The sequence below is a fragment of the Pseudopipra pipra genome, chromosome 3 (genome assembly GCF_036250125.1).
Source record: "Pseudopipra pipra isolate bDixPip1 chromosome 3, bDixPip1.hap1, whole genome shotgun sequence".
NCBI lineage: Eukaryota > Metazoa > Chordata > Aves > Passeriformes > Pipridae > Pseudopipra > Pseudopipra pipra.
In genome coordinates, this window is record NC_087551.1 from 16,781,132 (window position 1) to 16,891,632 (window position 110,501).

The following is a 110,501-nucleotide window of genomic DNA, read 5'->3' on the forward strand; positions in this document are numbered from 1 at the left end:
CCAGACGAGAGCAAAGCCACCCTGGCACAAGACCGGGCTCTGTCAAGTCCTCCTGGGAGGTGGGTTTCCATCGCACGGGGTTGCTTCACTGGCAGACTCCCCGTGCAACACAGCCCTTGTGCCCACGCCCTGAGCACTGCCTGGCTCAGTACCCTGCCCTGGTCGGCGTGCCCAGTGTGCCAGCTTGCTCTCCTCGAGCTTTGAGGCGGTGATCCCATCTCCTTCGGTCCCTACAGTTCCCTGTAGCTGCAGGGTCTGGCGGCCAGACCGCATCCTTGCCATGCGCCAGCCCATGGCCTGACTGCCCGAGGGATGCTGCTGGCGGCAGGTGGCAACTCTCACCACGAAAAGGCAATTTGTAAACAATCAGTTTTGAAGCCTTTGTGGCTGTGTTAAGTGTGGGACTGGGTGGGAGGAGGTCACACTCCCCTGGCTGCTGCAGTCCCCTTTGCTGCCTTCTCCATGGTTCTCGCCCCCGTCAGGCTGCAGCTCCTTGGAGAAGGGGGAGAGCAGCATGTCTGCCTGCCTGCGTAGGATCACACCCCCTTTTTGGTATAACGGGGCCTCCACACTGCGTGGTGTTTATGGCTGCTCTCACAAAACAAGCAGCAGTCATAAATTTTAAGCAGCCCCCCGTAAAAAGGACACAGGCAGCAGTTCAGTACTTCAAATCCCTGGTTAGTCATGGACCTGCCACATATCGCTGGATGTGCCCTGTCACATCACTTCCCATCACAGTTTCTACCTTAAAAGTCCCCCCCAGCACCACAGGGGCAGGACCCATGGCCCAACACTTGCTCAGCCCCAGTCCCAGGACACGCTGCTCCCCACAGCAGCATTCCTCTGAGTAGTACCTCACTGAGTGCCAAAGTCAGCAGAGAACAAGGTGGATCAGGGGACCCAGGACATCTTGCCCCACCTGGCTCTGCAGAACCCTGCACAGGACTGGGGATGCAGGGCTTGTTTCTCACAGGGATCGCTGTCATCTGGCAAAGCCAAGTGCTGAGGGTGGCACGAACATTGAACAAAAAGGCAGATTTTGCCTCAAAAACTCATATTGTAAACATAGGGCAGGAGGCACCTTTTGTGACTCAGGCTATTTCCCTGCCCTGAGCCAAGCTGCTGCCAAACAGTACTTTAACCCAGCTCTGGGTGTGTTTATTTAAACACAGGAGGTTCCCCAACACCCTTCTTTCAGGTCCCCACCTGCTCACTAGCCCAGTGTTCAACAGCCAGCGCTACCACAGCACCCCAGAAATGCGTTTCCTTCCCCGCCTCGTCGTCTCAGCTGCCCTGGGCATCGCTGCTTTCCTGAGCTGGAGGCTGCTGTGGACCCCGGCTAATGGCCAAGGAGGTAAGGCCTGGGCACCATGTGGGTTCTGCATATCTGGAAGCATTTCTGTGCCATGGGGGAAATAACCTGGAGCTTCTTTTCGAGGTTCTTGGTGGCAAATGCCTACAGGACATAAAACACTCTTTGCACAGTGTTTGTGGAGAAAGCACTTACTGTGGAGCCCTGCAGCTTTATGAACTTAGTGGGGTCACTGATCTCAGGTGTGGTGGGGAAAACAGGTGTTCAGGCTGCTGGAGAGAACTACCAAAACCTTTGCTGGGAAGGGCAAAATGCTTTTGGGAAGGCAGGAAGGAGCAGGAGCAGGGACTTCTGTGACTATTGCATTTTATGCCTAAAAAATGCATCCCTCTCCTTCAGTCCCCATCATTCCAGGGCAAAGTCATTACTAGATTTTGCAGACATTGTCATTCTGGGGCTGGACAACTCAAAGAGCAGCCCAGGTTAGCTGCAGGCACCAGCCACGTTTCTTCCTGTGTTCCTGGTGTCCTTTGCCCAATTTTAACTGTGCTCCTCTTCCCTGTACAACAGCCTCCCCAAATCAGTGGGAAATATTTAACTTCCCAAGGACCCAGGAGAAACCACCAAACTAAGTGTCTCCCCAGGGCTGCCAAATGCCTGCACTGAGCAGATGAGGCAGATGTGCTGCTGCTAAAAAGAGAAAGTAACAAGGCAGGCATTAATCTTCCGCATTCTAACCCACTATGGCCTCTTCACATCAAAAATAAGAAGATAAAAGGAAAGAACAAAGCTGAAATCTGAGAAATTAAGCTGACTCTCATAAAGGCTTTGTATTTGCTTTTGCCTTTTATATTTGCGTTGTTGTTGTCTCACTTCTATTTGCCTTTTGCTTTTTATTTGCTTTTGCCTTTTTATCTACGAGAGAAAAATTTACATATGGAAGTGATACAAGAAGTTACGTCATTTGGATCCCTAAATCACCCCAAGCCATTAAGAATCATCCCTTGCTTTCAAATATATTTGGTAGCTGATGTTAACATATTAACAGACACAAAAGAGTTTGCAGGACATCGTGTATTTGTCAGTCTCTCAGAATATTTCTGACTCTTTGGTAAACTCACCTCAGTTATGATCATTTGAAAGCAAGGACATAGAACGAAAAATTATGATTTAGTGGAGAATGGGCCCTTGACACCAAGTTATGGTCAAGATTAGTCCTCAGACATGGCAATTTGGGGAAAGTGGGGTCTGGGTATACATAATTTCACATGTTCATGGAGACAGAAACCCACATCCCAGCAGAGCCAAGCTCTTTGCCAGGTAGGGCTCGTCTCCCCTCTCCTACCCATCTTCTTTATTTATGATACATCTTTTCCACAGTGAAATAACTGGAAAAAATAGTGCCACAGCATCCTGTGCTGGGGGGGCTGACTCAGGGCAGAGGTCCACTATGGGCTTTCCTCACCCCCATCTTCACATGGTGTTTCCCAGGTGACCTGGCCCCCAAGGCAGAGGAGGGCTTCACTTTGACACTGGACACCTTCCTTCACGTTCAGCAGCTCAGGAAGAAGAGACTGAGAGCTTTCTGCAGCCAATCACGCAAAGTCACCACGCTGCCCAGGAGCCAGCAGGAGAGAGCTTACCTGCTCTCAAATCTGAGGGTAAGCACCAAGCTGGACTTCCTCTACTGCCAAGTGCCATCAATGGGAATTGAGGAATGGCAGCATCTTTTGGAGAAGCTAGAGAAGAAAAACATGACTCTCCCAGTGTTGCTTCCCTACCATTGGCGTCACACTAAGGAGACGCAGCTGAGCAGGTTCAACCAGACAGAGATAGAGGCCATGTTGGGGTCTTACACCAAAGTGCTGTTTGTCAGGGACCCTTTCCACAGGCTGATTGCCACATTCCTGCAAGGCATGGGCAGCAGCCCATCCTTCAGCAGCTTTGTTCAGGATGTTTTAGCCAGTGGAACACACAACACCAGTGTGGCTTGGAAACCACTCGTCAGCCTCTGCCTGCCCTGTCTCATCCAGTACGACTACGTGGTGATGTTTGGCTTCCACGAGCAGGAGCTGGGCCACCTGCTACGGCGGGCTGGGCTGTCTGTGGACAGCCTCCTCCCCAAGTTCACCGACACCCAAGTGCTGTGGACCTACAGGTGGTTATCAGAGCAGATGTTCAGTGAGCTGTCTGCCCAACAGAAGAAGAAACTTTCTCGCTTCTACCGCTGGGACCTTTCTGCTTTCCCATTTTCTAGCAGTTTTCTGTCAGACTCCTTCAGCACTCCAGAGACCTGGTAGAAACAGACCATCTGGAGGGACTGTTTCAGAGAGCATTAATCCAAAAGAAAGCACTTCAAGATACTGACAGGCCTTTGCTTTGCAGCTGCCTGCAGCGTAGTTGTCCAAGTCACAGCTCCAAAAGGTACGTCAGAGAGCTGAGACAGACCACTGCCAGGGACGGGATATCAAGGCTCTTCATGTGGTTGAATTGTATTTAAACACGACAAGAGCAGGCACTAGGGAAACTTGTGGCACTAGGCTTGGAAAACTGCATGAACTGAACAGTGGAGCAGCTCTCAGCAAACCCAGCATCTTGGGTTAGAGTGGGTCGGACCTGCTGCAAACCACAGCAGCATCACACATGCTCTCCCTGCACTGACATTTTGTATTCTGGGCTCCCTTTTGGGCCAAGAGGTTTGGCAATGGCTTCTTTGTGATAAGTCTCCCTACGCAGATACAAGAAGTGTTCCCAAAGGAGCACGTCATCCGGAGTCTCCTTCTCCCTACTCTGCTTAAGTAGGTGAGATAGGACACAGGGTGGTACACCCTCCTGGAGAATCACTGGTGATGTTCCCAATCTTTTCATGCTCACAAAAGATCAGGCCTGGCCCATCATTTAGTCTTATCTGTTCTGTGTGAACTGTTCCTGTTTTACAATCTCACATCTCCTATGTGTTTAGGCTCAAGAGGGCCTTGAGGATGGCACATGATGCTTGCTCCATTCACAAGTTTTGAGTTTGGCTCCCCCTGTTATGGGGCAGACTCAAATGGGCCAAGGCTGACACTGAGACAAGGATAGTTCAGTCTGCACCAGGTACCAGCCACACCATGCAGAAAAACCACCTTCCAAATTGTCTCAGCAGCTGATGGGCCCTGTGGAGGTGGCTAGAAGCATCAGGATGCATCACTGTGCTGCTGTGGAAAACAGTGGGGCTACTGTAAGCTCCTGCTGGCAGAGAAGCACAAGGACTGGCTCTGCTTTCGTTCGGGCTTGGCTGCCAGTGTGGCCAGTGAGGCCCAGGCGCTCCAGCTGGCTCATCTGTTTTGTCTGGCTGAGTAGCCTGGAGCAAGCACCCGCCTTCTCCCAGCCTTGGTCACTGAGCTGATCTGACTCATAGCCTCCAGGAAGGCTCCATGTTTGCCAAACACCAAGGATGAGCTGAAGTTGTCCAGCTTTCAAAACATGGCAGACTTTTACCATAGCATACTGGTCTCCAGAATATTTAGCAGCTTTATTTTGCATTGTTGTGACATTCACAGAGAATTCCTCATACATTCATGTAACGAGGACACCAATTTGACAGTGCTCATTAAAGAATGATAGTGAAAACTTTTGATTAGAACTGACCTAAAACAGTTACCAAAAACTTGCCCTCCCTCTCACATCTCTCACAATTAATAGCACTAAGACACCAGATCAGCAGGCCTCCTTTCATCCTCCCACAAAATCTCCAGGTACAACAACTACAAGTTAAGTGCCACTACTCTGCGCAATACTTTACAGTCTAGCAAGATGGCATAGTTCCTCTTCTGAGTACACAGTTCTGGGAAGGAGAGAAGCAGCAAATTTCCAATTGTATGTAATTAAATTAGAGTCTTGCATCCATGCTGTATTTCACCGGAAAGTACTAGAAAAGGAACATTTTTCTCTTTGTGAGTAGCTTTCCCTTCAGTGACTACCACGCAGCAGGACATGTGTGAAGAGATGTGACACAGCACCTGGCAGAGGACAGGGCTGTGCGCTCACGGCAGGAGAGCTGCTCTCCGACAGCTTTGTAGTGTAGAGCACACCTTAATTTGGGAATCCTATAGCAGGACCTTCTCTTCCTGCCAGGCCTCTACAGCACATCTCAGTCCTTTCCTAAGTTCCAGAGGAAAGCAATGTATGAAATGTTAAGACATTTAGAGGTGACATGAAAATCTCAGCTTCACGTTCCTTACAGTCCCTGTCTCACCCACAGCACAGCCAGGTGCTACAATGATCTCTCTGTAAATTCCTATTAGCATCCAAGCTTCCCTTTTCCCTACACCCTCAAAACCAGTTTCTGTAATTACTTTGCAACCCTGATTTTATACCATTACCCTCCCCGAGTGTTTGATATAAATTACATTCAACTCCAGTGCACCCCAAAAAGAAGGAGTTTCCTCCCTCCATCAGATTGTTGCTGGGCAAGGGTAACAAAAGGGCTGTGAACTGGGGTGGGCTTGAGGGCAAGGACTGGTGCCTGGGAAAGAGTGGCTCACTGATGCAGCAGGAAAACAGCGGCTCTACAGTCCAAGATCTGCACTGAACAGCCTGCTCTGACCACTGCCTGTACGCAGAACTTGGCAAATACAATTGCAACTAACTCACAAGGCAAATTGCAAAAGAAATACATCTAATCTAAAAAAACTTTACCTGACCAGGCAGCCACTGTGACTATGTGAGACACCACAAACCCTTTTTGAAATGATGAAAAAGGTGCTTCCAGAACCACAGGGAACAAAGAGCACTTATCCTGCTAGTGACATCCCGACATGTCCAAGGGCCCCCACAGGCAGCAGGCCTCCCGTGAACACTGGCAGCTTTCCCCTGAGGTGACACTTGAAGCTCCTCAATATCACACTCTGCCTGTGTCTGCCCATGCTCTGCATTAACACACATTACTTTCCCTTTGTATTTATCATCAGCCTGGTCTGAATGAGCATGTCCAGCGATCCCATGAGGTGGAAGTCCTAGGAACAGTGCTGATACCAATCTACCTTACAGACTTTGTGTTTTGTATCCCTTCATGGACATCCAAGAATGTGGATACACAGGCTCCAATTGCCATTATTGAAGACAAATTATCACATTTTCTTCTCTAAGTGGTTTTTTTCATATTGCCAACTTTCAGGAGAAAACAAAAACATGTTCTTGCTCAGTACCTCAGAGTTAAAGAAACACCAATATTGTATTTCAATTAATAAAACAATTACATAGCAAGCACAACTGGCACAAAATACTTTCTGCAACTCACATGTACAAATTCCCTTCTTCTAAATGGTAGAACCATTGTATTGAAGCTGAGAAATAAATCTACATATTTCCAAGCAATATACCCCAGAGTGCTTAAAAAAAATATTTCACACTGAGCATACTTCATCCAGTCCTAAGATAGAGGCCAATTTTAAGTAGTTTGCATGTAAGCAAAATTTTATAGAAGGCAATGGAGTTACATCCTCTTGCACCATATTTTTTTGATGGCCCTAGGAGTGCAAAAACAGAAAAAGGACATTTTCATAAAGCTGTGGGCCAGAGAAACATAAAAGTTTGCAATGATGAGCGATTACAAGTACATGGCTGACATCATCTAGAGATAACACGATGCTACAGTGTTAAATATGACAGTGACAAAACCTGTCAAGAGGGATGCCCAGCACTAGATCCAACACAAAAAATATATTCAACCCAGATGACACCAGGTCATCACACAGTCAGCACATTTTTCAGACAAGCAGTCCCTGTAGTAAAAGGTACCCATTCTCTTACATTCAGCAAAACTAAGAGTTCTCTTGAAAAGAAGGCAAGGCCATAGCATGACAGCAAGGGATTGACCCTAGAGGGCACCCAGAGTCAGCTAATCCCCAGCTGTGTCCATCCTCCTTGTGTCCCTTGCTTAGGCTGGTACAAATTTCCTTGGGAACAATGATGAGCAACTTTCTCTGTTACTCCAAGGTAGCTGATGTCCTTTCCTATTTAAAATATGGGGAAAGATATGGAGGTGTGGGACAGGAAAAGGATGTGTCAAACAAAGTAGCATCTTGATGGAAGTCCTCTTGGTATCTCTAGTTTTTATCTTTAATCAGACAAGACAAGGTAGCAGTTGAACTAAGACCTCATTAAAGCACAGGTGCAGACACAACAACAGTCATTTAATTCGGGATGAATCAGTTATTGGTCACATTTTAGCGTTTTCCTCTGAAACACTTCTGTTACACAGGAAAGACGACCTCTGTTAGCTAACATTAAAAGTCCTCCTCATCTTCCTCTAGCATATATCTGGCTTTTTGTGCAGAGGGGACACAGTAGAGTCCAGCCCTCAGTGCCTCTTAGGCCTTCCCCCATCTCAGTGAGAGGACTGTATGTCTGGGCTCAACACATTAAAGTCCTTCTTGGCATAGCATAACTAAGTGGTCCATCTTTCCCCACAGTAGGAAAAAAAAGAAACAACCACCCTGCCATTTCACACTGGCTGGTAATAAGCATCACTGCAGCAATTTTATATGAAACCTGTAAGATTTTTCAATTACACCTGGATAACATCACCTTCCACTTTATCTTCATTTGAATTTACATTGCAGCTATAATCTGCCAGCAATTCCTTCTCCTAGAGAAAACAGTGATTGGACAATTAAATGTGAAAGCTCCATGAATCCCTGGGTGAGCCACATTAACACAGGTATTTTTTTCTCCATTATAGTCCTTCTGCCTTGTGGTTCCTCTGGTGTAAGCTCAGTTTCAGCAGTTTGCTCCCCAGACTTTCCTTTTACACACGCACAGACCATGGCTTAAAGGTCCCTGGCTCAGCAGAAGGGCACTGTAAAGAGAAAAGAATAATTGGGTTGGTAACAAATGAGGATCCTGGCCAGGGTTTGGCATGTTCCTTTTGAGGTGGGTGACTTTGTGCTGGTGAAGATATGAGCTCCTGTCCCAGTCTTTCAAAACACGGAGATGTCTGTCTCATGGCACTTCTGTTGGAGGCTGGGCCTGGCTCTAGCTGAAGGCCTAATGGTCAGCTCCTGCAGAGACCTGTGACAACACTGTGACTGAGGAGCCCATGAAGAGACAGTGGCAGGGTCAGCTTGTGAACTCCTTCAGATCAAGCTCACAGCCCCTAGGGAGAGTCCTGTGGCCATGACATTCAGGAGAAGGGTGTATTTTCAGTAACACTTTCCTCTCCCTCCTTCCCTGAAAGACACCCCTAGATCACAGAGTGGCCCTAACCATGTTAGGGGAGAGAGATGATAGTCAGGAGCATCAGGACAAGCAGTCAGTGATTTGTTCTACAGACAACACTTGGAGGATGGAGGGATGGACTGCAATTCCAATGACAGTGTGCAGCAGCCCTTCCTGCAGTGGGAGCCCAGCAATGCTGGTCTTTGGATTTGTCTCTCAGTTGGCAGCATGTTAAATGAAGGATAACAACCATGAAATAAAAACCATCTGCTTAAGCAGGGACACATCCTGCCACTGTGACTACCACACCCACTCTACGTGGGGTAGGCTGGCTAGGGAGCAGACTATGGAACCAGAGGCTGTTACCATTTTGGTGAAGATGTCCACGCAAGCATTGCGGATCCTCTCCGGGGTGGCAGGGCTGTCCAGCCTGAATGGCTCAGTCAGGCCGGAGTCCTTCCTCGCTGCGTAGATGGCATCTTTAATGGCATAAAACACCGAGGCAGACAGGAACAGAGGTGGTTCTCCCACGGCCTAGAAGACCACAAGCAAGAGTGAGACTTGCTTTCCAGATGTGAACCTCAGTCTACCAGATGTGTTCAGTGAGGAAATATGAAGCTAAAACAGCCTCCAGTCTGCCAGGTGTGATCAGAGAGGAAAGACTGAGCTAAAACAACCCCCAGTTCATATAAAGAAGAAACAGTAGGAAATCACAAGGTTTCTGACACAGCAAGGCTGTTATGAAGGAAAAGGGGACTAACCCATTCTCATAGTGTTCTGAATGGTGCTAAAATTGCAGCAAAGGGAATTCAGATAAGGCAGTGATAAACTGTCTGGGCAGAGAGCATGATACTCCACCACTGGAGGTCCTTGCAAGCCAGCGGGAATGCCTCCCTCAGGGATTACACAAGTATCATCTAGTACTGAGGTCCCTGCCAACCCTTTTTTTCTTAATTCTGTCATTGGCACTAATGACCCAAAAAGTTCTCCTCGTTGATGAGATGTCTTTGTGGAAGGGGAAATGGGGAAATGGGAGACTGAATGGAAGCAAGCCAGGCAAATACAGATAAGGATGCTGGGTGGCCCCTCTCTGGGTGGCTCTGTTAAGCAAAACAAATTCATTGGTGCTGCTTATCCAGCCCTGCTCTGTGTAGCCATCACTGACTGCAGTGCAAACAGCTGAAGGACACATGGATTAATAATGGACCTTTAAGGGTAACATGAGCACTGTGAAACAGTGAAGAAAGCAAAACATGAAAACAGACACAAGACCTTGGCATATGAGATCTGGGGAAATGACACTGCTGGAAACATCCAGAGTGATGGCTCTGATGCCAGGGAAAGGCAACCAGGGAGCTGACATGCAGGGGGAAGCTGGCAGCCTCTGATACAGCAAAACTGGCTCAGCAAAGCCACTTCAATTCTGTCTAATGGACAATCAGGGCAGCAATGTGCAGGTTATTATAGTTTTTCCTAACCATAAAGGATAGTGAACATATTTCTGGTAAGAAACAGGAAAAGATGCTGACCTCAAAATAAAGACAGCATAACAAGACAAATTATTTAGACACATAGAATGATTATCACACCTCAGCTTCACAGAATTATAGAGCAGTAAGAGGCCTGCAGATCTTGCCGGCGTACCTTGGATGAGTAAACTGCTTTGCTATTTGGGCAGTCACGAAGAAGAGACACATAGAATTCTGTTGGGATGTCTCCAAATGCTGGGATTTTGTACATCCCAGGCCCTCGAGTGTACAAGTTTCCTTCAGGAGAGTAGCGCAGCTCCTCCATGGTGAAGAGCCCAAGGCCTTGGACAAACGCTCCTTCTATCTGCAAACACACCCAAACAAGGTTACATTTTTTTGTTGCTGTTGTTCTTCCCTGTGCAAGAACAAAAAGTGATGACATCTACTAGAGTTTTCTACCCTCCCCTTCTGACTAATATCCCTCTTTTCTTCTCTAAACCCTTGTTCCTTTTGCCAAGTACAGCTTGGCACCTTTGCACAGCTCCTGTGTTCCCACACAGATGTGGCTGCATTACCCTGGTAGGTGAAGCAATTTCCAAATAGACACAAGCAGATTTTCTGTAAATGCAGGACAGGAATTTTCTGATGAAGCAAGGAGAAAAAAAAAAATCAATGCTAAAATATTGATCCCTTCCCAGGTAGATTAACACTGAATGAGTTGTACTAACTGATAATTCAAAGGACAAGTAGACTGAAAGGACTAAAGATGAAATATTTGAAGAAAAACTATTTTATGCTTTCTATTTCAGTATTAATGCTTTCCTAAGTGCTGTATATTCTCAGGTCACCAGAACAGACACCTGCAAAAACACCCCCATATCCGTTCAAGTACTAAAGACTTCCTTGCATATTTTTTCTACTATAAATTTTAGGAGAAAAAAATTAAAAATTAAAAAATAAAGGGGAACAGCTATGAGAGGAGGACATGCTTGAACAACCCTGCATGAAGCAGCTCTGCTCTCTGTGCCCACTGAGATATCTGACAGTCAGACCAATCTCAGGATTTGGCACAAGCATTCTTTAACCCATCTCCACATATTGCATTCCTACACTCATGCAACATCCTTTCTCTCCTGTGCCCATAGACCCTCTGCAGTAATTCATGGAAGGACACAGGAACTTGAGACCTCTTTGACAGGCTCCACTTAGCCTATCTTTTTGTTCCCAGATGCAAACCGACAGGCTGCAAAGACAGAAAGCCTCATTTCCTCTTGGCCACTTCCAAAAAAAATCTTTTTCAGAAAAAACGTTGCTTTCAAAGAAGTTTCATTTTAGTTATAGCAGAGCTCTGCAAGTCATGCTTTCCCATAAACCCCAAATCCTGCAGTAGTTTCCCTGAAGTCACACCATATCAACACCTAGAGTTAACAAGGGAGCTAAGATGGCTAGATAAGCCTGTGCAAGTGTCTAATGATTCATTTCTTGGTCTATCAAACAATGCTGTGTTTATTATCTTTATTTGCTGAGAGATACTGTGATTATTACTCTATAAAATATTGAAGTAAGCTTATCCCTCACCAAGGAATTTGCAAGCTAAGTGACTGGCTCAACTTCCTGTTGAGAACTCTACACAGCAGTAGCCAGAGGACAGAATCTACCATCCTAAATCTTTATTCACAGAAGAATTTTCACTGAATTAAATGGGACTTGATATTGACAGATAGGAATATAAAAATCAGGTATAGGATTTAGTCTCACATGCCACACTGTAAAAACTGATTCAACTATGGTTGAATAAGCTGGGATGAGGTTATTCAACAATATTAGTATTATGATTCATTTCTAAGGCAAGGCAGATGCTGAAAAACATCAGTGTGGTGGCAACTGGACAATATCCTGTAGCATTAATATTCAAGGCAAAAAAAACCCCAAACCTCTAACAGAATATTTCCCTGCATAATTCTGTACCAACTTTAAAAGGCTGTGTTTGCAAAGGCACAACATGGAGAGGGATAATAAATAGAGAAGCCTGAGAGTTGTGTGATTGCTTTAATGTGATGGAAACAGCAACACTATTTCACTTACCTGTCCTATATCTATGGCTGGGTTCAGACTGGTTCCAACATCCATAACAATGTCTGTGCGAATGTTCTAAAGAACAGAAATAAAGGATAAATCAGCACAGTTCATTGAAACTGGTACACCATGGTCTTGTGTGAGGAGGAGTAATGTATCCAAACACTATCCCACACTCGGAGAGCGTTCATAAATCTATCTCAGCTGAACTCTTCATACTGACTTTTAATCTGAGTTCAGCCCAAAAGTAAATCAAAGGAATTCACTGCACTTTTCTCCAGAGATCCAATGGACCCAATTTATATTAGTTCCAAGCTACAAATATCACTGGTCTGTACCTGAGCATAACCAACTAGGTCAGATTTTGACGATTTTTTTCTTTCTTTCTTTCTTTCTAAAAGTCTTCAGTGCTATTTTTAATGATTAACTCATTCCACTATGCTTCTGTTCATTTGTACTAACACAGTGCTGCTATCTCTTACTTAAGCAAATCCAATAACTTTTGCAATCATTCATTAAGCCTTGTAAAATCCCCACAGGGTAGATAATTATTGTTTTATTATACTTTACAGATTGTTGCACTGTGGAACAGAGGAGTTAAGAAATTTACTGAAGGTCACAGCGGACCAATGGCAGAGCCAGGAACAGGCTCACACCCAGTATTTGCTCTAGCTGCACGTGATGGTTTCCTTCACCAAAACAGAGCTATTTCACTGCTGACCCCCTCACCTTGTGGTCACCTGTCAGACAATCTATTTCAACCTCAGAGCAAGCAACGCCATAACTGAAGTAGGAGAATGGTTTCCCTTCATTCTTTTCAAAGTCGTAGCCAACGTCAGGAATTCTTGATACAAAGAGAAACAAAACTGCATTTCATTCCATGAACAAAACAAATACAACCACGTTGCAACTTATCAAAATCCTTATTCACTTCTGTTTCACTCCTTCCATCAAGCCCATGCAGAAATGAAAAGTGTAAACAACTATAAATAGAAACCTGCTAAAGCTGCTTTGTATTCCAAAACCTGATCAAAACTATCAAACTATTTTAGCCACCTTTATTTTCCCATGAATCTTGGGGCTTTTGATGACTACTATAAACCCATTCTCACCAATGCTGTAGCAAACCCTTTGCTTTTAGTGTACAGTTGAACATTTCTTGGAGGCCATTAAGTTTCAGAGCATAAAAAAGCTGAGCCAGAGACTGGATTAGAGCAAGTAATTATTTTAAGCACAGTTCATGGCAAACTTATACTTTATCTGAAAACTGGTTTATTAAAATACTGACAAGTCACTTGATTAAGAGAAAAAATACATTTCAGAGATGCAAAAGGAATGAGCTCATAGTGTATTTTAGTCCTAAATATGTTCTTCACAAAACTATGTTTAGTTATTTTTGTCAGCCCCTCTGCCTTAAAGGTGATGGATCTCTGTTTTCCTCCAGCAGTAAAGCTGACTAGGAGAAGTCCCTCACTTCAGAACTACACAGGAACCAACAAGAGTTTGAAGTGGGAGAACGAAATTGGAAACACTGGTATCTGCTCATTCCACAAAAATCAGGATACCACTCCAGCCAACTGTCCTCAAGGACAACCCTTCCCCCTTCTTATCCTGTATGACAGTTCTAGTGCCACACTAAGTCACAAGGCAGACACAGCGCAGAGCCCCAGGCAAAGCTCTGATTTCTCCCCAGCCAGGAGAGTGTCAATGTCAGTTTAGCATTTCTAGGTAGGAGAGGGAATGCAACCCTAAGTTAGAGCAGCAACAGGGGGATAGGGGCTGTAAATCCTCCCAGAATTTCCCTGGATGCAATCCATGCAATCAGGTAAGAGCTGTGCCTCTGCAGTGTGAATTTTCACTCACCTGTAAAACCCTGTGGCCGACAGGCTAATACAGCTCTGGTAGGCGGCTACAATCTGGCAAAGTGAACAAAACAATAATTGTACAACCAGTCCCTGCAAAATAGCTGCCCAAAAACATTTCCAGGGGACCTCAAGTAGAAGGTGTCCAGTGACAGGTAACTGTCACACTACTCAACACCAGCACTGCCAAGGAAAACATCATGATTGCAGCTGCTTCCTCAAACAGCCCCATCAGCAGCTACCAAGGGCAGAACTTGACCACTTACAAAGGTTAAGACTTGCTTTTGTTTGTTTGGCTCTCAGCTACAGGTTAGACATCTAGCCTCGGAGACAAAAGGTTAAATTGACAAGTCACCTTGACTTCAGTGAGGCTAAAGGAAATTCTATCCTGACTTCCAAATCCCAGAGTCAAAACTCCTCTGATGAAGAGCAGAGCTTGGATCTGAAAACGGCCCGAGAGCCTTACAGCCCACCAATCTCTTCTCATTGAGGGCACAGAGATATTGCAGCCAAGGAGCACTGCAGGGGGTGAATGGCAGCTCAACAGTCATCTTTGTCACAGAATCCCTTCATTAAAAATGAGGTTTCCTTCTGTACAAGACTATAGCCTGACTAGAAAGATATATATATAACCACTCAAAACTTTTATTTGATGAAGTCCATCAGAAGCAGGTCCCAGAATTTGGAGAACTCTCAGTGTTAAAGTCATAGCTGATGGGGATGACCTCTTGCAAGGTTTGTTTACTTGGAAACCCCTGCCAGGTTTCTGGTTAGTTGTCTTTGTTCAGGTCTATGCTAGCAAGATGTAGAAGGCCTAAAGGATACACCTGCACAGATGGTTTGCCAATTAAAACAATCTCTAACAACAGCTTACCCAGTCTTCCCAGGATCCTTTGGGATTAGACTGTTTGATTGGCTCCAGTCTTTTTAAGATAGTCTGACATGCATTCTAGAAACAGAGAGAGAAGTATATTAATATTTGAAAAGCCAACTTATACTATTAAGAGCCCTATAGGAGTTTCAAAGAACCTTCTATTTAAATCAATATTGCCCTTACCACTTCAGCATATCATAAAAAGGAACAAAGTTCACTAACAGATGTCTTGCTCTACAGGAATAGATACTGACTGAAAAGGATTTTAAAGGAGATCGGCTGTGCTGATGGCAGAAAAGAATACCAAATCCAGCCCAGAACTTCCTGGTCCATGACACAAAATATCATAACTTTCTCTGTACCAAATCACAGTAGGACATCTTAGCATATCTTACAAGAGAATCCTGTAACACCAAAAAAATTCCTGCCAAAATTCAACCTACTCAGACAAGCTGTGCAGAGAATAAAAACAGCCTGATGATTTTGCTTTGCAGGTTACATTTCCCCTTTTCTTTTAAAATGAGAATGGCCAGTACTAAATTCCTAATGGAAAAGTCACATATCATGCAAATACATGCATTGGTAACTCCACCATGGCAGACAGTCATGACCACGCCATTGCTACAGCAGAATGTTTGCTATGAGCACATCAACACCTAAAGGTCTTTGGTTCTGGAGCACAGGTCACAAACCAGCTGCTATTAATACATGCAGCAAAATATATTTGTTATAGATTGGTTAATATATATATAGCTACCTACCCATATATAAATATAGGTAGTTATAGGTAAGACTGCATGAATTACTAAGAAGCTGACTATTTAAATAGATGCTCTGTTCCATTCATTTTGAGTAATCCCAAACACTCTATTTTTAGAACTACCAAAGGACTGAAGGACAGTTTTGAACAACTTAAAAAACAATATAGTCATTCATAATCTAATATCATGTGTAGTTATAGCAGGTAAAGAAGTTATGGGGCATCCTTAGGCCAGAATTGCCTTTGGATGGTCATTTTCCTTAAGCAACAGATAAATACACGACAACTTTTTGTGCTCTGGAGCTCTAGTTTGTAACCTGGCTACTTTAAATAACTCAGCTTCCATACATGGACGGCCATTCCATTGATGTCCGCACTGACGGACGCAGCTGTCGGGGAGGTGTTTGGGACAGTGTTTGTGCTGGTCTCACTGATGTAAATTTTGGAGGTGGGGATTCCCAGGGACCTGCTGGCAACCTGCAGAAGAAAAGTAAACACTTGGTAAGCAGCGCTTCTTATACATGAGCATTACCATTGATTACTTACACTGCCAGGACCCACACTGCAACCTCTCTCCCATCATAAATTTCATTTTTCCTGAAGACTCAGTTGGTTCAGTGACTGAGTGCAAGGCATTATTAACATTGTTAAGTTTGCATTTCACAGACTGAATGTGTGTGAGCACACACACTTTTGCCAGAGTGGCAAACATTCACTTCTGTGAGACTAAGTTCTTTTCTCAACAATTATAAAAATCAGAGGATCAAGAGCCCATTAGATTTCCCTCTCATTTCCCTGCCAAAGCAGTGTTGCTCCCTCAGACCTTTTTAACTAGCATATGCAGATAAATATGTGTGCAATACGACTAGTTTTTGTGTAAAATATATGTAAACTGTACTTTTATGGGGTGAAAGGAAAATGCCAGAGAATCTAGACTGTAAGTATAACCTGCATTATCTACATAATAAGAGTTAAGATGGTGAAGAATCTAATTATCATACTCAATTGCAATAATAGTGTGGAAATCTAGCACTGCTGCTGAAACAATGAAGAGGAATTAGTCATGATTTGTTACCCTATGCAAGCACACAGAGGAAGTGTCAAGATGCCTGAGGCAACAGGGTGTAGTGAGAGTGTAATTTTCCTGGAAAGATGTCTCATCTGGTTAAGTCCAAACTCATCATTACCTGAATCATTTTGGTGTGAAGTCCTTGACCCATCTCAGTCCCCCCATGTGTAAGTAACACAGAGCCATCTGTATACACATGGACCAGAGCTCCAGCCTATAAAAGGAAATATTAATCATCATAAATTAACTAGTGAAGTACTTACCAGACTACAGAGAGAATTAGTTTGGAACTGGACTAAGGTTGTTCTTTGGTGTAAATGAAGCCACTAGTCTACGCTTGAGGTGAGTTTGGTTTAGTCTCACAAACTCTCCAGAAGTTCCAATGACAGACATAAAAAACCTCAGTTGATATTTTCAGCTCAGAAAGCAGATGAAGTAACCCAAACCTGCCCCTGTGAAACACAGATGCATCCTTCTCCTGAACTTGCTAACACCACTGGCAATCCATCAAATCAGGTCAAACACAGGAGAGGTGTTTCAACTACTGAGGAAGAGGGAAGGCAGGGAAATTAACAGGGTACCAATGCAAACATAGCTACATTGGAGTGTCTTTTGGACAGTATAAACTGGTAACTGTTGTGTTGCACATTTTGGCTCAAAAAATGTGTGCTCTTTCTTAACTAATTCACTACTTTTCCAAGAAGCTCCAGTTCAGTACAAATGGAGGAGGGCCTGAGAGAGGCAGCATAAATCCGCCTTCTCTAGTGAGAAGGTGAATGACACTTACAGACCTGGTTCAGAAACGGGACAGTGAAACTGATGCCAAATTTGGTAGGAATGATGCACATCCCTCTCTTCTTCCAGCGATTCTGCCTGAAAGGAAAGAACATTGTTCGTATACTCATGAGGTTTTTATCACAACTCAATACTGTACTTCCTTCCAACAGTTTAGTCATCAAAGTAGAATGTACCTGAACGCAATATGGACTGAGTCAATAGGGAATTTGTATTAAATAATGGCTTTCTTTATGGGACACAACAAGAAGAAATTCAAACTGAAGATACTTCCCCTATGCATTATAGAAGCAGTTGTCTGGGCTATTAACTATTCAGTTGTATATACAAGCCAACTGAAAAAGACTATAGGTCAGGTCAAGCCTAAACAAACTACCTTGATAGACATGTGAAAATCCTAGCTGGACTTAACGGAGCCCCTCTCCTTTGCTACATTTTGCTTGCAAAATCATGTCATGCCAGGTCTGATTCCTGCCTTATTTATGCCACTAGTTCATTGATAAACGTTTCCTCCAACAGTAGCAAGCATGAAGGAATTTCAAAAAGAGAAACTTCAAAAAGTCACTCAGCAAATATAAGGTCTGACTTCACATCACTCAAATTGCTAAGAGAACTTCAGAAATTAGTGGGCAACAGGTGCACGCAGCAACAAGACAGCTCCAGAACACTTACTTGTTGAATTCTTCGATTAGTTTCTTCCTGGCGTGATAGCTAGAGCTTGACAAACATTCATCCCAGCATCTTTGTAGAGTAAATCCCTCCAGCTTCTGGTTAAAATGAGTTAGGTCTCCTTCGTTATAGAGGTTGAGCTTCCGCACCTTCTCAAAGAACATATAAAGGACATGTCAATTTTAATGCTTCAGACAAAGTCTTTTTAAGGGAGCAGATCAAAGGTGTGTTGGTTCCTAGTTTTACTTCTCCGATTATTCTACAAAACAGAATTAACAGGTATATATCTGTTTATGAGAAAACAGAAACTAAGACATTAAGGCTGGGAAATTTCAGAGAGATCGGAATTTAAGCACATTGTTAGTAAGATTAGGGTACCTACTGCCTTTGGACTTTTGTTTTAATATCTATCCTTAAAGCAGATGTTACACAATTGAGGCTACCATGGAATTTAACTAAGCAGGAGATAATCGGTTCTATAATGTGTCTGCCATACAAAATAGCTTGAAATCCTGCTAGGAGCTTAGCAAAAATGAAGCAAAAGTTCTTATGCTTTAAAATATTATGTGGCTGCGTCCACTTCTCAGAGCTTGTTCAGAGGCAGCACCACCCTGAAACATGTGAATGGATCTGTACCTCCTCAGGTGGCAGGTTACACTTCCGAGCAAGGTCGCTCATCCAGCACTCAGCAATCATCATTCCTTGGGGCCCTCCAAAGCCACGGAAGGCTGTGTTGGAAGGCAGGTTGGTCTTGCAAATAGTCCCCACGCTGCTGACATTGGGGATGTTGTAGGAGTTATCCAAATGTAACAGGGCTCTGTCCATAACCTGGTGAAGAAAAGGAATGGAGGTGACACATTTTACACGAATCGGACTTCTCACTAGCTGCCAAAACCAGACTGGAAAGCTCTGAAGCTAATTTATAACAACCAGCACTTTCTCTTGCACCCTGTAGTTCTGCTGTCTACACAGCTGGAAGAGCACTGAAGTGAAGCAAGTACTGCCTCCCATGTGCAATGGAGTGTCAAGTGGTATCCTCCTGAAGGACAGGACAATATGCACAGCTCTCTGTTGACACCTATGACTCTGGGACAGATTGAGCTTCAAAGTCATTTTTGGCCCTGGGCTCATGGTGAGTCAAACTGCAACTAAATGCCATTACCCATCTGGAAGAAAGAGAATTTTCTTTTAATTATACTGAGTAATCTGTTGTTGGAAAAGAAGTCTTGCTGATATCAACTGACTCATTGGCTGGGCTATGGCAGTAAGGGCAGCCATTTGAAATAAAGATTTTCAATAGCTACATCTGAACAGCAAGATTTTGAGAGCTTTGTCCACTATTTGTCCACAGTGGGAAAGGGTAGAGCTTCTTTCTGGTTTGTGTTCCCAGATTTCCCTTCTAGCAGCAGCACAGAGAGGAGTTTATACACATTTCAACCTTATTTCAACATGGAGCGCTTTCCAGTTCCCTGATTCAGACACAGTCAAACAGGCAATTCACACAGATGTACTCTCAACCAAGCCCTCAGCTAACGCGAAGACTGTCGTTCTGCTCTGCACAGCGACAGCCACATGGAATGTGGCTCTGGTAGAGAGCTGTTGCAGTTCTGTCCTATTGAAATGGATTCATTTTTGCAGAAATTTCCAAAGGCTCAGTGGGCTAGAGAAAGTGAGCTAGAATAAACATGACTGACACTAGGCTATTGACTTGATCAAGCACAACACGACAGAAAAGGAGAATTTTTTGCTCATCAGCATGAAAATTCTTGGAGACAAACTCAGAACTCAGGCCCATTTTTGTCCATAGTTCTTGTGAACCCAGTGTTAGCTTTAACCAGTCGTTAATAACCATGTTGATTTAGGCACTGTGCCCTGATTAACCCATTGACTGGGATGTTTCTTATTCCAAGGAATTATCTTTCCCCAGAGCTGGGGAACTGTCAGTCATCTTGCATTATGCAACAAGTTTTCCATCACAGCCCTCTGTAATGCAAACCAAACATTCTTGACTCTTTTGCTCAATCCAAGTTGTTCAGCATCAATAAGAATTATGTGGCACATGCCAAGGCAGGTCAGTTGGCTCAGAGAGCCGTTGTAGAAGCTCCAAACCCCCTTCAAAGTCTGTTTTCAGTCATAGCATGTGCAAGCAGTGCTGTAGACAACAACTCTCTGAAGTCAGAGCAAAAGGTCGCACAAAGAAATGCCTTCTGCCTAGTTAACCATCAGAAAATTTTACTTACACCATGAGAGAGGTCTACAGAGTTGCCCCCATTGCAGTAGTATGACACCTCCAGACTCTTGACTTTCCCACTCTTCATGAAACCAACCTGTCAAGAGAGTCTCCTTAGTAATCAGTTTTCTACAAAATCTTCCATTTCCTACTTCCCTCCAAAAACTGAATGGACCTCATACAGCCAAAAGGCTGACTGTCCTCCCTGATGGAGCACAGGACAAGCACAGGCAGCAACTGAGGAAGTTCCCCAGCAAAGGGTCCATGCATGTATCTTAAACTTGTTCCAGAGAACTCTTCTAAATTAAGTGCTGGCCTCTTGTCACAGCCACAACTGCCTTAACAGGTTTTTGCTTTGAAAAGCAGCAGCAGTTGGATGGGCATTGAAGAGGAAAGGAAGTTAATAGAGCAAATCACCACATGATACTGTAAAGGAATGGGGGAGCATCTATGAGCAATGCGACTTTGTCAACAGGGGCAAAGTCTTGTTTGCAAGGAAGAGAGAATTATTTATGCCAAAGTCACAAGAAGGGAACTATCCAGGTCAAAATAACTTCTGCAGGACTTTGACAAGAAAATTGCTGTAACACACCTGACCTGATCCACTTGCAGCAGGGAAGATCAGCAGTGAAAGAACTACAGCAGCTACATTTTTCACAATATCTTACTAGTCTCTGATGTTTCAGGGGACAACACTGAGACAACATGCATTCTTTTCATATGTTTGCACACCTTGTACCTCCCCAGGAAGGGATGTCTCCCACCACTTATCAGCATGTCCTCATCTCGATCCAGCATGCACCTCACTGCACGGCCAGTTCTGTTAAAGGAGACATTTATTAGGCAAAGCCTGAAATGCACAGTACAGTTCCTACAGAACAAGACTCTCCTCTTTGTCTTTCCAGCATGGCAATGGAGAGTTAAGAGTAAACTGCTTGGTTTATATATCTTCCTCTTAAGAAAATGGCAAGACTGAGTATAAAACCCCCTAAAATTAGGATCTCAGAAGTTGGAGTCTGCTCATGAAAACTCTTGCAAAGATTCTTGTATTAAAGAGAAGGATAATTTCTTACAGAAGTAGATGCTAATAGCTGAGCAATCATTGTTTTCCAGACTATTTCTCAAGACACTCTTTTGGCTTTGAAAAAGAGGATGCCATAGGAATTATATAATAATGTGAAGTAAAGTACTAACTAGCCTTCAATGTGACCTTATTTTATGTTTGCTTATTTGTTATCCAAGGAGGAAAACAATAAGGAGAGTGGGAGTTGCTCTTTATTGTCTAACAATTTTGCCTTTCCAGTGCCTCTCTTCAGGTTGTAAAAACACCGAGGGAATGTCATAGATGTTATTTTGCAACCTCCAGGATATCAAACAGTGGTTTGGCTGGCAGAGATAAAGGAAATAAAAGAATGCAAATGTATTACTGATTAATTAGAGAAAGCAGGTGGTTTGCTCAGAACAGAAGTAAAGAACTTCATTTTGGCTATTCTCTTCCAAAGGTATTTTGTCAAAATTGCTGCTGTGTTGCAAGATCCCTGTAGCATTGCCAGCAAGGTTCATGGTCACCTCCAAGGGCAATACTGGGAAGGGCAGCACTACACGCAGCACAAATGTCATCTTAGAGGTCCTATTCACTCACAACCACAGAAACTTGCACAGTTAAAGATGAGCTAAGACCAAAACTCCAGAAACCAGAAGCATATTTCTAATCTATTCTTCACAAATTGTTACAGTCTATGTTCATTCCCTGAGATTTTAGGGGTTTGAAAAGTGTGGGTTCCAAGGCCTGCCACTTTTCCTAGAGAAAAATCCAAAGAGGGAGTTTGCAGAAGAGCAGAGAAACAGTGGTGAAAGGGTGGTGTAGTAGAGTTTTGAACAAGGAAGAGAGTCTCATTCCACTATTATATGAAGCAATAGGCATGGCTATTGCTGGATTTTGAAATTTGTTTGGGATGAAGTGAAAGGGAGAGGCAGATAATTTGAGATACAAGTGTTTTCAGAGATCACCAAAGGAATAGCAGAGTAAGGGGGGTTTTCCCCTTTCCTATTAAAAGCTGACATTCCCACTTGAGCTTATTACCCCTGAGTAGGTTCAATCCCTCCTACCAACTAAGAGCCCATTAGACACCACCTTTGGGAAATATGAAACTTGCTATAAGCTGTACAAGACATGAAGAGTCTTGAAGGTGCTTCAGTGTAAATGGTGCTCCAGAAAGAGGCAGGCTGGGACAGTCTGAAAGAAAAAAGTCCTGTCCCCCACACCCAAACTTACTTGAAGGCTGCAACAGCCACTACAGTTGTCAAGATAGTACTCCTAGTCTCTTTTCCTCCAAATCCTCCTCCCATTCTTTTCACTCGAACCACAACACGATTTGAAGGGACTCCCAATGCATTAGCAGTAAACTCCTAAAGAAAAACAGAACAGCAGAACGTGTAGGGAGCTGAGCTGGTGCTAAGAACTAGATACCAACACTTTGCCTTTCTGAAACCGTTTCAACAGTGCAAATATTCTGTCTCATTCCTGGTCCTATGGTCCGCTAATTGGATTTGATGCAATTGGAACCAATAAGACCAGCATTTCGTCTCTGAGGTGGGAAGGCACAGTGCTGCAGCAGGCAGGAAGAGACTGGCATGATATGAGGCAATCAAGACATAGATCTCATTTAGCACTGAGTTTGACATCTGTACCACTCTGTCCTTTCTTTCACTCTATTATGAGACCTTTGGACACGCCACAGCACTGGTGCCCCATCCCACAGAAAGGGAGAGTTGGTGTATAGAGTCAGTGTTTACACCACCTCTCTTTCTCACATGTCATTCAACCATCATGCCTACTGACCAGCTGGCTCTCTCTGCAGAAAGGGTTAAGCATGTAATCCCCCTTGCAAAAGATGTGTTGCCAACAGAAACATCTCTGTCACTTGGAAGCAGGCTCAGGACACCAGTAGGATGCATATGGACTTTAGATCCCATACCCAACTCTGAGCCTATGTGGTGGTTTTTTTATTGAACAAGATAGGAGCTACTAAAAGCCAACAATTTATCTAGTCTGAAACTGAGAAACAAGTGCCTTTTAGGTAGCAGGTTAATGAGACAGTACCTGTGTCTTCATTGGATTTTGAGTTGACACAAAGAGTTCCATCTCACCATCTTCTCCCTTTGGCACAGCTAGAGTACAGTGAGTTTCCAGATAAAAATGCTCCTGGCCGCCAAGGTACATCTCTCCTAGAAAATTGAAAGAAATGCCCCAGAGATAGGGCATCCCTGGTGTTACAGGATGTCTCCCATCATGTGCTGTCTGCTATCTACTGCCTTTTTGACATGTGCTAAATGACAATCTGTTCCACTGCCCACAACTGGATACCAGTAGCTCTAAAATTGGCAATTCTGGTTTGACATTTAAAAAGCAAAATGGAAAACAAAACAAAACAACCCACAAACAAATGAAAAAAAAATCAACCACAAACACATCAACTTTCTAGAAATCTTCATTCTAAAACACAAGTGGGTGGCATTTCAAGAGTGCCCTGATAACATCACTGAGATTAAGGATAAAAATAAATCAAGTACAATCTACCTGAGCAGATCAAATACAAGGTTACAGACTTTGAAACAGAGGAACCAAAATAGAAACCCAAAATGCCTTAAAATAATCTCACCGGGAATCAATATCACTGCATGGGGCTCTTTCCCAGGACATACTACCTGGCAGCGCTGAGGGTGCAATATCCAGTTATGCTACACACCATTAAATGTCAGAATCGACCTTCTTTCTCAGTCGTGGTTCTGGTATATTCAACTGGCATGAAAATTAATATTCGCAGCAGTTCTCATAATCCTGTTTCTCTTTTCTTTTTGTTCAAAATTAAGAAGAAACAAAATAGCTGCCTTTATTAGGTGAGAAATGCACATTTGTTGAGACAACACCTACTCTGGTATGTAGCAGGGGCCTTCCTCTTGTCTTCTTGAGGGCTCTGGCATTCACACAGTATTATAGCCTTTCAAATAAACTATTCTTTTAGTTCAGAACAATTTCTGGCTTTTCTGGCACAGTGTTTTTATTTTGTATAGAAAAGTACACTATAAGAAACTTAACAACAGCTTTTGACACCTTGGAAGTGCCAGCACCTTTGAAGCTTGGCTGACTGCAGGAGGGGAGTCGTAGTAATGAACAGCAAAAAACAGCAAAAGACAGACCTGAAAATGGGGTGTTTCACTTAAATAATTCCCCACTTTCCCAATGGAGGGTAAGGGGGGCATATTTCTCCGTGATCTTAGAGAATAATCCCTTCACACCAGGCTTTGTGTCTTTAACTGATTTAACTTCCCTTTCAGAGCTCTAAAAGGTATACAACACCCTCAAGAACAACACCATCAGTAAGAACATAGCTTTCCAAAAGTCTGATGTTTGAGACTCATCCTCACAGAAGCTATTCGTTGGTGATACAAACACATACAAGCAATGACATGGCTCCCACTGACTACTTCAGTTCACAGCTCTGTCACTCTCCCCTCTTAACTGACAGAGATTTTAAATCTTTATCTCCTGATAATTTCTATGTTTACCCATGTCTCTACAACTTCCTTGGCAGACTCCAACTAAGCAAAACCAAGCAGTACACTAAAAAAACCCTGTCCTCAAAGACAGACCAACAATCAGTGGTGAGAAAGTGCTACAGAGCAGTGCCATGTTCTTCATGATACCCACAGCCACAGGCAAGTCCCATTTTCCTAAGATACAGTTGTATACCAGATTAATTGGCTGTCTGTAAGATTTAGACAAGAATATGTCTGGACAGGAGAAAGTTCCTGTATGGAAACATTTCAGAAAAAAAAAAAATCACTTTGTAGAATATTTGCTTAAGAAAAATGTGTCCTTACATTGGAAGAGAGTGTTTACAGGGGCACAGCTCAGAGCATCCAAGCCTATTTGAAACTGGATTAAATCTTGCATGAGCTATTTGTATGTAAGATTGAAACTTTATAGAAAATTAATTTAGTCCTGTAAGCCTTATTTTCAGTGTTATATGCATAAAAAGGAGGGTGATGACTTCTTTTCACACAAACTATCCTATTTTAAAAGCAGTATTAATGCTTATTCTCACCTTCCAAAATGTGATCAGATTCTTCAAATCCTTTCTTCACATCTCCCTTATTAATCCTCTTTATAGACTTAAAAAAGGATTGTTTCTCAATAGCTTCCTAGGAAACAGAATGATACAATGACATTCTAGTGTAAGAGGAGTGAAATCAGACTTCCTCTGACTGAAGAAGAAATATCCAATGTAAAAAGCACAAGAACTTATCAGATACTAACTATGGTAATAGTCAAAAGAGACTTGACTAAAAGCAGTACAAAATAACTTTTGGCAACATGGCAGTTTCACAATGAATACCATAATTGGACAATCTTAGATTGCTCCTCGTGACCCATTTTACATTACAGACACAGGACCTCAAGGTCTGTAGCCATAGGAGCTGTAATTTATAACTTATATTGACTATGTGACCCAAAAGCTGGGGGAAAGGAAAATAAGGAAAAAAAAGAAAAAAGAAAGAAAGAAAAGAAAATGACAGAAAGAGAAAACTGAGTCTCTCAGATAAGATGAGAACTTCTGCAGAAATAGTTCACTTCTGAGATAATATACAATAATCTTTCTTGGACATGTTTTACAAAGGCATTTTTCTTTTGACAAAACTGAAGCTTTCCATAACAAAAAAAAAAACACAAAAAACAGAGAATGATTGAATAACAAAACCAAAAAAAAATCAGCACATTTTTGGCTCCACTCTTATCTTCCCTGGTTGAATAAACAACTGGAAGCCTCAGAAAAGGAAAAGTTCTCATACATTGTTTGTGAATCCAGAAATCATACAAACAACCCAAAATCTCTGTCCTCAGATGGTAGTACCAAAGTCTGTCCAAGACAATGCACAGACTCTGTATTTGCATGAATACAATTCACATTACAAAACACACGGTACGAAATACTGACTATTAAAAAAAATTAGTTAGAATCCCGTGGTTCTAATTGGTCCACAATAAGAATGGCTTCATACCTTTTTTTTCTCAATTCTAGATATGAATGCTGTATAGGTATTATAATTTGTCTGTACTGTCTCATAAGGAAATCTTGACAACAAATCTTCTAGTTGAAAAAAAAAACCATGAAATTATCACAAATTGTTGACATGAATTTCTTCAGTTTTGAGAAAAGCCATTTAAGGGCTGTGTCCATAAAGTCATTGGAAATGTTCACAGTGGGGAATGAACTCCTGAAAATTAATTTGATGAGCTTAGAAACTAGACAAGTGATCTGCAGAAATCTCACAGAAACAGTGCAGTGACAGGACTGGAAAAGACATTTTCACACCCTATTATTGACTGCTATAAATGAAGGAGTGAAGAATGAATGGATATCAATGAAGCCAGCAGGGCTGGAGAATATTAAAAGCAAGCATCTGTGGGTAAGAATGTACACTACAGTAACCTTGTTAATTCAAACAAATTTGTGCTGATCACGATCTATCTACCCAAGTTTGGTTTATTTGTTTCAGCTTTAAATAACACAAAATGACTTAATGTACTCTAAATCAGTGGGACGTCAAAGATGTGTCTTCTTTATATTTAAATACACAAATTATTCTTTCTGTCCATATCGTGTTGCACCCACAAAGACAAACAAAACATGTGGTTAAATAACCACAAGCGTGAGAACAGAACTAGACATCAGGGGGTCCCAAGCCAACTGCAGATGCAGAACTGAGCCATCTTACCTGAATTGTGACAATAGGTTTAAGTTCTTCATACTTAATCTTCACAGCTTTTGCTGCTCTTCTGGAATGTTCCTGTGTGTCTGCAAGGACTGCACCGATGATATGACCAACACAAGTGACCTACAGGCAAGATGAGGACACACCATCATTTGGTGTGGATATATGCAGTAACTGAGAGGCTCATTTATCTATTCCTCTTGTGTAGATTTTTATCTGTTCTTTCAGAACAGTCTAGTTAAAACAAGTCCAGGGAAAACAATCACGAACAAATTTGGAGAGCAACTGAATGAGGGAGCCTGCTCCAGTTGGCTGCAGCTTAGAGAAGAATCATGCAGATAACACAAAGGAGAGAGGCACAGGGCAAAGGGACTCAGGCTTTATTGAATTTGGCACCAAGATTTCTATTGACCCCAGTGCAGTTAGAATTTATCTCTGTATAAGGTACAGGACTTCACTGGACAATATGAGAAATCTTATCTCCTGAGCAACATGATTGAAAAGGCTATTTTTAACCACATACCACATCTTCAGCAAAGACAGTCTCGTCGTTAGCGATGCCAGTGATGTTACTGCCAGGAACATCCTTGGCAGAGACAAAACACACAAACCCAGGAACACTCAGAGCTTCAGATGCATCTACAAAACTAAAGAAAGGAGAGGTAGTGTTAATTCTCTTTTTTCTTTGTGTCAGCACTTACGAGATTCCCATACATATTCAGGCTGATTCCCTGAAGTTTGGTTATGCTACATGAATGCCATGTGAGACCAAGGCAGAAAGGTTAACATACTAGATTAAAAAAATTTTGAATGTATATGATATTGTGAATCCTGACTGTGAGTCTGATCACCAGTCTGCTTCTTTGGACTGTATCATACCATACAGCTTTTAGCTAAAACATATCTGAACTTGATCCAATGGCCAGGTGTACTAAAGTTCCCTTGACACCCTTTGCCAAAGAAAAATGGATATTAGTGATACTTTGCCTCCACTGTCTTTGTAGCTGCCATGATTCTGTGAATGCAAGATTCCTCTCTGTCTATTCATAAACATGAAATTTTAGTGCAAACACGTATCATCTACCAATGGATTCACCACTAGAGGAAAATGTGTCTGTGAGTCAGGGAGAAATTGTTGAGTATTAATCACAAGAAAGCTGCAGGGTTTTTAAAAGGATGCCAAAGAAATGATGTTCCAAAAGACAAAAAGCTTCATGGAAAGGCTTTCTTTGGCAATCAGCAAAAGAGGTATCTAACCAAAATTCTTGTCTGCTTGAATCATATACAGATTTAAAACTCAGTGACTATAAAAGAGCAACATAATTTAATTGTTATAGGGAAGCTTAGTAAAATATGTATTACAAAAGACTTTCATGCTCCTTTCGCAATTTTTTGTACATTGGCTATATAATTGTCTTCCTTTACAAGGGAACAGTTGCAAATAGAAAAGCTGTGTCTTTATTTTTGCTAACTGAATGATTTATTGTCTTCTGTAAATTGCTGCAATTCTTTCAGCAGCTTGTTTATATTTCTGAAACTCCAATACAAACTGTGCTTGAAAGTAGCTGTTTATGCATCCCAGTGAGATACAGCCTTTTTTTAAAAAGACATTAAATGTGCAAATGAACTTTCCCACACGAACCCTTAGAGAGCAGGAACTGAGGACAATGCTATTTTTCTTTGGCAAGTTCACTTTCCCGTGCTTCTGCTGTAATGCCTCAGAAACAATCCTCTGACACTTTCCCTTAGTTACAAATACAGAGGCAGATGATGTTTGACTTACATTGGTGATCCAAATCTGACTTGGTGAAGTGGAAGTTTTCAGAGTCAATATTTTGACTGCCAAAATCATAGGTTGAGATAATTCTGTCCTCTAAATGTTCTACTACTTCCTCTACAGAATAATAAAGGCTTGAAATATGTGTGCACAATGCAAATGCAAGAGAATGTATACAACAACCCCTAGAAAACACTGCATACTGTGGTCACAGGCATGGATCTGATGCTTTCTCTATCACCCCATCTGCACTGGTAGTAGTAACAATACTTGAGTGCTTGCAGCACTCAGCAATGACCACATTGCAACACCTAAAATTTAACTGTGATGACAGAGCAATTTCTTTCATAACCTGGGAGTCAACTACTACATTTCTGCATCCATGACCACCATGCTGCCCATCCCATGTTAGACCACTGTGAGAAACCTCTGGGCAGGAAGCCTAAATAGGCAGGAAGTATTGCCTAAGGAATGAACAGCACATCGCAAGGCTATTGAGGATGACATGAGGCAATGTAACACGGAGTGTCCCACATCAAAGCAGTTGAGGGCAAACAAGAGCCTGCAGAGCCACCACCATGTAAACGAAATTGGGGTTTGTGGGAGGCAGTCAGTCCCGCAATTAAAAGTCATATGAGAATTTAGATGGCATTACCTGCCAGGATTGGCTTTTTGGAGTTGGTTAGTCACTATTGTTATAAATTATGTATCAGTCTTGCCCTGGGTGGATATGTTTTCAGATATACCTGCACTTCCAAATACTGACTTGTCCACCTTGCTACAGCCAAGCACTAACAGCTCTACATTTATAGAATCCAACTCACGTACAACTGTTGTGCAGAAGGCTTGATCACAGCCAGTGCAGGCTGTGTAAGGTAAAAAACAGAAGACAGTGCACACAGCTGACTCACCAGCAGCAGTGCTGGTAGAACTGCATGTTACAGCTTTTTAGGCTGATAGGAAAGAGAATTTTCAAGCTGCATGTTCCTCTTGATTAAAATGACATCAGACACTGTGGTGCTCTTCTACCCTGCTCCTGCATGCTTGAATATGAGATGAGAAATGCATATGAGATGGGTGGAGGGGTTTGTGCTTCAGCAAAGCCCAAAGTTTGTTGTTAATTCCCTTATTTTCCCACTGAAGCAGACTTGCAAGGCAGCTGTAACACATACAGCTCGCCCCACGTAGCAATGTGCAATGAACTGGAGTTCTCACCTAAGAAAAAACCTTCCCCCCACCCACAGCTTGACAGATCAGTGTTTTCTAAGCCACCAGGCACTGAATACTTCCAACAACTGAAACTCCAGAGCAACACTTACAGGATCTTAGCGTGGGCTTTGGTGCTGGTCACCAGTGTCAGATACAGCTCATTCTCGTAGTGAGGGATGTCATCGCAGTAAACAGCTTCTCCACTTGCTTGTTTGGCTGCCGAAACGTGCATCAAGGGCCGTCCCACCATATCTTCAACTGCCTGTCCCCTGGGCACTTCCTGCAGTAAAACACAAGGCTACTGGCTTAGATTGCAGGAGGTGGAAGCATTGATGGGAGAGCAAAAGGCGCTGTGAAACATTCTAGTGAGATGGGGAATGGGATGGGTGCTCGGTCCTGTGGGAAAGGAAAGTAAACAAGGTGCCACAAGATGTGCTGCAGAAGGGAGCTGCAGAGAATGAAGTGAAAGGGATTTGGATTTTGAAATTTCTGTGGAAGAGAAGGATTTGATTTGACAGCTTGCTTAGAGGGCTCAAGTTCCGAAGCTGGATCCTACTCTCAAAGCTGAAGAGAACAGGTCACTAACAGAGAAATAAAAAAGAAGATACGTGCTGAATCTGAAGCCTGAGAGATTCAAAAAAAGGCAGACTGTAACTGGGAAAAGCAGAAAGGGAATTTCAGTTTGGATATGGAGCTGGCTGCAGGAGGAAAAGTGATGTTTATGAAGCTGTACACATCAGCAATTGTCTTGGGTAATAATAGGAAAGAACATTGTATCCTACAGTGAGGAAGGGACTAAGGCCCAGACACAAATTTCAAGCATGGCTTTATTTAAGTTTATGTAATGACCATACTCAGGGAGACAAAAAGATAAGAAGCACAGTTTGAGCTACAGAAAAACCCGAGTCTACATCATGTTAACACTGCTACTTACTTGGAAAAGTTGCTACTTACTTGGAAGAGCTGGGCATTTGCAATGGGATCTTTGTGAAACAGCTCTGTAGCGCTGATGTAGTTTGAAGGGATGGGCTCACAGAGGTTTTTCTGCTAGAGACATATTAAAGAAAATCATCTTCCCTGCCAATTCCTTTCTTACATTCCCTAGTAGCCCAGGATTTTTTCCCTTCTCCATCTTCCAGTTAAGATAATTCATATTCTACTGAGTGAAAGGCAAACAAGGCTCAGGCTCTGTACAAAGAATAGCCATAGAACCACAAGACTGGTTGTAATGCAACCAATGGGCAAAGTCCAGGAATCATCTTGTGAACCTACAGAGCAGCATCGTTCCACAACAAGGTGAGGATGCCACGAGGAAATAAGTGGGAAGATACGCTGTACTTACATGGAGGTGAGGAGTAGAGTAGCTCTGGCAGCTATTGGAACATGGATTTTGTTTTCGGGTACAACTCTGCTTGAATCTGACCCCTCCCCAGGCCTTCCCCACCAAGATAGCACAAACTGGTCCCCCTCCCCCAAATCTGCCTTCCCTAGCAGCACTTACAGTGCCATTGAGGTTCTTGCTCAGTTTCTGAAGGACCGTCAGGTAGAACTTGAAGAAGAAGCTGAGGGTGAGTGTGCGTCGGAAATCCACCATCCCACCAGGGGCAGAGGGAGACAAATCCATCTCACCCGCCAGTAAGCGGCAGGCATCCTGCAGCAGCTTCTCATTCCAGTCTCTGCACAGGAACAAAGGTGACACAGAGCCCTTGCTCAGCCCTAAACATCACCAGGGCAGACTAACTCTTCTGATTTAGAGAATCTCCTGAGTTGGAGGGGGCTCACAAGGATCATTGAAGTCCAGCTTACAGAGGACACACCAAGGATCACACCGTGTGCCTGAGAGTATCATCCAAATGCTTCTTGAACTCTGTCAGGCTCGGTGCTGTGACCATTTCCCTGGCGTGCCAGTACCCAACCACCCTCTGGGTGAAGAACCTCTTTCCTAATATCTAACCTAAGCCTACCCTGACACAGCTTCATGCCATTCCCACAAGCTTTCAAGCAACAGCCATGTGTTCTATCTGCTTATAGTATATTTGTGTGCTTTGCTCTCATCTTGGGCTCACGTCACCTTTTCCAAAGATGTAGTAAAGCTATTAAGTGATAACAGTATGGATTTCTCAGTCCCATTTGAGATAAACCCAATTTTCTAGGTCATGCCTACATCCAGCTTCTGTCCACTTCAACAGATGAGTGAATTTGGCAAGACAATGGCTCTCTGAACAAGAGAATTACATGAACCTTTGAGAGTAAAGAGTACTGAAGGAAGCAAGGCATCACACAAAACACACACTGCTGCAGAAGTGTAGCTACACTTCTTCCCTTTTCTCCTTCTGTGTACTATTAGAGATGATTTAGGGTATTTGAACTGCTCCTGGAAAAAATCAGAACCGTTCCATTACACAGCTTTTCTATCAAAGAAAAAATCCTACCTGCCAGTGAGCTCCTTGCAAGTTTTTAGTGCCAGGACAGTTGTAGGAGCCATTCCTCCATAGCTTAGTTTTATCTCCTCCACCCGGTTAGTGCCATCTTGGAACAGGACTCTCATCCCACAGGTCACAATAGCAATGTCATCTTCACGACGGGAAGCCTGCTTGAAAGCTGAGAAGTATTCACCCTAGAAGACAAGAAAATATTTATTTATTCTCTACCTTGGCATGCTTTGGAGTATAAATATTGGCAAGCTATTAATCTATCTCTACATGGATGAGCTGTTCCAGGAAACTGTATCTGGTTGATTCATCATGCAGGGCCAAGCAGGACATGTTTGTCCAGGCAGCACTGTATATTTTCACATGATGCAATGATTGATTCCAGTATTAGATCCATGGTTATTAGCCAGCCTAGGACTGTGGGGAAAGTGAACTTTGATGGAAATCTGCTCATACCCATCACAATTTTTTTCCATATCTTTAGAGGAAGAACCAGGACAGACTGCTTGTACATAAACAAGATTACAGTTTCTCAGCAACTTTTTCTTTCTCCCAGGCTGCTAAGCTGCAAGTCTAATCAGTAAAACTCATATCCTAAACCCCTTCCTTTCAGAAGTCATCAAATTCTGCAAGAACTGAAATCCATAACAACAAATGTCTCTCAGTTCTAGGATAGACCAGACTAATTAATATAAGACAATTTCAATCTGTTACTACAGAACAATTCCCAGTTACTATCCTGGATCCTCTGCTGGTCTCAACAGAGTAAGGAAATTCTTGTAAATGCAATAGCAACTCCAAATCACAAAACCCAGAAGCTGTCCTATGAAAAGTGCCAGTAGACAAGAGATTAACACTCCACCAGTATACACTGACTAGCAGTGTCACCCTGGAGTCATGGTATGGTCAATCCCCTTGCCTGTGCTGCTGATTACAATGAATTGCTGCTCAGGCATCCTACAGACTAAGAGAGGAATCAGATCTGATGTTTTTGCACAGCTCTTCTGCAGAGTTTTTTGACAAATTTCATCTCTAATAGCTTAGCCAAGTGATTCTGCACAGCACAGCAGTCTGTTCCATTAATTACTTCTAATCAGAAGTGGACAGCAATTCTTTCATTATTGTAAAGAACAATTTCTCTACTGTTGACAATGAGAACAGTTTCACAAGTAGTCCCTTTTGTGCACTGAGGACTTGTTACTGGAGAGATAACTGGAGGGTGTGTTTCATTTACTGAATTCAAGTAATTACTTGGCTGCCTGCAAATAATAGCAGAGGAGCATCAGCAGCATCCTCCCAGCAAGGACATTCTGCCACTCTACTTGTGAAAACAATTAGCTTTCAAAGAGGAAAAAAAGGAGCCTCTTCTCTTACTACATACTTAAGAGATTTCCAATAACATGATTGCAATAAGAGAACAATATTTGCCTTCACTCCTCACAAAGCACCGTAATTTTCTTGGTACAGACTCCAGAGTGGGAGGAAAGGCACTTGCTATTTTTCCTCACTAGGAGTGTAGGTAAGGTAATCATCAAATCAGCCTCTCATGTATGCCCTACCTCTTGGTGAAACAACAGAGCATCTAAACTATCACAGTAAAAGTTTCTAGGTGTTGATTATTCTCACAGGAAAGCAAGATAACCCTTACTCTTAAGGACTGCATATTAAGGACCTAGACCAGCATCCCCTTTCCCTTTCTGGACAAGATGCAATACCAGAAAGGAAAACATTAAGAAATCCACAGGCCCTAAAAGATTCAGGCAACACACACAATTCCTTCAGCCCATCACCATGGAATATAAAGATCAATAATGAATGAAGGCTAGAGGATACTAAATTAAAGGAGGAAATAAGATTTCATGACCACTTTCTGTCTCTTCAGCAGGGCAAAAATTGTGATACCATGAGCCTATGATGGCAGTACTGAGCAAACAGTAGGTTACGATTCATTTCCAAAGACAGAAATATATAAGCATTGCATTTCCAGGTTTCTTCTATTTGAAAAGCAGTAAATGTCTAGGTGGTACAGAATACTGTTATCATAAAAATCAAATGACAGTGATAACTGCAGTAGAGAAAGATATATAAAACATGTACAGAGAAAGTAAAAATACATGAGAAACTGATGGTCACTAGATGAGTAACGATGCAAGTGGTGCATAATATTTGTGAACATTATCTGAAAGGAATGTTTTTATAGTCCAAAAGAGAAAGAGGGTTGTTACATAAAGGACATGTCCTGTTTTAGGAATGTCTTGTTGTATACAAAAAGCTAAGCAGTTTTCTGGAATCTGTTTATATTTTATCTTTAATCCTGGGAGCTATTTTCTTTCCTAGTACTGTCTTTCCTCAGCTGTAATTGCCTTACAAGTATAGATTCAAAAATCTTTATTCTCTGAATATCTTAAATATCTGACACACAAATTAGCAGGGGAAAAAGGTGTTGCCTCCTCTCCCTTAATAGCCTCTCTGTGATTAAGCCTACCTAAGCTCAAATCCCCTGCAGTAACACTGAATTGTGTAAACTTCTAAACTTCTTTAGTTAAATTGTTTCTGGGGTTTAGCCAGTCTTATCCTTGTTGTGACATGTTACATCAATGGAAGACGTAACATTAATTTTAAACAAACATAAAGTAAAACAATCTGTCTAGCTGTGTGCTGACACAGCCCTACTCCCACTTGTTAGGAAATCACAGTTGCAGAAAACTTTGCCTGCCATATGCCAGCAGCTTCAGACATGCCCTGAAGAACTTTAGTCTCCCTGACTGTGGGCAAAGATCAGCCAAGAAACCATGAGGCAGAGTTCAAAAGTTGTTTTAGTTTTTCAGATCAATGAGCTGCACATGACCTAGGGATGAAGCCACTGTGCTGTAAAAATTTGTGTGTTTTGTGAAATTGCTCTATGACTGTCATATGGATGGAGGAACATGTAGTTTTCCATTGACTGCCTCAAGTGTGTTCCTCATTTTGGCAAGAAGTGATGTTTCCTGCAATTATCACGAGACCAAAGAAGGAACACTTAAAAAATAAATGGAAAAATACCATAAAAAACCACATTTGTGTTCCCTTAATAGTTACATAGCAAAATCTGAGAGGATAGACAAAGGATTTATTGGTTCTATCCCATAATATGATAGCATTTCAAATAAATCAGTGTTTTTCATTTATAAAGAATATGTGTCACTACACCGTGAATCCTTGCATCTTATAACCTGGGGCCTTGAGCCCTAAAAAGGTAAATACCTTCACAAGCATAAAATTATAGTCTGGTGTTCTAAGCCCTAGAGGAAAAAAAGAGAGTTTTACCTCTCAGACACTCTAAATCAGGCAAGGCTCATGCTGCTACAGCAGAAAAGCATTCATTTTTCTATCTCAAGAAAGTTTTTCAGGCTCATTTGAAGTTGCAAGTCTGCATTGCCAAAATGCCCTAAAAACCAGTCTTTGCAGTTTCCATCTTGCAAGGCAAGGATGCAGAAACTGAATTTCCCTTCTATCCATACACACTTTTTACAATTTCTTTTTCCATTTCGGTTTACAGAAATTAAGCAGGAGCCTTGGGAACCTTAACTTCACTTTATGTCAGGAACTGCTAAAATCTTTGCTGTACTGTTTTTCAAACAGAACTTATACCTCTGGGAACATCACTTTGTCACATTTTGTCATTACTGAATGCACTCAAAAACCTTCAGACAATAAAGTGAAATTTATATTTCTCACACCAGAAAACTTCTTGAGCTTACCATACTTTATCATAGAGACCAGCTTCCCTTGCTTGTCAAAAATAGTGTGTTGCTAGTTTTTCTACAAATAATTTACTTGTCTGTTGGTCCACTTGGGACTGCATAAGCATTTGGAGGTTGGTCAGGGAAAAAGTGCCTAACATGGAAAATAACTAAATTAACAGCATTTTAGCTCTGTGGACAGTAAAGTTTTTTCCTGCAAGCTTACCTTCTTGCTGTAGGGTATTTCAACAGAGAGAAGTATTTCTTCAGGCTTAACTACTGTCTTTCTGTACCCAGTGAAAAACTTTTCATCCATCGTGATAGTCCTTTTGCCCTCTGTAGAGCAAAGAAATATCAATGGTGGATGAATGAAGAATGGCAATAGTAAATGCAAAAGAGCCTTCAACCTACACAAATCACTCTTGATATCAATATGTTTTCATTTTTCCACCCTCTTTCACCAAATCAGGAAAGGTTTTCTCAGATTAACTTCAGTATTTATGGAATCTATGACAGCTTCTGCCTACATATTAAGTTTTCTATGCACAGGCAGTGATCAAAGACACCTCCTTCCTTCTCTATCTAACTAAAGCTGAGCCTCCAGGTGAACCAGTTTCCAATACCCCAATGAAATCCTCTCTTTCTCCTTTCCACAGCCTCCACACAAACCAGCACAAGAGAATGTCAGTTCACTGATCAGACAGTCCACTTACTTCAAGGATCCTATTTCAAAAAAATTATTCCTAAGAGCAAATAAAAACTGAGATGTTTGGTTTTCTTCAGAGAAAAACAAAACAAAATAAGCCTCAGCCTTTATATGAATAAGGATCAAAGTACGATAGTGACAGAAACTATTTCATGCTTAATAGACATCTTCAACCAGCTCTTCACAAGGATGTACCTTGTGAAGTACATACACAGCATCAGAGATAAAATCTGGCACGGAAGTTCAAAATTCTTTAAGAAGCCAAACTTAGGCCTAGCTTTAGGACTTCAGCCTCAAAAAGGGTGAAACCCCTGAAGACTCAGACTAAGCCTATTTTAGATAATGTCAACTTCCATTTTCAAGTTCTGACCTGACATAACAACCCGTAGCAGAGGGGTGTTGATTATCCCACTCCCCTCAGTGCCACCCAGAAATGTAAGTAACTTACCTTTTGATACCAGAGTCAATTTGCTTCCACTTGCCATTAACACAGGATTTAAATCAGAAATTGGGCTTGCTGTCATTATGTTCCCACCAAGAGCCTAGAGTGATAATAATGCATTAGATAAATATTAAAAATCTTAGCAATTTTAGGCCTCTAATTAAGGGGGAAAACCCAAGCACCATGAAGTTATTTGCTGTCCCAGTGAATATTTACATTTGCCTGAAACAGAGCAGTGTTTTATTAATGCATCATAACTACCTTACACTCAAACCTCATGTGCACAACAATGCCGAAATTCAATCACTGTAGCTGCCATTAAGGGAAGATCCATGAAACTATAAAGCATTTTTTCAGTAACAAACAGGAACCCAAGTTTTTTGTCTGCAATACCACTGTATGGCACAGTATCTCATGGAACAAAATGTCATATTTGGTAGATCAGTTTACCTGCTTGCTTGTTTTGAGGGTTTTTTTCTTATAATATACAGAGTTTGAACCTTCCCCTTTAAAACTAGGGGAGAATTTGCCAAATCTGATGCACTAATACTGTGACTATCACGGCTGTGCTGGCAGTGATAAACACACCTGCTTCTTTGAAGTTTGTCCAGCAGCCTAAATACATTTTTGTTAAATTAGTCAAATCTCACTACAGTTTCTCCCGCTTGCTGATAACAGCAATGGAAAACCTGAACAACTGCCATGTTTCCCTTGCTTGCTAGATCTGTGACATCAGTATAGCACAGACACCAGCTGGGGCCCATGCTGCTGTCAGTTCCTGGGGCTGATTTTTGTGTAGTAGTTTCTTTGCCGAGGTTTGCAAATGTTCTTATGTGAGAAGCACAAGGCACACCAACATTGGGTGAGGCAGGCTAGCTCCTCAGACTGAGCTTCCAGTCACACTCCCTGGTGCTCCTGAGTCACTTACAGCAACATTCCTGATCTGTGGCCCTGCAAACCACCGCAGCTGTTCCAGGACAGCCTGGAAGACCTCCGTTTTGTATGGAGGAAGCTCTGCCACTGCTTTTCTCATAACCTCCTCTACTGAGCGCAGGGTACAGGCAGCGCCGATGGTGACCCCTGGAAACAAACAATGGAAAAGAATTGTTGTCCTCCCAAATGTCAAGGTACAGGAGAATGGTTGTGACTGTGTCTGCAAAGCTTAGATGCCACTGAATTTAATTAGACCTTCAGTTAAACAAAACTACTTAGCATGTGTTGCATGTAAACATCACACCCTCAAAACAAAATTTACCTTAAATCACAGCTCATGGTGATGCTTTCTCTCACATGACAACACACCATCCTTTTGCCTCAGGGTATTATTAACGATATTGTCCTCCTTTAGGTATTAGTTTGTCCTTTGAGAAATGAACTCCAACTTCTTTCCAGTTTCCACACTTCAAATATCCTAACAGACACTGGGCCACATGCACTACATTGTCCTAATTGCATTATTTGTAAGGTTGACCCTTTTCCACCATGAAGATAAAGGCAATAGAATCATAGAATCATTAAAGTTGGAAAATACTTCCAAGATCATCGAGTCCAGCCTTTGACTGAACACCACCATGTCAGCTAAAGCACAGCATTAAAGTGCTACATCCAGTCATTTCTTGAACACTTCCAGGGATGGCGATTCCATCACCTCCCTGGGCAGCCCATTCCAATGCTTAGCCATCCTTTCAGTGAAGAAATTCTTCCCGATGTCCAACCTGAACCTTCCCTGTGCATCTTGAACCCATTTCCTCTTGTTCTGTCACTGAGAAGAGACCAACGCCCACCTGGCTACAATCCCCCTTTGGATAGTTGTAGAGAGCAATAAGGTCACCCCTGAGCATCCTTTTCTCCATCATGAACATCCCAGCTCACTTTTTTTATATATCCCTCACTTAATTCCTTGCATGGGCAAGACATAATGGATACAGATTGCAGTTTTTAATCTGAGGATTTTCCTTCTTACCTCTTTATTATTCCACGGAGTCCCCACTCAGCTCACAGGCTTTCTACCTCTTTTTTGCTCACCTGTTTCAGTGTGCTGAACAGCATTCATTTCAGGGATCCATGCTGGTGCTATTATCACTGGATACAACAAGTTCTTTAACCTCATCTCAATACCTGAAGGAAAAGTAAGGCTCCTTCAGTTACACATGGGTGACAGAGACTCTAAGTTAGCTGTTTCCCAATGAAATGTAAGCAGGCCTACCAAGGAGTCAGTTCATCTGTCATCTGTTACACAGATTATATAAGGACACAGACATACCAAACTAAAAGCTGTTTTCCACTAATATCACAATTCTCATAGAGAAGTTTTAGAGACTCTTTTCTAGTCTTACAATAACCTTAAACACACTGTTTGGTACTTGTGTAACCTGGCTATTGTTGTACATAATCCTTCAGGAAAGAACAGTGAATATAATAGACCATACAGCATTTGGGGATTGTCTCCTGAACCAATTGCTCAGGCTAACAGCATTACTAAATATGCCTCAACTCTCCTCCTCAGCACTTATATTTGCAGAAGTATCTATCTGGGGTGAGCAAACAAAAAGATTTCAAGTCTTAAGAGTTTGCCCACTGAAAAATGCTTCAAAACACAGGTTTCACAACTGAATTCATTTGATTATAGAGATATTTTATGCTGTGTCACTCCCCTCTTCTCAAAATGGCACAAAGGCTCAGAGATCTGGATTAGCAATTTTTTTGCCCAGCACAGGGAAAAACATTCACTGTGAGATTAATTTACCTGAGAAAAAAAATCTGTTCCTATATACAACCTGAAAATTAAAAGCTTTTAACAGTAATGGCATGAGAGAAGTTTGCATTTGCACTGTTTTCACAAAATATTCCATGGAAAGTTTTCCAACTGCTCATAATGAGTATCAACTCTTTCTCTTACCCACTTCTGTGTTCCCCACAACGAGTTTGGCATTGGGGTACTGGGATTTGAGAGCCACCAATTCCTTGAGAGATGTAGGCTGGATCCACATCACACGCTCGCCTTTGAAACACATCTGTTTCTGCTGTTTGTTCCTCTGAGTCTGCAAAGTGAATTCAAATAGAGCTCAGACCCTACATCAAGCCAAGAATCCTACTCACATGCTGCCCATGCCTGTGCCAGGCCAGACTCCATCTCAGTCAAGTTACTGACAGGTGGCTGTGATATCCTCACTGTTGCTGGCAGTTGGCCATTCCCCATCCTTCTGCTAGCAATGACGAAAATCTTTTTTGTGCTGACGAAAGCGCTCCCTTCCTGATACTGCCAGGTGCATCCTGCTGCCACATCTCCCTGGCAAGACCTCTGCCAGCAAGCTCCATCTGACCAAAGTTCTGGCGGATGCTCGTGGCTTCAGCCACCTTACAAATAATGGGTTTTCCATTCTCACCTCAATCTAAAAATGTCAGTCTTCACCACTGATGAATTTTAGCTACCAGGTAGGCCAGATTCTGATTCCCTTTTTAACTCCTTCCTCCAGTGATGGAAGAAAATAGACTTACATGTCTGCCTCAGAGCAACATGAGATCAACCCTTGGGCAGGAGAACATCTTGGAGAAGAAACAGAGGAGTCCTATCTCAAGCTTAATACGTGTTGTGCTATGGTCTGTGAGAACCTACTCATGACACATTTAGGCTGGGTACAGCAGCAGAATTAATGACTTAATATCAGATGTTTGTTAAGTGTGAAGGAAGCTGTGAACATGGCAAGTGCTGGATTAGATTCTTGGCTGGGAGGCATTGCTTAGGGGAAAATATCCCAAAAAATACAGCAATGAAACATGGAGAAAAACTGATCTCATCTAACTTTTAAAGTTAGTGTGACCCAACCAACTTCTACTCCTGCTATGCTGACTGAAGAGAAGTTGATGCTTTTGGAAAGTCAGCTAGTTGAGACATATATTCAGCTACATCCCATAGCTACTCCTGCCATTCCTACACTATAAAGGGAGCACAGGGATAAGCTCAGATACATCCATATTTAAGGTGGAACTTCACATATGACCTAGTAAATTGAAATTTAGATGTCTGCAACTGTTCCACCCCTTGACAGGCAGCGACCAGAAAGAAAGGCAACCCAAGATCAGAGACACGTATAGTGAGAACCAGAGAGGAAAGCCAGACAGGTGGAGCAGACACCTGCCCTGCATATTTTTTAAGCCTCCCTGGTTTAAACTCCTTCTGTTTTATAAAAGAGGGAAGGATTCATGCCCATGTATCTTCCTTTATCAGCAGCCACCTTTTGCCCAGCCATTTCCTCAGGGCAGAGTCACTCAAACCCCGTGCAGAACAATGAAAACAACAAATCACACACTATTTCTTTTTGAATGAACTTACCATTAGCTCGGGTGGGAAGATTGGCTCCTGTGTGGGGTCCAAAGGCTGGAACTCTGAAGAGTTGAACAGGCTGGAGGACAGTATTGTCTATGACACAGAAAGTGTAAGTGGCTAGTGGCAGAGGACAAAGCTATCCACATAGAACCCAAAGTCATTCCTCTTTCTAGTCAAATCCTTGTTACTATTTCATGGAGCAAAGAACAGTAAACCCAGTGAAGTGATGCCACCTCATCCAGTGCTTAAGGTTCTTCAGTCTTTTTATTCTAATTTCAATGCATGTTTGAAACCTCGACCCTGAACACTAATATGTTTTTGTCAATCAAAAGTGCCCTTTCACCATGGCGTGTTAAATTACATAAAGATACCTTTTCTGAGGTATGCTTTTCTGACCAGAAAATATAAATTAGTCTAAACTGCTTTGCATAAATATAGCTAAATTAAAAGCACTGGGCTTGGGCATACAACAAGCCAGAGCTAAGACTGACAAATATCAGAAATAGAGAAAAAACTAATAGTTGAAAGGCACCTTACCACACTGTCTTCTTTTCCATTCATGCAGCAGCCTGGACCATTGGCTTTTCCTCCACAGCAGCCCCCATTCTGAAGAAGAAACAAACACATTTCAACTATTTTAAATAAAGTCAAAACATTCTGATTTTTACAGGATGTAGTCCTCCCCTTTTATCAATCCCTTGACTGCAGAAATTTGCAGTAACCTTTTCCATTTATAGACTATTTGGATGAGGAAACTCCTAGCATTCTTATTGTTGGAGTATTCCACGCAACACTGGATGTTTCCTAACAAAGAAACCACAGAAATTCACTGGAATTTTCTGGCAATTAATTTCTCTATATTCTCTCTTTCCTAAATTCATTATATACTCACTCTACCTTATTCCTCAATTCCTTGTTTTCATTCCTTCATTGTGTGTACCTCGACTGGCACATAAAATGTGACTAACTTTTTTGCTCCAGATATTCCAAAAGGTTCCAACTACAGAGTTTATTGGAACAGAGATTAAATTACTTCATTCTGAACTGCAAAGTTTGGGAAAGATCATACTGGGGAAATAACTAGTTTTCAGATCTGTTTTCACAGGAAGATGGATCACTTCACTATACCAGAAGATGGTAGCACACTGCTAACAGTTGCCATTATGCTATTTTGCAAAAATGTTGCACCTTGTAGATTCAGAAGGAACTTATCTGTCTCCCTATTGTAAAACCTGTGTCATGATGGTTAGTCATGCTCATCAGGACATACACAGTCACATCATTTTCCAAGAGACAGATTGAAAACAGCTCAGAGAGCTCTGAATATCTGCACCATAGTAGAGCCAGACAGGTAGCTAATGCATCAAGGCTCCAATTTTATATTGAAAATTGAGGTTATGGGTTCTAACATTCAGCTTACCGTGCTATTTTCCCTCCCACTACGACAGCATCCAGTGCCATTGGCAACTCTGCCACAGCAATTCATGTCCTGTGGGAACAAAAACTGTTCTGAGAAAAATGTGCAGATTCCAAGGAAATAAAGTAGACTTGATTCCCTTTTGAGGGAAATTGATCCCACATCTATTATATCCAAAGCAGAAATAAGAGATGGAAGATGCCAAGCAAGTAGATGTTTCTCTTGGCAATGCAAGGCAATATCCCACAGTGTGATGGCTGGGTCATGCCTGTTCTGCTGACAGACCTCTTGTTCTGGTCTAGAACTGCTCTCATTCAACCAGTGTCTCTGCTCCAGCTGGAGCTGTGAGGAGATACTCAGAGAAGACTAACAGTGACAAGCATATACAATACCTAGTACTCTACCACCAGGCAGAAGATCTGACTTCTTTTTCAACCTGACTCCAACTAGTTTCATTTCTTGGATTGCTCTTGTATTGGGAAAGGCAGCAAACAGCAGATGCCTGTCCACATTCCACCTGCTGGTCACAATTTTGTAGATCTCTATCAGAGGTCAAAATAAACCAGTATATGGGCTATATAGAGCCCCCTCCTCTCCCTGACATCACTTTTCCAGGCCAAAGTGTCCCAGACTACTCAGTGCTTCCCTGTGTGGAAGTCAGATTATCACAGATGTGATCCTTGTTCCACTTGTCTGAATCTTCTCCTGTTCTGCTACACCATGTTAGGGATGAGAGGAGCAGAACTGCACAGAATACTCAAGTGTAGGAAGAGCCATGATACAGAAAACATCATGGCAGTGTTTTCTGTTTCGTTCTCTACCCTTTGAAGTGCTGTTCTCACCGTCAGCGAGCATTCAGCTCATGCTTACATGAAACTGTTTATCTGTCCCCCAAGATCATCTTTCTGTGTAGTAACAGGAAGATGAACTTGTGTCTGCTCACAGCCTGTCTTTTTATATGCAAAATGAGAACTGCATTTCACTCTGTAAATTGCTTTGCATTTATTTGCCCTCAATTTTTTATCCCATTCTATTCTCTCAGGTCGACAAAATCCTTTTGAAATTCGTCAGTCAGTTCCTGCCTTCGCTACCCAGACTAACTTGGTAACTCACATCACTACTCACGCTCTTTTCCACAGCATTTAGGGATACCTTCAACAGCCTTGCTCCCACCACATGTCCCAGCAGAACTCCAACACTGACCTCCCTCCACTGCAAAAATACACCATTTTCTCCTATCTGCCATTTCCTGCCTTTTAATCAATCTTTCATCCATACTGATTTCTTCCCTCTTACCCCATACGGCTCTTTATTGTCTCTTTGGTGAGACACTGTTGAAAGCCTGTTGGAAATCCAAGTAGGCTATATCAACTGGGTTTATCAGCCATTTGTAGTGGATCTCAATCTTGTTTGTATTATCTTTCGTTGATCTCAATTCTGGATAATAAAATTAAGTTAATGGGCATCATTCTAAATTCCTTCCTTTTGATATTTAATACCAGTGTAGCCCCACAAGTGGCTAGTAATCACTGAAGTACCTAGTGATCTCTTCTCTTCACAGTCTTCAGCTGTATTTCATGTAAAAAGGGACTAGAGAAATTTTATAGCAAAGCTTCATATCTCACCCAAACCAGCAGAATAATTCTGGACAAGAGCTATACAGCAGTGACTTCAGCTTCTTTTCAGAGCTATTCCAGCTCTGCAGCTGATCTTTCAAGCAAGCAAATTCCTCATCAGATTCCTCCACAGCATGTCCCTACCAGTGCACCATACCTTTAACTTTTTCCACATCAGGAATCATCTACAAACTGTATTATGCGGAGATTGTGAGTTTCTTAGACACTTACAGAGTAGAATTACAGAGTCTGATTACCCGTGATCCAATAAGGGACCATCAGGCAGATTTTATTCAAGTGTCCCTCTTCCAGTAACTGGAGTGAGTAAAGGAGTTGGTCTTTTTGCATTATTAATGTATGAAGCACATACAAAGGGGTCAAAAGTTGGAGCTGCATTGTTGCAGCATGTATATCTCCTTCCCTTTTCAGCTCATGATGTGTTTCAGTAGCAGAGGGAAAAACAGTCAGCCTTCCAGATTTTTTTTAAACGTTATCTGAAGACACTTACTTTAGCAAATGTCCTGTATCCTTCCAGAATGGGTCTGTAGCCTGTACATCGACACAAGTTCCCTGCATTGCCAGAGCAAAAGGTTAAACATTTAGCACCATTTGGCTACGAACTTCTCTTCTTTTAGATAATTTCATTGTTTCTCACAAAAGATTGTCAAATATAGATAAAGCTAATGAAAAAACTGGGAGGGAAAAAATTTCATTAGTAAACCTGCAACAATCCTACTATTACTTTTTGTTGAAATTTTAAATTGAAATTCATTTAGAACAAATTCAATCTGCCTTATTCAGTACTCATTTATCTCAATTGTGTGAGCCTTATCAGTGTGATAACTATATTCCCTCTCCTGAATTACACAGAGTTTGCTTTCTCCTGCATCATCATTCCTCTTGGATCATTTCTGGAAGCACAGTAATGACTCTAGCTTCAGCAATAACAACAGCCTCTCAGATGATTTACACAGTTGGTTTCTGCCCCACTCCATCATGTATATTGCTGTCTTGGTCCTTTACTTGAGGTTGCCTGGCCCAGATGTTCTCCATCACCTCTGCACGCTCTTGTCACAGCAATGAATAAGCAAGCCCCTCAGAGACAGGCCACCTTTTGTTCTGTATTAATATTAGTGGGTTCCTAATCCAAGACTGAGGCCACTTGCCCCTGCTTATGGGCAAAGAATGAGGTTCTGTGAGATCTTTTACAGGTCATTTTTTTTCACTTCATAACACCTACCCAGTCCCCTAGTGGAAAAGCTAGTTCTTAACCTCATAACAATCAGTTGTTTTTACTAAAATACATTAAATAAAGGTGCACCTCCATCCCATTTGGTGAAGTAGATGTCATAAAAGCAGAACAGGTCGCATCCCTGCAGGGTTTATGAGTATTACCTTGGAAAGCATCTTCAATGTCTTCCATTTTGGGCTCAGGGTTGTTCCGAAGCAATGTATACATGGACATGACAATGCCTGGAGTGCAAAAGCCACATTGGGAACCATGACTTTTTGCTATCCTCTCCTGAGAAAAAGTAAAAACAACCATTAGCCCATAATATCAGTGCTGTGCTTGTTTCTGTAACATCTCTGCTAAAAAAGAACACCCAGTCTCACCAGGGGAGATAAGATTATCACCAGATGTTATCTGATGAGATAGATGGTCAATCAATCTGTGAAGCAGACTTCAAATTAAAAAACAGCATGAAAAGTCTGTACCTAGGCTTTGAACACACACTGTAACTGAAGGTGACTAGAAGCCTCCAGTGAGATCAGGAGTTCTTCAGATTTACCATGCTGGGAATGTTGGGGCTACCTGAGTCTGAGTTTCAAAGCTTGGAATCTTCATGGGAAGTAGGAAAAAGAAGACAAACAAACAAAGGTCAGACTATCTGCCATCCATTGATGCATATCTAACTTATTTTTCACTTTGTTGTTTACTGTCTTAGGTAGATATTGGCACAAGTCCTACCCACTGTACAAACTGAGATGAATCACAGTTTACATTGAGGGGGCAGGATCTCTGACAAAGCTGAGGTAAGGCTGCATTATAACACTGTGCTAGAAAAATAGGGCTTCACATTCCTGTCACACCTCCACAGAGAGAATATTTTGAGGTTACAGAAACTTTGCTGAAGTAAACTTTACTTCACCACCACAGGGAAGGTTTCTAACTACGCAGGATGAGAAACTAAGGTCATTCATGGAAGGCCATAGGAGAGTTAAAACCCATCTCAGATTTCCTAGCTCCAAGTCATTATATTGGCTTTCCCTGCAACATCAGTCTCCCCAGTCCAGGATGTGAACCAAATGCTGCCACGTAGCCCTAGAACAAAAGCATTAGCAATTCAGCCAGGATAGCACCAGTTAACTTGCTAGGGGCACAACAGAGCTGCAGCATTGACCCAGGGTGATCATTCTGGCACTCAGACATCCCTCCAAGTAGGGACTACTCACGTGGAAAGCCAATCTCTTGGCTTTAACATTACAATGGAGGTCTCAACACTCTGTAACAGAAGTAATTATCCTAGGAAAACATGGATAGAGGATTTAAAGTTACCAGGATTAATAGTTTACCTGGGCTGGGTGCAGCCTGGATTTTGTGTTTCCTATGCCTTCAACAGTAGTTACAGCTACATGATGCAGGGCACAGACAGGAAAGAGGCAAGCATTGGCAGTATGGTGGCTAAAATAATAAATTAAGGTCATTTTATTTGACAGTGCTGCTCAACAAAGGAAAAAGAGAACAGGAGGAATGAAGAGTGCTTAGACACTATAGCAGTGGGCCCAATAAGAGAACTTCAATAGATGTGCTACAAGTATTAGTTACAAGCCAAATCCTACACACCTAGTCATCCAAAGTTCTCATCAACTTCACTTGAAGGTTAAACTGAGCATGCACCATATGATTTAACCTAGAAATAACAACTATAAACATCCCTGTTGCACATTAAGCTACACAACCAATATAAGTAATATATAGGGGCAGACTACAAATACCAAGATGTTATTCAGCTGGCCACTTGCAAAGTTAATCAAGAGTACAGAGTTCTTGGCCTTTTACCTAGAAAGCTGTTTCTAGAGGGTACACATAGGGGAAAAGCCTAGACTGAAGGTAAAACAGAATAATGTGGCCAAAACTCTTATAAGAACTAGGTACTTCATCTCATTTCTATCCAGACAGAATAATGACCCTAATATCCTATTTATTGCCACACTATTAAGCAGAACCACTAAGTTAGATGATCCAATCTCCAAGTATTATTCCAAATATATCAAAGATTTCAGTGCTTTCTATTCCCCACAGTAAATATAAACTGGAGCCTGTCTCTCTGCCTCATCCTTTCTCCCTATTCCCCTTTTTGTTTGATGCCAATGCTTCACCTTTTGATTAATTAAAGTGAGAACAGGAGGAAAGTTTATTTCTCAGGAAATAATTCTGACAGTTACAAGTAGAGAAAAAAGTTAATATCTGCTGGCATACAGAAAACAGATTATTGTAGTAATACAATAACAATAAAGATTTTATCACAGTAATCATTTTTTGGATCATCATAGGAAAAAGCTACATTATACTGCAAGAGTATTTCTAAAATGGGAAAAGGCAGATAAGACTATGTGATAGAATCTGTGCAGATATTGCAGGGCACAACAAAATAGTTCTGTGCAATGCTTTAAGAAAAAATACCTTCTTGTCTTAGCCTTCTGAGTTTATGTTCTGAAAGTGAAAAGTACTGTTTTGGCAGAAATATTAATTATATAAGTTTTTAAAAAACAAAACAGAACAAAAGAATATCATTTCTGGAATGTCAAGAACCTGGATCTGTTCACAGTTCAAATCGCAAAGGATACAGAATTTTCTTCTGAAAGGGATCATACTTGGATATCATAACAGTGCAGGCACCACATCCACCTTCTCCACAGCCTAGTTTGGTTCCACACAGGCCCACTGAGAGTACAGGAATTAAGGAAAACATGAAAAGTGTTCACAGAAACCTGCTCAAGTTGTCAATCAAGGCTGAGCAACAAGTTCGTGCTGGAAACCAAGGACTCATTTTTATTGCTTAATAATTTGACATAAGCAAAGTTTCAAATGCTGGCATGTGAGCTTTGAGATCAACACCCAAAGCCCTAATAAGGAGGCAGCCCACGTTCCAACAGACTCTTAGAATAAACTAAAAAAAAATCTGAACTTCAACAGTTCCCACTTTCCATTACTCAGAGAAAGAAACGACATAAGGGAGATAAAGCACTCAGTAATTGCTGAGCAGGAGCTGTTCAGGCATGCAGCCACATCCCTGAGCTGAATGGTGAGATCTCCTCTAGCACCTCTGACTGGTGCTTGTCGACTTCTTCCCACACCTGGTGACTCCCAGGATCTTACTTGAACTGCTCCTGAACTATCTGCATCTCAAGACTCATGTTTTGGCCATCCAACCTTGTCTCTTGACCCCGTCTAGAATCACTTGCCAAATTCCTAGCCAAAGCAGCCAAATTCCTAGCCAAAACCAGCCAAGCACACTTCCCAGGAGTCTGGTTCCCATAAAACCATAGGAGGTAGACACTGAGAGCCAGAACTGGTGGAGATGCACACAACCTCTGCAAAGACACTTGGGACCTCACAAAGCGCATGGACTGGCCTAAGCAGATTCCTCTGCTACGTGATGAGAACCCAATGGGAACCCCTGCCTCTGAGCTTGCCTCCTAGGGTCATCTGATAAACAAGCCACAGAACTGTCATTTATTGGATATTAGCTATCCAATAACATCCTCTGTTGCAGAGCTCATGTCTATACTTTACAATCAGGCATTAGATCAAATATTCTGCAAAGGGATTCAGAAGAAAATTCCTTGAGTCACTTTTGCTTTGGGTCCCTTCACTCATTAGAAGGTAATTAGAAGGTGTTACTTATTGCAAAGAGGATTGGACAATGCTGAGACATTTTGGTGTGGAAAAAAATGGCTGATTTCATTGGCAATGGACACATGCCTGTGTTGAGATAAATCAACTTAGGCCTGCAAAAAAACAACAGGAACTGTGATAGAGGGAACTCAAATCACCTTCATTTTCACTGCAAATATTCTGGAACTGACTATTTTCAAAGAATCATAGAAATTATAGAATCATTTAGGTTAGAAAAGATGTTTAAGATCACCAAGTCCAACCATTAACCTAACACTGCCAAGTCCACTACTAAACTCCGTCCCTAAGTGCCTCATCTGCTTTTCATACAATCATTTCTGCTTGAGCAGAAATACAGGTTTCCTATGTCATCCAATGTTTTTCTTGACAACAGTGCTAACCTGCCTCAATAAAACATGTTTCTGGAAGTATTTGTCTGTCCCTAACCAGACATGCAAAAAATGAGTTCCCCAGAATGCTCATGCAGAAGGTAAGTAGGTTTTGAAGAGCTGAGATTATCCCTTTCCAAAGTTATTTGCATTAGATATCAACAAGCTTAGGCACAAAAGGCCTAGTGGTAAGAAAGGCACACAGGCACAAGAGTTATGCCACTTATAGTTCCTCTTGACCTTTATCCACACAAGGTACAGTCAGATCAATAGGGCTGTTAATAGTTCTGTTGGAAATCCCAAAGAGGACTGTGATTCATGCCCTCATACTTCCTTCAGATCCCAGACAAATAGAACACAGCAGCAGGGTGAAATAAGTATGCATGACTTTTCCAAGTAATACACCAGCACAGATATGAACAGTTTGGCACATGTACACACCCAGCTGGCCAGACAAAAACTCAGAAAACATGGAATGACACTACCTACAGAACCAGACCTAGTGTAGCCAGCCTGGTCACCACAGTAATAGCTACTCAGCTTCTGAAGCTATTCTGACTCACGTGTTGACCAGCTTCAAACAGGAGTGAAACGTGACTTCCTGCATCTGCTCATGTAAACATGCCCATGGTACACGGTGGTACATCTGAGCTTGCCTCCCAGGGTCATCTGATAAACAAGCCACAGAACTGTCATTTACTGGATATTAGCTATCCAGTAACATCCAAATTAATGGATGAAACAGCAAGGATTTCAAGTGGTTGTGTTGTTTTGGCCAGAAAATTCTTTGCAATTTGTGTGGAACAGAACTAAATTTCCTTCAATTTTATTGTGATCTCAATATTACTTCCTTTCCATCATATTCCAGTTCCTAGACATTCTGAGAGTTTTTCCTTCAAAGCATTAATAAAGTATTTGAAGTTTACTTGAAGTATATTATTTAAAATTTGCTATAGTTTATGCTAGGAATACCAGCTGTAATCTCTGCCAGGAAGAAACACCAGACCATGCAGACCACTCTCTCTTATACTTTGTGTAAAAGCTCTGCCTAGCACTCAAGTGACAGACACAACAGTAAACAATCATGAAATGCTGTAGGCATTTAAAGCCTTCTGCAGTTTCTTCTAACACTGGATACATTTTCTTCGTAGATAAGTTAGCAGAGTTGTTTCTGGGTCCACATCTTTTTCCACCACCTGCAAGAAGCAAAAGGTACTGTTATACACAGAAGGTTTTACAACACAGATATTTAGTTGGAATGAGAAAGTCTGGTCTTTCTGCAACTGCTTTTCCAAATTAGGGAGCAAAATCACTGATTAATTCAGCAACGTTGGTCATGTATCCAGACACAATATTTCCTTGAATTTATTGTGTATATGCGTTACATAGGTCAGAGTTTTTCAACCATGGCACACTGAGGCAAATCCAAAAAAAGCTTTCATAAAAAATGGCAGAGTTAGTAGTGAGGAAAGAGCTGTGTTTTGTACTCAAGTTTTGGATTCCTGACGTTTCCCCAAATGGTGTCTCATCTTTACTGACTATGCATGGCTGAACTCAGTCCCTTCTTCTTACTGATAGAAGAGACAGAAAAAATGAGCAGACAAACAGAATGACAGAAACAGCAGCAGTAACAGACTTTGCAGAGAAAAAAAAGCAACACCAAAAATTCTGTGACAACACAGGTGCTGCAGGATGGGCAGCAAGTCCCAAACCTCTTGAAGTTTCTCTTTCTTCCTTTCTAATTCTAAATCAACCATGTTGCATTCATAGCCATCCTAAATGTGGGAATACGGAATTCCAAGCAAGGAGAAATTTTCTCTGCACATTTTGAGCCAGTTCCATCCTATTAGACATAAAATAACCATTAGATATTTTACTTCAACCTCTGCCCAATGGTCAGAAACTAAAGTTCTACCCTTACCTCCAAATGACCACAGAGCTTGTCTCCCCCTTTTTCTTTGTTAATAAAGTGTCAAGAAACTCTTCCAAATTCACTGTGTGCCAGAATGTAATCACGTGTTCTTGGCTATTATGTTATGCAAGTCCTAAGTACAATACTGACAGTTTATTTAAATTAATCACTCCCAGTTTGAAGGGCAAATTGAAACAGAGGTCATTTGTGCAAGTTGGTTTGTTTTTTGCTTTTTTACTGATAAGAAACCTTCACAACCCTCTGTACTGTTTCACTTTTATGCTTTTGACACGTGACAGGGTTATTCTAAAGAGACAAGGTTCATACTTCCTATTTGAGTCCACCTTTTTAGAACCATCCAATAAAATTGCTGCTACAAAACACAACTGGTCATTTTTTGCACATCTCACTCCTGCATTGGGGATAATGTAAATACCTTTCCTTGAAAAGAAAACAGAGTTCATTCTTCTATTTTGGGAATGTCACACTGCACATCATGCAGCACTCATGGTTGCTATTAAGAGTTCCCTCACCTTCTGGATGCATAGAAACAAATAAGAGCATGCAGCAGCTCTGGCGTGGCCATCTGGTCCAGAGTAAGCCCACACATCCCTCTGCAGCAGTTTGGCAAACAAACAGACACGAGTAGATAATTCCAAAAACCCCTGTGACTAGAAGTGGACAAATGGCCTTTCAGAGCCATTTCACAGGCAAAGAGCCTTCCCTGGCAACTCCCACTGTCACTGTCAACCTGAGTTTCTTCCTTGTGCCTGTGCCAGTGGACATTGCAAACCCTTCCAAAGCAGCTTCCCAGATAGCCGGGCACAGAGAAAAAGCTTCAGAATAGTTAAAGACTATTGAGATTATTTTATGTTTAGACCAAAGAAAATGTCTTAAGAGGTTTTCTTGAAAGAATCCAAGATGCACTCTGTCAATTAAAGGTTTGGCCCACTGGCTTCTTTTCAGGAAGTAACAAATTAATGTCAGGCCTAAACCTTCATTCTTCATTTAACCACCCAGCTCCATGCACTTTTAGTGAAGCACTTCAGCATGTGGAAAGCCCCAAATTCAAACCTTTGCTGAATTTTATCAGAAGCGATTCCCACTATGCAGAAGACCATGTCCCAGACAATCCACACCCTTACTCTGTTCAAACCAACAGCCCTGGATTGCTACTTCAGTCACTTCAAACTTCTCCACTGTAGCTGTATATCTGCAATACTGGCAGAGACTAGTAATCAGAGGGAGATAAGAGGTAAGAGTTTGGAGGACATTCTGCATTAACATAAATCTCAAACATCAGAGAGCAAGGAGTCATTTCTTTTCTCTCAGATTCCTGGTGGGAGGATGCTTGTTTATGAGTCTCTCTTGCTGGGCACAAAGTAAGAACTTGTTGCTGTTCCTGACTTTTTTTCATTGTCATTTATACAGATTTGTCCTCCAGCATATCATTCCTCCAGTGGTTTGTTGCAATCACCTGCTGTGATTTGTTCTTAAAATATTTTAAAACTCTGTGGGTGGGGATAACATCTCTTGTCTGATGCCCAGTACAATATGATTCACAGCTCAGTATCACAATTCGTGCTCACCTCCCTCAGTGCCCTTGTACAGAAAGAAACTGAATTATATCCATTGCATTCAGTGGTTGTAGGATCAGACTACATAGATACTGCAGTTAAAGAAATATTTCTCTTTTGGCCAGTTACTGTTTTTTAGTGTTTGGTGCTTTGTTTTATTTTAGGGGTTTTTTTTAAATCAAATGTCATATTGCAGGTATATCAGGTTGCCGGCTACATTTTGGCAGACTCAAAATTCGATTTTACTGCACACAGTAGCTTAATTATTAATGAAATTCAGAAAGAAACTTTGCTGGAAGTGTTAGGATGGCACTGACACTCAAATGACTCTCAACAACTTTGCTCTGCTGTGTTTGTATTACGTGTCTATTTGTCTACTGATTCTAGGAATCTGAAATACTCAGACCCACCTCAGCTGGGAGCCCAGCCTGGCCCTACATTATTCAAGTTTTTAAGTACTACGTGGAACAGGTTCTGAAGCAGTACTCTACACTTTTAGAGCCCATGGGCTACTCCAGAGAGAGAGATGTTGAACTCACTTCCCCATAGTTTCATGTACATCTCAAGAAATATTTTGTTTTTCAGTTTCTCTACTTGCCTTTTTCTAATTCAGATAACTTTGCCTTTGCAACATAAAGCATCATATTTAAATTGTTATTCCCAGAAAGTTAAAAAAAAAAGATGTTTCAATTTAAAAGAACAGTAGTTGAACAAGGTAAATAGAGGAGCAGAAAGAAAGAGAAAAAAGAAACTTTCCTAGTTTACCAAGCATGCTTTCCATCAGCTAGGGTCTTTCAGTGAGAAACAGATGCTTTCCTGAAGGATAATCTCCCATTCAATCACTAGTCCCTAGTCACTCAGTAAGTTGCAAGAAGAGAAAGTGAAAGGTTTAAACCAGACTGCCACACAGCAAGTCAGGCTAGTCAACTGTAAAGGACCTTAAAATCTGTGAATGTGTTGTTCCTGGAGTCAATGAGAGATTTCAAATTCATTTACTAGGAAAAAGGGCTAGAACACAGATGAACAAACTGAATATAACCACACAGTGTAAGTCTGCTATTGGTCATGAGAACATTTTGTTCTGCTTTAAACCAGCACACTGAAAACTTGTAATTCACTGTTTATGTAGAACCCAGAGGGTCCCAAAGCTCATCCCAAAAAACTCCTGTATTTTAGCCAATCCCATCTGCAATCTACAGAATTTTGGTAGAGCTCTAATGTGGCTTCCAGCATAGATCCCCTCTTAGCATTCAGAATAGAAATAGAAATATTGACTACATGTTTGAACTAAAATTACATGCTACATATGCATGAGGCAGATTTGTCAGACGAGGAAAACAAAATTGCCACTATTAGCTTTAAATTGAGCGTGTTGTTTTCCATTATAGTCTAGGCAGACTACTAAGATAACTTTGAGTTAGTTATGTGCCAATCTTTATGCCTAGTGAAGTAAACAGGTGCTTAAAATAAACAGTCCTGAATGTGGAGTATGCTCAGCTGTTCCAAGGAGACTTTTTTTTGACAACCGTATAGACTGGGCTAATGCAAGAAAGAAGGATTTGCTACTATCCAAGTTCCTATCTTACAAACCACCTCTTATCACAGTGTTTTGTACTATGACAGAATATCAGCAGCCCATTAGCAATGTCAAGCTGTCATGAATTCACACAACAGTAATCTTTCCCACTGGCCATGCTATCACATTCTTTGCACTGAATTAACTGGAACATTTAGTCAGGGCTCCAGAAGGATAGAGCCATATCCTAACACAGAATCATAGAATATCTTGAGTTGGAAGGGACTCACAGTGATCATCAAAGTTCAACTCCTGGCCCTGCACAGGACAGCCCCAACAATCACACCATGTGTCTGAGAGCATTATCCAAATACTTCTTGAACTCAGACATGCTTGGTGCTATGACCACTTCCATGAGGAGCTTGTTCCTGTGCCCAACCACAGTCTGGGTAAAGAACCTTTTCCTAATATCTATCCTAAGCCTCCCTGACACAGCTTCATGCTGTTCTCTCAAATCCTGTCACTGGTCACCACAGAAAAGAGATCAGTGCCTGCCCCTCAGCTTCTCCTCTTGCTACCTGCCCAGGCATTTCCCACCACTCCTTCCATCAGAAAACCTCTTGTGCACAAATATCCCAACAAATTCCATATTCATTGTCACAGATCAGATTGCCCCATGAGTCTGATTCTTTCTCTTAAATCTGCATTTGGTGGGGTTATAACCCAAACCACTTCAGCAGCACACCCAAAAAGGGAATAGAAAAGAAAATGCCATTGGAGGCTCTGGGTAGAGCAAGTGGAACCTGCTCCTTTGATAGCACTGCAAGTTCCATGAGCCAGTAGGGAAGGATGCAGAAAGAGCTTTGACATGTTAAATGGGTTGGTACCATTGGTAGTATTAATCGTCCACTGGTGTTTTTTTTTTTAGCCAAACTGCCAAGATCACACTGTGATTAACCCCTCCACACATGCACATGGTCAGCTCTGACGTGTGGCTTTTGTAAACAGGAACAGCAGTTCCATAAAAATTGCTGAAATGCACCAAGGGCAATGTCATTCACAGCATGTTCATTAGCTGCAGGACTCAGCAAGAACAGACAGAAGGTACAAAACAAACAGGTTGTTTTCTTCTGCTGGCCTTCATAAGGTAGATTGCTCTTTCTCCCCTTCTCTCCCCCACCCCACAAAAATAAAAAAGAGTCTCACAGGACCATCTCTGTGCTTTGACTAATAGAGGTTTTCATATGTTAGCCAACAGTTTGCTCCAGGAGAAGGGGTTTTCTACCAATTTACGCAGAGCAACACTCTTGTAATGCCTCAGCACCAACCAGTGCTGAAGCAACACCTGTAAATGTATATAGGAATTTGTTCATAAAGACTTCATTTGAACTTTAGCTGGTCTGGCACCAGAACTACAATTCTCTTTCATTAAAACACACCAGAAAAAGAAAACCAGACAGGACACTTGGCCTGTATCAAAGTCCAGCTTGCCTGAAACACTTGCAACAACCTCCTACTCCAAGAACCAAAGAGCTCCCAGTCAACTGTTTAAAAATTGGGGTTCACAGAGGAGGGATCTCACTAAAACTTCACTGAGCAAGAACACAACAAGTTAATGGTGTGCCACCTTTGCTCACCACAGTAGAAAATTCATCAGATGGCATTCACAGATCACCCTGTGCCACAATCTCGACTACCAGGCTCAATTAGCTAATCATGATTTCTTGGAGCCTATGTTTTCACCTCTCTCTAGAAACAGAGAATGGCTAATATATCAATTAATGTTGACATATGAACCACTACTGATCTGTGTGAGGAGAGCTTCAGTTGTCTTCCTTTATAAAACCTCAGAACCAGGGCTGTGCTCTACATCAGTATTACATTCAAGAGCTCTATGACTAATTTATAATCTATACTATATAAACGTCATTCTTCAGTAAACTATTGATACTTGAATAAAACAAAACATTGATATCAAATGCACTAGTAACTTGGAATCCAATTTGGGATCCAAATTCATAACTAAAACCCCTAATTGTCGCAACAAACTCATTCACATTTACGCTTGATTAAACTAGCATGAAAGATCAACAAAAGCAAAACTGATAGTAATCCTGTGCCAGTCTGTAGTTCAGGGCACAGAGCTTTTTAGCCAACTGAGAGTATTGTGCTATCCCTCAAGGGATTAAAAAATTAATTGTCTAGCCCAAACTTAGTGCAGCACGTGATTTACCCCTAAGCAGTGCACAGGGAAGTTCCACAAACTCTTGGCTCCACACTGGAGTGGATATGCAACCCTCTCATCTTTCCAGGTTTCCCAGCTGGAAGCTGCTTTAGCACAAGTTTCCTGCCCAAGTATCTAGGCAAGGGGAACGTGATGGACCAAGATTAGCACCGAACTGAGCTCAGAAACAGAACTAACTTGGTACTCATAGTTCAAAGAAAGAGACAGGTTAGACATGTTACAAGGTTTTGAACTGTCAAGGCAAAATGATAGCCAGAGAAAGTCCAAACTGAGAAAGGGGGCTCTGGGACAAACTGTTAAAATGTGTCCATCATGTGCAAGAACCACCCCACCCTCCTGTGAGACACAGTTACTCTTAGATTATTGTCAGCAGTTGACCTAGGAATCAGTATCAGTTAATGGACTTTGATTTTTAAGAGTTTTCTAGCTTCTTAAATGGAAATGGAATAAACAGTTTACTAAATTCCTTTCAAAAACCAAGTGTCAGAATTACTTGCTGAATATATGAATTGTATGGATGTTACATTTGAGTTACATTTGCCAGATCTCCTGTAATTGCTGAAATTATTTCTAGTAGAAATGCCTATATTAAGCAGTGCACCCTTATTTAAAAGTAGTTACCTAAAAATTGCAGTAAATTATTGCCAACAAATCTAAAATGTAAAAGGAACATTATATAGTTGTGTTACTCTCTGAATAATTCACAAGGTAAAGTCAAAGATAAAAAACCACTTAGCAAAGCAATACATAGTTTTCACAATTAATATTTAAAAGCCATGGCATATGTGCTGGTATTAGAAAACTTCAGAGGAGGAAAAAGATGACTAGAAAAGTAAGTAATCGAGCCACAATCCAGGAGCAAGCTGGACAGAAAGCTGGAATTTTCCTTACCTTTTTACCATTCACAAAGAAAACAAGTTCATCCACTGCCTCGCTTGGAGCCATCCTGTACACCTTCCAAAATTCACTCAGATAGGGCCACAGACCACCCTTCTGAGAGCAGCCCTACACCCCACAGCACAGTGAGCACCAGCGACACGACAGGTAATATGAGTCTGCCTCAAGAATGTTTGACTTTATTTCTACATCAGTGCCCTGTGAAACCCCATATTATATAAGAGCCAACGAAGAGGCGTGCCAGCTGCCTTTGGTTGGTGCTTCTGCAGCCGTAATGACAGAAAAGGAGCTGGAACAAGCAGAGTGACCCACCCCCTTTTATATAGTAATAGATCACAATTCCACTGCATTCCCTTTAGATTACACTGCCAGGCTTGGGGCACTGCAACAAACTCTCAGTATTTTGCAATACAATGCAAACTTCGGGGGAGGAAGGGGGGAGGTTCTCCCAACTATCCCTCACCAAATATTGGTATTCCCCACACAGCAATCTCTAAAGACAGCACCTGCTTATTTAGAAAACTCCTTGATACATGCACATCTGCTAGTAGACTGACTGCAAGACTATTTCACTAGTCTTCCTTACAGTTTTAAAGCTACAGTACCCTCCACCTGTGAGGACATTATTTAAACAGAAATGTGTTTCCAGATAAAAGCAGTTCCAGAAAACTGACACCCTGATCCAGCACCTCAGAAGAGGTGCTGGGCTAAGACCATAATGTTTTCACTGGGCTCTTAAAGCATTTAGGCTTACCTTTTCTGGCTTAATCATCACATCCCAGTTCTTAGGTGCATGTTGCCAGCAAAACACAGAGGAAAGACAAAAATTTTTTGACTTCCCTTCCCTTGGTGATGGTTTCTTCTGGCTTCTCCATTACACAACTGCACATTTTGCATTGAGTCTTCCTGTTTTTTCTTCCAAAGTTGTTGCAGAATCATCCACAGGCCCCTACAGGACGTGCATTGTTTTCATGAACAAGATACATAAATCCCTAGTTCCAGTTTAATATTCCACCACAAACCAGCACAATTCCAAAGTCTCATGGAAGTTTCCTAACACTATCTGCTCCATTCTGATTCTTGTGATTTTGCTTTCCTTTTTCAGTTTCAATTAGTTTCAATTATTTTTTTATTATTATTTCTTTTAAATCCCTGGGGAAAACACTATATCAAAGTCTTCCTCCCAGGAATCTCTCTGAACAATTCAAAAAACAACAAAACATAATTAAATTACAATTTTCAGAAACAGTCTTTCCTTCAGAATTTTGTAAATATGTCACAGTGACTACAATACATATTTTATTTTTACCAGCTTTTATCTTCTGATTAATTTATTTTATTTCCCAGTCCAACCCCTAGAAAAGCTATTTTATAACAAGTGTCAAACACTATTCCTGCGTTTCTTTACAGGCATTCAGTTTGCTGAAAGTATAGTTCACAGCAAATTTATGCTTAACACCAGCTGCTTTAATCTGCATTTGCAGCAAAGTTGTGCATAGCTGAGCCAGTGCTGACACCTATTGTCTGGCACCTCCCACTTTGCAGTATAAGAGTACTAGAAAAATGACACTTTTCTCCCAGTAATCTTCAGCTCTCTTGCTTTACATCTACGTGCAAATTGACACAAGCGTTACCTCCATGTAGTATCATCAATCTTGAAATTAGTGTACACGAGGTTAGTGCTCATTAACAGTTTTGTAATATTTTAAATAACAATTATTACTCATAACCACAAGTAACATGTTACAGCAATCTTAAAGCAACTAGCCATTACAGCATTAACACCAAAATCAAACATGTTTAGTTTCCTAATCTGTGTTTTCCATAATGCATGGCGTAGTTCTTAGGCCTAAAGGACACTTGTAATCATGTCATCTCTTCTTTAAGGAAGCCCAGGCTCAAATTTTAGCCCTGCCTTGGTGATAACCTTATAGCTAAACTATCCCTATCTGCTAAATCAGTAAATAGCACCTTATGATATTCCATCACAAGGTTTGTTTTTGATCCAACAAACTACTATATACACAATATAAAAATAAAGATAAATACAACCATGATAATGACCTCCGTATATAGATTACATGGTAATATAAAACTTCAGACCTCATCTCAACAGAGTCACTGACCACAAAACACCAAATTCACTGATTCTCTCAGCAGTCTGACAGGATAGTCCATTATTATACACATTTCAAAGGCAGAGAGCCAAAACACCTAGAACAGGAATTTTCCAAGTACTCTAAATAACTCTGGAGCATGAGAGCTTGTGCTATTGAAATCTCATGGCCATTTTTTGAAATCCCACCCCAAACAGGACAGAGGATTGCCAGAAATCCCAGAGAAAAAAGTGAAAGCTAAAAAACCAAATGAACCACACCAAAACAAACAAACAAAAAACAACAAAAAAAATAACCCAACGCTCAGCGTAGAACTGAGGGTTAGCTCCCTTAAGTGAGCTAAAATGTGAAACTTTCTTCAATCAAGCACAAGCTAGTTATGAAACAAAATATTCTGACTTAACCAGTCAGATAAAGTCTAGCAGGTTTCCCATTTTAGAGAGCATCCCACTGCCCATTCATAACTCTGAGATGGGAGTGTTTTAGAGGTTCAACATTCTTTGCAGTCTCACTCTCTCACTAAAAAGCTCAGAAAGCAGTTGATATTAGTCAAGAACGTACATAATATTTTAAAAAAAAACAGCTGGCTTTTCTCATTCTGACTGGTTAGTCCTGGAGACCTGTTACAATCATAATAATAATCTGTTCTGCGGATGATCATTATGTAGCTCAATAAATACAGTGAAATTTACAGAAACACCATTCCTGCCCAAGGACTTTACTGCCCAAACTAGGTAAATGCATGGAAGAACAACGGGAAAACAATGCTAGAGGTAATAAAGGAGAAGATTTAAAACAAACAGAAGTGAGAAGTTTTGTTGCTTTATTCTCATGTTCCTCTTCCAGGAAATAGGAAAGAAGAAAGTACAGGTGGTTCTGAAGAGGATTGTGTGAAGGTATTTATGAGAAGCTGTTTGTAAAGCAAATAGGAAAGAAAACGAAGTCCCAAGTCAGTGCTTTAGTGCAGTACCCCATGTATCAAGTTTCCAGAGTTGGCACACTTGCTCTGTGTCCCTCTCTAATAGCTGGACTACTACACATTTATTTAGTAGCCACTGTTGCTGAAACATGTGGACAGCATCTTTCCACTGAAGTGGAAACAACCTGTTTGCTTTAGTTCTGGCAATTCCTCTTCTGTTCTCACATGTATCCTTTGTGGAAGCAGGCACTGGACACTCTTTTGGAGGATCTCAAGAGATCTCCACCTGCCGAAATCGGGGTCAGCTATGAGGGCATACCAGGTTAATTAGAGCTGTACATACCATAGACTACTTTTTAAAGATTACTTTTTAGAGCATAAACTATTGGTGGTTGTGTTGTTTTATTGTGAGTGTTCTCTGTATGAGTTTTAAAAAAATAAGATCACACAATATTGATTACAGTTTGAATATGAAGGCAGAGTGTGTTGCCTGAGGGTGTCAGTTCTTCTTTTTGGCCTCATCTATTGACCACTGTTGAAGACAGGCTCCTGAAATAAGTGGACCTTTTATCTTACTGGATAGGGACGTTCATACTTTATAGGCAGTCTCCAGAGAGAGCTCAAAGAAACAAAACCCTTTTGGGATCCTAATACAGTCAGTAAACTTAATACTTTGCAATAACAAAATTAAACACCACCACCAAAAAAAAAACCCAACAAACCAAAAAACCCCAACAAACTACAACAAAAACAAAAAAAAACCCAAATAAACCACAAACAAACAAACAAAAAAAAAATCAAAAAAAACCCCAACTTCCACATAACATTGCCATGTGAGTATGAAAGTAAGGTATTGCACATTTTTTCAAAGGAATTTCTCAGAAATATAAAATAAAAAAATCATTTCTTATGAGATGTCTAAGTTCATTTCTGGTTACAGACATAGGTTTGAGAAAGATCATCACAACAAAGCAAATATAAATTGGATTTCCTCATTTAAGTTTGTGAGCTCATTATTCATGAATCACTAATCATTCAGTGTTCAGCTTCTAATTGCATGAATATGGTCTAATTGTATGGATTTATTTCACAAATTATGATCTCTTCACCTGCTTTTGAAGATGGGTGGAGTTTAATTATAGTTCTTTTCCTAGTCCTACCACCTGGCTTCCTCTGAGAGCAAGAAATGAACAAAGTTAGTTCAGCCTTGTCTTGAGGAGTACTAGTTGTCACTATTCTTCACAACAAGACTTGTTTCAGTTCATTCAGTTTTTCTTTCATTGCCTAGTTCTGGTGGCAAACAAAGGATATTTCAAATATTTGACCTTGAAAAGGAACTTCTTTTCAAGCAGGCTTGTTGATATATGTTCCTTGCCTTCAGCAGCACCTAATTTGACACCCAGTTGTCTTTTACCTTGCTTCCAGAGGATCATGCTAGAGAAACTTCAGACACCTGCCCTGATAATCTAACTGAATAAAATCAGTAAGGTATTTTAGTCTTTCTTCTTCATCTTTCTTTCTCTTCATCTGTTGACATTTTAGGAGTATCTTTTGTGTTTAGACCTCTCCTCCAGAAGGAAGTAGAGTCCACTTGCAAAGACTGGCTGCTGTCCCTGTCACAGGGGGAAGCATTGTCTCCAGTGGGTGTTTCAAGGAGAAAAGGAGAAGAAATAAGCTGCAACAATCACACAAGGCTTTTCATTCTTTTGAACAGCTGCTAAAACACCACCCCTCTGTCATCAAATAATACCATGATATTACAAGATCCCTGAGCAGGCAAGTAGACCATACCCACACATGGCTAATTTTCCACTGCCTTTCTTCACAAAAGAGAGGCTCTCTGCAGAGGTCTGCATTGCTTGTTTTGTTCTGCCCTTCCAAAGGTATGAATCAATTTTACTTGGGAGATGGTTAAATCTAGTTTTCTCTTGTCTATACACCAGATGCAGTCCTTGTTGAAATTCTGATACCAGCTGTATGATGTAAATTTTTATTTCATATACTGTCCTAAACCTCTCTGGACATCAGCATAAGTCCTCTGGCTGCCCTGTGCATCTCACTGCTAATCACTTTCTCATTTTAGAATGCATTATTTTGGTGGACAGTTTATTCAAAATACAAGAAATCCTCCACAGCTGCTTTTGCTAACAAAAAGACCAGAAAATTTTCCTGAATCAACTGAATATTTGACTGTTCTGTCTAGGAGGGCTTTGCATGCCAAAACCTTGTGAGACATCTCCAACTATGTATGTCTGTGTAAGAAAAAGACTGCCTCTCTCCACAGACCCTGCCTAAACAGAGACCTGTGCCTGGTACTGTGATTTCCTTCTAGCTCCCAACTAGCTTCTACCATTAAGACAACTTTTCTAGACTGGACAAGTGAGGCAAGCCAGTCCCACAGAAACTTTCAGAAGAGCTTTGTTATTAACATAACGCAGGAGAGCAGATGCCATCATCCTCATTGAAACAGGCTGGTTGTTTCAAATTGCAGCCATCGTGGTCAGCTTGTATCCCCCAGACTGTCTTGATTTCTCTTCAAAACAAACTCACTCTAAACAATTTTCCACCAAGCAATAGCAACAGACAGTAAACGTCAGGCAGGAAAGAAAAAGACATTTCTGGCTCAAGAGCAATTGCTGTAGAGCCAGCATGAATCTTTTAAGGTGAAAATTAGAACAGTCATAAACATTACAGCCATAACATTGAAGAATAGCCTTCCAGAAGAAGGTGCATGAAAGAAAGATGAACTGCTTTCAAAATGAAACCTGAGGAGCCTACAAACTGGATAATTTGTTATGCACATATTGCAGAAGTTGAAATTTAAATTAATTCAAGTCCTGTGTTTCCCCTTCAATCCTACCTGATGTCCAAAGGACAGATTTTCTTAAGTCGTGTTCCTGATACCCTACAGTCTCAACCTGAAATGAAAGAGTCTTCATAGTGCCAGATTTAGTTCATTAAGAATGGGCAGGGAAGCAAGCTGAAATATGTAGAAAACCTGGAATGATGTACATCTTAAACATGTCTTTGAATCCCTGGCTACTCAGAAGATATATTTTTAATTACCTGGATTATTTTCAAACAGAAGTACCTACCTCACAGTCAGACTCACTGTTTTCAGTGATAGGCTTTATGCCTAAGTATGAACCTTTAAAGGCACTGAATGGAAATCTTACACCATCATTCCTGAAGCTTTCCAATTCATGAAGAACAACTTACTTCTACTTTTCAAAAATTTGCTTGGAAACCAGTTAAAAGAGAGATTAATATACTCCCTCCATCGTGCTTATTCAAATAATTGCATGATGAACTTGCATATCCCAAGTATTTCTGATCATTTACCATGATTGCCCTTTGTACCACCTGATGACAAATAGCACAAAGTTTTCATTGGACTCATTTCCCTTTTTAATAAAAAATGGTTTCCCCCACTGTTATTTTATATCCTATATTATTTTATATCTGAGAATGAAAGACAGAGCTGATAGTTTTCATGGGCTGGCAGGAGGTTACTTTCAGAATTCAAGCAGGCATTGTGAGGTTGAGATATTTACCAACAAATTAATTACAGAGCTGTTGCAATAAAACCCCGAGCGTGACTAATGAAGACACCTAACTAGAGTGCAAATGTACCTGTACTTTCTGAAGAATGTTGATAATGTATCTTGATGTAAACATGATTAACAACCTTGTTAAATTAAGATGACAAGATGGGCTTTAACCAAATAGCTTCAAAAAATAATTGAGAAAAATGGTGAAAGACTAAGATAAAGATGTATATATACAGAAATTTTTAAAGTTGCTTTTCCCAGGACAAGGTAAGTGTGTCCTAATGGTTAAAAAGCTTGGGACTGTAGAAATTAGTAACAGACTGCTAGTTGTTTTCTGCTCTGTTATCTCTATTGCTAGCAATACAGGAATGTCCAATCACACCTCTGTCTGACTTCTGCTGAGTAAACCTGTGATTTCTTTGCAATGGTGCTTCAGTGATCCTGCCAGGAGATAAATTTGATCTAGAAAAAGCAACTCAACTTACGTGGTTAAAGGAGCCAACATTACTCACTTTATTAAAAACATTTAAAAAACTTTTATTCCCTTGAACAAAGTATAAGCTATCCTATATAAACAGAAACACAGTGGAGTGGAATTTGGAACTTCAAATCCATCTCCCCTTGAAGACTATAATGGTTCCAATCCTAATTGGATTGCATACACAAAAGCTTTGACTTTTCTGTCCCAGAGAAGCTGCAGCAGTGGTCCTATAACATTATAGGGTTTATCACCACAACAGAATACTTGCAATATGAGGAAGATATTTCAGTTTCTGTGTCATAAAGCTTGTAATCTACAACAAAAGCCTCTGAAGAAGAAAAAAAATAGGCTAAGACAGCCTAGAGGAAAGACCTAGTTCTTTTCTTACTATTTTTATGATGGTAATTACTGCAGCAGATAATAGCTTATAGAAGGGACTAGTGTGGAGCCTGTAACATGCAACCTCCTGCATATTCTATGTCTTACAGAACGTTAAGCATAAAAATGCAAACAATAACTAGCACTGAAAGCTGAAATATTACTATGGTCATCTGAATTACCCTCTTTTTTTCCATCATCGTGCATCACAGCTGTACATGGCAGAAGATCAGATCTATCACATCTTTATTTTAATGAATTTATGTGTTGCACTTGTCAGTGAATATTTGCATGCGTACGTAGATTTTACTTGTTTACATTTAACATTTAATCTCCTTAGTTTGGAAGGTTACTATTGTCAGTCACTTTATGGTGATGGTGAACAAGGATGAAGAACAAGGCCCCAGTCTTTTAGTCTCTTCACCAGTTCAGAGCACAGAATCAGTCTCTGCTCCAGCACTTCCACTTTATGCAGAGCAGCTGCAGACCAGGGGAAGAACCAAAAACTAGCAAAAGACCCATAAGATCAAGGAGTGGCAGCCATTAAGAGACATGATGATTATTACTTTAGAAACAGCAAAGAGAGATGGTAGACAGGTTTTCACTAGATTTTGTTCCAGAAGCTATATTTTATTCTTCAAAGGCAGGTTCCATTTCTTATACTTGCCTCTTCCTTTATGAGATGCTGACCTTAACCAGGCTGGCCTTCAACCCCCACTCTGATCCATCTATTGGAGTCATGCATTGAGTAGTCTCCACTTTTCTATGAATAGAATCAATATTTGGGGAAAAAAAAATTGTTATTTTATATCTACCTTTTATATTCTTTAGAGTGTACAAAGCCACTCTTATAAAAGGAACATTCTTAGAAAACCAGCCTTTTTATACAATACATTTCTCAGTTCTATTTGGATAAAAAAGCTAGTATGAGTTTCCTATCTTACAAAAGAAATTATTGCAGTACAAAAGCTGGACAACCTGACCAAACAGCAGTACAAACACTGATGACAACAAGGGAAATTTTCAAGAGTACTCAGTACTGAGCTCGTTTCTCACAACACTCAGTGGGAGAGAAATTAAATAAACATCCAATGCTTTCTGAACAATTCCACCTAGTGAGAAACCACCCACTGCTTTCACTGACACTAGAATCTGAACTCAGAACCTGTACCCTGTTGACTGAAACAAAACGTGCACGTATCTTTATTTTGTTTTCAGTTCCCAGGACTGTTGCCCCAGAAAAATGATGCAAAGTCAAAGTAAGATCAATTAAGCAAATGTAAACACATTACACTGTTTTCCCACACTGACCTGAAAGGCATAGAAACAACATGAACTTGAAGAACAACAAAAGTACTACCAATTTTCCTGGAAGGGTGTTTTGTTTCGTTCTTTGAATAAGGATCAGCTATAGAGTAGCTTATTCCACAGTGCATAATAGAGTGAATTTCCAGGGACAGGACAATTTAGAGAGTTCAAAGCATATTCTGTTATCACAAGTCCAGTATGTCCATTATATCTTATTTGGGTAAAGATTTGTAGTGAGTACAGCCTTTCAACTCAAGTAATGTTTTGGTCTCCTACAGTATAAACTGAATGGTTTAACTTATAGTTATTAATATCTGTTCTTTGTATCTCAGGAAAATCTGTTTAGCACAAGAAATTGATTTTACAGTAAAACAACTAATAAAAAAATACACAGAAACAAAATAAGTACCCACCCATTTTGGGGCACCATTGATGACCTCCTTGATTTCATGAGATATTTTCTCACGCTTTGAGTTTCTCAGGTCTCCTACCCTGACTGGTGTTCATGACAGCATTCCTTGTAAGAAAAAGGTATAATCGTCCCTGATCTCTTACCCACATTGACGTCAGGGGAAGTTTGGATGCAGAAACGTGACACAATGTTCAGGATAAACTAAAAGGAAAAAAATTTTAGAACTTTCATGGTCAGGGTCTGCTAATCTGTGGAAAGCCTGACTCAGCAACAATTTAGCAAAAAGCAAGCCCCTATTGGGCGAGGAGAGGGAGAGGATCCCAGCGCTGGTCAGCTGGGGAGGTCAGCGACAGGACTGCAGGGAAGGTCAAGGGCCTGGCAGACAGTTCCTGGGCCCTGTTCCCAGGAAGGGCAGACAGGGATGGAGAGTGGGGCACCAGCAGGGTATTTTTCCTGCCTGTCCTGCTCTGGCCACTCCACAGCCTTCAGCAGGACACCAGCAGTGGGATATGGCTTACCATCCACTGCTGGCACCTCCTCCAGGCTAAGACTTAGTAGAGACCAGGTTAAATGCAGTGAACCTTCTCACAAGCAGACATTGAAAGAGAAAGAGGATCTGCAGAAAAACCCCAGACATACCACTGCTTCTATAACTGGTAATGGTGAGCAAGGACAAACACTCTATGGAGCCTTAGTGGCCCTGCCCCTGCCTGAGCCTGTGGCACATCATCTAGTGACTGCTCTTCCAGACTTGAGATGGGCTCAACTGACTGATCCAGGAGTACCTGCTCTTCCAAAACAGGCCTTGAGAGAGACATGTAGGTAGCACAACCACCAAAAAAAAAAAAAAAAAAAAAAAAGAAAAAAGAAAATCTCTAGATCTCTAAGTTATTTCATCTATCAATTAAAAATCTTCTGGCCCTACCCAGACTGACAAGGCATGTTAGGCTGGCTTCCTGTCCGATTCAACTTCTCCTGCATTGCGTAGGACACTTCAACAGCTGCCCCGACAAGCTATAAATAATTAACTTAATCCGCATTGTGCAAGCAACAAGGCAAAAGATTACAAAATCCATTGATGCAATTGAGACGTTATGTTGGGACACCCAGAATACACCTCAGCAAGCTGATGGGCCTCTTCTTTTTATACCTAAAATGGAAAACATTGGGGAAAAGAGGTATAGCATAAGCTAAATTTATTTAAAATATGGAACTCCTAGACTGGAAGAAAAGAAAAACATATTTAAAATTACTCATTGATATTCTGCCATACAGAATTACTAATATTGAACTTCAACTTAAAAAAACTACAAAAATAGTTGTTTATTCTATTTACTCTGTTGTAAAAGCTGAAAGGGATATGAAATCTGGCAATCTAGGTAAACTAGGATAAATGAACCACGTAACGTTTTTTCCCTTTTCCCTTTAAATTTATGTTCTGACAAGAAGATTATAATTTTCCTGTAGGCTTCCTATTTTAAAAAATTCTTTACAAATCATTCCAGTAAATTGTTCCTATGTACTGATAATGCCAACTTCTGCAAGTGCTCCCCACAACACAAAAATTTGCCAAACAACTGCGACTGACTAATTGCAATTAAAAAATCATAGAATTGTTCAGGTTGGAAAAGACCTCTAAGATCATCAAGTTCAATCAGTAACCCACCACTGCCAACTCCACCACTAAACAATGTCCCCAGAGTGCCACATCTACATGTCTTCTTACATCCTCCAGGGATGGTGACTCAACCATCTCCCTAGGCAGCCTGTTTCAATGCTTGACAACCCTTTCCATGAAAAAAATTTCCTAATATCCAATCTAAACCTCCTTGGTGCAACTCAAGGCCATTTCCTCCTGTCCTGTCACTTGTTACTTGAGAAAAGAGACCAATCCCCACCTGCTACAAGCTCCTTTCAGATACTTGTAGAGAGCGATAAGATCCCCCCTGAGTCTCCTTTTTTCCAGACTCCCTCAGCTGCTCCTTATAGAACTTGTGCTCCAGGCAGTTTACCTGCTCCTTTGCCCTTCTCTGGAAATGCTCCAGCATCTCAATATTGTTCCTATAGTGAGGGATCCAAAACTTAACACAGGATTTGAGAAGTGGCCTCACCAGTACCAAGTATAGAGAGACAATCACTGTCCTCATCCTGCCGGCCATGCTGAGCCAAGTCAGGATGTCTTTAGCCTCCTTGGCCACCTGGGCACACTGATGGCTCCTGTTCAGCCACTATCAACCAGCATCCCCAGTTCTTTTTCCACTAGGCAGCTTTCCAGCCACTCTGCCCCCAACCTGTAGCACTGCATGGGGTTGTTGTGACCCAAATGCAGGACTCGGCCCTTATCGAATCTCATACAGCTGCCCTCAGCACAGCAATCCAACCTGTCCAGATCCCTTTGTAGAGCCTTCCTAGCCTCCAGCAGACCAACACTCCTGCCTCCCGCCCAGCTTGGCATCGTCTGCAAGCTGACTGAGAGCGATCCCCTTGTCCAGATCATCAGTAAAGATATTAAACACAACTGGCCCCAGCGCTGAGCCCTGGGGAATGCCACTTGTGACCGTGTGCCAGTTGGATTTCATTCCATTCACCACCACTCTCCAGACCCGGCCCTCCAGACAGTTTTTTACCCAGGGAAAAGTGCACCCGTCCAAGTCATGAGAAGCCAGTTTATCTGGGAGAATGTGGTGGGAAACAGTGCCAAAGGCTTTACTAAAATCTAAGCAGACAACATCCACAGTCTTTTCCTCAGCCCCTATGCAGATCACCTTGTCATAGATTATGTATGCAATTCAATCGTTTGAACATTATTATACAATTGAGAGTATTCATTTCCTTGCCTGGAGAAAGCAAGCTCTTGTCACTATTGTTTGGTGAGACTTTATAACCCTCCTCACTGACTCCCAATGAAAAATTCAAGACGAAATTTAGCATATTTTTTTTAGCCTTTCCATGCAAAGTATCTATCAAGATCACTGCACACACTAGAATTATTAAACTATTGATCTGTTTATCCCACATCTCACACATATAAATAAGCACCTTTGAGGTACAGAAGTGAGAGTTAGAATGATGAGCTGGTTGCCAAGTTATGGCAAAGTATTGGAACTCCCTTTCCTCGAGGTAAAGGAGAACTCACTCCAGATGACACCTACTTTAACAGGGCAAAACTCATACTTGAAAAAGCACAGGCAGGTACCACTCTCTGAAAATACAATGACACTCTGATGAAGAAGCACAAAGTGAATTATGATGTTTAAAAAAGCTTTTTTTCAACTGAGATGTCAGAGGACACTTATTTGATGCCGTATTTTGTATTTTAAGCCTTCTCTTTGGTAGCATGGCATTCAGCCTGGGACAAGCAGTTCCACAAGAGGGAAATTGGTTCTACAGGGCTCTTGGAGGCAGGCGCTCCAATGAGCTGAATGTACCCAAGTTCAACAGGGGACTGTCTGCACAAATATGGCACAGACTAAGTCAAGCAGGGGTCACACAGTCAGGCATCTCATTTATGGTTATGACCAGGTATTTTGAGTTTCCCATCCAGTTCCACAGAACTTCTAAGTGCAAGAAAGTAAAGGCTGGAATAGATGGATTTTAATGTTTCCTTCTTTTCATTCCTCATCTTGTTAAGCTTTTAGTCTATTTCCTCCATAATAATAGCCTTAGGGCCATAACTCTTACCACTTTCAGCTGAGTTTTTACTCAGAATCCACTTTAGATTTGATTCATATGGAACTGTGACTTCAAAAGTTCCTTCAAAGTTTCTAAACAAAATAATCACAAATCGGTTTTGGCAGCAACTCCCCTGGAGACATTTCTTGAATTGATCTCACTACAATATCTATGCCAAAATCTTGTGGATTTCCACTGAAAACCCAAATTGATTCAGGACTCATGCCATGTGTTTCAGTCTCTTCAGACCATGTTTTGCTACTTGCTATCCTGCAGAATCACACTCCACAGCAGATCACTGCTGCCTCAGCTTCTGACCATAGTCAAGAGAAGGTTGATTAACCTTCTGATATAGGTCATTTGTCTGGAAATGTGATGACATATTTCCCTTCCTTACATTTGTCCCCTATTCAGTGTCCTACTTCAGCTCTGCAGCTTAGCAAGTATCTTACTACTCCCTTCAGACAGTCTTCCTGATATATTGCTTGGATGTATTTCCCTCATTTAATTTTCTTCTCCTGGGCTGTGTTTCATAAAGGACCATGTTAAAAAGAGTAATGTCTTCTATTTGACTTTTCCAAAATTTGTGGTCCTTAAGGTGCTGTGGGTTGTTTTATTGCTGGTGCATCTCACTGTTCACACTTTGTCAACAGAAATTTCCTTTCCCTTATGATCACTGCTGGGAATTCTTACAACAGTTTAATAGAAGCCAAAACCTGCCCAGATAGGCTAAAACCACGGTGTGAGTAAGTGTGTTCAGGTCTGTTGTGAATATACAAAAAGCACACTTTAAAAAAAAACCAAACAAGACTGACTGTAGAAGCAGCTCTTTGATCAGCATTAAACAGCAAGGACTTAGAGACCTAGGTATCAGTATCTGAGTAATCAGATATATACATCTAATATCTTATTCAGACATCTGATTCTGCTATTTTCCCTCCCTCCTGTTCCTGTGACACTGAGCTCTCTTCAGCCAATGTTTCATGACTACATTCTCCAGAAATAACGTCCATTCTTTTATTGTCACCTGGTTCCTCTTCCATGAAGGAAATCAAACCCCTTTCGAAACAAGAATCGCCCCTAACACAAACAGGATTTTGACAGATTCTCTGTACTTTTTTCCTCAGCTGGTAACTTTAGTCCCAGTAACTTCCTTGTTCCAAGAAAGTATAACCAGCTTCTTCCATTTGGTGCGAAGTGAACTCAGTAGTACACTGTCAATTATTTCATTCCGGAAAGTTTATACAAGTGTCTATAATTACCCAGGCAAACCAAAGGAAACACCCCATTCACAGCATAATCCTTTTGTATCCTCCTAGTGTGGGTCGGAAATTAATAGAATGTGAACAGCAGACTTAAAACCCTCTTACTGGAACCCAGCTTACCTGTCAGGTACAGGCCAAAAGTTACACCTTAACTTTAAAGAGCACATACATAAGTATTGACATTTTGCCAAAGAAAAGATTGCAAGAAAGATAATAGGGCATAAAAGTTGCCAAAAAGAATTGCATAATAATCAAGAATGAAAATGTTTCTTCATACACTACTTACAGTATGTTTCTTCAACAGTGTTTATTCATATTGTTACGCCCAACATGTTGCTGACTCACGTATGCCAACTACAGGAGTGACTTCAAAACTGTACCTGAACACAGATGTAGAATGGTATCATCACAGAGGAACCATCTTTGCTTTGCAAAGGGCAGTTTTGGTCAACTGAACTTCTTCCAAAAAATCCTACAGCTTCACATACAGAAACACTTTTCTTCAAACCACCAATTGTTATTTTCAGGTGGGTTTTTGTAGGGTACACATCCCCAAGAGCATTATAAACTTGACCCTATGTATCCTATATCTTTCCAATTAGGCTCCAAAAACCAGTTACTAAAGTCATAATTCAAATCTGAAATTTCAAATCTTTGCTGTGTATATTAATGATTTGAGGAGAGCCTGTAGGAAATAGCTTTACTCAATCTTAAAGGTTGATTTGCTTGGATCTGTGCTTTAAAAGCCTTAATGGGCAGAGTAATCCATTTTTGCACACCACAAGTACTGGGCCACATGCTACTATTTTTCTGTGTAATCACTTCACATCACTATGCTACAAAAAGCTAAAATAATCTAATGAACATAAATAAGCATTGGCACAAGACCCTATAATGTGGTTACTTGCAGTTTTACACACAGAAGAAGCTGAGACACTGAAAGCAATGCTTAGATCACATAGTGAATCAGCAGTAACACAGTAATAAATCCACAATCCCCTTTCTACAGTGTCTTGGCCAAGCCCCTTTTAAGTGACTAAACCATCCAACTAATTCTATAATTTCAAAATATTGCTTCAAATTAATTTGCTAAAATTGATATTACTGCTTTCCACTCAATAATGATGGGCTTGATTTTCACTTACCCTAGATTCTTACATGAAAAATCAAGGTTCCTTCTTAAATTATTAGAAAGCAGCAAATGCAATACTACAGAGCAAAATTAAGAAGGTTCCCACCTGCATCTGTGGCAGAGTGGGCAGTGAAGAAGAGTTTTACAGGTCTACATATAGCATTTAGAAGTCTACAGATGCAAAAATTTCCACCAGACTCTCTCAGCTGGTCCAGCAACAGACCACAGGTGAAATCGCTGATCATACCTAGAGCTCTTCACTCTCCTTTTGTCTGCAGATTCCTCCTCTTTCTCAATAACTACACCATTCAGGTGTTACCCAAGGTCATCTAGTATTTTTGTTTACAACTCTACCTTCCCACCTGCCGGCAGGTCTACATGCTCTGGCATTTTTAGAGCAGAACACAGATGTCAACTTCAGAACCCTCCTCAGAGGAGCATCTGGCATACACAAACTCGGGGAAAAGGAAGTCCCCACTCTCATCCTACCCCACATGCTTTCAAGAAATGATGAACACTCTCCTGAAATAAACATGGCCATCCAGGAAGAATTGTCCTGCACAGACAAATCCTGTCCACACATCAGTTCAAACACTCCCATCATGCGTAAAGATCACTTCCAGGTGGGCTTACACCTCTTTTGAAGGTTTAATTTTGGACTATTAGAAGTCCATTCAATCAAGAACTGTAAGAGCTCAGTGTCCTTCACCAAGGAGTGAGCAGCTATGCAGATTTGTTCAGGGACTACCAATTGCACAAGCTTATTTGTAATTTTATCTTGCAAAATTGTTTGCATAATAGTTGGAAAGTGGTGCTGATTAAACTTCTCCTGCAGTTTGATGGGCCAGTGCTAACCTGCCTCTAGTTCAAAGCCAAAACTTAGAATGAAGTGAAAACTAAAGCATTTGTAAAAATCAGCGTCCTGTGCTTAATTAAGCTGCTAATGTTTATCTTTAAATCTTGGTAACTATTTCCTAGTCAGCATTTTACCAATTCATCTAAGGTACCCAGAGCCCTCACCAAAAGTTACACCAACTCTACTGCAGTTAAATCTTACCTTTTATTTCTCCAGTCTTTACCAATTCTGCCCCTTGAAGTTTGTTTCTATTAAACAGGGAACATGTCCAACCCAAAGTGATCTTTATTGATTTGTGCCAATTAAGAACCTGAAGATTTGGTGCTGCCAGAAAGAGGTGTGTACCTATTCTTACTGCTCCTTCAAGATTTATATCCATGGTTACCAGTGATGGAGTTCTCCTGTTTATTCAGTTTAATGCTGATAAAAATCAACAAGATTATGCAATTAGTAAGATACTATCTAAGATTTTGATTAAATTTTAACATTCAGAGGTTCTACATAAAGCTTTACTGTTTCTATATTGGACAATTAATACAAGCTTGGTCTTTGTAGTTAGGCTCAAAATTTATTCTCAATACAGCTGTAAGAAGTTAGACACACTGAGGTTTGTTAGTCCTGATAATGATATAATCAATAAGACATTCGTGTTTATTCTGGAACAAATCCCATGAGAATTTGTGCCTGAAGTGCAGCCTACAGATGACACTTGATTCCCTAGTTATAGTGAAGACAATTACAAGCAGCATCAAACCAGTAATGATGATTTTACAGGTAACGGTGTCCATTCTCTATCCTAGCTCAGATAATGAAATGTCCTACAAAGACACGTTTACTCACTTGCTGAGACCACAGTAAACAGAAGCAATTCAAACTAGTTCTGCTTTTTCATCACTTCCATTAATAAAGAATGTCATGAGATGTCCATTACCGTGAGACCTCTTTAGATTACAAATCCATCACTTGCAATAAATAATTGTTGCTAACACTTTAATAAGTCACACGAAAGCACTCATTAGTACCTGACGAGCTTCCGCTTGTGCTTAACCACAGTAGAACACAAATTACTCCCATGGCCTCCAACTGAGCAACACACCTCAGGAAGCCCAACATCACTGTCAGGGGGTCATTTTTACAGATGTGTGTGTGCTTTCCCATGGCAATCACAGAAGAGCAAACACTGACTGATTTAAGTAACCTGTTGCTTTGAGAAAGTATGTGAAGAATTATCATGCCCTTGATCCAGCCTTGAGTAGCAAACATCTCGATGACCTGTTAGTCGCAGCTTGCAACACCTTTCCAGTCTCTTCCCCACTTAAAGTGAGTGGCACAACCTGAGCAGAGCCAATGCACTTTGGAACATTCACCAAGTATTTTACTGTTCCCACAGCACACAGCCGGCTTAAGGATTATTCATGACAGGAACACCCATTTCATTAATCCTCTTGGCAAATGGTAGAAATAGAAAATATTTTTAAGAGTGCTCCTAAAAGCCAAGATTTTGTCCAAATGCAGCGAGAGCCTACAAAGCACATTCTAATGAAACAGCAGAGTCACAGTTGCTCTATCTTGTGCCTTCAGGGAGGAGCTTGTTAGGAAAAGTGTTACCACCTAGCCCCTCCCTTGTTTAGTATTCCTTACAACACCTAATTTAGCCATGTCTGGGGACATACGCACATGCTCTCCCTTTTTGCAAAGCATTACATGTGTTTCTCAGGTCGGTAATGAAGGGAAGGGAAAAACCACACAGAGCTTTTCAAATCTTCTAGTCACGCCTTCTTGCAAGTTCAAGTGTCACACCTAGAATTTCCTGGATGCACTAATCTATTTTTGACACAGGCACTCCCTGAAATATTGTTTCTCATATGCTTCTAAAGAGAATATATATCATCATATAGAAGCTGGGGGAAGCTATTTATATAATTTTTGCTCTACTCTTTGCTTCCTGCTTCATTATTTTTGCAACATCAAAACCTGTGTAAGCACATCTTCATCATTGCCACATTACAAATTTCCTTCACTGAGGTACTTAGTCCCCACAGCCTTACTGGAAATGTCAGGAAAGCACTTTCCTGCAGTCTGTCATCCATCCATGTTGATGACATAAGTTGTGCTCTCTGCAAAGGCAAGTACTGCAGTATCCTGCCAATTCCCTTCCAAACCCAAGTTTTCCTAAATTCCAAGTTACTTGTCCCATGAACTAAGCATTCAGCTGAGCCCAAGTCAGGGACTTATCTCTGATGTTCATCTGTGGGATGCAGTGAATGTCTCTGGCCTCTATCCACTGCAGTGGCAATGCTAATGCCTTTCAGCTAGCAGAAATCAGCAGATCACATCCATAGAAGACTTCCCTAACAAAAACTGCCTTGTGCAGCTAATACAGGGTTGGTTTCCACTCCACATGTTGCTGCATCAGTAAAGCCAAGGGACAGTGTGCACTGTTTCAGAATACATCACAAAACCAAGATCACACCTTGGATTTACTCTTCACTGGTCACACCTCTTTCAGATTCTCATCCTAAAGAATGCATGTGTAGAGTGCACAGACTACACTGTCCACTCACCCTAAGAGCTTTGCTTTCCAACTTGTTAAGGTAGCACTTTTGCCCTTTACATCTAGGAACTTGGGAATGTCCTGTATTTCCTGGACACTGCTGCTGCACACATCTCTTCCTCCTTCAGTTTAAGAAGCTCAGGCAAGTGAGGCGACAGAACTGCTAACAGTGTAGTGGGTTTGATGCTGTTCAGGGGGAAGTTGGGATACTATTTGTTTTGGAGTTTTTTTAGTAAGCCAACCAAGAAAGATCACTCCTTGTATTTCCCAACATTAGTTCAGGCAACTCACTACTTTTCCAGGCAGGTAAGTGCAGCTGCATCTCTAACTGTGAAATCTGACCAGATAAAATATAACAATACCTGCAGTGACAGTGTAGAGCACTCATGGCATGCCAGCATTTTTGGAAGACAATTAGCAGGAATAGTAGCTTGACCTAGAAAGATGTAGAAACAGAATTAAGCTGAGCAGATTGGCAAAAGACTTGCTAATTAGCTTCCTCCAGGACCAGTCTATCAGTAGGATGTAGTTTGAAGCAATTATACATAGGAGATTTTTATAACTTCGCAGTTGCATTTCCTAAATGCTCCACTCTAGCAACGCACATATGGAACTTTGGGGATGAGTTTGCACTGTATTACTTACGCCAGCCTATTATAAAGGCATATCCTATAACTACATTTCTATAGGCAGACAGAGTATGACATTAAGATTAAAGTTACTACCTCATATTTTAATGAACAACACAGAGGTTTGCAGAGCACCCTCAGATGTCATGCCTGTGCAATCTGTCAGGCAGGTTTCCCTCAGCCGAACTTGGCAAGCAAAGGTTAGAAAAGTTCATCTGCCATTACAAAGGAGCATAACTATCAGGGCTTCTCTTTACTCACTCAGCAATCTGCTTCCTCACAATACCACCAGACACTCTTCTATTCCCACAGAAATAAAGAAAAACTTTACTAAAGAAAAACTCTACTCCAATGATCTTTGGAGGTTGCAGGCCTTTCATTTTTCCTGGAAACTTTGCACTTCAGACAATATAACTGCAGTTATATTTCTCAAAGGGAAAATAATAGACTTTCTTACTCTCAGCTCCTAAAAAAGATACCTACCTGCTAGCTGTCCTTTGATAGCAGTGAAAAGCATATGCTGAATAAGAAAGGAAAAGTTACACTGCAGGTAAATTAATTCAATGAAACCAGAAGTGCCTTTTAAAGACAGCAAATATTAACTACTAGCAAATCTCTCCAAGGTCAGTATCTATGTGGTCGTTCTTTCAAACTTCATGTAGTCACCAGTGGCTGTCACAGAGTTACTTGCCCAATAGGCGGGAGGGGCCCAGCAGTTTTAAAACTGCCAAACTTCTGACAGTGCTGTGGCAGGTACTTCAAGCATCCAGGCCCAGGGATGACCAGCCACAGAGGAAGAGGCTTTGCTCCTGCTTAGAGGACGTTAAGGCATAGGTGCAGCAGCCCAGGACTGCTTGCTGAGGGCAAGCCAAGGCACCATGCAGCCTTGGAGTTACAGAGCTCATCAGTCTGCCCTCATGTGTCTTAGACCCCTTTGTGTAGACTCCAGAACTTGAAACTGAACCTCATTTATGGGAGGGCCACATCAGGCACATCTTTCTGCAGGATAGAAAGGCCCCAGGACCCACACCCTGAGCACAGGGAAGGTGTATGTCACCTCTTATTGCTCTGTCCCATCCCTCTGAAAGGCCAGGACAGGAGGCACCCACATCCTTACAGGGGGCTGCAACACACAGACCCCTCTGAGAGGGCCAGCTCCTAATCACTAGCAGGAGTCCAAGCAGGCAGGATTCCCAAGGAGGAGCCCATAAACACACCTTATCCCTGCAGCAAGGAAGTGTCTCACACCGGGAGGAAGACAATAGGAGCCACTGGGCTGGCTCCTCAAGCAAGAACCTCCTCTGGAGCCCTGCTCACAGGGCACTCCAGGGCAGAGGGGACTGAGGGCTGCAGAGCTTCAGGTGACATATACCCTGACTGCAGGGCTGTCACCTTACCCCACTCCCAGCATGGACAGTCATAGACCCTGGCCCTGTTGCAGGAAGGCCACACTGCCCAAAGTGCTACAGAATGGGCTACCTCCACTCTAAAACACAGGGGCCCAGGTCAGGGCAGGAGTGAACACTGATCTACTGGTGCACCACTCCAAACATACCCCAGGGTTTTGTTTGGTTTTAAAAGGGAAAAGGCAGGCACATACACAGAGATCAAAATCCTCCCCAGAGGAGGCAGAGGACTCCAGCCTGGCGGCAGCAGGCAGCTGTTTTGCCTACCACCAGCAGGAGACTATCAACAAACACTCAGGACCTGTGGTGGCCACAGTGCTCCACCAGCCAAGGAGCTTCAGAGGGTGTCAGATGGAGCACAGCCTGAGCACAGGGCTGCTGGGCTGCCCAGACCACCAGCAGGGCCATCCCAAATGGGGTAACTCGCAGCTCCCCTTCACCCAGAGGTGCCACAGGTCTTCCCATCAAAACTCTCAGGTACAAGAGAAAGCCACCATAGCAGCACCCAGACAGCCCTCCTTCTCCCTATTCTCTGCATTTATTAACTACTCAATTTGTTGCTAACACAGTCCACTCGTGGCGGGGCCCATGTGCTGCCCCAAAGTACCACTGAAGAAAAAAAGCCTTATTTAGCCTCCTCTTTCCCTGCCATTCCCTTCTATTTTTTATTTTTTAATATGAATGCTTTGCTTCAGCTGTGATTCCAGCAGTTTGTCAGTCAGGTGCACACTGTTACGCTCCTTCATTTTGCTCTGCTGTCCCCGTCATTGCTCTGCAGTCCTGCATCAAAGGATCAGCAAAAGCATCTCTGATCCTTTCTTACTGTCTCCTCGGGTCAGAGAAAATAAACTTTTATGCCAAGATTTGTGAAGACAGTCATTGAGTGTGCTGGGAGGGAGGAAATGGACGGACATTAAACACCAACTGCCCCCTAGAGAACCCCAAGAGGCATTGAATTCTGATGGGAGTCATAACCAAAGAAAAAACTTCTCCTGTGGCAGAAATTTATCAGTCCTCTGTTTCACCCCAAGAAGGATCTCATGGCTATGACTTGCATTTAAACACACAAGCTTCCAATAAGTTATTTACTCCTTCACACCTGACAGCTCGGTTAATTTGGGAAGTACTGGGCTGACCCTACAAGCTGGGTAGACACTGCACGCCTGTCATAAACTAGGTGAGCAGCTTTAGGCAAAGCACTGCAACTGAATTGAGTTATTGCTGCCAGAGAAGTCGTTTAACCTTCCCTGCAGAAAGAAGGGAACCTGTGTAAACTGTCATTAGGACAGTGCATCATTGCAATACATTATTCATAACACATCAATAAGTTCCAATAAATTCATAAGCTCCTCAATTCTATAAGTACATAGACCCAGCCCTAAATGCCTGAAATTTAAGTAAGCAAGACAGAAAAGGAGTGTGGAAATGAAGTATAAGAAATTAAATTGTTTTCCCAAGGTCACTCAAGAGGCCTGTGACAAGCTGAAGAACTTAAACTATGTCTGCATCTAGTTGTTAACCACCATGGCCTCATTTCCTCATCTCCCAGTCAGTACATCTGAGATGCTTTTTGCCTCCTGTCTTCTTCCTCCTTGATGTGTCCATCAGTTTTGGGGTTTAGTTTCTGGCCTGTGCCACATTTGGCAGATGCTGCCTACACGTCACAGCCCTAGGAGCTGTTACATTATTATAGCTGTCCATTTTAATAATGGTGTGTGTCTCTGTCTTCCCTGTGTTTCTTTGTCACGTTCCCCACCTGGTGTTTATGAATTGTTTTTACAGGTTGCAATCCTGTTCAAACCCAGGGCGTGATTTACAGATACTGAGAGTTCCATGAAGTATGGACAACAGTGGTGCATCATGGATGTGACCTTACCTGCCACCACACAAAAAAAGTCTCTTTAGAAGCCTGTAAAGTAAGTAATGTCAGAGTTTCCCAGACCTACTGCTTTGAAACTTTTAGAGTTCCTTCACTAGATGGCAATAGCAGAATGAACTGTATAACGGGAAAGAAAAATTTCTGTGTCCTGTCTAGCCTTGGAGTAAACTTTAAACATTCTTTATGAAACAGAGATATAGACAGTGACAGTTTTTATTAGTTCCTGTCCACCAGTGCTAAACTGCTACCAAGAAGTTAAGCCAATGTACATATTTGAGTATCTCCAGTTAAATATCTTTTACTTTCTTAAATGTGGCTACTACAAAGCTTGAGCATCAGAAACATTCCTATTTACAAAATCATCCTGTTTCTACACAACAAAATCATGAAAATTCCAGAGGAATGCTAGGATTCAGGGATTCTCTCTGATCCCTGAGTGAGCTGAGGACACCAGCCCACAAGCCAACCCACATAGCCTCTTTTAGGATAGAAGGTGTTTGTTAACACCGAGGCCTTCAGTAACCTAGTTTATAGCTTCACCATACCCTGGGATAAGGAAATGTTTTGCCACCATGCAGTCACCCTGAGATTCAAATCAACAAATTCACATCTGCAAAGAAATGCATTTATAACATACCAAAAAAGACTATATAGAGAGAAATACTTACAAGATCTGTACAGGTGAAGAAATTAAAAGAAAAAAAATGTAACGTATTTGCAGCAAAGTTAAATTCTCAGAGCAGCTTTCCCTCATCACATCTGAAGTATTTTGAATCTTTTCCTTAGACACATACAGACTATTAATTAACATGTGAGGGGGTCTTGACAGATTAAATTCCCTTACTTCACTTACTGTCTTTCTCATCAAGCCTTATATATTTTTTTACTCATATCAGAGATAGCCTTGGTAATTTCTATCCAACCAAAGAAGTTGAGAGAACACTTATTTTAATCAATAACAGTTAAAATTAGGACTCTCAGAGTGTGCATTTTGTTTCAAAGCCTCTATGACTCTGAGCTATGTATTTGATATCAAATTGTCCATGAAACACCTACATTACAGGCATATAAGCAAAATTAAGTCACTAAGTTTATAACTTGTTCTTTCTCAAGACTTGCCACAAAAATAACTGACCCTTTTAGCATCTGTAGTTTAAAGGCTCAGTACCATCAACAGACTCATAGAACTTCATTATATTAGGCAAACATTTCAGGCTCAAATTTCCTGTGATTATACTTCTGCAAAGCTCCAATATTTTAATATGTCACGTTATGAGCTTCTCCTAAAAGAAGAAAAAAATGAGTCACTGCTAATCATGACATGACAGGAAAGAGTTCTGCATATATCTAGGCCCGTTAATTATCTTGATCTGTTAAAATACTGTGATTTTTTTTTCCTGAGATGCCTTTTAGTTTCTCAGCATAGAATAAATTATGTCATAAAAGTCTAATTGAATTCAGAGAATTCATGCAGCTTTGGGATTAGATTCCCTTTTACTTCAAATCTGTCCTATGCTGCACTCACAGACATCATAAGTTCTAGGACTATTTGCAGTATTACTTATGTCACCTACATCTCCCCCAACATGTACAGAGGAAACTCATTACCTGACTGAATGACAGATACTGCCAAACTTATTTCAGAGACTTCTGCTGTCCAAAGCTACAAAGTGATAACATTGTCAGGCAGTGTGCAATGTAAGAAAAGTGAGGATTAAATTTACATCAGGGTCAGAGAAAGAGGTTGCCTATGCACCACTCAGCCTCATAATTATTTCTAGTTTCTGTCAGCTTCCATGAGTGAAAACGTGGCAACATATGCTACAAGTCCCCTGTAGTGAGAGAGACTCCAATAATGGACAGACATCTTTGGCTACTGCAGAAGAGCGACACTAGTTCCTCAGTGTATTTTTTCTAAACTTCATAATAATTTCAGCATCTAATACAAGATTACTTGTAAAAAGGCCAGTCTAGAGACAGGTCCTCAAATATGGGTAACAGGAAAAGATTTCCTCTAGGTTAGGTGGCAAGGAGCTACAGTTACTTCATCAGGGCAATGACTGCATGCTCTGAGAGAACTAGACATTTTTTTGAATTAACAATGTTAGTAGTACTCCTTATTTTTAAGCCTGCCCAGTGCTTCCCATTGCAGAGCAACTATCTCAGTTGCTTATGCATTTGTCAGCCAAACCTGCTGGGCTGCAATTTTCTATACTAGGTGAAAAACAATTAGTCTCAGTACCCCATTATTTGGAAATGTTCAATCAAAACTATCCACCCATTTCTAAGAATAAGGGTTGGTTTTGATGTTAAAAAATGACAGCGTTGACAGTAGTTTTCTTTGAGGTCAGCGGGGGCAGGGAGGGGAGGAGTAGTTTTTCATTTTTACTAGGGTAAAGCTAAAGAAGTATCTTCTGTGAAGAGGAGAGTTTGAATTTGACCTGGACCCAGTGTTCTCCAGAAAAAGTGCCCACGTTTGCACAAAATACAGAGCCTTTGAATGACAGCAGTCTGTTCATCCTCAGTACAGTTGTTTAATGGCTTTATCTAGTGGCTGCACTTTCCTCCTGAGTGTGCATTCACACAGCTCCTCTGCGTGCTGAGATTGTGCAACCCCACAGAGCAACTGCTCATGCCTAAATCTCACAGATCTTTTGTGTTACTGTACTGTATGTTTATACTCCATCCTCTGGCCTGCATGTGACAGAACTAGGTTTTCTGTGTTTTCCGTGTGCCAGCCACTTATTTGCAGTGCCTCTGGGCCCAAATGGCACAATAGCAAGGGAAAGCAAGGCGGCAGTTTGTCTGTCCCTCCTGCTGATGCTCAGTCAGTATGGGGAAGGAATGTATTTTATTCTACAGCAGGACTCGAATCAGGAACATGGGAAATAAAGTCTGGAAAGTAAATTGGGGAGAAGTGCCTGGGCAACATAGCCTGGGATGGAAGTTGCAAAGACTCTGAGATCCATGGAGAATAATGGGAATTGGAGGGCAAGCAAAGGACAAAGGGTAGGGAGCAATGTAGGCTAAAGGCAGAGAGAGAGAGAGAGAGAGACTGAAACTAACATAGTACAGATATTATATCTGGTAAAAAGAGAGATGGAAGGTAATAGATAGAAAAATTAATGAATAAACCTACATCCACCAGAATATTCCCCTCCAAACCCTGGAATGGTAAGAAAGACCTCATGGCTTCCCCACTGTCAGAGTCCACCAAGGAAACCTACTTCAAAACAGTCCTGCCCCCTGATCTGCTAAATCCATGACAGCCTCTTCCTGATGAGGTCTCACTGAAGTCCTCTGGAAACCTCTCTATTCAGCCTGACTGTGGTTTCAAACAGAGCAAATTTTAAAACAAGCTGAAAATACGAAAGGAGTGTTTTTCACATTGCAGAATCAGTCACCCAAAAGTAATTCCAAAATCTGCAGAAGAGCTAAAAGCCACCAAAGCAGCCTGAAGCAAACAAAGACACACACTATTTCATCTGGCTTTAGCTAGCGCAAGCAACAGGCTGGTTGATCCTGTGTATGGGTGTGAAAACAAACTTGTCACACTGACGATGTTGCTGCCACTCACTCGGGAGTCACAGCAAGCCACAGTGTCATTTTTGCAGTCTCCCACTGTTAAAACATGGGACCATTCACCTGGGTCAGCCACTGGTATTCAAACCTTGCTGCTCTTTAGCTGTTGCACAACTAAGCAGCTCTGTAGGACTGTGTGGTTCACGTACTGGCAGTCGCTTTATTTACACAGAGCAACTCTGTTGCTTGCTGCAGTGGGAAGCTTTAAGAAAGGACAAACACGGGATTATCACTCAGAAATTATTGGCTTCTTTCTCTGTGCTCAGAGCTTTGTCCGAGGCCACCCACACAGCCGTAGCTGGGGTTAGCCGGGGTTGCACGCAGGAGTCCTTGGTTTCCAACTCCACACTCAGTTACTCGACCTCTCTGGCAACTCTGCTGGATATAGAGGTGATACTGTTGAAGACTTCCCTCAGCTGGCACCATGGGCATTCCCCAGGATGACCGACAGCAAGACAAGCCCTCACACACTTTGATCCCTTCTCCTAATAATGATTAATAATGATTCTATAAGTGGCCAGCTGGCCACAGGCATATTGGGAGACTCAGGGCAGTCCCATTAAGGTCAGCAGGTTCCCCCAAAACTGCTCCTGCAGAAGAGAGTGCACCACCATGCTCAGTGTCTCATTTGCTCACTAGTCAGTGGGGCCCACAGGGAAGGGTTTGGCATCTCAGATTAATAAGCAAAGTGAATGTTCTCCTCAGTCCCACAAGGTGGCAGGAGATGCTCAGAAATTCCCCCTTGGTCAGATGGAAGGGCTTTTGTAGTTCGCCTCTGACAAGCCCCTGCTTGAGTAAGGAGTTAAATGAAACCATATTTTTTAATAAGACTGGACAAGTCTGACAAACACGTATCAGTGAATATTCATGGTTCTTTTTGGAGCGGTGGGATGTTATGTCAGTGACTCGGCAGCACTGACAGACCCATTTGGGGAAGTGTTTCATGTGGGAATAATCTCCAGAATTTGCTTTCTTGTAATGACAGGGGAGAAAAAAAAAAAAAAAGTGAGAGTGAGCAAACTAAAAGTGGACAGAGGAAGCTGCAATTGGCTTGTATAAAGCTTTTATTTTTAATATCAGAGCTTGCAGACACTCTGCCTGCAGCATTCCTTACATTACTCACAGCATGAAGACATGAGAAAGCCATGAAAACTCAGACAGTTTGTCAAGAAAGGTCAGTTTTTACTCTCTTCAATTTACTGCTGCCTTCTCCTTGTTAAGCACTTTTTCTTTGCCCCACAAGGACCTAAATAAAAGCAAGTTCCTGCATCAGATCATATTCAACCCTTAGAATGATAATCACCAAAAATTATCCCAAATGAATGAATTCATTGCTAATTAATATCCCTGTGAACGAGTCTGGTACTTCACAAAACAAATATAAATAAAAGGTCCCTGAAAATGGAATGAAGTATCTATAGTGGTATTTGTGATGCAGGAAGCACTGAAGACTATCTTTGTGTGATCAGTTTCAGAAGGAAGAAAGAGGAAATACCCAAAATAATTCAATCATCCTGAAACCAGCCATTTCAATAAGTGAGTTTTCTTGTGACTACAGAGTAACTATTCAGAGGTCAGAACAGCTCGATTTGACTGATGAAGGAGATTTGGCCCCAGCTTGACGTGTTTCAGGCCTGCAGAGGGGCCAGATAGACAGTGTGATGGGGACATTGGTCCTGAGGTGCTGAGGTAGAGGTCCACCATTTCTCATGAATCAGAGCTGCAAGCAATGGTGCTACAAGACATTAAAAAAAAAAAAAATTAGGCTCAGAGAGTAGTACCTGACTGCTATTAAGTGCACTATGGACCTGAATCTATGACCATGAGGCAAGAGGTTCTTCCCTTTCATGCCTTCTCCTCCAAATAGTTTTACAGGGCTAAAGCCTCTGGTAGGCACCATGTTTCACTTCATATGTTGCTTCAGTCTCCCAATATCAAGTATATTTTTTAACTGTAAACACCTAAACACTTATGGCATTTTTCCTATGCTGCATCTGAAATACATTTATTTCTCTGTACTTTATTTCTCTGATCTCTGCTGTGCTACTTCAGCAGATACATTTTTGCATCTGATTTGTACTGACCAGGATACATTTTTTCTTAAACTTTCCAGAAATAGTTAACACTGTAGCAATTACTATATTTGATGTACTTCCTCCACCTACTATATTTGATGTACTTCCTCCACCTAGGACACAGTGTTGTCTTATGTGAGAGTTACCGTCTGTCCCCTTGTGGCAAGAAACCGGACAGAACCCAGTCTGCAGATTTAACATCATTTGCCCTCAGTAAGGAGGAATGGGTTATTTTGATGAAGAAAGACACTCTTGCACAGATAATGGTCCCTAGAAAGCCTTAGATTTATCTATTGTGGAAGTAATTTTGGTCTTCACAATTCAGATTCCCTTTTGAATATCCTGAAAACTAGTCATATGCACATCTGGACCCTGGGTTCTGCTGTTTGCAAGTAAAATCTGGATTCAAGCCTGAACTTCCAATAACTTTGGTGGCTGAATCACTACAGATGCATGAACAAGTTCAGAAATAATGATTCTCTTTCACAGATTCTCATTCACAGTGAAACGCACAACATGGGCTACATGTATGCGAAGATTTACACAAATGACTGTGACTACCCTTTATGCAGAGAACAGAAAACAACCTTAGATTCTGTCCCAAAGCCTTTAAGCCCCAAGCTGAAATGCCTCTCATTTTTTCTCAGACAAGTGCAATTAAGTCTTTTCTTCAGGTAGTTAACACTGCAAATTCAATTAACATTTTCTAAATTTTAAGTTGAGCTGCCACTATAGTAACAGACAGACTAAGCTGGAAGGTTTGGGGAGAACGAGGCCCTTCTCAGTGAAGTGAGAAGCGCAGAAAGATGCACAGGAGGGAGGCACAGTGGACTATAAAATGGGAGTCACGGGAGAAGACTCGTACTGCTATAGCAGAAAAGGAACTGCCCAGAGCTGAGGAGCCAGAGAGAAATGAGTTGCACAGTAGAGCACCAAGAACAGAAATGAAGAGTCCTAGATGTGAGACTATGGAGAGGGCACAGATTTGTGGAGCTTTGATTTACAATCTAGAATCACTTGGCAAACCTTCCTCTCTTCCTTTGCTTTACTCCTTTTGTGCTTATAATTACTTCTGAGTAGAAAGAGAGTTTTCAGAAGCAAGCACTTATCAAGAGGTGGATGTACCATACAGAGGCTTCCCTCGCTCCTGATGCATTTCCCGAAAGCTGCTCCTTGCAGTCCCGCCACTAATCCGTTTCAGTGATAGGGTTTCACGAAGCACCAAGCCTACTCTTGGCAGGCAAACTGTTTGTGCATCTGGATGTAATAAGGAGCTAGACTGGAGCTGGTGTGGTAGCTCAGCACAGTGAGCCACCAGGCGCAGGATGGTCAATTTTTTCCTGCTGCCTGGTTTCAAATCGCAGCAGCGCATTGGAAGGTGGTTGTGGTGTGAGCCTCTCATTAAATCAGCCAGGCCACAGGGAGGGAAGGGACAGGAAGGTCACTGGGAGTCAAAGGAACAGCTGGTTTCTGGCTGGAAGGCTCTGAAGGGTGTGACCATCTCCCACCAGTGGGAGCCGCCAAGGCTCCCCTCAACAAGAATGGAGCTAGCCAGGAAGCATCCCAGTCACAGAGGCTGAGAAACAAAGGAGGAGGAAGGTGAGGAAGGAATCCCCCAAGGGTGGGAAAGAAGAGATGTAGGCCCAGTTGGGATTGTTAACAAAGAGAAGGTCAGCACAGAGTCCTGGTGGCACTCCACTGGAGTGCTGTACACTGATATGCTTCCTTGAAGGCTCTTAATTTAATCTTTATTACTGCAGGAGGACTCCAACACTGCACTACCTGGGCTGCTGCTGCCACTTCCCTGCGGGAACTGTTAACATAAGGGTGGCACTGATGTAACACAAGGTCTCCCAGCCAGCAGCACATGCTCGGAGGGACAGTTCCATTAAGGGTATAGCAGGTCTCTGGCACTGCTGAACAGCAGAAGATGGCAGGATTTTAATAGGGAAGAAAGGACCTTTGGGAATACTCTGAAACAAACTGCACCCTTACCAATTCACACTAGCCTGCAGGATCCCAGCTGTAACCTTTGCCCTTCTCTCAAGTCCTGCATCAGTTCAAGGCATATCCACCTGACCTCATGTCTTCACTGCACACACACAGAGAAATAAAGGAGAGCAACAATGATCTTGCAGTTTATAGTCGTGCTGAAGAAAAGCAAGTTCTCTTTCCAAGTCGAATTGGCTCTGCAGAGCTCTGCAGATGTTTTTTTCTTTCAAAAAAAATCACAGTAAAACCTTCATTTAAATGTTATTTAAGCAGATCTGACTCTTAAGATACATGCAAGAAACAGATGTGCAGAGCAGAGAAGTGCCATTTTTATTGAGTGGTTCTTCAGTGTTTGAGCCACACTAGATTACATTTGGAGTGTAGACTTCTCAGCTACACCATGTAATATTTATAATAGTTTACAGCACATGGCCAAACCTTTCTGCCAGTGAAGCCATGTGCCTCTTTATCAGCCTCAGCCCAAGGTGGCAGTAAACCAAAATAAAGGGGATATTAATACCTTGTTACTCTATACTTTCCAGATATCCCACACTTCACCCTACATTAGATATCTGTCTCTGCTGTTGCTCAAGTAAGGGGCTGCTTCTCCCTTACTTTTATGTCCTGAGATACAAATTCAGGAAGCACTATTCAGTGTAAGTTTTTTCTCAGGCAGAAACAGAGTCTGTAACCTTGTCAAATCCCTGAATCCCTCATGTTAGTGTTTTTCTCTGACACTCTGTCCCATATTTGGGCTTTGGATAAGCTGACAGGAATGTGATTTCTATTTAAAGATACACTGTCTGTTACTTTTATACTAAGTAATAAATGCAGGATTTGAAGAACAAGCACTAGGAAAAAACGGTTGGACAATTTATACATTGAGTCACCTCTAATGAAACATTTACCATTACCATTAAAAAAAAAAAAAAGGTAAGAAAGAAAAGGAAAAAAAGAAAAATCCCTCATTCTCATACACTTCCTCATAATCTTCCCTCAAAAATTCTCTTGGCCTGAAATTACACGTTTGGTCTCTGCCCAAATGTGAATATTTAGATTCCTGCCAATTGTTTTCAGTCAGTTTTCAATTACATGAGGATGAAAAATAGACATTCCTTCCTATTCCTAGGACCAGGGTTATATTTTCCCATAGCTGTACTGAAGCAATCTGAACACTGAAACCCAATTTCAGTTGTAAAAAGCTACAACTAGCGTACAATGCCTTCTGTGAGTCTGGGGAGTCCTTTTTAAGTTTTACAAATGCATTTTTACCACGTAAAAGACTGTTACACTTGCTCCTCCTTCCACATGTGTGCTGCATATGTATTTCAGTCATAGATAATTACTTATTGTTGAAAGCAAATGTATCCCTCCTTAGCCCCTTACCCTTCCTGAACAAGTTCTTTGATAAAAGAGAAAACTGGATTCTGTTATCTCAATTTCTGCAAACGGCTTTCAAAAGTACTTAGGAGTGAGTAATAGTTTGACTCTTGGTGATTTTCAACAATCACTCATGTATCTCTTTAATGTCCTCACCCATATTCAAAAACCCATTGAAGTTGATCCTAATGTTGAGGAACAAACCAGAAAGGATCCAGCAGGGCATTCAGGTTGAAGACAGCATTGGGAATAGGCAGTGAACTAAACAAAGCAGAAATTATATAGAAAATTCAACAACATTTTGTTGGAAACCCACCATATCACTCTTGTGATTTCTTTGCAGCAACAAGACCCCACCTGTCATTGAACCACCGCTTGTCTGAATTAAGGCTAATGTTGGCTCTCTTTAAGCCTTGATTTAAAACACTGACAGTGACCTCCCTTCATATTGACTAATACAATTACCTCTCCACTTCCCAATTTCCCAGCCAGTGAAGCACAACACTTCTCCTCAAAATTTATTAAATACTTAGTTCACCCAGCAGGAGCATTTGAGCACTCAAGTGCTATTCAGTGCAACTAAGCATGACAGACTCAGCATCCTGCCTGTAAATATGTTTTTCACAATCTAAAGCCAAAGGTAAGCAATGAAAACATTTTGCTTATAATTCATAAGCCTTCCCTCACTGTTTGTAATCCAGACACTGTAGGTTTGGGAGGTGACACAAAGCAGATATTAATTATCGACAAATCAAACAGATTCACTGGTTCTTATAATTGCAAAAAGTAAATAAACCTAAGGGGAACCTTCAAAACTTCCAGGTCCTTAGTCACAGCTTAAGGTTATTACTTCAGAACTACCCCTGGTGCTCCTCTTGTCCTGAATAACACCTTTTTCTCCAACTAATCCCACTAATGTCAGCAATACCACTCCTGCTGGAAAAGCCACAATCAGATTAAAAATGCATGTCTTTTCAGATAGATTTCTCCTAAGCACGTGCAGACGAAAAGGAATGTAAAGGCATCAGACTCCAACCTCAGAAATAAGGAAAGTGAGTTCCAGCAAGAACAAACTCTCAGAGAGGAAAGAAAGGAAAAAATGAGAGAGCGCAAAAGGAATGAAGAAAAGAGATAAAGCCAGGAGAGGAGAATTTATCTTGCACAAACAGAATTTGTGTTGGCCCATCCGTCCATGACACAAGCACTAATGAGGCTGCCCATTCACAGAGGCCTCAGATAAACATACAGATGGCCATTTAAATCACCACAATGGAGTATGTGTATTATGTGAGCCAGTGTTTTCACTTGGAGAGGGTAGAGAGGAAAAGACAGAGGGCTGGAGATGATGAAGATAACAGGCCAGGATTATTGGACTTTTCCTATGCCTCAGCCTTCATAAGTTCTTCTATGAAAATGCTCGTAAAGAGCTGGACTATAAAAATTCCAGACTTTACTGTTGGCATAATTGATCTCAGATATGTCACCACAGAAGGAGACAGAGGAGTATTCATGTAAGACATACAAATCTTGGAGAGGAACCAAGTGTAATATATAATCTTTTCTTCCAGAAAACCATTCATGGTTGTTTTGGAATAGATTTAGACTTTTAAAACCTGTTCTCCAACCTGCAGCACATTTCAAACAAAAGGATTTCAGGATCACAATAAAGCACATTTGAATTTCATAGTGTATTATTTATCCAGTTTTGAAATAAATAATTCCTCGTTATATTTTCTTATTTCACAGCAAGGAGACTGAAGAAATTCCTCTTTAAAAGAGCCTTCAAAAGGTCTGAAATATTACAGAAATCAGACCCCAAATTCACAGCTGGTGCAAGTGGGCATCTCCCCGTTTGAGTAGATGAAGGGCTCATAGAAACATTTTTTCTCTGGTTAGAATTGTCTACTAACACTATATGATTACTACAGTACCACTGCAAGAATTTTTAGAAGCCTGTTTTTTATTTACGCACCATGCTGTATGCACTTTTTAAAAATATGTTGTTGCTGTTAGTTGTTGTTATTGGCATTTTATCCATGGGGGTGGCTGTGAAAACCTAGTTTCTGTTTCTAGTCATTTTTTTTCCCTTTGCAGTTTCCTCACATCCCTCTTCACTTGCCTTCACAAATGCTGATCTTTGGTCTTTCTGACCCTTCTTTTTCAACACACTGTTGTCTCTCTTGTCTTCTTTCTCTAGGGAGTACAAGGTCTTACCTTTTCCTCTTCAAAGCTGTTGCCATGTCAGCAGTGACTATATGATACACCAAGAGGCCACAACCAACATTAGAAGCCATCATGCAGCATCAGACACAGACATCAGTCCCCTTTTATGCCTCCTCTGCTATTGTTTTACACTGTCAGCATCTACCTTTTAAGTGATCAGGACATATGGCCCAAACTGATTGCTAAGGGCTTGATCTTGTGGTCTCTTGACTCAACATCAAAGAGAGACTCACACTGAGTTTAGCAGGCTGCAAATCAGACCCTGAAACACCATCAGAAATCTCCCTCAGGGTGTTAGAAAATCAAGCTAAGGAAAGCAAAATAAATTTTCTTTTAGAAATTAAACCCTATGCCCAAGTTGCTTGCAAAATTAGTCTTAAGAGCATGCAGAGCAGGGAATTGCTTGTCTAAACTCTGTCAGTGTGTCTGTGTGTGAGAGTGAATAAGAGACATCCTGTTGGCCTTTTAGAGCTGGTTACATTTAGCTGCTTTGTGGCTGGTGCCAATTTTTTAGTAGCTGTGACTCATTGACCAACTAGCTGTCTTAACATCTTGCTTCATTGTCCTTTTCCCTTTATAAAGGTTTCCCCTCACCCCCATCTGAGATGTCAAGAACAGTGATTCCAGATGTAAGCAAAACGTGTTCCATCACAGCGCATTACAGGACCTGCAGGCGTGTCTCAAATGAAGATCACAAATGATATGGGTGCTGTTAGACTGATGAACACCGGGAGAGCAACACTGGTGGACGACAGCGAGTACTCATGGCAGTCTGCCTTGTTATATGGCTTCCAGGTGAATGAAAGATGAGTTGGTAAGATATTTTAAGATGTGCCTGTGCATATCTCAGGAAGCAAATCTGAGTTCCTTGTGAAACAGGCAGACTTGTGTGGGATTTTGGGGATACTTGTGAATACAGAGGAAAAGGAAACAGGGATATTCTGAAGAAATTTTATCAAAACACCTGCCAGTTTTAAAGGGACGTGTACTAGCAGAACCATCCAGAGGGCCATGAAGTTGCTAAGAGGACTGGAGCACCTCCCTGACAAAGACAGGCTGAGATTGTGGCTGTTCATTCTGGAGAAGATTGCATGGAGACCTCATAGCAACACTCCAGTATCTGAAGGAGGCCTACAGGGAAGTCGGAGAGGGACTCTTTGTCAGGAACTGTAGTGAAAGGACAAGAAGTAATGGGTACAAATTGAAATTTAGGTTAGAAGGAAGAAATTTTTTACTGTGAAGGTGGTAGGACACAGAACATGTTGCCTAGGGAGGTTGTGGATGCTCCAACAACTCCAACCAGTGTTCAAAGCCAGGTTGGATAAACTAGGAGGAGCTGTTGACGACCTCAAAGGCAGGGAGGTCCTGTAGAGAGACCTTGACAAATCAGAGGACTGGGCAATCACCAACCATATGAAGTTCAACAAAGGGAAATGCTGGATTCCGTACCTGGGATGGGGCAACCCCAGATGTTTGTACAGACTGGGGAATAAGATGCTGGAAAGCAGAGCCATGGAAAGGGTCCTGGGGGTCCTGGTTGATGGCAAGTTGAATATGAGTCAGCAGTGCCCTGGCAGCCAGGAGGGCCAACTGTGTCCTGGGGGGCATCAGGCAAAGCATCGCCAGCCAGTCGAGGGAGGGGATTGTCCTGCTCTGCTCTGCACTGGGGCAGCCTCACCTTGAATACTGTGTGCAGTTTTGGGCACTGCAATATAAGAAAGATATTAAGCTGTCAGAGAATGTCCAAAGGAGGGCAATGAAGATGGTGAAGGGCCTTGAGGGGAAGCTGCATGAGGAGCAGCTGAGGTACCTTGGTCTGCTCAGCCTGGATAAGAAGAGGCTGAGGGGAGACCTCACTGCAGGTACAACTTCCTCATGAGGGGAAAAAGAGGGGTAGACACTGGTCTCTTCTCTGTGGTGACCAGTGACAGAACCTGAGGGAATGGCCTGAAGTCGTGCAAGGGGAGGTTTAGGTTGGGTTCACCCAGAGGGTGGTTGGGCACCTGAACAGGCTCCCCAGGGAAGTGGTCACAGCACCAAGCCTGACACAGTTCAAGAAGCATTTGGATGATAGTCTCAGGCACAGGGTGTGACTCTTGGGGATGGTCCTGTGCAGGGCTAAGAGTTGGACTCGATAATCCTTGTGGGTCCCTTCAATATTCTGTGATTCTGTAACCTGCTCTAGTGGGAGGTGTCCCTGCCCATGGCAGAGGAGGGTGGGACTAGATGATCTTTTAAGGTCCGTTCCAATCCCTTAACATTCTATAATTCTGTGAAAAAATCCAGTAGCTATTGGAGAGGAACAATACCTGGATGATTGTCTTCTTCAAAAGAAGTCGACAAGAGACAACAGTCATCCTCCTCGTTTGAATCAGCACATGCTGCCAGGGCAAGACAATGAGCACAGACATCAGGACACATGAATTAAGACTCCAGCTCTACAGCCTTTGCAAGGCGGTAACACTCTCATCCTCAGCTGTTGTGCAGAGAAGTTTAACACTTTGAAGCACCGAGTTCCCCACGTGATGAAAAGAGGAGGCTGGCTAGAGAACCCGTCACTAGAAACGCTCAGTGCCAGAGAGGCAGCGACAAACAGACTCCGGGCAGTGTTTAAACCAGCAGCACTTAGTGCAGTGGATATTTAAGGAGTAGAACAACAGTATTTAGTGCTGTGGATATTTAAGGCTTTTGAGCTCATCCGTCTCCATTTGACTCTCCCTAGGCAGGAAATAGCTAATTACCTTTCCATGGTAGGAACAGTTCAGCTCCTCCAGGGCAGAGGAGTGAGAATTGGCCGTAATTACAGGAGGAGTCCACAGAACACTCTCTCCTTGGTAGTGGAGGGACTGAGCTGCAGCCAACATTTAAAGGCTGATTAGTGTAACTGCTTGCAGTCAGTGTTTACAGCCACTTCTCAATTGCCCTTGCCCTGGGAAAAAAGAGATGCTGTCAGCATGAAGCTTAAGAAAAACAGCAATAGAAATCAAATTATGTTTTCTTATGATATTACATCAATCATAATTTAAACAATTACATTAACAATAAGGGGTTTTTTTCTAGCTCTTCAGTGATCCTTTTGAATTTCCCCCACAGCCCATGGTTTGGAAAATCTGGTTTCAGAATGAGTGAACTATACATGCATTGAATAATGGCTTGAATGGGGGTTAGAGGCATTGTTCCTAAAAAGAGCTGTATGAATATTTTAAGTTACTGAGTAGGAGGGGTGGTAACAAGAACAATAGAAAAACTAAATTATTGTTATTTTGTCTCTTTAGACCTCAATGCTGTCATACATTTGCCCTTTCCCCTGAAGAGGGGTTTGTCTCCCTGATAGGCTCTTCTGGGGAGCTGTCTGAGCTGGCACAATTATCGTGTCAAATTTTTATCTCAGGGACCGAATAATAGAACCAGGCTTTGACTGACTGTCTCCTCTGATTGTTAACGAACAGTTTAATGCAATTAGCACCCACGTTCTTTTAGCTGTGCCTGGTGGAGGAGTGTGTTTAGAAAGCTCTCAGAGGGAAGAAGAGATTGGTAAGAAGCAGATGGATTTTTAAAAAAGAAATAAAATAAATTGTAAACAAAGAACATGAGGGAGGTGGGAAAAGACAGAGAGAAGGAATATTAGGAAGGGAAAATTTCCAAGGAATAGAATTTGCAAGAACATTTCCATGGTATACTATTTATGCAGGTCTTAAAAGACTGATAAAAGTACAGTTAAAACGTGGACCTTTTCCTCTGGCTACGATTTAGCTCGAGGTAGTCACAAAGACAGTTGCAGCCTTTGCTTAGAAGCAGATCATTCGGGTCAAGAGTGAACAGGAGAGGGCAGCATCGCTTTAAACTTACTGTAAGAGCTACTACGGAAGTCTTTGGACAAACGGATCATTGTGGGTCACCAGGCCATGGGTTGATGAAGGGAGTTTGCCGGCAGGTACCTCACTGGAAGAAATGTCTGCAAGGGAAGAGGATGGAATAAAAGATGTTTCACGTGAAAAGTAGAAAGCAATGTGCATGTTCTACTTCAGCAGTGCTTGGATCAGCTTGAACTGCTGAATACAGAATGTGAAGTGCCGTGTTAGGCAGCACATACCAAACGACAGAGACTTCTAGCAGTCATTTGGCTACATTATCTGTCATCTAAAGATCATTATACTCTTACAAGATAAGGAAACTTATTTCAAAGATGCACAAATGATACCCAAGGTGGTAAGTACTCTGCCAAGTGTGCCACATGGCATCAGGACAGCACCTGGCCAGCCATGCTCCCCTGCTAACCATTGACCCACATCAAGCATGTTCATGGCACAAGTACAGGGCACTATTTGAATTCAACAATGGATTTCTGAGATTTAATCAGCAGACCAGAATTGCTGATTCAGATTCAGATGAAGAATAACTGCTCTGCTCTAATGTGTTCTTTCAAATCAATTTATCTGGTTACATAAATATATGAGAACATTTTAAACCCTGGCAAAGATACAGTAGCCTTGGTTACATCAGTGGAAACTCCAGTGTAGCAACTTTTAACAGAGCACAAAATGTGGTCCATTAACTTTTATTTTGCTTCTCTGACAGCATTTATTATAAGTAGTTGTGGATTAATGAACTGGGTTGGGGTTCTCTCTGACATATGACTTTTTTAAGTTACGCAGTATGCAAAATCACATGGCAGAGAAATTCCCCCACACGTGAAAAATAGCCATGCCTATCAGTTGCAATCTTGGCTCTGCTTCCTTTCTGCCACTACATTATACCTCCTTCAGTGAAGACAGAGTAATTCTCTTTACAATTGATGGTTCTGCTAGTACATTACTAAATCGGCAGCTGTACAAGTTTTGCTGCACTGTACCCTCTTCAAATCCTGTGCAAAATCTGGAGAGGAAGATGACTGCATTTAAAAGAGGGTAATGGTACATTGGTTCCAAGGGAGTTATTTTCTTCAATCACTGCAATACAGGTGAATCACAGGTATATTTTTCATTTCATAGACAATGTTTTATTATCTATGTTCTACTCACAAGGTATGGAATGAGAAAACTGGGATTTCATTTACAGAAGTTCATCATCCATGTAAATTAGTTGTTTCATCTCACTGTGGAAATTACTTTCCTCATTACTGGTGTTTTATTGATAATCTTGGAGATGACTGTATGGGAATTATGTGAATGAAAACACCAAATACACTTAAACCTTCATAACCACCAAACATCTGTTTGGACATGGACAGAATTCTAGAAATACAGGGATAAAAACTGCCTGACCTTTTTATTGAAACAGACATTACAAGTAACTTTTTCTAATTGTAAAAGTCTTTTTGAGCCACTATTTTGTTACACACAACGTTCTATTGATTACACTTCGTATCTTGAGGGAAATGTTGAAATGAAAGTGGGTTTGTTTGGGCATTTTTAAAAATTCTTTTTTGATTATTTAATTTCAATAGCTGGGCTAGCATAAATGAACCATTATTACTGTCACATTAGCATATAATTAAAGGATTCCATAGGATTGTGGATAACTGAAATATAATATTTTAGCACATTTTTCAAAATCATACTGCTGGATGCTCTTTAGTACTGAAGGAACCACCTTATCTTTTCTAGCCCAGTACACAGAAGTGGCATTTAATAATTTAAAAGCAAGTTTCCCTCAGTAGTCTCATCATGTAACAAAACCTAAAAATATTATGAAAGAAATACTAAGCCTTGAATTTTCAAATAAAAAGGCGTCTAAACCAATACTTCATTTTTCTGCTTTATGGTAATATTTTTGCTTTAAATATTCTGAATCAGGATGAAAAGTAATATTTCAGTGTCGAATTTCCCAGAAAACAAAAATTCCATGCCTTGACCGAGTAAAATTACCAAATGAGTGAGTAATCCATTTTATCCCAGGCCCTCAGTTTTGTCAGCACTAAATTTACACACAATCATTTTTTAAGGAGATATGGGAGGAAATGCATAAATGCCAAGAATGTTTGTTCAGGGAAATGACACACCATCTTTTTCCCAACATCTGGTTATTCATGAAGGGCTGACAAATCTTCTTTTAGACTTATTAAGAGTGAAGTTATCTATTCTGAGGGGATCTGTGATAAAAGCCCATTTTTACTGTAGAGAAGTTTGAGCTGAAGCCTCATAAAAACAGAGAAGAGAGACTGGAAGGAGAGCTGCTTTTGTTGGTCCCTGGCTCAGGAGCATTATCCGTCTTCCTCTCCAGAACTCTATTTTTAGATGGCCTCCAGTGCATTAGATCAAATGTATAAATTGGATGAGGTCAAACCGTCTCTGTCTGTGAATATGCAGCTCCCAGAGGTGTGGCATTGTCTGTGGAATTCAGCTGGCTGGTATTAACCTGAACATTGTCAAAATCAGACTGTAACATCAGTCTTTCTATTAAACATGGGCTTAACAACCTTTCGACAATTTGAAGCTAAATTCTCATTTCATTTATGCTGATGTGGATGTAGAGATGTCAGCAGAGGGGTTTTTTGCTGTTATAGTTTCTTCCTTACCATGTTAGCAGCTAACTGCCATCTTAGAAGGTTTTTGCAGGAAAAGGATTATCATCCCTGGAAACAGTAGAAAGCCCATGATTTCTGTTTTTGTATCAGTTCAATTTTATTTTGACGAGGGTTATGAGAGCAGATTTTATATAAAGCAGCATACTTCTGTAGCTATAAGTGTGCACTATAAACATAAATAAACATGCATGCATTTGATATTACAACACTTATTAATTCATTATCCAGGCAACGCAGTAACTTAGTACACTTTGGCAGACCAAGAAACCACTTGCAGTAAGTTCCCTTTTGCAAAGCATGAACCCTTTTTGCTCTGCAGAGCTCTGAGTGACTTGAACATCATGTGTCATTTGTTTAGCCCTTGCGCTGAGAGGAGATTTCACCTCAAAACTGTGTGGTGTGACTGGCAGCCCCGAGCTCTGTAAGATTTATGTGAAGCTGCTGGTGGTGTTGTGTCACTTGGTAATGTAGGACTGTGTCTGTGGAGGGAATACCATGCAGTGTGGAGGCGAGCTAAGGAATTAAATGGGATGGGATTTGCATTAGAGCTTCACCAGAGTTAATCAGCTTAGTCCCTGAAATCTGGCTGCAACTTGCTATATGGCTTCCTGCTCTGGTCAACAGAAACACTAAGATACAACATATAAGAACGCCTTGAAGAAGTACAAGAGGAAAGGAAGCAATTATTCCAGTTCAGCTAGATAAGTGCCTAAGGGATCAACTCCCCATCTAAAAAGCGTATTGGCATTCTCAGCCTCATGACACGGATTCTGCAATGAAGGAAACCCACATATAGAATGAGGTCAAAAAGTTAGCTGTGAGTGTATCGTCTGGGCTTTAAATTTAACCTTGCCTTGTGTCAAAACCCAGATGACTGAAGCATTCTGCTAAGTTTTTGTTGCTTGTGATTACATATATATTAAAATATGTGGAAAGCTCTGTGGCTCCTTCTCTTCCAATGGAACTGGGGATTCAGTTCAGCAAGTATATGGTCTGATGGATACAGAGATCACCAGTTCCTTCTTGCGGCCTATTAATTTTACTGAGTATACCTCATTATTTATCCTGTATGCATCAAAAAGAACACCCAGCTTAGACTGAAATGTGTCTGGATTCACATTCATAGAGACATGAGAATTGCCAGACTGGACTAGCCCAGCGTCAGTCCACATAGTCCAACAATCTGTCTTTGATAATAACTAGCACCAGATACCGTAAAGGAAAAAAGCCTCTATCCAGCAATAACCCCAGTCATTAAAGTGTTTTACCCCAATCAGAGAGAAGTTGGTGCCCAAAGCTTGAGGTCTTTTCCAAACATTTGTTAATCCGGCTGGAACATTATCAGTGTAAATGTCTGATTCTTTCCAGATCTTGCTTGCCTCTTCAGAGAAGCCATGTGGAATAAAGGAGCAGTCAGATGAAGGAGAAGAAAGAAATTTCCAAAATGTGGGATATAAACAAAGAAGGTTTGGGGCAGAATGAAAAATAAACAGAGAGAGTGTCTGGAGGGGAGGAGGGAATGAAAGAAAAATTCTGTCCTTTAAAAATAACAGGCTTCCTTTACAGCTTCCAAACCAGTGAGGCTTACCTTAGAGGGAATAGTTTATGACTCATACCCTGTTTTGGAAGTCCAGCAGAGATCACCAAGATGTCAAACCAAAATTCAGCTATCTCTGTAAATGTGCTGATCAAAGTTCTGCCCAAGACAGAGCAGCAGGCACTGTGGATTATGTCAACTCAGTGAAGTCAGAGGTGACCACGGAGTATCTGCAAGTCTAGATCCTTTGCCCTCAGTCCTGCAGAATACAACAGGGCTTAACGTAAAAAAAAAGGACTTGGATTTTATCTGCTGTGTAGCTGAAAAGCGTGGAAGAAAAATCTCATCGCACTGATAGCGTAAGAGTTGAAGGCTACAATTGCATCAGTGACAATAAGAATTCAGGACTAGCAAGATTTGTGTTTTCAAAGAACTAATACAGAAAAATGTCTCAACCTCTTGCCCATGAAAGCTGATAGATAAAGCATTAGGATAACATGCTCTAAATATGGTTCCCAAATGAGTCCAATGTGAATGTCCTGTTTTGGAAGACATGAATAACAACAGCTTGCTCAGGGATGCAGTGCACAAGGCAAGGTGGAAAGGGACATATAAAAGTCCAAAAGTTTAAAGAATAAGGGAAGATTGAACTCTCAGAGCCATAACCTCAAATACAACAGAGAAACTCACTTTCTAGTGTTCTAATATTGTGAGATCTTACAAATGTGGACTCCACAAGTGATAAATAACCCTGCTTCCAGATCTCCTGAAAAAGTTTAAAGCTATAGTTAATGACATTCTTAAAGATGATTTCTGTACTGATAGATGGTAGTTCTGACATTTTGCATTTATTATTTAAGATTGTTTTGCACTTGCAGAAACAGTGAGTGCATTTGGAAACTCTCATGGTAATTTGACATTCACAAATTTCTTGTCACCTGGCTAAGTCAGTTAAAATGCTACAAGCAATTATTTTAATCTTGTTGAAGATTAATCATACTCTAAAACATCGGTTCTGGAAATAAATTCTAAATGTTAATACTGATAAATTACTGTTGTGAATAGATCATTATGTAGAGGAAACATTTAGTTTAATTGGAGTTGTTCCTGAGCCACTCTACATACATTATATGCTGCAAGAAGCTGAAAGCAAATTCTGTCCTTTTGAAGAAAAAACTACAGTCCCATCCTGGTTTTAGTGCCTATCGTAAAGAAAGCAAGAGAAATCAAAGTAGGTGCCTTGTTTGGATGTTAATTTTTAATCCAGTAGACAATTCTGATCAAACTGGACAGAACATCCACAGACATTAAGCTGTGGCAAAGCTGGCCAAAATAAAGACTTTATTAGGGCCCTCCCATCATGAAAAGATACACTTCATGGGATACCACAGAATCTACAGGAGACTGAGACTTGGTCTGTAAGGGACAAGGCCTCTTAATGCAGGAGACAGGACGTTCAGGAACATCTTTATGCAGCTGCTTCGTTGAAAAAGAAAGGTATAGTCCAAGGCTGCTAAAATGCACTTGTTATGACATTTTAACCTGTCTTTCCCTTGGCTCTGTACAATGGAAAAATAGCTGCAAACAGGGCAAATATGCTGGTATGAGCTCTTTCTCCAATAAACTCTTTGGAGAAGACCTGTGCAATGTTGGCAAGGGAGACAGGTATGAAAAAGAAAAGCTGTGTATAGTTGACACACAACTGGAACATTCTTAGATTAGGAAAAGCAATTATTGACAGATAGCTCTTGCTGGAAGCACAATATAAAGTGAATCTAACACTCTGAAAGCCAAGCTTGAGACCTGTTTCACGCTAGTTTGGAGCCTTTTTTTTGTGAGACCTTGAGCATCCTCAGCACTGGTGTTGTTTGGGCTAGAGGGTTCTCAGATCACTTTGCTGAGCCAAAAGCACTATGCAGGATTGGGCTGGCCTCTCTGTCCTGCCCCATGATTCCCCTGTGTCTAAACACATGCCTAAAGCTCTAGATTTCTGCAGGAGTTCCCAGCAAGCCTGATGCAAAGACATTCTAGAGCAGCCTTGTCCAAAGGGTACAGTTGTGCTGCACAGCATTCATCAGCCACGTATGGAGACAGAAGGCTACGGGGTAGCAACTCTAACACAGTCTCTATAAGTCAGCTTCTTTAGAGAAGACAAGGGTCTTAAAAAAATTCCTGCCTTTATCTTCCACAGAAAGCATTAAGGGAGTTAGCTTTCAAATGCCAGGTTCTCCTGGAAGTGAAGTTCGTTTCTCCAGAGGTCCTCCTTCTTTACCAACTCCAGGGGTGCTGCTATGCTTCCTTGTGCTGCACACAGCCTAACTCCTATGCCCCTAAAAGATGGAACTGTCTTCTTACAGCACACCGAACCCTCACCATTCCCTGCCACCAGGACAGCCAACATGATGGGGCAGCACTGCTTGACCTGACTGTTTCTTTGATGGGGAGGCTTTTCTGGTGGAAAGCTGGCAAAAAGCATGGACTGTTTCTAGCAAGCCAACCACTTTGCCCTGATAGTAAGATTCATTACATTCAAGACCATGCATGGAGTCCAGGGTTCTGTATCCCAAACCTCATGACACAGACTAAGAACTTGAACTATTTCAGGCTACCACATAAGCCTGACATATTAACAACTTGGGCTGTTACTGAGCTGGGTTAGATTCAAAAGCATGAACTAAGGTAAAAGGTTTTGTGTTCCATTACAGGCGCCAAACATTCTGTTTTCTTACTTGGCCTCTTTCATGACGGTGTTTTTCAAAGCAGTTAGAAAGCACCCATTAGCACTTCACTCAGTATAGCTAATGTGGGAGGAGGGAGATGGTGGGCAGGAATTATTATCCAAATTAGGTGTTAAGCTTTGGGGAGGGTTACAAGGATTAGAGTGGAGAGAGGGAAAGGAACTTCTGTTTCTAAAGCATGACTATGAAAATAGACACACTGGTAACTATGAACAAAATGGAAAAAGTAAATACAGTCCATAAAGTAACACCATCGGGAAAACAAATGTTCTCAAAGAAAAATTTCAGAAAGTGTATAATTCTCTGCAGCATGAAGCACTGAGAGCCAAGGTCTGTTTTTTTGGAAAAGTTCCTTTGCATCTGGATCCCCATCAGACTTGGAAGAAGGAGAAGTCTAAGAGGGCTGTGGTTTGGAGTGCGCCGGCAGTCTCATTGCATATTGCTCCATTTTCTTTGTAATAATGGCAGGAGCTCCCCTCTTCTGTCTCACCTGAGATATTTCATGCAGTGCAGACACTGAGGAACTGTTAGAAGGCAAAAGCAGAAGCTGGATATTGATCGTATTGTGAGACTCAAATCACACATGGCACACACGCTACTTTTGAAGACTTGCTGTAGCACCGGGCATTGCTCACCTCAAGCCCTGCTTTTGCACCTCATGTGTGAGAAAGAGCTTGACACGCATAGCAGCAGAAGCTGGAAAACAAGTATATACTTGCCCAGTTCAATATCTGGTGTATTATGAAGACTTCATGTTCCAAACAATGACACAAGAGCTGTTAGTTATGTCAGACCACTGCACCGTGCAGCCTCCACCTAAGAATGGCAATGGCAGTGTGGTGTATTTATGTGTACAACATTAAGGAGCATCTCCCTTTACATGATCCATCTTAACTCATGTGCCAGTAACGCTGCCTCACTGCTCGGAACACCTGCAGAATTCCACAGTCAAAAAGTCATTGACAAACTGCATCTATCTCATGCAAATAAAGAATTTAAGTAAGTTTCTCTGACCTCTTCTTCTGAGCAGTCAGCGTGAACTGAAGTCATGAGGCCCTTTTTTGACACTGTCAGGAATAATCCCTGAATATAGTGAAAAGGAATTACAACACAAAATAAAGTTTATTTTAGTTACAAATTCCTGAGAACACCATCACCAACAGACTGCAGAACAACTTTTGGGTTTAGGAAGTGATACATAATTTAAAAGTCATGTTCTTTGGGGTGACAGGGGAAAAAATCTGCAGTTTATTGCCTTCCAGATTCTAAATATTTTTTCAGTCTGGTGGTAAACCAAACACTTTTATGCATTTGTTGACATGTCCAGTGCCTTTGGCAATGTGCAAAATCCTTGTTATTTGGGTCAGACAAGTGTCCTCAAAAACAAGGGAACCCAGCAGGCCTTCCAAGTCTGCCTGTGCCAAACTCTGTTTGCTCTAGTTCAGTGTAAGTGGCTGTTAAAGATAACCTACAGCAAGCCCTGCTCTGCTGTGGCCTCTGCAGGGAGCTGGGTTGCCTGGCTCAGCCTCCTCCTCCTCTTCCTGACTTCTCAAGGTCAGACCGAGGAATCCACTGCCTTCCACATGGGCATGCCAAAAGGCAGCAGTCTTCACCAGCTCCGTATCACTGCCTCTTGGCCCTGGCCCCAGAACTGACTGATACTCATTTGGCAATGCACCCTTATTTCATGCCTCCCTGCTAGAAGTCACAGCGGAGAGACAGAAAAACAAATGGGCCATAAGAGCAAAACCTCTCCCTTCCCAAAAGGTAAGTCTGTCTATAAGAAGAGCCTCTGGTGTCTGTATGAGCCTACTGCATGAATCAATTGAATGAACTGCTCTCATTTACTGCGCATGAGAGATACATCTCGCCCTCTCCCCTCCAGGTACAGACTGTCACAAGTAGAAAGTAGGATTTAGATCCTTTGGTCCCCTCCCACCAAGTCCTACCGGTAGCCTGAAATTAGAAGCTGCTATCTCATTTGGCTGGTAATTGTACCTCCTTCAGAGAGGAATCTCATTTTACAGAAGTTCAAGAACTGAAGAAGAGTTTATCCTAGTCAGCAAGTTTGTTATCTTCAACGCTCTGACTCAAGGCGGCTGAAAATGAATATGGCACATATCTATAATGGAAACTCTCATATATATGATGGAAACTTTCCATAGGCTTGAAAGAGGCTTGAAAGCCGGATTTACAAAGTATTTCCTAGGCACCGAGTGAATACAGCCTTTCTTTAAAATGTAGCAGGTGCGATCCAAACAGCAGATACATTCACAGATACAAAGACAGAAGATAAGTTTTAAGATCTCAGACGTGGAAATACAATTCTCAAAAGCTGGTATTTGAATCAAGTGCTTTGTCTCTTCAAAGTAACCTTATGTTGCACATTGTCCTCACTCATTTGGGTAAAAGTATTTCTTTGAGTGACAAACCTGTAAATCCACTTAATAGCTGTGAGATCCATATTGCCTTGACTTTTTCTTGCTTTATCATGTATGTCACTACACCAGCTCACTTGGATGAGCAACTGGCTCATTTTAGGTGTGTACATGGTAAGATCCTAAATGTACTTTTGAAGCTGCACTTAAGCAACAGCACACTATTGAGATATGAGGTGCAACCTGGGGAACAGCAGCTGTCAAAAACATCCAAACCAAACAAGCTCAGCCCACTTTTCTTGGTGACAAAGACATAGATGTTGAAATACATTTGTATTTACATCAAATATTTGTCACATACTTGAATGCCTCAGTTTGCAGCATACATAAGCAGCATTCAGCACACATGATTTCTCACTGCCACTTCCGTACTGGCAGCCAGGCAAACCCCAAAGTACAAATACTGTTCCTCTTCCTCTCCAACACTATGTGGCTGCTGCATTTATGCAATTTGCTATACGGTGTTTCTCATCCCAATGGAAAGCACCTCTGATCTCCCTCTCCAGAGGCAAGGCACAGCCTTAACACCCCACAGATGTGCACACTATGGGGAAATCTAAGGAGTTTGAGAATCAGTAGGTAAGGATGGTGGGAGAACAGGAGCATGGAGCACCCTTTCTGTTCTGCCCACTGTGACACCTGGCACACTCCCACCACACCCAGGCTGGGCCGCCCTGTGCAGACCACCGAGCACAGGAAGGACATTGTTCTGCACAACAGTACAAACGTGGCCAACATGCCCAAGAGGAAGCACTGTGGGATGTGCCGAGCAGCCCCTGCTGTATTCCTGAAAGGGACACACTGAAGCTAAGGAAGCGGATGGGGTGAAATCTTGTCCTAATTATGTTAATAGGAGTATTGTAATTGTCTTCAGTGGAGCTAGGCTTTCTCTGCAGGGAACCTGCCAGAAAATCCCAATACCCATTTGTATTTTCCTATTTCAGGATGAAAATTAGGTACAGCACATATTTCACTCACTGGTGTAGGGCTGTCACCGTGGAAACCCTGTTCAACAGAGTGTAAAAACTTTTACAGTATTGGCTGGGTTCATAGAGTGTTGAGCACCATTTTCCCCCCATTAATTTTATTACTGGTATTATCACTGAAAAATTAGGCAACCTACATGTGTACAAATAGCTGTAATTATACACGTAGCTGCTATGTATGTCTTCTGAAACAAATCCTCTACTGTATTTCTCAATTAAATTCCACTCTTCAAACCCACCATGATCATATAAAAAGAACTTCTGTATTTTTCCAAGCATATACTAATTATGTTTTCCATTGCAACATTCAGGAGTAGAAACTGCTCCATCTTGCAAATGGGGAAAGCAGGGTACACAGGAGTCACAGACCCTGTCAAAACCATGCAGCCAATTCCTGGCAGATTCAGGAATGGAATCCATGAGTCCTGACTCTTTAGTTCCCCTGCTCTGATCACCAGACAACACTCCCTTCCTCTGAAATAGGCTATTTTGATTGAAAACAGATGGTGTACATTTTTGGCACAGTGTTTTTTAACTATATTAAAATGCTCTGAATGAATATGCGCTTATATCATACCTATGTATGTATACATGTATATACATGCATTCTACATCTATGCATACAGGAATAGGTATGAGTTAAGGACATATTAATTTACATATATCGTATGTAAATGTAATGGATATGGTGAAAGATACTTAAGTGCAGCTGGACAGCTGACATACCTAAAAAGACAAGCTGTATTTTTCAGTGGTATTGTAATTACATACTATGTATTCTTTCTCTCTAAGCAACAGACTTTATGTTGTTGATGGATTGTCCACTTTTATTTAATGTACAAATTAATGTTTTTAATCATTTGATGAGAAATTTTGATGAGTTTCAGTAAGGGATGAATCACATCCTTTTTCATTAACTTCAGGACCAACCTCCATCCTAGCTGAACAATGTATCTAGTGAACACTGCCTGCATTTGTAGTGTTCTGGGTTTTTTCTGTAACTGAGTTATGTCTTTAAGATCATGCTTATGTTTAGGATTTGCTTTTTCTGTCATAGTATTTGCCTCTGAATTAAGTCTTCTCTAAACATTTTGTTTCCAGCTAAGGACTGGCAAACCTTGGACTTGCTGTCTGTCAGGATCAAGATTTTCCCACACATCACACCCCAAAGGAGATGACGAGGGACGGTTTTTAACTATCCAGTTCCTCACCTGCAGCCTTGGGTCAGGTAAAGATGGTCTGCCATATCAGCTGGCAAACAGCTCAGGAGAGCTTTTCCATGGTTGGAAATCACCAGAATGGGCTCATATCACTTGCTCTCTAGTGCATTCCCTGCAAGGATGGGATGGTGGCCTTGAAAGCTACTCATATGGGATATCTCAGTTACAGCCCCCTACCCACAAACACCATTTCCACAACCACTTCCCATTGACTCTATTTCCATTTCTTTTATTGGTCCACTGGATTTTTCTCTTCACTTGCCACAAAAGAGGTAAGGAATTAAGCCTTCGAATCCACAGTTATGCAGGGGGAGTTGAAAACAGCCCATTCGCTTTGGGTGATAATCCTTTGTCTGCATGTTGGCCCCAGCTACCTCATGTCTTACAGGGACAGAAAGTGAGTTAAAATTGGGGGTGAGATTAGAATTCGGGAATTCTGTCCTTGCAGAAAGGGGACTCTGAGCAAAAATACTTACTTTGGTCTGTGGTAATTCCTGCGGGACTGACCCATGAACGTGTAACAGAAAAAGGAAATACTGCTGATACTCACTGCTCTTCTGGCTTTTTTGGTTCTAAATCTGCAGAACTCGGGAATCAGGAAATGCCTGCAGAAAGGTTTTGAGGGGGTCAAGAAACAGAACTACGCTACAGTGCTGCTTTATCTATGGATAAACAAAATATGGCCGCTTATTGTAAAGAAAAAAGAGCTCAATCTCTTTCAGAACTGCAGGTCAAAGAAATCCACAGAAAGTAGCACTTGTTTTTTCTGGTTTCACACACAGTGCTGTAATGTGATATTAAAATCCCCACAATTGTGTTTACAACATCAGCTAGCAGCTGTTAATGAGGACAGTACCTTACCTCAGCTCTTATCTTGCACAGGATGGATTAGCATGTTTATATTTTCCTGTCTGTTTGTTATGCTACAAAACTAATATTCTGCCACAATCTATTCTTAGTAAAGATTTTTTTTATGCTAATTTCCTCTGTATCAAAAGATACAGTAAATATATGTACTCAGGATAACTCTCTTGCAATTCAATACACTAAGCTATTTTGCTCTAACTTCGCAAAATGTAATATGAATTTCCAAGTAGAAAAAGTGTTAAAAGAATAGTCTGTTCTTGCAAACTATTATGTGGTAACCAGGCCTCTCTCATATCAATAAAAAGCTCTCCACAGTGACACCCTTGCCCTTTCTCTAGCCACTTTCTGCCAGGTAGGAATCAGAGAAATGCAAAACAGCCTTAAAAGCTCCATATCTGATCAGAGGAAACTCTCTCAGTGCAGGTTAGGTACAGACTTCCAAAGACTTTGTTCTAGTTTCCTTTTAATAAGCCATTGCAAAGAGGACTGAGTTAATTTTTCAGGCTGCTGTACAGCACAAAGGCAACAGCCTGGACAAAATCTGCTGGATTCACCCTGCAGCAGGCCAGTGCTGGCAGGACGATGAGGCTGCTTGAAGGCAACACAGCTTGAGCTGCTCTGGAATGCTGGTTGCATGTAGCACTGGATCTTCTTCCATCGGTTTTGGTGGGGTTCAGACCACACTCTTGCCATTCAAGCGCAAATAGGCTCTCTGTTAATAAGCTGCCTGATGTTTTTTTCAGAAGTACTGATTAGAATCCAGAAACTAAAAAAAAAGTCACAAGGAGAACGTAACATGCAATGTATATCCAATGCAGAAGCCTGTTTTTTCTACAGCTTTCATGATGTTCTGAAGAGTTTTTTCATGTTCCCACATTATCTCCTTATCTCTACCAGTCAGAATAGATACCCTGTGATAAACATGCACAGGAAACTAAGCCCCAGAACAACTCCATGATTATCCTGAGACTACTTGGTGAACTGGCTGGAGATGGGAAGGCTGCCCAGCTCTCTCAGTAATCCACCCTTGGCCTTAGTTCAGCAGAGCACTTAGGTACTTGTTTAACTTAAACAAGATACAGTGCTTTACCGTGAATCATAGACCTTTTCATTATTATCACTTTTACTGCAGGGTGAGGGAATTAAGTCTTAGGAAAGGCCTTGAAGCAAACGGGAGCAATAAATTCAACATCCTGCGGCTCTGCACCCTGGGTCTGCCAGATCCCTGATCAGAGGGAGGATGAGGTTTAGAGACCATGGCCCAGCTCATTTCCTCCTCCTGCAGTAGACAGCAGTGAGATTAGTGACTGCAGGATTGCTGCTGTGTAGAGCTGAGCTAGCCATAGCTGGAAGCTAATTACATATCCACTAGCCACTCTCCTTATTATTTGGTCAAGGAACAAAATCTTCATTTGTTGAAAAAGCCAAAAAAACAGCCAATAACTGCCAATGTCTTTTTTTGAGAAGACACAGCTATGGCTATCACTCTTCATTGCAAAAGTGCAACCTTTTATAACATCTTCAAAAACATTCTTTTGTTACCAATTTCAATTGGAAAATTGGAACTCCAATTTTCACCGCCTCCAAAACGAAATTCTGTTCTTCAGGAAGAAGCCAAGAAATTGATGGCAGCAAATGCTGGATTCCAGTTGATGAATGAGGCCGGACCTTCCTTCCTCCTGATGCACCACACATAGAAATTGTTGGTCTTCTGAGCAAACTGTGAAAGAAAAGGTTTTGAGATATAGCTGTGTCACGATTAATGTTTCTATGACAGATAAATATATTCCTTGCCTAAAATTTTACTAACATTCCATTTTATTTAATGATTTTAATTCACCTACAGTGTGCTTTGGCATACCTTGGGATATTAAGGGGAGGCAGCAAAAGCTCTTTGGTTAAGGCTGAAGCTAACTTCCGTTATAGCACCCTATTTCCATCCCTTCATCATAACTTTGGCTTGGAAAGCTGCTTGAGTCTGAAGCTTGCCAGGTGTATTTTAGTCACTTCTGCAAAAACTGAGGAAAATCAGCCAAATGACTTTCAAGTTACAGGTTGTTAAAACTTACTGTGATTGGAAATATTCACTTTTAATTAGTATTTTTAGTCCTTGTCTTCAGTTTGATTGATTGAGTTGAATTAATGTCGTCGATAGCAACAGTCCTGCCTTCAGAAAATTTCACTGTCACTTAAACTCATCC

At 41.4% G+C, this 110,501-nt stretch overlaps 2 protein-coding genes across 4 annotated transcripts; one reads left to right on the forward strand and one right to left on the reverse strand.

The window, feature by feature from the left end:
* Positions 1-1,123: 1,123 nt before the first annotated feature.
* LOC135410989 (carbohydrate sulfotransferase 9-like) lies at positions 1,124-3,712 on the forward strand. Its single transcript, XM_064648040.1, has 2 exons — positions 1,124-1,354; positions 2,804-3,712. Exons 1-2 carry the CDS (start codon positions 1,258-1,260, stop codon positions 3,610-3,612), a joined length of 906 nt encoding a protein of 301 aa, XP_064504110.1. The 5' UTR covers positions 1,124-1,257; the 3' UTR covers positions 3,613-3,712.
* A 1,095-nt stretch (positions 3,713-4,807) lies between these two features.
* On the reverse strand, positions 4,808-71,951 carry XDH (xanthine dehydrogenase). Of its 3 annotated transcripts, none has more exons than XM_064648036.1 (37): positions 58,172-58,421; positions 51,169-51,226; positions 48,591-48,687; positions 47,316-47,424; positions 46,137-46,263; positions 45,250-45,311; positions 43,129-43,197; positions 42,246-42,314; positions 41,715-41,801; positions 40,281-40,422; positions 39,407-39,499; positions 38,310-38,461; positions 37,388-37,481; positions 36,460-36,569; positions 32,512-32,696; positions 31,581-31,755; positions 31,034-31,123; positions 30,190-30,359; positions 27,617-27,740; positions 27,097-27,216; positions 25,425-25,521; positions 23,420-23,544; positions 22,592-22,725; positions 21,049-21,136; positions 20,327-20,413; positions 18,723-18,914; positions 18,090-18,235; positions 17,414-17,495; positions 16,741-16,836; positions 15,902-16,030; positions 14,794-14,868; positions 13,921-13,973; positions 12,787-12,901; positions 12,067-12,132; positions 10,157-10,345; positions 8,879-9,046; positions 4,808-8,153 (listed from the first exon to the last, which is right to left on the reverse strand). In XM_064648036.1, the coding sequence occupies exons 1-37, from the start codon at positions 58,223-58,225 to the stop codon at positions 8,103-8,105; spliced, it is 4,080 nt and encodes a 1,359-aa protein (XP_064504106.1). In that variant the 5' UTR covers positions 58,226-58,421; the 3' UTR covers positions 4,808-8,102. The 3 variants fall into 3 exon arrangements, with proteins under 3 accessions (XP_064504106.1, XP_064504105.1, XP_064504109.1); XM_064648035.1 differs by having other exon boundaries at positions 31,034-31,126; XM_064648039.1 differs by lacking the exons at positions 43,129-43,197; positions 45,250-45,311; positions 46,137-46,263; ... (2 more) ...; positions 51,169-51,226; positions 58,172-58,421 and adding an exon at positions 71,942-71,951 and having other exon boundaries at positions 31,034-31,126; positions 42,246-42,316.
* Between the last annotated feature and the right edge of the window lie 38,550 nt (positions 71,952-110,501).

Bases quoted from the DNA above. Each gene is read 5' to 3' on its own strand.
- LOC135410989 (XM_064648040.1), top strand. From the start codon at position 1,258: ATGCGTTTCCTTCCCCGCCTCGTCGTCTCAGCTGCCCTGGGCATCGCT. The intron at 1,355-2,803 runs GTAAGGCCTGGG...GGTGTTTCCCAG, and splicing joins CCCGGCTAATGGCCAAGGAG to GTGACCTGGCCCCCAAGGCA.
- XDH (XM_064648035.1), bottom strand. From the start codon at position 58,225: ATGGCTCCAAGCGAGGCAGTGGATGAACTTGTTTTCTTTGTGAATGGT. The intron at 40,423-41,714 runs GTAAGTTCATTC...TTCACTTTGCAG, and splicing joins TCTTCCCACCCGAGCTAATG to ACTCAGAGGAACAAACAGCA. The intron at 18,915-20,326 runs GTAAGTAAAATT...TTTCTTCACCAG, and splicing joins CTGTAGACCTCTCTCATGGT to GTTATGGACAGAGCCCTGTT.